Genomic DNA, 144,179 nt, shown 5'->3' with positions numbered 1-144,179 from the left:
CACATCTGAAAAAACATAACGTGGAAAACAAACTCAATTTCTCAGCCTTCTATTTTTTTTTCAAACATTAGTTATTTAATTCACTGTTGAGATCTGGATTCTAGATAAGTTGGAATTTTTGCTAAATACTATTAAGTAGGTTCAAAAAGTATTTTGATTTATGTTTTATAATATTCAAGCAGGATGAGGCCAACAGTGTATCTCGAAGTTACACAAAATGAATGGCATATGCTGAGGTCATAAACCAGTCCACGTCTGATCTCCAATCTCAGTTCTCTAAGCCACTTCTACATTGAAATAAAAGCAAATACATGCAAAGAAATGTTTCTTCGGGGCTTCATTCTTTCATATCTCAAAATTTTAAATGCAGGCAAGTCTCAAGCGCAAGATTCTAGAAAGTGTAACAAACAGTTTGAAAAGTACAGCCATTTTCTCCGCGTTTCTCCCTTCCTGATTTGAATAAAGTGAATTCAAAGAATGTCTGCTATTCTTTCTTCAGTGAACACTGATACTTTCTGATAAAGAAGGACATTGAGAATTCCCATGTTTGGGAATCTATCACTAACTAGCTAAGAGTATATCCCAAATCTCCTAAATTATATGATCCCTGAAATCTATGCACTTTTGGGGAATCCATCCCCCCAGCTTGCTTTGAGAAACAGAGCTTTATTGTAATAAGCTGAAACAATACTACATAAAACACTACTAGTTTTTTGGTTTTCTCAAAAGGGAGGGGGCTGAGTGCTTAATGAAAACTAATAATAATAATAATTAGACATTAAATTATAGCAATGAATGCAGTTCTATTTTAATACATTGTTTTTATTACATTATTTTAGAGAGAGAAAAATTAAATTCTTTATAAATTAAAATAAAATGCTTTAAAAATTAACACATGCATATTACTTGAGAACAATATGGAATTAATCTAAAATAACGAAGGGAGTTAAAATAGTAATTCCTCAGTAAATGTCTCTAAATATATTTAACATATGACAAAGTGGTATGGTCAACCTAGAGGTAATTATTTTACATTGCCAAACACTGTAGCTTTCTACAAACTCTGGAATTCAATGTCACCTGCTCCAGGCTGCCAGGGTGCACTGCTCCCAGGGTGAAAACATCCACCTGTAATTAAGCGAATTGGGGATGCTGAAGGGAAGATGTGACGCTGCAGGGCACCAACTGATTTAAAACACGTCTTTCACTCCTCTTTTTGGCCGCCTGTGAATACTTCTGTGTGCACTTAACTTGTACTGATTTCCTTAACTTCTTAAAAATGCAATGTCGGCATAGTTCAAATAACCCTATTACATTTGAGGCCTTTAAGAATCTTTCAGAGATGAAGAAACTGAAGCCTGGGGACTCTGAGTAAGTTGCCCTGGGGTGCAGAGCTGGATGCAGGCAAACCAGGGTTGGAACTCAGGGAGCTTGAGTCTGGGGTGGGGACTCTCACCTCCTCTGCTACGAGAAGGTCTTGGGAATTTTAAGCATTGCCACTGTGAATGATATACAGTGTTTTCAGAAGCTTCCATGCCCAGCTTAAGGTTCCACTAAGCATATCATTGCTTGTCAGCTGTTGGGACATACATAACCAAGTAGGATGACGCAGGATCGCTTGTAGAGGAAGACAGTGTATGTTACAGGAGAACCAGAAGCCCTACCAGTGATGACAGCTTCTAAATACTCTGCATTCAGCCTGCGTGAGCTCACAGAGCCACGGAGAAGGATTTAGAATTGATTTTAAGTCCCAGTAGCTGAGAAGAAGCGTGCAAAGGGTACGGAAGGAAACCAAAACTTGGGAAACCGCATAACCTTATCACGAGGAGGATATATGACAGGGGAAGAAAAGTGATGTTCTTTTCTTGGAGGTGTTTTTCCTCAGAAGCCCCCTAACTGGAAAAGAGATCAATTAGTAATCAAGCACTTTGCAGAGGATGAAGAGAAAATGTGTGAGACCCGCTCATCTTAGGGGGAGAGCCGCTGAATTACTACCAATATTCTATCTCATTCCAATAAGCTGATATTTTTATATTTTTCTCCATTCTCATAGCAAGTAGAATAATAATTTGTCTCAATTCAATTTTCTAGTTACATTAACTTAGAGGTCAATACATTAACTTAGAGGTCAACAAGTAGAAAAAATCTACTTGTTAAGTTGGATCTGCAAAAGGAAAAGATTTTGCATTCTTATGTTTCCATTACTAATTCATAGGTTTTTATACCTATCAGTCTAATCGCACCGTTCAGGATTAAATGAGATGGAAAATTTTAAGTAATACTGTCTATACCAAATCTGTCTCTGGTTCTAGCAATTTCGGTATTCGGTGGATCCACCCACCACCCCTTGACCTTCTCAACCCGGAGGATCCTCTCTCCCCTCTGCTTACCACCTACATAGACAAACTCTGGGCTTAGTCATCATCAGAGTTTTAAAACCTCTGCAATCTTAAGGTAAGAGTTCACTCTCGCCCTGAGGGCTAGGTGCTTCCTTCTTCCCAATGCATCTGCTCATTCACACCACTAATCTCCTTGATCTCCCGGCCCCAATTAACCATTAACCAGTTTCGCTGGTCTCACTTCCTCTCCTCAGTGACTTAGTTCATCACAGCAGTTACTTGCGTATTTCTCTCCCATCACCCTCATTTTCCTCTCTCATTTTCCTTCTGCACCTCCTGTTTTCTCAATTCCCTATAAAACTAAAACATAATTTCTCTGTGCCTCCAGTTGGCTTTCTTTTGTTTTTTGTTTGTTTTTGAATTACCTCTTCATGCCCTTTAGCCATGTACCTATGGGGGTGGGGATGGCTTTCTTATCTGGATGCTAAGATCTTATTTGTCATATGAATTGCATAAGTTTAATCTTCATATTAATATTTTATTTGGACAAATTGTAAGCACGTTCTCTCAGGGCTTATATTTTAATTCAAATATAGTGTATTTTATTTTACAGAAATTTAAACTTTTAATACGGTCGAATTTTAAAATCTTGTGTCTTGATCAAATTTCTTTACAATAAAATGAAGGTATTCACTTTTATTTTCTTTAACACTTTTTTTTTTTTTTTTTTTTGCTGTATGCGGGCCTCTCACTGTCGTGGCCTCTCCCGTTGCGGAGCACAGGCTCCGGACGCTCAGGCTCAGCGACCACGGCTCACGGGCCCAGCCGCTCCGCGGCATGTGGGATCCTCCCGGACCGGGGCACGAACCCGCGTCCCCTGCATCGGCAGGCGGACTCTCAACCACTGCGCCACCAGGGAAGCCCCTTCTAACACTTTTAAAGTTTGATTTTGCACATTTTGGAGTTTCACTGAACTGGAATTTATTTTTGTGTATGATGTTAGGTAAAGATCAGAGTTAATCCTCCAGTGTTGGTAATCAATTGCCCCACTCTTTACAAGTTCATCCACAACCACTGATTTGTGATGCCACCCTGTCATATTCCCAGGTTTATTTCTGGGTTCTTTATTTCGCCTTGTTCTACTTGATTAAGACTGTGTCTATACTACGTGATTTTAGTTACTAAGCTTTGTAATGAATAAGGATATCTAGAAGGGCTGTTCCCAGATGTTCTCCAACACTGGCTGTTCTTGATCTTCTATTATTTTGCATGAATTCTAGAATTAGCCGACCAAATTTCATGAAAAGAAAGAGGAAGGAAGGAAGGAGAGAAGGAAGGAAAGAGAGAGAGAAAGAGGAAAAGAGTGAAAGATTTATAGATTTGTTGGTATTTTACTGAAACAAAAATGAATTATTTAGATTAACATGACTGAAGTTTTCTCATCCATGAACAATATTGCTCTCCATATATTTAAGCAAAGTTTGCATTTTCAGTAGCTTTATTTTCTTCACCACATCTTCTGTTGGATTTATCCCTATAACCTTATGGTGTTTTCTTCTGGCTGGGATATAGGAATGTAGTTGATCTTAAAGCCAACGTGATATCTAAACCTTCTTACTTGTTTGTATATAATTCCCTTGGACTTTCTATGTAGAGAATCATATTGTCTGTGAGTAAAGACAGTTTTTACGTCTATCCTGATGCACATTCTTTTAATTTTTCTTTTCTTTTGTTATTGTTTACTATAGAGTTTTGGTAGATACCCTTATCAAAGCGAGAATGTTCCCTTCTGTTCCCAGTTTTCTAAGTTTTTTTTTTTTTTTTTTAACATTAGTAGATGTTTAATTTTATTGAACCTGTTATAGATGGTTTTGGAAGGATGGAGAAGGCTGTGTTTGACACTGGTTTTCTACCAACTCAAAAACCTCAGCTGCCCTCCTTGTGAACCAAATGAGACAGAATTGTTCTAAACTCTAGTGATGTCAACACTGGGTTTTAGTCCTACACCACAATGCCCTACTCATTGTGGGAGACAGAGTCAATAGATCTCCAAACACCCACACAGGAGGCTGCACTTGGAGCTCCTTAGCTCTCTCTTGCAGGCTAGCAGCTGACCTGTATGTGGAAGATTCAGGGGCCCACAAAGGAGTGTCCTAAAATGCATGTTTTCCCTTCTGTCAAATAACCCCCAAAGGATATCATGAAATCCATTCTTTCTTCCTTCTCAACAGAGAAATTGGAACAGAGGTGAGTAGTCATCTAGAGTGTGGCCCAGAACTGTTGGTTCTCTCATCAGCATGTTCTGGTCCTGCAGGTATGAGGAGATGACCTTTCATGTAATATCTTCAACAGGTTTTCCCAACGTTAAACCACCCAGGACTCCTGGAGTAGAGCCAACTTATTCGTAACATATTATTGGCACCATTACTAAACCCAGGTGGTAAATATTTAATTTAGGATTTTGCACTCAAGTTTATATGAATTTCTGTATTTTTTATACATACATGCATGCATACACATGTACAGAGATATAAATATATATGATGTATGTACATTAGAGTTTTTATACATACGTTTTATATGAATTAATATAGTTTCTCCCATTTATTTTCTTACCCGAGGCATGGCTACTTTATTAACTCCTTCGCAGAACAAGCTTTTGGTTTAACTGATGCTATTTATTATTTCTGAGGTTTAAAAAATTATTTCCTGGGCTTCTCTGGTGGTGCAGCAGTTGAGAGTCTGCCTGCCGATGCAGGGGACGCGGGTTCGTGCCCTGGTCCGGGAAGATCCCACATGCCACGCAGCAGCTAAGCCCGTGAGCCATGGCCGCTGAGCCTGCGCGTCTGGAGCCTGTGCTCCGCAACGGGAGAGGCCACAACAGTGAGAGGCCCGCGTACCGCAAAAAAAAATATATATATATTTCCTGCTTTTTCCCCTATTGTTTCCTCCCCTCGCCTTTCTTCAAGTTTACAATGTTGGTTTTTTCCTACCTTCTTGAACTGAATGATGAGGCTATTTATTTTTTATCATTCTCCTTTTTGAATATGTACGCTTAGGACAATTTATTTCCTTCAAAGGAAATTTTGCTGCATCTAAAAAGATTTGATGTACGTAGTGGTTTTTTTGTTGTTTAGTTCTTAATACTTCATAATTTACATTATCTTGTGGATCCATGACTTATGTACGCATGCTATTAACTAGCCACACATTAGGTTTAGAACTAGTCTCTTTTTATGTTTTTGTCTTGCTTCTGATTGTTAATTTTATTGCATTTTGGTAAGAGAGTGTGTTCAGCATTCTGCTGCATTCTCATAATTTCCTCAGCTCTGTCTTCAAGGAACATTGTTTAAAATTCAGTAAGTATATTTTTATGTCTTGGAATTCTGTTTAGTCTTATTTCAAATCTGCCTATTTTCAAGATAGTGCCCAATTTATTCATTGAGGTATTTTTTCTTCCTTTTATAATCACTTCAAGTACAATTATTCTATAATGTCAGAGTGTTAATTTCCAGGAGAGGTGATTCCGGTGCTTATGAGAGATGCTCCCTCCTGTCATGACCCACTTCCTTTCTGTGGTGTAGAAGGGGCTTCATCTTCGCCTCGGCTGTGTTCCCCTGTGCAATCCGTACCCAAAGCTGTGAAGACCGTTTTTTCTAGGAACCTAGCACTGCATTCTCTCTGGAAACCTGATGGGAATCTGTTTTCAGATTAACTCTTTCGCTCAGCGTGCTTATCCCAGAAAGACAGAGAGAGACAAAGACAGGGAGAGGAAACAGACCCCACAGGTGCCTGTGCAGATGTGCTGTTTCATTTACCTGCCCCCAAGAGACCCAAACAAAGACAGATTTTTCTTTTTCTTTTCTGGTGCCACTCCCCAGGCCAACAGGCAGGATGTGTAGAGAGGATGGCCCTTCCCGTTCCAGGCATCGCCACGAGCCTGCCCCCCTCCTGTGGTCCCCAGCCAGTCCCCTGTCCCAGTGCCCGTCTTGGCGCCATGCCCAGCATCCCCTGCAAAGAGGCCGCGTGTGTAACTGAGGAAGGGGCATCAGCTCATCAGTCTCATTGCATGACTTAAAGTTCTCCCAACACCTCCTCTGGTTTCTTTCCCTAACCTCGAGTTTCTCCCATTTTACAATAAGACACACTCCCTGCTGAGCAGGTGCCCTGCTCTGGCCGTCATCTTCTCTTTCCTCCCCGCTCTTCCCTGTTGAGGTACAAGTACTTAACCTACTTGGTCTTCTCTGCTGTAGTCTCCAGCAGGTCCCCCTCTTCTAATTCGTTTCCCTGCAGACAAGACTCCACACTGCCCGAGGAAGAATTACTCAAAGCCAACACTCAACTTCCCTGCTGCGAGGACTCATCACCCAGGATAAAGTTCAAGTGCCTTAACAAGACGGAAGAGGCTCCCTCCACCTTTGTCCTCTCCTGCGTCATTGTCCCTTTCTTTAAAACTCCAGGAATTCCACAATACTCCTAGTTTCTTGAAAATGCAACGTTACACCCTGCCTCTGTGCATTTGCATATACTGTCCCTTTCTTATCTGATTGAGAGCAGAACCGGTACTGGGAGTCGTTAAATTCATCAACTAGTCATGTATGCAAAAGCGCAAGTCCAAGGGGCCATTACTGAAATCCAAGCATGGAGCAAGTGTCAGAAACTCAGGTCCAAAAAGCCTGGGAATTTGACTTAAGAATGACATTTGAGATCCAATAAATGGTCTCCCCTATTTGAAAGATTAAGTTTTTAATTTTAAGAAATATTCCAGGCTTTTTGGTAGATTTTGTCTTATTTATTCTGCCCAAACAAGATAAATGACACTTCCTACTAAAAATAGTTAGAAAGCTATCACTACATAGATTATTATGCTTATCTTTGTAGCTAATAAAATTGGGATAATTTTATGGGGAGAAACCTTCTGGAAATTTTGGATAAATATTTGTTTTATGAGCTATTTTTAAGCCTCTGCTGTTTGAATTGGAATAAATATCACAGACAGGTTTTAATTCACGTAATGTGTTTTAAGGCCAGTGGGAATTTAATGAATCAGACCCAGCTTTCCCCTGAGTTCTGGTGTCACGTTTGTTTGACAGGCCTGATAGGAGTTATAATTCTTCTCCATCTCTAGTAGTAGTATTTAATTTTTCTTCTTTTAAAATTAGTAACTTCCCACATCTAAGAGGCAACCCGGAAAAACAGTTCGGACACAGACCAAAATGGCCCCGTTTCTCATCCCAACAGGCTGTCTGCTTTGCTTTAACTGTGTCCATTTCCAGCAAGTTCTCATCAGAAAAGACACGTATTACAAAGTCAAGTCATCCCTCTTGGACCTGAACATTCGGCTTCTCTCCCTTTGCAGGTCAGAACTTGGCCTTGGATCTCATGCCAATTTCCAAGGAGGACTTCAGAATTTTAGGACTTCAAACCACAAAATGCTTAGCTAGCAACTCAGCTGAGGCTTATTTGCACAGAACTAGGAGACTATCCTGATTTCATCACTTTCTTCTGAAACTGTAGTTTTACAGGTGAAGCATTTTCTCTAGTAGCACGAGGCAGCCCCGGGATTCCAGCCAGGCCGGACAGCAGCTGGGCCATGAAGTAGGGAGCACGGCTGTCAAATGTCCTTGGTCTCACCAAATGCTCTGGGGAGAGGGTGGATTTCACGTGGGGGAGGAGGCGCCTGGGTCTCCGGGCTTTTCTGTGTGTGTGTTTTATTTATTTAAAATTTTTAAGTTTATTTTTTATTGAAGTATAGTTGAATTACAATGTTGCCCCAATCTCTGCTGTACAGCAAAGTGACTCAGGTATACATACACATTCTTTTTCATATTCTTTCCCATTATGGTTTAGCACAAGGTACTGAATATAGTTCCCTGTGCTATAAAGTAGGACCTTGGTGTTTAGCCATTCCATGTATATACCAGTTTGCATCTGCTAATCCCAAACTCCCACCCCTACCCTCTGCCACCCCCCTGCCCCTTGGCAACCACCGGTCTGTTCTCTATGTCCGTGACTCTGTTTCTGTTTCACGGAGAGGTTAATTTGTGTCATATTTTAGATTCCGCATATAAGTGATATCATATGATATTTCTCTTTTTTCGTGCCTGACTTAATTCACCTAGTATGATAATCTCTAGTTGCATCCATATTACTGCAAATGGCATTATTTTGTTCTTTTTTATGGCTGAGTAGTATTCCATTGTATATATGTACCACATTTTCTTTATCCAACCTACATGTTGATGGACATTTAGGCTGCGTCCATGTCTTGGCTATTGTGAATAGTGCTGCTATGAACATAGCAGTGCAGGTACCTCTTTGAATGATGGTTCTGTCCAGGTATACGCCCAGGAGTGGGATCGCTGGATCATACGGTACCTCTATTTTTAGTTTCCTGAGGAACCTCCATCCTGTTTCCCACAGTGGCTGCACCGACTTACATTCCACGAGGGATTTTCAACTCATCACCTTGCTCGACAGCAGTGGTCCTGCCAAATGACGTGGCAAAGAGTACTATCCCGTTTTGTAGATTTAAAAACAATCAGATTTTGCGATGTGAGGTGACGTCCTAAGGTGACACATCGATGAAGACCACAGCCGGGCCTCAGGCACATCCCTGATGGATGTCAGTTCAATGTTGGCCCCCAGAGCTCCTCCATCGACAGCCCCCCTCTCCAGGCAGCTTTGTAATAGCCAATAAGCTTCTGCTTTCCTGATGAAGCAGTGATCCAGCTTGTGTGAGGAAAGAAAGAAAATGTGCTCAATCTCACTGATAATACAATAGATGGATCAAAACTACATGGAGATATTTTTACTGTGAAATTACTGTTTTTTAAATTGTAATATTGGTTAGCAAAGGAGCCGTGTCTTCTCTTCCCTGGAAGATTGAACCCACACAGAAAACAGGAGCCATGCGTTTTATTTCTATTTCCCTCAGAAGCATCTTAATAAATATCTGATTAATAAATATCGGAGGTGATGACTGGATGCCAATGCTGTGGATGCTACAAATGTTATTTTGTTTCTCTTCAAAGTTGCCACTGCCTTCATAACTGGAAAAAGCAGCAGATTGAGGGGTGCCAGTGGGAAAAAACACTGTTGTTTTCTCTGTCTCGAGGTGACTCTATTGCTCTGGAACAGTACATTCAGTCATTTTCCTCTTTGGGGACAATTTTGAAGGAAAAAAACGGTGGTAATTCACTGCTGAGAAGAACAGTGTCAAGCCTATTTTCTGTGGCAGGTCTGCTTCCGGCCATCATCTGGTACTTTAAGAGAAAGCTTTTTGAATCATGCAACCATGTGCCTAATTCACGCACTGCATCCTCTCCTTCTTAGATTAGTAAAGATCACAGAGTGATTTTTAACCAAAGCAGTCAAAACAAAGGTTTAAGACAAAACAAGTGTGAAATTGTTTATGAGAGATGGCTTGTTGGGCAGCCAGCCTGCTGGGGAGGGGAGGGCCTAAGACCACCAGGTGACAGGAGACATGTCTCCAAGGTAGTTATTTATTTTTATTTATTTTATTTATTTATTTTGCGGTACACGGGCCTCTCACTGTTGTGGCCTCTCCCGTTGCGGAGCACAGGCTCCGGACGCGCAGGCTCAGCGGCCATGGCTCACGGGCCCAGCCGCTCCGCGGCATGTGGGATCTTCCCGGACCGGGGCACAAACCCACGTCCCCTGCATCGGCAGGCAGACTCTCAACCACTGTGCCACCAGGGAAGCCCCAAGATATTTATTTTTAGATGTCTTCTTGCTGCCCTGTTCATCAGCTTTTCATATTGAATGATATAATGAAAGGGCTCAATTCCAAATATTGTGACATTTTACACAGTCATTATTTAAAATACTTCCAAAATGCCAAAAGGAGCATACTGCTAATGAGATAAAAGGCAATTTTGCATAGTTTTGACAAAGTTAGGATAAAAAAGATACTCCCTAGCAGGAGGTCAGGTGAAATCTGGGAATTAACACACCTACTGAAGAGGCGTGGTACCAAGAAGGATGTACATCTACACAAGAAAAATAATGTTTTGATTTTCTATAAGTTGTGAAGTGAACAAGATGCATAAAAGGGAAGAAAAATGTTCAGTGTTAATAGCAAACTTCATTTTTCTAGCTTTGGTACAAGAGTAGGTACAAACATTATTAATATGCTATTAAACATGCCATTAGTTGAAACTATTAAAAGAACATTAAAAAGCACCAACCCGTACATTTTTAGGGCTACAGTCAACAATTAAAGGTACTTAGAGATTTTCTGAGTAGAAGACTATATATATATAAGTTGTACTATATGTAGCTTTTGAACTGAGTGAAATGTGTCTCCCTTAAGTTGGTTAGTTTCTTCTGGTATCTGTTAGTTTCAACACCTTGTATGACTTGTGATCTGTCAGGTAGACAGGGGAACAGTGGTCAGCAGGGTACCTCGGCAGGCTGGGTTCAGGAACCCAGGTCCTTTTATACCAAGTTTTCCAGAGCTGTGGACCTGGCTGAAGGGGCCTGTGAGCTCCAGAAATGCCCCCATGAGTGCCTAAGGGACGGGGGTCCTGGATGTCTCATTCTTGGGTTTCTCAGGAGGGAGCCTGTTCAATATATGAGATTTCCTTTGTGAGGAATGTATATAAGCAAGAAATTATATTGGTTTGAAAACATTTTTTTTTTTTCAGAACAGCTCAAGAGTGAGGCACAGTGCTAGGACTTGATAGAGGAGAAGTAATTTGGAGTCGGAAGGAGGAAAATGACTGGCTGGTTAGAAACGGTCTTTTTCCAATGCATCCTTGGTGACCTGGGAGCCCACAGAGTGGCCAGCTGCGTCCAGGCATGGGGTCATTATGGGCAGAACTAAAACTGAATAACCTTAGTGATCATGAAATATTCCTTTCCACCAACCCTGTTTTATGCATATCAATAGAAGTGAGCAAACGTGTTTTTTTAAAAAAACTTTCTAATGACTCTGCAGACTGAAGCTGGGGCTACAGTTACAGAAGGATACCCGTCCTCACAGAGTGCAGAACGTATACCGCAGGGCAAGATTTGACAGGTCGGGATAGAGGGGGCATCAGCTCTGCCTGGGAACATCTGGCAAAGCTTTCCAAAGGACCTGGACTCTGCTCACGGATTCACGCACCAATTATGCACTGATTGTCTACAGCATGTCAGGACTCAGCCTGGTGTCAGGAGTGGGGTGAGGGGACAGACACGTAGTAACAGTGACCATGCCGTTTGGGAAGGGATGTGATACAGATACTTGCAGGTACGTTTTGGGAGCCACCTGAGAGTCATCTTACCCAGTCCCAAGTGGAAGGGCTGTTAGTGATGGCTTTCTAAAGAGAAGGTGCTTGAGCTGAGTGCAGAAAGTGTGACATAGGGTCGGGAAAGAAAGACAAAAATGAATCTATATGGAGAGCACATTCTGAGCAGAGCCACAAAGGGAAGAAACAGAATTTGAGTAGTGATGGGAATATTGGGACTTGGGGGACTAAACGATTTAAAACAGAGATGAGCAAATGTGAATCCGTTGAACGCATACTGAATGTGAAGTGAGGGTGCCGAGACAGAGGAAGAAAGTCTGCCAGAGAGGGGAACAGTGGGTGAGGGGTGTCATAGGAATGAGATGGCAGGAAAATGAGAGCCCGGAAAGTCCCATGAAGTTCGATCTTATTTTCTACCTAATGGGTAGCCACATGATCAGTGATGACATTTAGAACAGAATCTCGCAGCCAAGGAAGGAAAGGGATCAAATGGAGAGGCAGCATGGCCAGCTGGGAACTACCAGGGCAGTTTGGGTGAGTGGTGTGCCAGTCTGCTCCGAGGTGGCAGCAGGGGGTGGGATGCTGGGAAGACATCATAGAGGCAGAATAACTGCAGATGGCATGTGGCAGGAGGGAAGAGTCCACAGTGGCTGGGGCTTCTGGTGTGATAATGGCATCGCCTAAGCGGCTCCGTAGTGAGGGGATCAACTATCTGGGTCTCTCCTCTCTAGTAAAGATCTGACGCAAGCCATGTCAGGCAGTAGGCTGCTAGTAAACTAGCTGGAAGGAAGGAAGGAAAGAAAGAAAGAAAGAGAGAAGGAGAGAAAGGGAGAAAGGATGAAGGGAGGGAGGGAGGAAAGGAAGCAAGGAAGGGAGGGAAGAGAGGAGAGGAGAAGAAAAGAGGAGAAAAGAGAAAAGGGAAGAAAAGAAAGCTCTGATTTGAGACTTTTTCCATGGTGTAATGCTTCCACTATGGCCAATTTCAAGATACCAATCGTTTATCAACTGGCTTGCCAAATTCCTGGGTATTTACCGATGGACTCTTCCCAGCCAGTTTGAGAGGGCTCTCATTCTCTGTGTTCTCTCCAATGCCAAGCGTTTGTTCATCCAAAGAATTAAGTATGATTCTAGAGCAGTACCCCCAATAGAACTTTCTGCAGTGACAGAAATGTTATATATCTGTGCTAGGTGGCTACTGAGCGCTGGAACTGTGGCCAGTGCAATGAAGGACTGAATTTTTAAGTCTAGTTAATTGAAATGTAAAGAGCCACGTATGGCTAGCGGCTGCTGTGCTGGAAAGCCCAGGTCTGGATCTATACAGAGCAGGTAGAAAGCCCTGATTTTTATGCAAATAATATCCCATTTATAGGGAGCAGAGAGAGAGAGAAGATTGTGCTAACATTCAACTGTCAAGGCTTACGCAAAACCCAGGAGGGATGTCAGCAAGACAGTGAATAGTTTTCACTGTCTTCCCTCCAAAGAACACCAGTTCTGACTCTCACTCACAGATGAGAGTAACTGTGTGAGTCAGGGAGTCCAGCGAACTTCTAGTACATCATTGAAATAAAAAAAAAAAAATCTGACATTGGATGCATTGAAGAGGGTAAGAGCGACCGTGTCACTCTACCTGCATCACCCCTTCCCCAAGGCAGTCAGTTCAGTGCCAAGAGACAGCCCCCGACCCAGCCTGCAAATGTTCTCACGGGGGAAAGGGAGAGCATGTGAGCGAGGTGAGGGCCATGCGTGAGGCTGCTGAAGAGGTCCACTGCTTTCTCATGGCGTCCAGAGTACCGAGGTGCTCTGCATGACGGAGGGCTGGGGAGAGGCTGGCACACAGCGTCCAGGGCTCAGAGATCATCGGATGTGGATCCTACTAAGGGCTTTGCAGACGCCGTCAAGGATGCCTCTCTGATCAACCACCCCCAAGCGACCCATGGGCACCCTACACTCTGTGCACCTCAATCACACAAACACGCATGTTCAAAGTGCCACATGTTCAAAGTGATTATGAAAACATCACAGAAGCAGTTCTCAAGAGGAGGGAAAAGTACTAAAATGGGAAGCTCCGTTGGCTTGTTCTCAAAGCCCAGTTGACACTGTGCTGTCTTCAGCATCATTTTTACCTGATACAAATGCTTTGGTCCTTACTCTCTGCAGAGAATTCTTTGCCCAGTTGCCTGTCTTTCTCTTAAGAGGGAACCAGCCGCCACTGTCACAGTTCACCTCGTGATCTGTATGTTCCTTTTCTATTTGGGAAGACTGGGAGGGCTGGTGAGACCTCACAGCTGACCCGAACCCGGGCGGGTGTACCGCATGCAGGAGGCAGTCTGCAACAGAGTGTGAGAGAAAGCAGACACACTAATGGTGCTGCAGAGACTTTACACGAACAGCTTCAGCTCTGGGAAGACCATCCCGTGTAACAGACATTGTGCTGAATGGGAACAGGCAGCCCTCACTGGGTCCTCACAATCACCCCGTAAACTAGGCAGTATTAAGCGCAGCTTCCAAATGAGGAAATTGGGGCTCACTTATAAGTAGGAGAATTAATATTTGCACCTGGTCTATCTGACCCCCCCAGCCCACCAGTGAGTCAACCTGTCAGTTGCAGCCTTTATAAAGTTATAGTTCATATCATTAGTTGATTGAATCTGATTAGAGTTATTGTAACGTAATTCCTCTCTTCACTGAGTTGGCGTCTAGCTAGCCTTAAAAAACATATGTTAGAGGCTTCCCTGGTGGCGCAGTGGTTGAGAGTCCGCCTGCCGATGCAGGGGACGTGGGTTGGTGCCCCGGTCCGGGAAGAGCCCACATGCCGCGGAGCGGCTGGGCCCGTGAGCCATGGCCGCTGAGCCTGCGCGTCCGGAGCCTGTGCTCCGCAGCGGGAGAGGCCACAGCAGTGAGAGGCCCGCGTACCACAAACAAAACAAAACAAAACAAAACAAAACAAAACAAAACAGAACATATGTTAGGCTAGCAAGACAAGAGGGCAAAGAAGGTCTGCCTGGTACGTGTTTTTACGCACAGAATGATCTGAAGGCAACTTGCAGCTGAGTGTGGTGCGGGGCGTTTGCGGTGAAGATTGATGCGCCAACACAGTACCATTAACAACTATTAGAAAACTCCCAGCCGCGAGTTGTCAAACGAGAGGGCTTAGGTTAGTTAATATTTATTTGTGAGGACGAGTATAACTAGATAACGTTATTTTGAGCTGTTTCAACTAAATTCCACTAAAAATTTTTCGTAAAATCTGGGGTATTCTAAAAGATGACTCACCCAAAAATGTCCACTTGCCCCAGGACACCAGCAATGAAAAAATAAACAGGATAAGGTAGGCGAATCGTTTCAAGTCAAAGAGAAGATCACGTGTCTGGTTTCCATGGAGCTGGCCATTAGAAGCTCGGGCCTGGCCTCTGCCCGTCTGCACGACGCTAAAAACACAGCCATTCGGTCCTTTTCTTTGTCTTTGTGTTGGTTTATGTGACACTTGAAAGAAGTCACACAGAGGACGGCGGTTTCCCCTCGGGGTGGGTGTTGTTTTAGACAGATTGTGGAAACTTGTTGAAGAGACGTATTTAACTATTTTATCCAACTGAGGACTTTCTTTTTTTAATTAAAACTCGGAGAACGCCAATTTGTCAGACATTAAGTGGTTCACGAGATTTAGTTTCTCGACATCTGGACTTTGAATCCTATCTTGCAGCAAAGAAACCAAGGCGGGGCTGAACTGGTCTCAAAGACAGTCCAGGGCTTCAGACTCCAGCTGGACACACGCACTGAGCACAAAGTCACGACACGCTGCCTGAGTTCCCCTTTACAGGTATGTACTGGTGCTGTCGTGGATTTCAAGAAATTGCAGAGCTGGTTAGCAGAGATGACATCACAACTTCCAGGAAGGGTCACAGATTTTTGTAAGTGGTTCAATTACTTTTGCTGCCTCTGGAGCACAGACTCCAAGTGTGTCTGAACTATCATTATTTACACTGCTTGTGGTTGTCAGCATGCTCAGCGGGAAGACAAAGGGTCTCCAGCCACACGTCTCCTAGGGATCTCGCAATGTGGCTATGACCGGACTGTTTTAGTAGCAACCAGCTCCAGTAAAGCATCCTCTCTTGAATTGGTCGTCTGTGATGTAGGTTTGGAATCACATGTGAAATACACTCTAAAACCCTCCCTAACCCCTGTAATTTCAAGACCAGAGATTCTGTCGCTGAAATTTCCAGGACTACTTTAGAGTTATCCTGCTAAAAATATTTATTGAACACGTTAGTGTCTGCCTACAATCCATATATTGAATAATGAACAGGTTACTGTTAATCATAGCATTATGATCAATTAAACATTTATATGTATTATATATACAGTTGGATATCTCCCTTTTAGCTCATTATTTTACAAAAATAAAAGCTTGGGCATCCCTAGGACACAGAGAGCTTCGTCTTCCTCCATCTTGCCCATGGTGACCCCATCGTGGTTGTAACATAACATAATACTGATGATATGTCTAGAAAATTTGTTCTCAGAGTTCCCATCCCCATAAGCCACTTCAATTTAGGCTACCCAGGGTGCATTCCTACTCTCTGATGTTACAAAAGGGTTTGCAATCAAGAGTAAAGCTAAAAGGAGAACAAATGTAAATAGTTTGCACTCAAAAGGGAAACAGGTACTGAAGCCTCCACTTGCCAGCCAAGGCATCATTAGTTCTGCCCAGTGGGAGATGCACCTGTTCGCATGGCAAGATCAAGAATTGTAATGAACCATGTTATAGTTACTATCAGGATCATGATTTTCATAATTTTAGAGCAATTTTACATCCATTCCCTCATTTCATCCTTGCCGTAAATCCAGAGAGGTGGACAGTATTATTCACATTTTGTAGCGGAAAATAGCCGTCTTGATAAAATGTCTTTTACCCAACGCACTTGGCCAACAAGTTAAGAGGTGAAATCAGAAGGTCGTTTTCTTATCACCATCCTTGTAAGTTTTAGGAAGAATGATAATTCCCTAAGAAAGGATGCGGTAGGTTTGTGCACGGCTTCACGCTGCCTGGCCAACCTGCCCTGGGTACCAAGAAGGCTGGACCAGTGTATACTGAGAGAGGATTTCTGGAGTTCACGCAGTGTGAGGGGAATTCTAACTAGACATCTGATCACGTTTCTGTGATTGGAGATTATATGCTTTGTTAATAGGGATTCCATCACTCAAAAACCTTCAGAGTGTTTTGGAAATTTAAGGAGAACATATAAAAATGACAAAGTAGCTTTTCTAACATAGACTACGAATAGAAAAAGTGACTTTGCAAGCTTGTACATAAGTATAAATGGAATAAGGCGGCTGGAAAGATTTTCGAAGAGTGAACGCTCTGTCTTCCCTACCATGACCTTGGTTCTTAATTAAAGGCAAACATGGCTTCACGGGAACCATACATTCTTCCCCTGAGTTAACAGCATACCCTCCACAGAACCATTAAAGTCCATGCTTTTCACAGCATTAGACGCATCTCTCAATCTAAGTCTCAATATAACACTGGATCTTTTAGAAAAAAATGTATTTGAAATCTCTTGGTTTGGGAAGATAAAGAATCTTGCAAATCAGCCTACTCATTGGGGAGAACATCTTGCACCCTAACAAACATCCCCTGGCTTCCGGTTCTTACTAGCAAAAGGGACTTTGAACAGCAATGTCTTCATAGGTGTATTTTTCCCACGTGCATGTACACAAACATAGGAAAATACCTGGAAGCCATTTAAAAGAATATTTTGTTGTAGTCGATGGTTTGGATTGCTGTCAAAAAGACTTTTTTTAAAACTCAGCTTCTCAAAGTCATGGTGATTTTCACTTACTTGGTGATTTTCACTGCATCCATACACAACGGAGATACATTTGCAACCAAACTTCCCTCCTACTCACTAATTTTAAGATGTTCTTCAAGAAACAGATTTTTTAAATGCTTGACTATTTTAGTTAAATTCATCAGAATGTTGGCCTCTACCTAGCTGCTATTTCATTACTTTGCTACATTCTTCCTACCACTCAGAACACATCAAACTTTTATTTCACTATTGAGCTTCCAGAAATTTTATCCAATTTACCCCTTCTTCCAGTCTCTACTGTCTTAGGGTTATATTCTATTTTATCGTGCCAATGATTTGATTTACTACCCAACTGAGTTGATCATTACATAGTTACCCTCCCCCAATTAAAAAACATGATATGTGGAATGCTGCCAGTTTTCTTAAGTAATGAATGTTCTAATTCCCATAAAGTCTTTACTGATAAAGGCAGCAAAAAAGACTAGCGACAACGTAGCCTATGCAGTCAATTCTTTCTAACTAGGATGTTTTCCATGAAACATCAACTTTCTAACGCTACATACACCCTGCTGTTCCGATTATTGTATAGTATTTAAAAATTGATAAAACGTCACAATCCATTCAGAGAGTAACACTTCAAATTTAAAAAAGAATAATCTCTTCGAGAATACTATTGTTCCAGCAAGATCATATGTAAAGAAGGATGAAGTGTATCTTCTCCCCATGGATCTTGACCAACGAGAATCACGGAATTCTATTTCCAAGTGGCCAGTGAGTTACCTATCCAAGTACAAATGTGAAGTAAATACACCCTCATGAAGCCGAAAGTAAAATAAATGGTCACAGTTTGCAGAACTGTCTCCCTGAAGGATACCTCACGGGTATGAACTGAAATAGACACTTCTGATCAGGAAGCTGTGAGGCTGGGGGAATCTAATCATGTTTTCTGTCCATTCTGTTTCATGAAACTCTCAGACTTCATTTTTTTGTATGACAGACCATGAAATAACCCACAGGCATTTAGGAGACTTTCAGCGCCCTGAGGGAGGAACCTGTGCTGCTGCCCCAGTTACTCTCTGGGGTCTGAATGGTCGGGGGGGAGGCAGGAGGGGTGCCCGTAACAGCTGGACAAGAGTGGCTTCTCTGTGACACACACCCTGGGCTCAGGCCACCTTCCTGGAGCCGTCCCTCACTGTCAGCCATGGACATTCACCTTAGAAGAGGAAAGCCTTCTCTGGCCACGATGGAAAAGACCCAGGTTCTAGAGCAGAGACAGTTCTGTCATTGGTCCTCTGTTTCACCAAGAACTGGTGGCCAGCCATGGCAGGCGTGGCCTAGCAGAGGTTTTAGGATCACAGCCCTACCAGAGTCTGTTACTTTCTACTTGTGACCATGCAAAGATTTAGCCTCATTCTTCTTTTTTCATAAAATCTTAGGCTCAGTTTAAAGATATCCACATTTAAAGATAAAGATATCCTAGTTGGAAAAGGGGCAGCTATCTGGTCTGATTAGTTCTTAGGGCTAGTAACCTAGTATTCGATCCTTCATCAAAGATTTGTGGGATCCTACTGTGTGCCAGACACCACAGGCCCCCAGGATTCTGCGATCAAGAGAACAGAAGGGCTGCTCTTCTAAGAGCCCACGTTACAGTGGGAGAGAGCCAATAAGCAAATAGGCCATCAATATGTACTCTCTTGGAGGATGTGAAGTTCTACAGAGACACATGGTGGGGAAATGGGATAAGAAGGGCCCGTGAGTGGGGCACGGGAGGAACGGGGTACCTGCAAGTGGCCAGCGAAGCCACGTGTGCTGGTGACACCAGAGCTGAGATCTGACGAGAGAGAAGAGGCTGCTCTGGGACCGTCCATGAGTACAGTTCCAAGTGGATGATCCCAGAGCAGGGACCACTAAGTGCTGTGGTGCTGACCATCTGCTCTGTAAATAGCCCATCAAACGTGCTGGGAGTTAAAACACACGCACGTGCACAATTCTGATAAGGTTTAGTTTTAAAATCCACATTAGACACACCAACTCCCTGCACTCAAGGCACAGCAAATCCTTTTTTACAGACGGTCTCTGTCTTTCTATCGGATTCCCACAACTTATTATACAAAGCGCATCTCTCAGTGACTTCCGAGGGATTCGCTGGTAGCCGCAGGAAGAACACTTTGTCCTGGGGTGACTGGTGAAAAGGGGGAGGTTATGGCTTCTTCCTCTTGAGCCATTAACCACCTGTGTGCTCTTCCCACGCTGAGCTTCTGCAGTTTTCAACTGTTGTAACTCCTACCATCCACCTCTGCCCAACATGTATAAATGCTGTCGAATATTTGTCAACATCAAGGGCTTTAAGGCTTAATGATTTATCATCCTTCTAATCTTTAAGAGGGCTTATGAACTTGAAAAAAAATGTTGAAGCTGAGAAATGTCACACCAAAAATATCAATGGACTTCAAATTACCTTTTTAAGTTCAAAATGCAATCTTTTAAGTATTTAATTTATAAGCTTTTTAACTTCTAATTGCGGAAGATATTTCAAAACTCATTTGTTTACAAAGCATGCATTACCTCAGTGCCAGTAAGGGGCTAGCTACTGCCAACTAAGTAGAAAATTGTGGCTTCTATAAGACCTTAAAACCTAATGGTGATAATGTTTGCAAACATGAACCTGTATCGCAGGTAAAATATTCTAGATAAAATTATTCCTACATTCAATATTTCTGGTTGCTTTTTGTGAAGGGTACATTTTGAAAAGTAGCAAAGACAAAACATTAAAGAGATGAAAGGTTGAAAATCTCTTTTTACTCACAGGCAGAGTAAGGGAAATAGACGTGACACAGATAAAGAAAGATGCTCTGAAGAAATAGTAATACAGATATTTCCTTCCTTTTCCCCATATGAGTATACTTCAATCTTCCAAGGTCGGGCTTAATAAACTTAGAAATCTCTAAAGCCTCAATACCTGGAGCTTGGTAAGTACTTGGTAAATATTGACGGAATGGAAGGGAGGGAGGGAGGCAGACACGCCATTAAGAGTACATGTGTTCCAAAATGTGTACTGAGATTGTCAGGATCCAGTAACACCCTCTCCCCAGTGGGTTCCAAGTAAATGGAGGAGAAGACAGGCATCAGATGGGCATCAAAATACGAACTTCACACTTGGTGAGACTGGATGGAAGACATGACTTTGCCATGGTGCTAGCAGGAGGTATAATCCTAGGATGCACCGTGGGCCACTGGTCCAGTGCAGCCCTTCCTGAGCTTGCTGTGTACATAATCCGTCACTGCCTGTCTCCTTGCTGAGCCATGAGAGTGGAGACTGACAGACGGAAGGCTAGAGCTGTTTCCATGAGGCAGGCTCTAGGACGCATCCCTATTTTCCACCCTATGTGGAAAGGCTAACAAAAAATCTCCTGGAGATAGATAAGTACAACCAGTTCTTGATCAACTTTGGGAAAATGAGGAAAGGTGTTTTAAATGCCTCTTAACCCAATTAAACATGGAAATATTTGAACAGACTCCCCACCAAAGAAGAGACTTGGTGAAAAATAAACACCTGAAGAGATGTTTAATATTATTAACCATTAGGAAAATGCAAATTAAAACCTGATTAGATACTAGAATAGCTAAAATTTAAAAACTGACCGCACGATGTGTGGACGAGAAGGTGGAGCAGTTTGAACTCCTGTGCACGGATGGTGGGGATGCAAAATGGGACAGCCACACCCAGAAACCGTTTGACAGGTGCTTTTTTTTTTTAACGTCTTTATTGGAGTATAATTGCTTTACAATGGTGTGTTAGTTTCTGCTTTATAACAAAGTGAATCAGCTATACATATACATATATCCCCATATCCCCGCCCTCTTGTGTCTCCCTCCCACCCTCCCTATCCCAGCCCTCTAGGTGGTCACAAAGCACCGAGCTGATCTCCCTGTGCTGTGCGGCTGCTTCCCACTAGCTATCTATTTTACATTTGGTAGTGTATATATGTCCATGCCACTCTCTCACTTCGTCCCAGCTTACCCTTCTCCCTCCCCGCGTCCTCAAGTCCATTCTCTGCGTCCTGCGTCTTTATTCCTGTCCTTCCCCTAGGTTCTTCAGAACCTTTTTTTTTTTTTTCTAGATTCCATATATATGTGTTAGCATACAGTATTTGTTTTTCTCTTTCTGAGTTACTTCACTCTGTATGACAGACTCTAGGTCCATCCACCTCACTACAAATAACTCAATTTCGTTTCTTTTTATGGCTGAGTAATATTCCATTGTATATATGCGCCACATCTCCTTTATCCATTCATCTGTCGACGGACACTTAGGTTGCTTCCATGTCCTGGCTATTGTAAACAGAGCTGCAGTGAACATTGTGGTACATGTGTTTGACAGTTTCTCGTAAGTTAAACATACATTTATCATATGACCAAGCAGTCCCACCCCTAGACATATCCAAGAGGAATGAAAGCAGATGTCCAAAGACCTGTGCACACATGTTAATAGCAGCTTTACTAATAATAGTCTCAAACTGAAGACAAATCAATCTTGCAAAATAAAGAATGTTGCCCACCATCCAGTTCCACAAGAATCAAGCCATTAGCCACTGCAGTCGGTGACCCTCAACACACCCTGCAAGGAATTCAGGGTGAGGCACCTTGTGCTCTGGGAAAACAGACAGACCAGGTCCTTAGATAGTTAGAGATATTTCAGGAGAAATTTTTTATGAACCTAGATTCTTGCATCTTCCCATACTTAGAAAAGCACTAAAACCATTAAGTAAGCTATCTGTTCCCTCTGACTAGCAACAACCTTCTACTGAGAGGCATGTGCACTTTGACCAAAATCATATACATACTGACCTCGCCCACGCTCCCACCTTTTCGGAGCAGATCCTCAGGGCTATCTAAGAGGGTATCTCCCGGGCTGCAGTCCTCAGTAAATCCCCAAATAAAACGGAAACTCACAGCTCCCATGCTGTGCGGTTTTTTTTTCTGTAGACCCTCCAGTAAAAGATTAGGCAGTTGGTTCTGTGTCCCACGGGATGCCACGTGCCTCTGGGCAGTGGAGTGGTCAAGAGCTCGGGCTCTGGAGGCAAAGGCCTGGCTTTGAGACTCAGGTTTGTGACTGCCCGAGGTAGTACCTCCTCCCTCCGCCTCAGTGCCCAGGTCTTTCCTGTAGGCATCAGTACATGTCTCTCGGATTACGTACTAACTGAGACAATTCAGGGAATACAGGGCCTGGTGAACAATAACTTAAATGCCAAGAAGTGACTGAGTCCACCCCAATTTATAAAGAACAAGTGACCACTTCCACATCTGTTATTTGAGTCTATGGTTAATAAAAAGCTCAGGCTGACAGAGCCTGTGTCACTTCTGGTTGGGAATCCTGCGTCTCTACAAAGGGCTTCTCAACCCCAAGCCCTGTAGTCAGATCTCTGCCTGCCTGGGTGCCGCCTCCTGAGAGCTCAGCGCCTGACACAAGGTGGAGCTTTTTCTGTCTCTTTGAACAGCCAGGCTTCAGCCAGGCACTTTGGTTAAATCGGCAGGGCTGCTCCTTTCCTTAAACTACCTGTGACATGTTACATAGATTCCTGCTTAGGTTCCACAACGCTGCTATTTCCTGAACTTTGTAACGTTGGGAAGACTGGTTCTGCACAATTGTTCTGCGTTCAGGAAATTTGGCAGGGTATTTAAAGCCAAAAGGAACCCAGTCCGCCCAACACGGCCTGCCTTAAAGGTCCCCACTGCCTGCGTAGTGAAAAAGATACAACAGTGGTAAATCAGAAGTTCCCCAGGCTGCACAATTTCCAAACCTCAGAAACACAAATGTAAATGTGGATACGTTGTCAAAGGCAAGATTTATGAAGAGGATACATGATGGGACAGCCTCAGTCTCACCACCATGAAGCAGTGGGATTCCTAATTCAACAGTTGCCCAGGGGATTCCCGAGCGGTCCAGTGGTTAGGATTTGGCGCTTTCACTGCCCAGGGCCCAGGTTCAATCCCTGGTATGGGAACTAAGATCCCGCGAGCTGCATGTCATGGCCAAAAAAAGTTGCCAACACAAGGACCAGCAACCACCAGATGGCGTGAGAGTCACTCTGGGCGCCTCTTGTACTCAAACAAGTGAACCAACAAAAAATGCTCTGGACCCCACCCTCCCGAAAGTCCGGTGCATGAAGCCCGTGGGGGGCCCAGGGGTCTGCATTTTAAATAATGTCCCCAGCTTGTTCTGATGTACACTGACATTTGGGAATAATACCCTGAACAGAGTCAGACGGAAGAAAACTCTTACTTTGGGCTTCCTTGCAGACTTTTAAAAAATGTATTCAGAGACAGAAGATGTGATTGCAAATGCATTTTAAAATCTCTTCACAAGCAGGCCCTGACCACTTGCACTTAGAAACTACAAAGAGAAACTAAAAGATGATCTTCATGTATTAAATGTATTAAATCAAAACAAAAAATACCCTGTGGTTAGAAACCAGAACTTCTGGGTTTCAAGAGGTGGCGTCAGGCAGAGAATTTTATTCCTTAGCATTTCCTTTCCCTTGCATTGGAATGGAAATAAAAGCAAAGAGAATGTGTCCGAAATCTAAATAAAACCTACACCACAAACTCAAGTGCTAATTGAGAGACTGAATAAGCAGAGAGCAGGCAGACTGACAATGACATAAAACTCACACGTCTGCTGCCACCAGCCCAGTCAGTAGCAATGGCCCCAGACGGCCAGGACTTGATCAATAACTGCTAGCTTCCCTGGCTTCTGTCCCGTCTCACAACTTAGGATCCACCAGCAAAAGCCAAATATACACCCCAAGCACTGCCAGGGAATGCGGCTTCCACCCAGGCCCTCCAGCAGCCTCCAGTCGGGGCCACCTGAAACCTTCCCTTCCTTCCACTCTCAAGCTTTCCACTTCTCATCAGGCCCTTGAGTCTCTGCCCAGGGCAAGTGAGGGGGGTGGAGCTTCTTGCTACAGCAAGCTCTCAGCAAACAGCCTTTGCGCTTCTCATTAGGATGGTCTCTGTTTATGTGCACATCATCATCAAAGTAACATAAAATAACAAGCAAAACCCATTACTCCCACTGTTCAAGAGCTCCGTTCCACAGGGATATCTCTGCCAGCGGCTACTCACTACAGCCTGAAATTAAAGAAGTAGGGGCTGGGGTGGGAGTGGCAGAGCAATTGTCCTGCTGTGAGAGAAGGCTGGAAGCAGGAAAGATCTCCAGGCAGACAGGACAGGAAGGGCGGATGAAAGCTGCCTGAGGAAAGAGCTTGAACTTGCTAGAACACTTGGGCTGCAGACGAGATGGACTGACACTGATGACTTCAGTGGTTATGGAAGTGTATTTGAAGGACCGGCTCTGATACCGAGCAGGACCTTGGGGGGCTCCTGGACACAAAAGCCTTTCTGTGTCCCCTGTTTCTCGATTACAGGAAATAGGCTTCATTCAGCCTCCATGATCTTCCCTGAGGTCCAAGGAGGAGGTTCAAATAGATGCTAATCAGGGAAGAGAGGGGATGCGGAGACAAGGGAGGAGCAGTCAGGAAACAATGGTGCAGCCTGGGGGCAGGGTCCCGGGCCCCCCTCGAGGGATACACACAGTACCTTTGAGCCGTTTTGCAGATACTGAAACCCACACCAGGTGGGAGAAGTTAACGGTTAACAGTATGCTGCCCACAAGCACGTAGACCCCGGACTCTCTGGAACCAGAAGCTTGATGATGCCGGCTCCGATTACCCCACCTCCAACCAATCAGAAGAACGTCCACGAGCTGACCACGCCCTCTTTGACCCATGCCTATAAAACTCCTCACGACCCCCTCCAGGTTGGGAGACACAGTTTTGAGGGCACTAGCCCGCTGTGGCCCTCTTTGCCTGGCAAGGCAATAAAGCAGTTCTTTTCTACTTCACCCAAAACTCTGTCTCCAAGATTTAATTCAGTGTCAGGGTACAGAGGCCAGATTCAGCTTCAGCTCCTGGGTGGGGAACCAGCCAGGGGGCCGAGGGAGGGACCCGGGCAGCTCCCTGGACCAAGGGCAGAAGTCCCGGGGCCCCTTGCTGGCTCGGGATGAAATGCCAACATTTTTTGGTCTCTGCCATTCACAACTCAAAGTCCGAGTATTAGCTTTGCTTGGGTCACAAGCCCGTCTCTAGCTGAGGAATGGACAGAGGAACAAGGAACACAGTCCTTAGGAAAAGCTGATTTCTCAAAAGGAAAGTGGGGTGTTCTTAGAAATGGAAGATGGGTGTTGGGCGGCCCAAACACAGTAAGTACTAAGGAAGGGCTCCTGGAATTTAACTTAACACGTCTCCCTTCAGTCTGCTAAACTCCAAAAAAGGGGTGGGGGGAGGGACATTTTTACGTGCTGGGCAATCTACTGACGATTTCAGTGTGCCTGAAACCTTCAGGCGACTGTGTCATGCTTCACTCTGACCTCTCCTCAACGACCACCAGCTTTATTGTTAAAATTTAAAAAGCCAGTAATCACTAAGCAGATTAGCAGTGAAATAAACTAGAGAGTCACGAAAGTTATGACAATGGGTGGATTGATGGTAAAATAACTTTGGGGACAGAAAATTTACAAAAATAAAACCCTTTTGAGCTCCCCTTGAGTCTTTTCTTCTCCACAGGGTATTCACTGTAATAGTACGAACACGAGTGTAATTTCAAGGCGTGGGATTGCATTTTCATGGATTCTATTAGCCAAGTGTCTCAGGAAAGATAGCACATTAAGCTTCATGACCAATTTTAAAGCATTCCCGAACATTCTGAGGAAATCATTGCGCACTCTGACCCACAACTTCTGGGCCTGTCACGTCAGGATACACTTTTAGTTGCACTAACTGACAATGGCATGTGGCGAAACAAGAGGCTTCTCAGATCTATTTTTCTAAGAGTATCTTACTGGGCGAAAACAGAATCACAATAACTGCTGGGGAAAAAAACAAGATGAATTTCTTAAATTATTTCCATTGTCTCAGCCTCCCAACTATCCCCATTATTCTTAAGTATATATTTAATTTCCATTAGGGAAACATAACAGTTTTTTGTGCCTGCACTGATCCAGGGGGAGGATACAAGATAAATAAGATGAAAATTCCTGCTCTCCAGGAATTCACTGTCCAGTGGGGGCAGTGGACTGCTGTGTCCGAAGTGGTCTTCTCTCCTTTACTCTTCTCCCTTCCCCCTCCCAAGCAGGAGTCAGGGAAGGCAAATCTCTGACCCTAGAATCCTGGGGAGAAAGACTGGGGCTCCTCCAGGAATGTATCCCTTACATATGCAGGTAACTAAGATAGCCCCCATTTACTTTCAATCATTCATTCAATTATTCATCTATTCTTAATTTTTTCAACAGACTACAAATTCAGCGATTCAAATCAAGTGGCATGACAAGACTCATTCCCACCTCCATCTTCCACATTCCGCAACCCCATCTCTGCCCTGCCACTGGTAACCTCTTTTTAAAACTTTTAACTAATCTCTTGGATGTCTGGAAGAAGCAAATTCATAGAGACTGAAAACAGGGTAGAGATTACCAGGAGCTCGGGGGAGAGGGAGATGGGGAGATAATTATTTAATGGGTACAGAGTTTCTGTTTGGAATGATGAAGAAGTTCTGGAAATGGATAGTGGTGATGGCTGGACAACATTGTGAATGTTCTTAATGCCACGGAATTGTACACCTAAAAATGGTATCACCTCACACCAGTTAGAATGGGCATCATCAGAAAATCTACAAGCAACAAATGCTGGAGAGGGTGTGGAGAAAAGGGAACCCCCTTGCACTCTTGGTGGGAATGGAAATTGATACAGCCACTATGGAGAACAGTATGGAGGTTCCTTAAAAAACTAAAAATAGAATTACCATATGATTCAGCAGTCCCACCACTGGGCATATACCCTGAGAAAACCATAATTCAAAAAGACGCATGCACCCCAATGTGCATTGCAGCAATATTTATAATAAATAGCCAGGTCATGGTAGCAACCTAAATGCCCATTGACAGCTGAATGGATAAAGAAGATGTATATATATACAATGGAATATTACTCAGCCGTAAAAAGGAATGAAATTGGGTCATTTGTAGAGACGTGGATAGATCTAGAGACTGTCATACAGAGTGAAGTAAGTCAGAAAGAGAAAAACAAATATCGTATATTAACGCATATATGTGGAACCCAGAAAAATGGTACAGACCAACCAGTTTGCAGGGCAGAAATAGAGACACAGATGTAGAGAACAAACATATGGACACCAAGGGGGTAAAGTCGGGGGGTGGTGGTGGTGGGATGAACTGGGAGATTGGGATTGACATGTATACACTGATGTGTATAAAATGGATGACTAATAAAGACCTTCTATATAAGAAAATAAATAAAATTAAATTTTTAAAAAAACCAAAACAGTTCAACCCATATATAGAATTAAGCATTATATACAAAATGTTTTACCTGCTTTTGGAATTTATATAGAGTTATATTCGTATATTTGTATTTCTTTCTTATTTTGCCCAACATCGTGTTTATGAAATTCATCCGTGTCATCAATGTGTCTGTAGTTCATTCACGTTTGTTGCTGCTTTATGGCCCAACCCATGCTCCATATTTGTGATGGTCCATGGATATCTGAAGAAAGTTGCATTTGGCATGTGTTGGATGCAGTGTTTTATATTTGTCTATTAGGTCCTTTGTTGATCATGTTATTTAAATCTTCAATGTCTTTTTTTTTTCTTTTTGCTATTTATTCTCTCAATTACCAAGAGAATAAGTATGTGTTAAAATCTCCCAATGTTATTATATATCCATCTACTCTTATTTGTGCTTATGTTTACTTTTGCTATATCATTAGTGACATATTAATTCAAAATTATAATCTCTTCCTGGTATATTAAACCTTTTAATCTCACATACACACGTTTGCAAATTTTATCCTGTTTTTTTCCTTTCGGTGGTTACACTAGAAATTCAAACACACGTATTTAATCTAATATCTTTAACCTCCTTCTAGATAAAGCAAGGGCTTTGAAAAGAGTGCTTTACTTCCCCCTCCCAACTTATAGACTTACATGGTATTTCTTGTTTCCTATTTTAATTCTATCTCATTTTATTTTAACCCAGTACTATCACATGCCTGCAGTCGATGTTATTTTAGGTCTTCCTACTTATTTGCCACTTTCTCTGATAATCATTTCTCTGAAGTCTCAGTCTTTCCATCTGCAATCACTTTCCTTCTACCTGAAGCACCTGCTTTAGAATTCCCCTTAGTGAAGGTCTAGTGGCAAACTCTTAGAATTTTTGTGCGTGTATCTTTTGTGCTAGAGAATATCTTCATTTTGGCCTCACTCCCCCTGGCTGGAGAATTCTAGGTCCTCCTCACAACTTTTCAGAATTCCCAAGCTGTCCCTCCATTCTCTGGCCGCTTTGTTGCTCCTGAAACACCGTCTGCGACTTTACGTCCTGTTTCTTTGAAAGTAAAGTAACTTTCCTCTCAGGCTGCTTGTTCATTGTTCTGCACGGTTTGGGTATCGGGCAGTATATATACTGCGTTGGCGCTAAGATGTGGGTTTCCTTTCACATATCCTGTTTAAGATTCATTGGGCTGTTGGAAATGGTATCTTTCAACTTTTCTGGAAACTTCCCCGCCATTATCTCTTCAAATATTGTCCTCTAACATTCTTTGTGTTTTCTCTAGGAATTTGATTAGACGTAATAGAACTTACCATTTTATTCTCAAAGCCTCTTCACCTCTCATTCACACGTATCTTCTCTTTAGTCTTTCTCTGCTACATTCTCGAAAATTCTTGTTAACTTCCGTTAACAAATTCTCTTTTTAACTGAGCTTCATTTGCTGTTAAACCCACACACCTAGATGTAAATTGTAAGCATTCCATTTTAAAATTTCTACAAACACTATTTAGTTGGTTTTTTCAGTATGCTAGATTAATTTTATAGTTTTCCACTTGAACAGATATTTTCACACAGTTGCTTTTTTTTTTCACATGTACTATAGATGTTTTTGTGCTCTGTGGACAACTCTAATATCCGAAGCCTCTGTGGTTCTATGTCTCCTAATACTCGTCAGTGCTTCTTTCTTGTTATTCAGAGCTGAGCTTTGATTTTACCGGGCACCGTCCATTTTCCTTAGCAAATTATTTGTGGGGATTCCTTGAGGCTTAATGAGAGGAGCATTCCCTACCCAATCTTCCTCTGCTCAGCTTCTGCCTGATCTCAGCCCTCCCCTTCCCCACTAGGCTCCACACAGATGCCTGCTCCAGCTGTTAGGAATACAAAATACAGCTTCTTTACTTCCCGGGAGGGTATGTACCCTTCGGAAGTGGGCTTACGTTGGCACTTTCTGAGATCTGCCACTGCTTGGTCCCTCAAGTGTCTGTTTCAGCTGTTTTTGACAGACCATGTCATGTATCTGGGAGTCTGCAGATTCCCACTGCCTCACACAGTCACTGAAACTGAGATTGTACATTTCAGTCCCTTTGTTAAGGGGAAAGATTCTTTTCTCTGCCATCATCACGTTCATACTGGAACAAAGTCCTGTCTGTCATCCGTGAAAGCCAAAATATACAAGGGTTTGTGCTGATGGAGGAGAAGGGAGAGGGTTTTTAGAAGCAACAGGGTAAGGAGAAGAGATTTTTCTCTACCAGGAGGAAACAGGTCCGCAGTCCCCAGAGCGGTGGGATCCCTACTGGATTTGTCATCTTCGTGTAAGGAGAGATCCCGAGGGGGGGCAAACTTCCCAGGAGAGGCTGCATAGCAGCCTGGAAAGGAGGGGCCCAAGGCACTCAGGGTACCAGCCTTGCCAAAACTCCTGGCATTTTGAGAGTGGCCCGGAAGCAGAGCAAACCTGCTTCAGCAGAGACAATGAGAGACGGGGGAGGAGGACCGTTTTCCTTCCTTTCCAAACAGAGCGTCAGCCTGTCAGATTCTCCTTGGGAAAGAGGACGTGCCACGACTATGCTTAAGAAGAAATTGTCTACCAGGCTGAGGCATGGAGACTTAGAGCCAGACATTAAGTCGGAGTATAGAAGATAAAAAGTGTAACATCTGCCACAGTTTTGAGTATATAAACTAAGATCCACGCCCACTATGGAAATGATAGCTGCCACTAGAGAGGAAGCACAGTGATATGGAACACAGAGGATGGGGTGACATAACTCTGACTGGAGCTGAGCACTTCAAGCTTGGTCTCAGAACGTGAAAGCCCATTTTCCAGGTAACGAGGGAAGGACCTTCCACGCACACAAAACCACACGGGGACAGAGCTAGAGAATGGTGTGTTTGCAACATTCCAATCCATTGGCATGCCTGAGCTTGCAAAGACTAATGTTGACCTCATGATCACGATTTTGCATATTTATAAACTTCATAATCAGTTTAATTGGTTCTCTCTCCAGTTACTGTCACAGAGGTGTGGAAACAGCCCAGGGAAGCTGCTGTTACCTTCCCAGAACTTCAGACCTCTTGTGGTAGAGAATCAAGGTTAATTTCTGAACTTGAGAGCCTTTGTTTAGTATATTCTATTCCACTGCCTGAAGGAATTGAAATGAACCTCCATTTTCCAAAACATCAGCATGAGGAGGGTCTACTTTGCAGAGGTTCTTTGCCTCTAAAAGTAATTGGAAATGTGAACTATTCAGAAGTATTACAGGCCCTCATAACTGTAGGGTAAGCCTAACTCTGGTGGGCTTTCTAGAAAGCCCCTCCTCCCTATTAAAGAGCGATCAGCTTAGCTCTCCAAGGCACTGCACTGCCTAAAGCCACAGAGAAGTTGTATCATCCTTTGGTACAACAAATGCATCACCGGTATTTACCCATGCCTGCTTGCACAGTGCATGTATGAGAACCCTGCAGAACCAGCAGGACACCAGCAACATCATTGCGCCATGACTGTGGTTTGCTGGTGAAGATAGAGGATTCAGCTCCTCAGATGAAAGTCTCTTCACACCCTCCTGACTTTGCCCCAGACGCAAGCAAACAGGAGAAGCCGCCAGGGCTGTGCTAGGCAATCGTGGCGCTCCGTGAAACAAGCCACATTGTGTTTTTAGCCCTTGTTTTTGCACTTGTCTCCCAGCCCCAGCGTTTCCCAAGGACACACACGGCAGTTTCTGGATTAGGAGTTTACATGATTCTCTCCACAAGAAAAGGACACTTCTTTCCACTTGACCTTATACAGCAGAAACTAACACAACAATGGAAAGCAATTATACTCCAATAAAGATGTTTACAAAAATAAAAATAAAGTATATGGGAGGATGTGGGTAGGTTATATGCAAATACAACATCATTCTGTGTAAGGAACTTGAGCACCCATGGATTTTTAGTTTCTGCAGGGGGTCCTGGATCCCATCCCCTGTGGATACTGGGAGACAACTGTAATGATAGGCATCTCTTCCCAACAGTGAGGTTGAAATCAACCACAGTGGGAGTATTTCCACCACAGAAATCGGCAAATGCAAATCAGGTCTTGATTTATTATTTTGTTGATTGTCTAGACATAAAGTGATATAGAAAATGTTAATAACGGTGACCAAACTTAAAAGTGTACTGTGTCTACAGCCATTACAATGGGAATAGCACCAGAACTTGAGGACATATATTTTCTGGATTCAAAAATTATTATCTTATTTAACCAAAACTTTTCTTGCATAATTGGTGAATGAGTGAAGTCCCAATATATGTCTTCATTGTTTCATTTTTGTTTTATTAATTAAAATGAAAATATTCATCTTAAAAAAACAAGAATCTACTTGCCTTCTGGGCTTCCCTGGTGGCACAGTGGTTAAGAATCCACCTTCCAGTTCAGGGGACAAGGGTTCGAGCCCTGGTCCAGGAAGATCCCACATGCCACGGAGCAACTCCGTGCACCACAACTACTGAGCCCAGGAGCCACAACTACTGAAGCCCACATGCCTAGAGTCCGTGCTCCACAACAAGAGAAGCCACCCAATGAGAAGCTCACGCACCGCAACGAAGAGTAGCCCCTGCTTGCCGCAACTAGAGAAAGCCTGCGCGCAGCAACAAAGACGAACACAACCAAAACTAAATAAATAAAATAAATTTATATAAAAAAAGTATCTATTTGCCTTCTTTGTACCACACTCTCTGTTCATTTTTGCCTTCTCAGCAAACCCAGAAATAAACATGGCTTCTCTGCACTTTATCCAGTTTTCAGGGTATAGTCGATATATATGGGGGATAGACTGAGATAGATGGTGCCAGAATCTGCCACAATAAACAAATAAAGAAGAATCAACACTAAATGGGCGAGATCAGTGTTTACACCACCTCCTCCCCCAGGAGAGGATGGTGACTCTGCCACTGGATAGAAGTGGGAAGCGTCCGGCTCCCGTCTGTGTGGTGGGAGTAAAGGGGCGGGACTACATTCACAATTGAAATATACTGTTGTAGGAAAGTTTGCAAAAGCAGAGGAATTGAGGGTGATTGTTTGTAGTACTAATTCCATAAGTATACGAGCTGAACCAGGTATAATTTAATATTCTAATCTCTTAAAAGGTGTGCTGAATCGTAGGGCAGGGATGATGCGTGCATTTAATAGACTCAGAGTTCTTACTATGAGTCAGGCCGCGTGCCAGGACAAAACACGCAGAGGAGTATAAAAGGGTCCCGACTCCAAAGGGCTCAGGATCTAGCAGGAGGGGTGCCCACCTGTGTGCAGCCACGCTTTACTCACTGGGTCCCCCACTAGCACAGAAGTCCCCCGGCGGGCGGGGAGAACCACTGAGCTGTTTGCCATTTACCCCGGTGCCTGACTCTGTGTCTGGGACACAGGAGACACTTAACAAACTTCTGCTTAATACACGGGTGTGTTTCCTCAGTACCTGCCTTGTGCGGGGCACCATGCAGCAGCAACAGCAGAGGCTAGAGGCGGTCCACCAGGGTCTCCTACAGCCAGCGTGAGACATACTGGCTGTGCTAACCCTTAACACGGTCTGCTGGCCACTTTAGGGAAAGAACCGTTTTAAACTTCAAATCACTGAAGCTCCACTATTGATGTGTGTTCAAACTCAGATGTGAAATGTACCATTTCTAAGGACTAGGTTAGTCTTTAGTCATGGAGCAGTGAAACGTAAACCGTGATAAGAACAGCTTCTATCTGTTGAAACATTATCTGTGGATCACTGTATGTCAGACACACCGGTTGTTTATAAGATAATTGTAGGTAGCATATATCTAAACTACGATTTTTTTTTTTTTTTCGGTACTTAGGCCTCTCACTGTTGTGGCCTCTCCCGCTGCGGAGCACAGGCTCCGGACGCGCAGGCTCAGCGGCCATGGCTCACGGGCCCAGCCGCTCCGCGGCATGTGGGATCTTCCCGGACCGGGGCACGAACCCGTGTCCCCTGCTTCGGCAGGCGGACTCTCAACCACTGCGCCACCAGGGAAGCCCTAAACTACGATTTCTGTTAGACACAGATTCATTTAATATGTTTTAGGGAAAGAATGTAATGACATCAGTGATTGCCTGGATATTATGAATGTGGCTTAAAATGAGGCAAAGCTCCCTCCACCCTCAAATAACCTAATTTAAAGACAGTTTAAAGAAAAAAAATGTGGAGTATAAATGGTCCAGGTGGTACCTGCATGTGACAAGAACAGGAAGGTCACGTGCAGGATCAGCTGGGGGATCTCCTGGGACACCTGAACACACACGGAGCGATGCGGGCTCTGGAGCGGAACCGCCGGGTGCAGGTTCTGCTCTCCTATTTATTTCACCCGATGAGCGTGGGCAAGCCTCGCCCAGTCTCTGCTTCCTCACCGGCGAAATGTGGAGGATGAGAGCATCCACCTCGCGGTGGCAGCATCGAGATTCCAACCCAGGTCTCTGATGTCAAAGCCATGGCGCTCCTCGCTGAGCCACTGGACGGGTTGGAAGAAGCACCGAGCTGACAAGATGCGAGTCTCGCTGAGAAAACTGACCGGCGGATGGAAGACGTGTGCCCTGCAGGAAGCCCAGCTGCTCACCGCTGCAGCCGCAGCGACCAGCTCCCAAGAGACCGAGTGGACGAGGGTGGGTGTGAAGTGCAGAGGGAATGGTAACCAATCAACTGTTTTCTTTTCACATTTTACTCTGCACATCACCACCAACACTAAGAGAGACAGACTGCTCTCCAAGAATACGACTTCCACTTTAAAATTAACATGGGTTGTATAAAAGCATCTTCCTGCCATCAAGCATTATGTACCCCTTCAGTGACTTTCCACTAAGGCCACCTAAACATTCCAGCAAATCCAGCAGGTGTCAGGTTTTCTGGAAGAGGAAGTGGGAAGAAGAGGAAACAATTTGTGCCCCGCACAAGGCAGGTACTGAGGAAACACACCCGTGTATTAAGCAGAAGTTTGTTAAGTGTCTCCTGTGTCCCAGACACAGAGTCAGGCACCGTGGTAAATGGCAAACAGCTCAGTGGTTCTCCCCGCCTGCCGAGGGACTTCTGCGGGCTGATCTCCGTCCATCACTGGCTGGTACTTCTCCCAAAAGCAATGAATGCATCCGACACAAGCGACGCTGCCGGGGATTCGCCCCAGCACGAGGAAAGGGCGGACACACTGTGACCATCAGGTAAATATCCTGTTGAAGGCACAGCGGAAGACCCAGGTGGGCCCTCTCAGGAGGCCGGGATCCAGTCCTCCTGCCCTGCAGCTTCCTTCCACGAGCAGCTCCCACTCAGCCCTGCCATCATCCTGGTACTGGTACAACCACTTGCCAGGGGAGGGGAAGGTAAGTAACATGAGGGAGGATGTAAAGAAGGCACATGGCTAAGAACGGAAAATAAATACAGAAGCGGTTTAAGCAGGGCTTCAGGGAGAAGCTCAGAAATTTTTAAAAGCATTTAAGATTTCAAGCCACACCAAACGTTCTCTAGGAGGGCAACTGCAGTGAAACTGTCCTGCACTCAAGTTGAAGGTTACATTGAGTCATCCTTTCGCGTCAGTTTTCAGAAACATCCTATGGTAACATTATAAATATTCTAATATATCTTAAAGTCAGTAAAACATTCTCATTTGCAGTTTCCACAGTGGAAGCCTTTGTACCTCTCCTTTCACGTGATTGGTAGGTGTATACAGTGGCTAAACCCTCAGACTCTAGAACAGGACTCTTCAAGAGAAATATAACAAGAGTCATGTATGTAATAAAAGGAAAAAGGTGAAATTAATTTTAATATTTTCATTTTAATAAATTCAGAAGACAATCATTTCAACATGTAATCAATATAAAAATTACTAAGATAGATTATTGTGATGGTCTGAATATTTGTGTCTCCCCCCGATTTTTATGTTGTAATCCTTTGGGAGGTGTTTAAAGTCTGGAGGGTGGAGCCCTTCTGGATGGGATTAGTGCCTTTGAGCAAGGCTCCAGAGAGCTCCCTTCTCCCTCCTCTGGGAGGACACAGCAAGAAGTTGGCAGTTTGCAGCACAGCTTGGAAGAGGGCCTTCATCAGAACCTGACAATGCTGGCACCCTGATCTTGGACTTCCAGCCTCCAGAAGTGTTAGAAATAAATTTCCGTTGTTTATAAGCCACTAGACTATAGTGTTTTGTTACAGCAGCCTGAATGGCTTTATACAATTACATTCTTACTTATTCCACATCTTTGACAGCTGGTATGGACCTTACACCTACATCACACCTTGATTTGGAATAGGCATAGCTCAGGAGTTCAACAGACACCTAGCTCCCGTGTGGGGCAGTGCAATTCTAGGTTTAGATGTATCTTGACCGGAACCCTGACTCAACCAATCATATTTAAGAAACTTGACCTCTGTGTCTCAGCTTCTTCATCTGTGGAATACAGTTATCACAGAGCCCGTGCAGAGGTCGTCTGTGAGGATCAGATGAGATTGTGTGTAGTCTTGCTTCACCGGGGAGCCTATTCCAGGGTCAGAGAGCAGTAAGTGCCAGCTGGGGACACGCCTCTGATTTTCTCCCAGCCACACAGAAGGAGAGGCGTAAACAAATCTTAGTGGGTCCAACAGCAGAGTAGACTCCCTCTTATTTTAACTCTACAATAAAGTTCTAAATAACTTCTTTCTCAGGTACTTTTTCTTTTCTTATTAGTAGAAGGGGACTTGAGTTTAAATGGCTAAGTTATGCTGAGGAAACTAGTGAAACCTGTCTTCTATTTTTTTTTTTTTTTTTTTTTTTGGCTGTGCCGCGTGGCTTGCGGGATCTTAGTTCCCGGACCAGGGATTGAACCGGGGGCTCTGACAGTGAAAGCTCTGAATTCTAACCACTGGACCACCAGGGAATTCCCAAAACCTGTCTTCTAAACTCTCTACAATCTCAGTAAATTTTCTGACAAATCAGTAATCAAATTACTGAACTCAGTAATTTTTGCAGGGATCTTCCTTAGTGGATAATTCAAAAAATCATGGTGATAAAATGCAAACAGTAGGTTTGATAGACACTAACTTAAAATTCCACAGAGTGTCCAAGGGACCAGGAGGCCCTGCACTGACTGGCTTGTCTGTGATTTGCGCAGGGCATTTAATCTCCTTAGGTGTCAGTTTTCCCATCTGTCAAGCAAGGCAGGAGACTAAATGTTAAATACGGTTCTTCCACCTCTAATGGGGTAGCAAGAAAATTCCCCTTTTATTACTTATGTAACCCTGGGCCTTCAAGGAGAATGAGCTAGGCAAACTCTGCCAATACTGCTAGAGTTCAGTTAATGATAACAGTGCAATGATATGCCGTGTGTAGTATTTCATATGATCTAGTATAACACAGTAAAACATGTGACTACTTTCATTTGTATCATTCCGTTCTTTACAAATACAGTTTCCTTGTTTGTAGTTATTCCAAAATGTTGACAGACCCTGGAGAAATAAGTGACTTCCGTCTTGACTTCTACTCGTCTGCATTTGCCAGTAACATTGATTTTAGCTCTGAAGAGAATATGACTATTAGCACCTGCTCCGGATGACTCTTGATCCTTTAAATGTGACACATTTATAAGAGCAATAAGCTTTTATTTACTCTTTAGGTTATTCCATGTTTACCATTGTATTAAAAGCAATAAAAATATGTTGGATAATATTAAGCATAGCTTCATATGATACCAAATATCTAGATGTGATATAGAACCAAATGTGGTGTATAAGCTGCCCGATATAGTAGCTACTAACCACCTGCAGCTATCGAGCCCTGGAACTGTATCTTGTTCTACCCAGGAACTGAATTTTTATTTGATTTGATTTTCATTAATTTACATGTATTAGTCACATGTAGCAATTGCTACTGTATCGGACTGTACAGATCTAGATTTTTAAAAATGAAAGTTAATTATTTGGAGAGTTCTGAATACTTGACATATAATTTAGAAATAAAAGTTTCTACCTCCTTTGCATGTATGGCATTGTATCTAAAGATTTATTTAATCTAAAATTGCTTCTATTGCAATAACATTTGTCATTGTGGAGCTTCTAATCACTGCAAGACGCTTTTTCAGGTAATTTATGTATATTGTGTGAAATCCTCAAACAACTTTGCAAAATAGGTGTCATTATTGCTATTTTACATAAGAATAAACAGAGGCTCCCAGAGCTAGTCTGTGAAAGAGCTGTAATTCAAAGCCAGTTCTGAAAAACTTCAATTTTTCCCCATTAAGAAATAAAGAGTTCTTGCAAAAACTAAAAATATAAGGTCTCTTCCTACAACTTGAAGGTTATAAAATGGCAGTAACTCCTATGAGGCACATACATTTCAAATGGATGTGTAGTAAGAAAACAAACAGAAGACTTGTTCATACAAGGAAGAATGCAACTCCGTATAAAGTTTCAAAAGTATGGATATTTCCCAGAATCGGAACTATTGTAAGGTAAAACCCACTCAGTCAACCGAAGTGCTTCCCCACGTGTCCGAAAGAGTGTCCTCTTCAGGAGTCAGCAATGACCAAACACCTGCTGAACTCAGAGCACGCATCCCTCCTCCCCTACCTCATCAACAAGTGGAAGCTCCTTGAAGACAGGGGCGCTTCATTTTTTATCCCTAGATATCCAGGACTTGGTATGGTGCCTGACACCTAGGAGGCATGCAGTTTGTGCTTGAGTCAACGGATGAATAAATGAATAAACACAATGCAATGCATGTGTTCTCTAGATTCAGGGAACATGTAATCACCTAGACATCCACCTTGGCACTTGGGCTCTCACACATGTCTCTATCATGGCCCTTAGGTCGTGAATGTTTGTTTTCACGTGGGCGTCTACTGAGTTCTTGCAGTCAGGGACCATATTACTTTATCCCTGAATCTCCTTAGCTACTCCACTTCCTACTATGGTTCATGGTAAATTACTATTTGTACCATGACTGAATGAATGAACCAACATATTCTACAGATTAATAACAACAGGAAATTCGTTATATGATTTCTATTTATAGTGCACTTTGTTTTAAGATGTTGTTCATAACAACCCTATAAAGTAGGTAGGTCTTAGTTAATCATTCTTAGCATAAAGAGTCTGAAACTGAGGACCAGAGAGTTTAAGTGATACTCCTATGAACGGTCAATGAATTCCAGAGCTGCCCTTGCAACTGAATTCTCTTAACCTATATTACATCTACACCATATTAGAATAATGCTTTAGAGTTCACAGTTCATACATACACCTTCATTTATTTTAAATGCTTCAGATGAACCAGGAGGAAAAGGTATTATTCCCACTTTAAATACGAGGAGATTGAACCTCAGAGACATTGACAGCAATACCCACGTTTGCAGATCTAGCGGGAAACAGAGCACCTGTTTGAGAAACAGAATCAAAAACCTGTTTTCTAAGACCTAATTCAGCGTCCTTTCCATTTCAGCATGCTTATTCCAGAAAAGAAAAATACTAAATGTTACAACATTTAGTAATTACTAGTGTGGATAAAGAACGGCTTCCTGGGGAGAGAAGGCCTTCAGCTCGGGTTTTAAAGGAGGGGAGGAGGTGGCCAGACGGATGGAGGGGGCAGGCTGGTGACACAGCTGGAAGAAATGGGCAGTGACACCACACCTGTTGCACGGGAACAGCACTTCTTGATTGCCATCTTCCTTTTCAGATTTAACAATAATCCTCTCAAGAAACCAACTGTTTACCTGTGTACGTTGACAAAGGAGATCGCTTTGACTCTTAGCATAAAATATACTAGCACTGTGATTTTATTCATAGAATCTCCTAATTTCCTGTTAAAATACACTTGTCAGGCAATTTGCATACAAAACTACGCACATCCAAGTTATAGCAGCAGAGAGATGCAAGCCTCAGTGAGCTACCTGATTACTCAGAGCAGGGGAAGCAGAAGAAGAGAGAGGGTTCTCTGCCAGGGGCACAAACTCTCTGCTACATTCTTTAAAAAGTATTTAAAAGCCAAACACAGCAAAATTAACTCACATAAACGCACTTCAGTACGTTATTTAGAGAAGACTGATATGTTTAAATAATAATGTAAAGTCACAATCATCATTCTTAATGGTAAAAATTTAGAAGTTATCACTGATGATTGCATTTGTCAATGCAATTAAATAAAGGGAAAAAAAGAAAAAAGGAAGGAAAGAAGGAAGGAAGAAAGGAGAATGAAAAGTAATTTGTTGGAAAAGAAGAAACAGAACAGTCGTTATTCATGGATAATGTGACTTTCTAAATTTAAAACCCCAAGAAGTTACAGAAAATAGTGAAATCAATAGAGATGAGGAAAATGGTTAGATATATAATAAATGTATAAAAACCCATGACATTTCTATTGACCAGAAAGGAACAGGCAAGAAGCGTAATAAAAACTTAAGAATGTAGGGTAGGGCTTCCCTACTGGCACAGTGGTTGAGAGTCCACCTGCCGATGCAGGGGACACGGGTTCGTGCCCCGGTCCAGGAAGATCCCACATGCCGCGGAGTGGCTGGGCCCGTGAGCCATGGCCACTGAGCCTGCGCGTCCGGAGCCTGTGCTCCGCAACGGGAGAGGCCACAGCAGTGAGAGGCCCACGTACCACAAAGAAAACAGAATGTAGGGTAAATCTAAAGACAGATGTAGTATAGTTTGTAGAAAGATTACCTAAATTTCAGGAGTGACAGTAAAGAAGACATAAACAAATAGAGATATATATATTCATGAGTATAAAGAAATTAGAGATGTCACGTCCAAAACTTCAATGGAATTACATCAAATTCACCATAGGGTTTTACAAGAAAGTTGACAAGTGCATGGTAAGATGTACGTGGATGAGCACAGCCCAAGACTGTCTCAGGCACTCCGGGACTACAGTAAGGTAGGAGTCATCCTACCAGGTATCAAAATGTATTATAAATCTATACTAAGTAAGACAACACAGAATTGGTGCTGGCATAGATAAACTGACTGATGGAATAGAAAAAAGGACTTGGAATTGACCTACACGTTCACACAAGCTGCTCTGAGCAACAGGGCAGAACCATGAAAAGACCACATGCTGAGACCATGCGTGGTATCAAAAGACATCAAAAAGTCTCTTACTGTTAGTTATAAATGTATAAGATGAAAAAAATCAACACCATATTTAGAACACTGTAATTTAATACAGTGTAATTTAATACATTAGAAACATTGAGAATTAAAAGGTGTACGTCTTTGTTTAAAAAAATAAACCTTATCAAGAGTAATTTGGTGCTTGCCTTCTCAGCATACAGCTCACTGTAAAGAGTAGGCATCATTTTTCTGCTTCAGCAAATTGGCCACCTGCTTTCTGAGGTTCCCTCAGCTTCATTTTATCCTCTGTGATTTCATCCCATAAAATATCGCCAAGAGTTCCTTTAATGTGACGTTTTTTACCAACATCACCTTCTCTGGGACGTGTTCATCCTTCTGTCACAACCATTTTCCTCATTTATGGTCACAAGTTCCTTTCACTAAATTCTGCTGGCTATTATCTGAAGTCTCACAAATGGTGACAGTGTCAACATTCCCAGAGTCGGATGTTGCTTCTGTAACTCCATTTATGTCTGATTTGAGCTTCACTTCCAGCATTATCCCTTTTGGTTTCTTTGATGTGCTTTCGTCTTTGAATTACACATTTTTGTAAAGTGTCAGTTGAGTTTGTCACTGGGAGACAAGGAGTCAATACAGCTACAACTACAACTCCGTGCTTTGCCGTCTGTGCATGAACCGTGTGACAGACGGGCAGTGACGCGTCACTGTCAGACCCTGAGAGAAACGCAGTGATTGGTCGCTGCTCAGGATGTGCATCTGGGACTCAGGTGGTGATTCGTGGGCTGAAGAGCTAGCAGTGAAATTTGGACTTTATGCAGTTACCATGATCAAACCGTGGTAACTGAAGTTTGAAGCATGTTGTTGGGGGCTTTCTATTATTTAACTAAATCATTGTAACTGGAATTAGGGCAGACAGAAGCCGTGCAAAGCAAAGACTTCCTGTATGTGATGGAGGTGGGCAGACTTTGTCGAGCCCTCAGGAAAAGATGGAACCTGTGATAAGCAGTGGGTACCACTGGCTATACACACGGAAAAGAGGGAAAGTGGATTCTAGCCTCCTGTCAGACACGGAAATCAACTACAGTTGGAGTAAGATGGACGAGGCTTAGAGAGACGAGGCTTTATATATATATATATATATATATAAAAATGTGCGTATGAACATACATACTTATATGAATATCTATCTACCCATATCTACATCCATCTATCTATCTAACTATGTATCTATCTATATGGAATATCTTAGGGGTAGAGAAAGGACTTCCTTAAGATATGAAATGTGCTGATCATTAGAAAAAATACCATATTGTTAAATTCAACCCCATTAAAATTAAGAATTTCAGTTCATCCAAATATACCACCAACCAGACAAGACACTGCAGGGGTAACTGCTCGCTGTGCCGCCACTCCTTCTTCAACCCCTGCAAGGCTCCAGCCCACATTTCCCAGGAGTCTCTGCAGCTATAGATAACAGGATGACTAGTTTCTCAGTAATGACACATGACCAGGAGTAGTGTGGGCAGTTGCCACCTCACTTGCCTAAAAGACATTGTTGCCGGGGACTTGCGCTCTTTCCCACGTGCCGTGACCAGCTCTGACCACTCAGAGGAGACTGACGTGGAGCTGGTGGTACACTAACAAGCTGAGGGGACCCTGGCTCCTGACGTCTGGCAGGGAAGCAGAGTCCCCACAACTGCTCACGCTGGGACTGGTACCTGAGTGTGAAATAAACTTCTATCTTTTTAAAACCACTCTTTGAGTACTTTTTCTCAGATGACCTTTGCCTTTACCCTAAATCTTATAGACAAGAACATGCATTTCCACCGAAGATGAAATTCAACAGACAAAAAAAATGAAGGAATGCTCACTCTTCTTAGAAATCAGGGAAATGTGAAGTAAGACCACGATGCGATACCATCTTAGACCCATGTAATAAAGGCGAAAATTAAGTGTACTAGGTGTTTATGAGAATATGATGTCATATAAATTCATATACACTCTAGGTAACAGTGAAACAGTACAATCCCTCTTGAAAATGCCAGGTTATCCTATAAAGCTGAACAGGATCCTATCCTTTGATCCTGCGGTTGGCGTCTATGGATTTACCCTAGAGCACGGTTTCTCAGCCTCAGCACCACTGACATTTGGGGCCTGATAATTCTTGGTTGTGGGACCGTCCTGTGCATGTAGGATGTCTAGCAGCATCCCAGGCCTCTGCCCACCAGATGCTGGTAGCACTCCGTCCCCAGTGTGACAACAAAAAACAACCTTCAGACATTGCCAAGTGTCCCTGGGGGATGCCACATCACCCCCATTTGGGAACCTCCTCCCTAGGGAACTCTGGTTTCTATGCAGTTGGGGACACATATGAGAATATTCACTCCAGTGTGTATGTAACAGTTCAACTGGAGACAGCACAATTATCCATTAACAAGAGATGGATACATTAATTATGTACAAGAATTTCTCACAATTCACAATTTTTACAAAGCACAAAAACTATCAAAAGTATTTTTAGGGATACCTACATAATTAGTAAAGACTTTTTTTTAAAGCAAGGATTAAAAAAATCAAGAAATGATAAAAGAAAATTTAGGATGACGGCTTTGGGGGACAGAACAGGAGAGGTGAGTACAGGTACAGCAATGTTCCAGGCTCAGACTGGGTGATGGTTTATCTCAGACTTTATGTATAATACAGATTTTGAAAAGGAAAAGAAAGAAGCACATAGCCTAGATATTCTATATGGTAATTTTTTTTTCTGTTAGTGAAAAGAGTGTGCAAAATGTAGGAAGGAAAGTTTAGTCAAAGAATTTTAAAATCATGTTATAGTAATTGCTTTCAGCTTTCCTCACCCGACCCCATCAGTCAGAAGAGCCCATAAAAATCCCCAAGTGTCTCACCAAAGCCAGCCCTCACTCCTGGCCTACCTGTCATTTTTCGTCTTTTCCCGGGAATCTTCGCGTTCTTCTGGACAAGGCAGGTCCCCTGGCCACTCTAAGGGTCACTTTCAGACGAGGTGCCATACTTTACCTGCTTATTTCTTATGTGTCTGCCCCGACCCAGCCCGGACGGTGAGGGCAGAGACCACCTGCACCCTGTCCATAGTTGAATGCCCAGCCTCTGACAAGTTCCGGCAACAAAGTAGGAGCTCAGCAAAGAACTCTTACATCAGAAAGCAGAGCTTTCTGAACCAATGGTCTGAGACCGCGTGACTCAGAATCCCCTAAGATGCTTGCAAAAAGAAAAAAAAAAAAAAAAAAGCTTATTTCTGATGACTCAATCCCTACTAAATCAGAATCTCTGCGGTGGGCCCAGGAGTCTAGTTTGTTTGTTGTAAGGTACCCAAATAATTCCTATTCTGAAGGTTTACAAAGTATACTGTAAACATAGGGCTCTTTACTGAAGTTTTCTATTTATTCTATTTGAGGTGAGATACCCACAGATACAACTGTATCCGAGCTAAAAGAATAACGTTGTTAGCAGCTTCTCCTTTTAAAATGGGAAGTTAAAAAAGGGTCCTGAGAGTTTAGCTGAAGTCTTTCCGTACCTGCCAGGTTTTTAATCAGTGTTCCATTGGAAAAAAAATCAATATTTAAAAGTTTGTTGGTTCCTCCATCTAAAGCTTTTTCTATATGAGTAATTTAGCTTCTTAAATATATTTCAAATCACAATGTTCCTTTAATTTTCCCTTGGCCATTTTTATTCTTTGTATCAACCAGCCGTGGTAATAACACCTGATCCTTCAAAACCCCACCCCTTCGTGTAACTTTCCTCTTCTTCCTTTCATCCAGAAAAGGTCCTGTTCTCACAGCAACTCCACGGTACCTCCTGCAGTCTTTGGGGTTAGATCTTCCAACACTGTTGGCTTCCCTCATCACCAAGAGGAGTCTCAAAATAATTTTTTAAACCTAGAGCCTGGTTAAGCCAGGGATTTCTGCTAACGGCCCTGTTCCGACCCATCTACAGCTGCTCTGCAAATCCAGACCTTGTTTGTCGGGGGACTTAGGATAAAAACAGGAAATGGTGGAAGTTTCCATCCCTCGTGGAGATCAGGCAGAGGCCACGCCTCTCTGCAGGGACGCCATGTATGGGGGCGGCATAGCGTGTCTTTCTTCCCTCTATTCAATTCCTTATTTCTGCTTCTTTCTAATAATTTCCTTCATGTGATCTTCATCTCCTTTATCACGTGTCTGTTTTCTTTCTATACACTTGACCTTCCCTTTTCTTCTTCCTTTCTCCTCGGTTTGGCCCAAAATACACACACTTCTTTCTTGCAAAAGTCATTTTAAGCTCTCCTCATTCCTTTTGAAGAGCTTTACTCAAAATCATTTCATTGATTTAAATCCATTCATTCAATACATTGTCATTCATTAAATTTCTACACTATTAAGCACTAAATTAGGCACTGGGAGAACAGAGATGAATACTGTATAATACCAGACCTCAAAACATTCAAAATCTAGTAGAAGGAGAAAAGGCGTCTGGAAATAAATGTAATAAACGGTTTAGGTACCATGATATGAGTTAAAATATGTAGTTGCATTTTAGCAATAAATAATGCAGAGTCAAATAAATTTAAGTTTGAATTCAACAGCTCTAAGGGAGATAAAGACGATATTAATAAAGATAAAGAAGATATTAATGAGGTAGAGTTGACAAGACCTAGTTAACAGTTGTGGAACGGGTAGAAGACAGGGAGAGAATGGGATAATCAAGGATGATTCCTAAGTTTCTAGTTTGTTGCAGGGCGTGGAGGACAGGAGCCAAGAGAAACGCACCTGCAGGGAAACATGATAGATGCAATTTTGAAAACTGCCTAGTGGGTCTGGAGATTTTAAACACACACACACACACACACACACACACACACACACAGACACACACACAGACACACACACAGACACACACACAAACACACACACACACACAATAAAGCTTCTGTATTCCTAGGAAATGTCCTTCATAATAACATAGCAGTGAGCTTTTAAAGTCATGTAATAAGTCTAATCCAACAAAACTTCATCTAGCCATAATTTCTTAAAATTATTTTCTCATCTCCATTTTCCATGAGTTATACATTCATCTTTCCTTTCATCCACCTTTTATGCTACTTTTAATTAATCTGAAGAACAAACTTCTTACTAAGAAAATCCTACCTGGACCTGTCACATCATGACTAATCAGAACTTTCTTCAATTTTCCAAGAGACACTGCCTCGATATTAAAAAATATCAACATGTATGATAAAAATTGAACTCAGTGACCATTAGGACATTTCCTTTCTCTAGAAAAAAATAGCATTGCTATTAGTATTATATTAGTACATTACTATATTGCTATATATTACTACTATATTATTACTAGTACCATAAAAATTACCCACTTACTATTTTACGTTCAACGTCCTATCCTATGCCTTGTGGGACACGCACAAGCATGTAACATGTAATTCTTGCCTTCCTCAATCATACGGTCTGCCAGAAAAAGATTTATAAATTTTAATCATAGCGTTTATTTTGTCTACTACTGCTAGTGGTAATAATGGTTCTTACAGCCCTTACAAGGTACAAACCCTTCTAAGGGTTTTTTATATAGTAATTCATTTAATTCTTAGAATAAGCCATGAGGTAAGCACTACTTATTTTCTCATTTTACAGTTGAAGGGAGTGAGACACACAGAATTAAATTCCTCACCCAAGGACACCATCTAGTAGCTGACCGAACCAGGACTCAGACCCCAGCGGTCTGCTTTTCCACCACTGCTGTTTGCCTCTCGGTGGCTTTCAGTTCCAAATGAACTATGTACTGAAATATGTGTATGTATGTATACATATAAAGTTTTTAAACAGACTATTTGTTAACTAGATAAAAAGTGCACACATTCTAAGTGCACAACACACTCAACGCACACACGTCCACGCAGATAATAAAACGTCAGCCTCACCCAAGACTCACCCCCACGATGGCCCATCCAGTCATTAGCTCCCCAAGTGGAACCAGTAACCTGACTGTTTATGCTTCTAATCAGTTTTGCCAGGTCTGGGACCACAAGCAGAAGTACACAGTGTGTTCACTTTCTGCTGGGCTTGTCTCACCCAACCTTTGGGAAATTCATCCGTATTGTTTTGTTTAACGGCAGTTTGTTCATTTTCATTGCTGAAGATGATTCCAAATTATTTATCTATATTACTTGTGGACAATAGTTTCTAGGTTTGGGGTATTACAAATAACCCCCTGCTCAGAAGGCTCTTGTACATGTCTTTTCACGCGCACGTGCGTACGTTTCTGTTGGGGAACTGCTGGGTTACAGAGCTTTGGTAGATGGTCTCAGTTTTCCAAAATGCTGATGCTGACGCATGCTCTGTGGGCTCCGTGTCTCTGTGAGAGGCCTAGGTGCTCCAGAGGCTCGTCAATACTTGATGCTGTGATTCTTCCTAAGTTTAAGCTGTCTGATAGCGCAGACACTTCATTGTGGTTTCCAGTGTATTTCCATGGTTACTAACCAAGTTGGAGATGTTTTTCACATTTGCTGGCTAGCTGGACAACCCCTTTTACAAAGGGCGTATTCAACTGTCATGCTTATCTTTTAAACTGGGTTCTCTTTTTCCTGTTGATTTGAAGGCATTCTATATATGGTCTGGAAACAAGTCCTTAGCCTGTATTTATTTCACAATATCTTGTCACACTTTCTGACTTGTCTTAATGGCGTCTTGAGGAACAAAAGTCTTGAATATTAAAATGGTGTGATTTACATTTCCCCCTTTATTGGCAGTGCTTTCTCTGTTTTGTCTTTAAAATCTTCGTCTATATTTGTACACCCATGTTCATAGCATTATTTACAGTGCCCAAAAGGTGCATTAATTCATTGATGGGTGAAGGGGTAAACAAAATGTATATATGTTCAATGGAATACTAGTCAGCCTTAAAAAAAAAAAAGTAAATTCTCACACCTGCTACAACACAGAGGAATCTTGAAGATACTGTTCTAAGTGAAATAAGCCAGCCACAAAAAAAACAAATGCTGTATGATTCCACTTAGATGAGGTGCCTAAGGGACTCTAATTCATAGAGAGAGAAAGTGGAGAGGTGTAGCCAGGGTCTGGGGCTAGGGAACAGAGAGAGAACGGGCATCATTACTTAATGGCTCCAGGGTTTCAGTTTTGCAAGAGGAAGGAGTTCTGGAGATGGATGGTGGTGGTGGTTGCACAACAGTGTGAATGTACTTAATGTCACTAAACTGTACAGTTAATTATGGTTAAAATGGTAAAATTCATGTTATGTATACTTTAGCCCAATTAAAAAAAATTTAAATCCTAATCTATTCCCAGGGTCATGAAGATTTTCTCCTATGTTCTAGCTATTTTATTGTTTTATCTTTCACACTTAGACCTAAATTTGTATGGAATTGGTTTTTAGGTTTAGTATAAAATAGGGCTCCTGATTTTTTTTTCTATAATGATACCCAGTTTACTCTCTGAATTCATTAAAAGACTGTTGTTTCCTTGATGCTGGACATAAGGGTGCGTAGATATTCTTCTGGCCTTTGCCTGTTTCTCTGCTCTATTTGTCTTGTACCAATTAACGCTGTTTTAATTGCATTAACTTTAAATCTTGATATGTGACAGTGTGAGTTCTCCGGTTTTGTTTTTCTCAAGATTAATAATCTTCAAGATTATTTGGGGTGTGTTTGACTCTTTGCATTTCCACATATATTTTAGAATGACAGTGTCAATTTCCATTAAAAAATACTTCTGGAATTTTGATCGATATTGCACGGAAACTGCAGATCAATTAGGAGAGAAGTGAGAATTTTATAATATTGAGTCCTCCAATCCAGGAACACAGTATATCTTTATTTTTATTGTTTTTAGTTGCAGTGCCTGGGCTTCTCTAGTGGTGGCACATGGGCTCCAGAGCATGTGAGCTCAGTAGCTGCGGCGCGTGGGCTTCATTGCCCCGCGGCATGTGGGATCTTAGTTCCCCGACCAGGGATCAAACCTGCGTCCCCTGCATTGGATTCTTAACCACTGGACCGCCAGGGAAGTCCCTATATCTCTATTAATTTGTGTCTTTTTCCATTTTTCCAATAACATTCTGTAGTTTTCCACGTAGAGCCTTGCTGTGGCCCCGAAGTTCCTGTGTGAAATGGGCTCATGGGTGGAGTGAGCGTGGTGGCAGGGGTAGAGCTGTCTGCGTGGCCCGAGGACCTGAGCTCCTTCCCCTAAGGCTGCTTTGGCACCAGGGCTGTGGGTTCCCAGGCTGCCAGCTGAGGTCACAGGGATCCAGTGCCTGCTGCCTACAGCAGTGACCTCTGGGATACACATTCAGATCGGCTCTGCCTCTCCCTTTCTCTCTTCCACCTTCCTTCACGGCTGCTTCCTGGGGTCACTTCCCCCTTTAATGACCTGCAGGACCCGCCCCGGGGAGAACCCACACAAAGGTCCCTCTTTTCCGGTGGGGCCTCATGAGGGTCTGTCTTCACTGCTGGGCTGCATCCCTGCCCCAGGAGCCTCCTAAGTCTCTGCACAGCATCTCAGGCTCTCCGATGCCACTTTCTGATCTAAGCTTCCACTTAACGAACAACAGAACAGAAAGCTCTGCTGAGTATCAGGTTCTCCTCCGAACTTCCTTCCTATCGAAGATCGCGGCCCCTCAAGCCCTAACTGCCTTGGCAGCTCTTCAGTGCCTTCAAAGCCAATTAAAAAAGACAAACGTTTCTAGTTGTCAGCAGGATGGTCGTTTTGTTACAAGCTATACTGTCCGTCCTATCTGGAGGTAGAATCTTGGGTTTTTTTCTTTTTTGGTGGGGGGTGAGGGTACTTGTTTTTAACAGAAGAGGAAACTGGGACTTACTCATGGTGGCATTGTTCTTGGCTAAGTCCCACTTCAACTCAACTTGAGGACAAGATGCATACCAAGAAATGACCACACCTACTGTACTTCCTAGCTGGTATCATATGAGCATCTCAGGAATTTTCTGTTTGAGTGTCTTTTTGGTTAGAGAAATTAGAGGAAAACTTGTGGGCACGAATTTAGAAGGATCTTTTTATTACCTGTCCAAGCCAAAACTTGACTTTGTTATGTTTGGATTGATGAAGGCTTCGATTCCCTGAATCTCCTCTGGTGCCGATGAGGTTGATAAACATGTTAGACTCTGACTCGGCACCTGGCCTCCTGCCAGTGTACATGTAGATATCATAAACCACCACTGAAATGTCAAGAAATCTGGTATTATCTTTCTCCTATTTATTTTCTCTTTGAATGTAGTTAGATACCCTGGAAGGGAATCAGACCATTCTTTAATCTAGTTGATGTGAGTTTTTCCATGGTACTTGGCCTTGGCCCTTTTTCTTATGCGCACCCCTATTCAAACACACTCTTGACTATTTCATGTTTAACCCATTCATACAGACTCTCAGCTATTCCCAGAACTACTGTTTCAAAATAATTATTGTTAGCAATTACGCACTTTCATTAACCACTACACTTTCACAGTTATTATGAGAAATTGTATTTAAAAAAAAAACCTCTTCTCTCTCTTAATTAGATAAAAGTGGCAATTTCTTCCCCTGAAGTTTGGCTGTTCTAATCACAGCTGGTCACTCATGCTGCTACTTCATGGAGATCACTATTCCAATAACGGAGATTTTTAATAGCCTTGAAAGGGAAAAAATACAAAGATCCTAGAGAGATGCAAATTTAAATATGGTTTTTAAAAAAGAGCTCAGTGAGGTACCAGCAAATTATGATCCACTATATTTGACCTTAGAATTAAAGCAACTTCTGAGACACTGGTAGAAGTCACTAATTTAGGAAAGAGATTGCTCTTGCTGATACTACTAATATGGATAATATCTTGGATACAATGAGTACCTTTTATTCCAGGATCCTAGAACTCTTTCTAAATCATCCTCAGTGCAATTGAACAGCTGCATTTATAGAAATTCACATTAACATTTTCCAAAGAACTCAGACATGAAAATCCAACAAGTAAGAAAACAAAGTAAGCGAGAAACACTGTCTGTTTCCATCACACCTGACCTTTAAAAAGACAAACGTGGTATACTGGGAAATGGTGTAAGCAGAGAAGATAAATCAGTTTCTTTGTGCTGTCTTACATATTCTAAAATGCCCCAGAGTGAAACCCAGCTGAGCTTAAACAGAAAATTAGAACACTGATGAATTTAGGACAATCACAGAAACCTTAAAAACTACCTATTAAGATGATCTGGTCTTACAACCTGTGTAGCTGCATGAACTGAATTAAGCTAAAACTCATGGTAGAATTCTTCGTAAGACAAGTGTGTGGACGAGCATGAACAGAAGTCTTTATAGAGAAACACTGTTTCTGTTTACCCAGAATATTTTCATTTAAGGCAAAGAGTGAACTTGTTTACAACTTAAAAAAAAATAAAGATATTATATATAAAATAGATAACTAATGAAGACCTACTGTATAGCACAGGGAACTCTACTCAGTACTCTGTAATAAACTATATGGGAAAAGAATCTTAAAAAGAGTGGATATATACATATGTATAACTGATTCACTTTGCTGTAAACCTGAAACTAACACAACATTGTAAATCAACTATACCTCAGTAAAAATTTTTAAAAATAATAAAGACCTTTAAAAAATTAAAATACATATGACAAAAATGAATGAATAGTTAAAGGTTTAAAACATGCGTATCAAAAATTATTTAGAACCGATACATATATTTGCAGCACAAACAACACAGCCGTCCCTCAATCATTGTACAGGGCAATGACCACATCCTGTACCTTGACTGCTACCTGCACGCACCTTCAATACTTCTCAACTCTGTGCTTCCAGAAGCTGCTATAAATTAAATTTAATATACACGCACCGAAAAAAACCAAAACTTAACTTATCGTCTAAATTCAAAGGAAGAGAAATAAATGTACTAGAAATTTTAGAACAAAGTGATTATCATAGATGAGCACTAAATTTTATTCTCAAATTACATCAAGAAGAGTCACATAGTTTATATTGTTAAGTTGAAAGAAAACATATGATCCCGCTACGAGAAACACACGTTTTGCTGGAATCTGTAACAGTAAGTCTCCTTTACCGGTATTAGATAACACGATTCACGAAGCATTTCCTTCTGCAATGAAAGCATGTAGATTCTTTTTAAAAATGCTAAATGCATCACAATAGATTCTAAAAACTCCAGACTTTTTCATGATCCTTAAGGCAATATAAAATTCTTCCTTATCTAACAATGCAAAGGGAACTTTTAAAGTTACCACATTGCTTAGACACACCTTAAAATACCATGTACTAAAACAGCAAGTAAAGGTCAGGAATCCTTTGTTCAGTGTCTGTCCTTGGGCATGAAAGTCAGGGCTCGATGTTGTTGGTTTAACGGCAGGGTTGTATGTTCTAGCTTAACGACACGCATTCTGTTGTAAAAATGTAGAGGTTGGCAAATTATCTTTAGGAGAGGGACACCCCACACACAAGGGTGAACTCCTGAGGGATCCCAGTGATAAGGCCAAAATGTGAGTTAGAAGAGAACCTGCAATTAGCTCGAATACTTGAAAACTATAAGGATGGGTCTCCAGGTGTCAATGTTATACAGAATGGAAGAGACCATTTTACCTGAACATATTCAAAGGCAGGTATTTCTGACTACAAATACCATTCTTGAAGCACTGGATTTTAAGTAGTTATTTTAAGTAGTTGTATCTATCACCCCCTTCGCTAAAAGTATTTGAAAAAGTTAACTTGCTGATTTAGGTTATCCGTATATGTTGGGCGTTTCTGCCAATATTTTTTAAAAGTTCTTTTCACCATAGCTGACGTTGACTTTTTCTTTCCGACAATTAGTCAGTAGATTCAGCTGTTTGGAAAGCCTTTCCCATCCGCCATCAGCACAGAAGAAAATTCTTGTCTTCTATTCGCCCCAATTGTCATCCACTTCCTTTTATAGCTGTTTGTTTTCACTGTCTGGGGGGCATTCTTTCACTTGTGTTTGTAATGTCACCATCTTAAACACTCTCGTCCTTATATTTACCGTATTTATCGTCATTTCGACAATGTCCCCATCTCTCAAGGAATGCACAGTATATGTATCATTGCAAAGCTCAGCATTCTTTGGGCTTTATAAACCTTTGGCCTACATAATAAGATTTAACACCATCTCATGAGGGACACAAAAATCTTTCAAATTTCCCCCACAGTTTTTTTTTTTTTCAAACATCATTTTAGGGCAGAGTCTGTGCCAAGCGTTTGGGGTTTTTTTGTTTTTTTTTTTTTAACATCTTTATTGGGGTATAATTGCATTACAATGGTGTGTTAGTTTCTGCTTTATAACAAAGTGAATCAGTTATACATATACATATGTCCCCATATCTCTTCCCTCTTGCGTCTCCCTCCCTCCCACCCTCCCTATCCCACCCCTCTAGCTGGTCACAAAGCACCGAGCTGATCTCCCTGTGCTATGCGGCTGCTTCCCACTAGCTATCTACCTTACGTTTGGTAGTGTATATATGTCCATGCCTCTCTCTCGCCCTGTCACAGCTCACCCTGATGACTTAACAGCCTCCACTCCAAGCCTTAATATCGCCATAAATAGTATCCTCATGATTTTCCTTACAAGGAATCTTGGATTCTTCTGCTTCTGCTTACTGCATACAAAGAGTTAAAAATCCATCTATCTATCTATATTTATATTTACATTATATATATTTGCTCTTCATGGGGCCACATATAATTCTTTAGTCACAAGGATATATTAAAAATGTCACATGGCTGGGGAGAAAGCTATAATATGATTTTTCACTGGATGTTTACAAGTGGGAAACCAAAGGCACGATGGGACATGTTCCCTTCAGCACAAGTTAAGAGGGAGGAAGCATGACCCAAAGAGGAAGTAGAAAGAGACACCTCAGGGATGGCCAAGAACACAGGGTGGTGCTCACACAGGGGTCCTCGCCACATCTGAGGGTGAGCTCCAGGAACTGTCATGTCCACTTGGAGTAAGAGAGGGAGCAGAAAGAGAAGAATCCTAAACTGACCAGTTTTCACCCAAGAGAGACTAAGCTCTATGCTGGAATTTGCTGTTTATTTTGAATTAAAAGGATTAAGATTTCCATCACCCGTGGAAAGAGGGGCTTGGAATGTTTGTAAGTCAAGAAATATTATTCACATGTAGTAAAATTCACTCTTTTAAGGTATATGGTTTGATGAGTTTTGACAAATATGCACAAGTCCTTTAATTATCACCATAATCAAGACAGAGAACCTTTCCATCACCTTAAAAAGTTTCCTCATGAGGGGTGTGATTTTAATCAGTTATAGAGAACAAAAAAGATTATGCTTTTGCAGTCCTCAAAGTTATGATTGTGAAGACTCAACCCCACCACACGATGGCAAGAACAATGCAGATATAGTAATAGCCAGGGTGATACCTAGAAATATTGTCTCAGACGTGATACCTGCCTGATTTTTGAATGAGCATATAAAGACATTGAATCCAATTAACTGTTTATTAAATATATTATTTTTAATATAATATATAAATATATTATATTTTATATATAATATATAAATATATTATTTTTATATATAATATATAAATATATTATTTTTATATAATATATAAATATTTTATATATAATCTATAAATATATTATATTTATATATACTATATTTTATATATAAATATATATTTATATATAATATATAAAATATAATATATTTGGTGATGTTCTGTGATTTTAATCTCAATTCCATTTGAAGGAGCACCTCTTAATATCCTATCACGCCAAGAAGTTTTTCATTCCCTTGGTGGTGATCCCTTGATCACCCAAGGTATCAGCTATGTGGTGATGAGGGGCAGCCTCTTCACAAATCTATCTGGAATGGAGAGTTTTAAACATCTAGACACCAGGAGTTTATTTGTGGAACTGAATTGAGTCCTTTGCCATCAGGCTCATTCAGGATCATTAAGGGCCATTGTATGTTTCAGGAGGAAAGGACCACCTCTAACCCATCCAAGATGTCAAGATTGAGCAACTCTAAAGAAGTACCGATGGCCAAATAAAGTCAGCCCCAGAAGTAAATACGGAAAGGAGCAGGCGGCTGCCTTACTCCACGATCTGCCATTTACGGTATCAGAGTGTCATAAAAAATTAGTTGAACCAGGAAATATTCCTCCAGATCTAGGCAGCTATTTCAAGGGAAATGCCCTAAAGAGAAGCGATCTTCTCAATCTAGGATGATTTTGAATAAATAATGAAAGAATATCTAGTAATTCTGTTATGAAAATCACCTGAAATTATTGATGATATGTCAAACAGTGGATGCGTTCACAGATTGTCTATCAGCCAAAACACTGTCCACCTCACGTGGGCCATCCTCCTGCACAAGTGAGTTATCCGTGTCCAGGGCCTCTTGAACTCCCTCCCCTAAACCATATGTGTCATAAGTGCAGGGCTCACGTCTTCCTTAGTTTTGAACCCCTCGCTCCCAGGGTTGTAAATACTGAATACTACTGAATAAATGAACACCTAGTAATCCACCCATCCACCCATCCACCCACCCATCCACCTATCCATCCATCCATCCACCCATCCATCCACCCATCCATCCACGCATCCATCCATCCATCCACCCATCCATCCATCCATCCATCCACCCATCCAACCACCCATCCATCCACCCACCCATCCACCCACCCATCCATCCACCCATCCACCCATCCATCCACCCACCCACCCATCCACCCATCCATCCATCCATCCATCCATCCATCCATCCATCCATCCACCCACCCATCCACCCACCCATCCACCCACCCATCCATCCACCCATCCATCCACCCATCCATCCACCCATCCATCCATCCACCCATCCATCCACCCATCCATCCATCCATCCATCCATCCATCCACCCATCCATCCACCCATCCATCCACCCATCCATCCATCCACCCATCCATCCACCCATCCATCCACCCATCCATCCACCCATCCACCTATCCATCCATCCATCCACCCATCCATCCACCCATCCATCCACCCACCCATCCATCAGTAAGTGTTGTGCCCTGCTCCTGCTGGTTGCCCAAAGCACTGCTCAAGTGTGAATCATCTAGAAAGTGCTGTGGCTGCTCTTCACGCAGATCTGTGCCTTAAACAGAGCCTACTTTCCCAGGCTCCTTTTGCACCCAACTTTGCTCTTATTCCCAGTTTATTTCAGGGTCCACCTGGCTTTGGGCTCTTTGGCTTTGCCTCCTAATCTTAGATCTATATGTGCCAGTAGGAGTGGACAACAGGGTTTGGTTTCCCAGACTCTGACCCTCTCCAAGGAGCACCCGCACCCCCCAGTGACTGAGGAACAAAGGGGGGCAGAGAACTAGCATTGTCAAACCCCCCACGCTCCTGCCAAGCGAGCGCATGGCAAAGGCCTCCTCATCTTCTTTATGCAGATGGCCCATTGGTGTAATTCATTCCCTGTTGGTCTAAAACTCCAAGAGTTCTCAATCTGCTGCAACAAAATTCTCCGTTTATCAAATAAATGATAGAGTCACATAAATGTATCATTCTTCCTGCTGTGTCCTTAATGTTGCAGATTTCCCTTCTCCACTGGGGGTATACTGTTCAAATTTTCATTGGGAAATGACCTATGGGACCTCCCCTAGAGAGACGTGCCTCTGTGCAAATGTCTGTGGGCAGACATACACACACACACACACACACACACACACACACACACCCCTGAGTTGGGGGCAAACTCAGTGATACTCCAGTGAAACTCATGGGACCTTAAATCCTAAGTAGGGCCCTAACTGATAGATTCTCCACCCAGGCCCTTCTAAATACTTAGTTCCCCAATTTAGAGATGGGGTACCAAAGAATCTCTGGGCCAGCCCATCTCCCAAATCTCTCTAGCCGGCAGGTGACCTGGGGACATGACCTCTCAGTGCCCTTTCCTCCATCCTGGGAGACAAACTCTTGACACATTTCAGGCCCTACCAACCTTGGCTGACACAAACAAGAAATCCCAGAGCCTAAGGAAAAGGCTGAAGAGCCATGAACCTACAGGTGAGCCCTCATCTTCCTGCCAAAGTGCACGCAATGCGTTTAGCAAATGTCAGCCTTGGGGGTTTTTGTCTGAACACGCTCTCAATCCGGAAAAAGAGGTGCAGTTGTTTATGTCGGGGGACTTCCCCAGTACCGTCTTTTCAGCCACAATGCTCAAATATTCCCAGGCAACGCTGCGTAACATTGCCCTTGCAGGATCCTGTGGGGCCCGCCCCTCTGCACAGGGGCGGGGGGAGGGCCCGGTGAGCCCTGAGCCTGTTGGCGCCGCCTGGGGAGTGTAACCCCCGGCACCAGGAAGCCTACGCAGGCAGCACAACTCAGCGTCACTAAGAGGAAGCCCTCGGCTGAATCTCTAATTGGATATAACTAATGGACTGTTTCAGGGCTTTCTTGCAGGTCACCAAGAATTAAGCTTTCTCAGCACTCATCATGGCGTGATCGTGTTGATACAAACTGCCCAAAAGAATCAGAGCTCAGACACAGATGGTAAATGAGATTCAGCATCAAGCACGTGCAGACACCTCCATCTGCCCTGAAGGTTCGTGGTCCGAGACCATATATGTTGGCGGTTCGGGGCTGAATCCCCATGGTTGAAATTTTTTATCTTACTGCTGAAAAAAGAAAAGAAATGCCAGGGTAAGGGAGGGATGGATTTTCTAACTGAGAAGGCCCCTGGACCAAAGACCTGATGGAGGGTGAAGGAACTGTCCGTGCAGAGGCCGGGGAGGCAGGGGACAGCGGATGTAGCAGAAGGGCTGAGGCCTGGCGACACCAGGAAGCGCTGAGGCTGGATCTGGGGGAGCCAGGGCAGGACTGGTATGAGGTGGTGATGACTTGGGCTTTTACTCTTGGCAAGTTGGGGAACCTTTGGGACGTAGTAAGCAAAAGAGTGCCAGAATCTGACTGACATTCTCAGAGGGCCCCTCTGGCTGCGGGGCTGAGAAGAGCCTGCCCTCTGCCCGAGCTGTACTTTGTGTTTGTCCTCCCGTCATGACACCAGCCAAGCAGTAGGAAGGAAGCAGGACAGAGAGACAAGTCTCAGGCAGAGGACCAAGGAACCAGTTTAGCGCTGAGTGCCACCCAGGTGACAGCACTGCGGTCACTCTCTCACTCCTCCTGATGGAAGCCCCACGCAGTGACCACTCCCCGGCTTGTCTGGAATCGTCCCAACTGACATCTGTTGTCTGGGCGTAATGATTAATGGAGCCCTTCTTCTCTCGCAAATGTGCCCTGGGTGGGATGGCCAATGTCACAGAGATCACTCTAGTATAGGTATCAGCCCCATTTCACAGACAAAGTAACTGAGACTCAGAAAACCTGTGTCATCTGCCCCAGATTGAGACCAGGATTTGAGGCCAGACTCTGCTTCTCTGAGCTGCAGCTGTCTCCCTAATGAAAGGATCTGTCTCTCTCTGAAGCCCACATTTTCCCCTTGAATACGGGTATTGGGATGAAGGCTAAAGCATTAAGGAAAGCTTTCTTGTTTTTTAAACTTATCTTAGCTCAGCCGTTCTCATCTAAAACTGGCTACAGGTTGTCAGTAAGCATTTTGGAAAGACACTTTCTCACTACTTAAAGTCTGATAAGCACAAATATTTTGAAGCAGACACATTATTACGGTGGTACTTTCTTACATTCTCTCACAGTTATTTCTTGATTTGAAGGAAACCACTAAGCACACCTCGTGTGCACGTGCCAAAACCTAGCATCAAACATTTCTTCGGCCCCAGATGTGGCCCCAAAGCTCATCTGCCGTTACCATCCATCTCGTGTGGAGAAAACCCGGAGCCAGAACGTGAGAGCTGAGCCGGCAACCTTATCAGCTCCGGGCATCCCTGCCAGGCCACTGACTACAGACCCTGCAGGACAACCAACTGAGGGCCAACAGCAGCTCCCAGGGCCTTTCCCCACGAACCACAGACGGGAACACCTAGCAGGAAGGTGTGGAAGCCGCATGCGTGAAGGAGTTCCACTCGCCAGGGCTCACGTCCAGGAGGAGATCACTGATCCCATCAGCAACCTAGCTCAGGCCCCTAAAGGGTGATGATTTAGAGTCTAATCATCTCAGAATCCTTTTCTTTTTGAAAACATTCCAGCAATCTTTTGAAAAGATGAGGCAAAGTCACAATATTAATTGGCTCGGAGTGTAAGGGCCAAATGCAAGGGAAAGCACTATTTTGTGCTACGAAATTTAAAATATGTATATTAACCTCCAGTGGGTCCCTAGGACTCTATGCAGCCTAGCAACCCGACGTGTTAATAGCTTAATTAAAACAAAAATTCCTCCACATCCCCCTTTGTGTTCTTCCCGAAGCCGGCTTCAAAATGTTTTGACAGACGAACAATTTTAAAATATTGAAGGTCAACCCCTCCTTACTCCTCCTTCCAAATCCAAACCGGAGAAGCAGCGATTCAGTGGTTTGGATCTGCTGTGCCTTCCCGTGATGTCACAGGAAGAGCAAATGAACCTCTCCGTGGCACCAACATGATTTTCCAAAGGGGAGAGACAGCACCCCAGACTGCTCCGTGCTCACCAGGACATTTTGATCCCTACTTAATGCCTCAACACTGAGGTGTCATTATTTTCTCACTTTCTTATTTTAACGATTTTCTCCTAAATGAGCAAATACTCAGTCTGGGAAAGGGGAACCTGGATTGATTTGTCAGAACCGGAGAAAAATGAGAAGTCTGGCTGAGATTAGAGCGAGGTATCATGTATTACCTTGTATTATTTTGTAGGAGAAAATGTCTTAAGAAATGGTTGGTGTGCTTCAGCTAAGAAATGACCGCTCTAAATGGGAAATACTAATGGAGACGTTTCATTAGCTAGTCTGGGGACAGGACGAACAGAAAGATGCAGGGGAGGCCTGCCGAGCCTTTACTGCTGCTCAAATTAAATGAACCCCAAATCAATAGTTCATGCAAAGCACAGTGACGTTTCTTTTGTATCCTGGATTTTTTTGAAAACCCATACAACTGCCTTCCACATTTTTCTACGTGTAAAAATTGTGCACATATGTCAACTAGGACGCAACTGGAAAAAATTCAAAATGGTTGCCTAATAGAGTTTAAATAAAGTTCATTTTAAAATAATGCAGCCTTTTAAAGCACTGCAGATTGAGAAATAACAAATAAAACAAACCAATAAGATTTCTTCTCCTTCTTATTGGTACTATGGATTTCAAAATTCTTCTATACATCGCTTTTAAAGAGCAGAATGGATTCTTGACGAATGTTAGCAACTGGGTGACTAGTTTAGATAGCTCCTAGGGTGATGAAGGGTGAACACCAGGAGCCTACATTTCTTAGGAGCCTTCTGTCATTTCCACTTCAGGCTTCTGGACATCCCTGGACACCACTGCTATCCTCACAGTGACTGTGAACAACTAAAGCCATTAGGATCTGCAGCTGTATGTATTGAATGAGATTTTATATGAAAAAGCACTTTTGCAAACTGTCAAAATATATACAAAAAGAATTACTATTGGGCTTCCCTGGTGGCGCAGTGGTTGGGAGTCCGCCTGCCGATGCAGGGGACGCGGGTTCGTGCCCCGGTCCGGGAAGATCCCACATGCCGCGGAGCGGCTGGGCCCGTGAGCCATGGCCGCTGAGCCTGCGCGTCCGGAGCCTGTGCTCCGCAACGGGAGAGGCCACAGCAGTGAGAGGCCCGCGTACCGCAAAAAAAAAAAAAGAATTACTACTATAAAACCTTTCTCCATTCATTAACCTGGTCTTACCCTAAATCTTTCTCACCATATCTGAATTAACCAAGTATTTCTATGGCACACGGCCCATGCGTCATGCTAACATGTAGAGGTCCTACGGGAGATGCAGCTACTTCACAGGAAGCCCATGGGGAGGGTAGACTCCCCACATACATGTAGAGGAAACAGGCTGAGGCGGAGGGGAACGTGATGGCTTCCAAGCACCCGTGATCCTCGGAGCCAAGCCTTCCGAGGGAAGCAGAAAACAAGCAACTGATGGGAGGGGAGAGGAGGGGGGTCGTTAGACTGAAGATGCTAACGAGAGCCGTGAAAACTGAGCAAATGTGGGATCAGGAGCCCTGTCTGCACGGTGCTCACTACTCCTGGCACACGCTAAGCACCTAATACCTGTTGGTACATGTGCTTACCTTTGCGTGTGGAATGGTTGAATGAATAGACCATGAGTGGGTATTAAAAATGATGAGACACTGAGTCACTTAATGGGATGCTGGGGCTCTGGGTAGGAGAGAGGACAGAGCTGAGGGTGGAAGTTGGCTCTCCTCCGTGCAGAGTGAACCCCTCAGAAGCTGGGAGAGGCTCAGCAGGCACGGAGGAACGCAGCAGCTCAATCTGTGTGTTCAAGGGACAAGGACCAGGTGGGGCCGGTGACAAAAACAGAAAAAGATCAGAGGAAACAGAGCTAGGGTGGTATCACATGATGGAAGTCAGGGCTGGAGAGAGATTTAATGGTAGTGATGGTAATAGCGAGTGTTTATCGCGTTGATTACGATGTGCCAGGAGCTAAGTACCCAAAGTACATTATCCTAAAGACTAAGTGCATTAGCTCAGACTCAAAGCAATCCTATGACACAGACACTATCTTTATCCCCGTTTTATAGATAAGGCAATGTTGGCCAAGGGCTAAGAAGGTTGCCCAGGGTGACGAGGCTATAAACACATGGCCACGCCCAGACTCACCCAGTGCGTCTGGTTCCAGAGGCTCCAGAAATCTCTGCCTCTTCACACGAGGGGTCTGGGACACAGAGGAAACGTGTGCATGCATGCAAACACGTACACACGGGGGCATTTAAACAAAGAGGCCATCGGTATCCATTGAGAGAACAATTTCACTACAGTGGTGGCAGCAGTAACAGGGTGGTTATCAGAGACACAGGAAATGCATAGAGAGAAAAGTAAGGCCATGTATGAGTTCACTTTTGGGCAAAAATAAAAACAAAAACTTAGTAAATGAATTCAGGTGCTTCTAAGTTCGTGATTGCTAACATTTGGTAACATGGTATAGCCAAGAAGAAAGTCACATTTAAATGGCTAGCAAAAGAGTTCACAGAAAGATGAGCTGACGACATGCATACCTCTTTCTGTGGACATTTTCCCTTCTGAGCGCCAGACAAGTGTCAGTCCCAAAGCCCTAATGCTCTAATTCAGGCAGAGGCAAACTACGGCCTCTGGGTCAAATCTGCCAGCACCTGTGTCCACATAATCCAGGAGCTAAAAGTGCTTGTTACTGTTCCTTAATGGTCAAAAAAACAATAAAACAAAAAAATCAAAAGCAGAATACTATTCCTTGACAAATAGTATTATATAAAATTCCAAATTCAGTGTCCACAAATAAAGTTTTATTGGAACACAGCCATTCCATTAGTTTATGTATTATCTATAGCAGTGTCTCACTAACTGGCAAAGTTGAGTAGTTTTGAGAGACTTCATGGCCCCCAAAGCATAATATTTAGTGTTTGGCCAGCTACAGAAGAAGATTGCTGACCTGTGTCCCAACTAATCTCAATTATTTACATTTTTAATACACATCACAAAGGAAATGAAATTCTATACCTGTCAAGGGTGCTTTGTTAGTTCTCACAATGGGCATTTCCTTCCATGTATTGCACCATTTTCATTCTCAGCTATCCAGGAATCAACAGGTAGACACAACAGCTCACATGTGTCTATATTTTCAAGTCTAATTTCTTCCAGATACTACCTGGGATCCTTTCCGCTGTTGTCATTCCAATACGTGTTTTATACATTTCACCAATATCTTTAAGATTAATCCGCAGCACAAAAGAAAAAAAGTAAATAAAACTCCCTACATCTCCAATTTGATTTTTCAAATTGCAAGTTCATATCCAATTTCGAACTCAGTGGCTACATTTGCCCCACATACTCCTTACTGATTTCCATGAGAACTAGTAACTTGTGACACCATGAAATACTGTTTCATATGGTGAAACAAGAATCCATTGACCACAAACAAACCAACATTAAATCCAACCAGCTTCCATTATATCATTTTTTAGCAACTACTATTTTGCAAAGTAAGTGTTTTTTTTGAAATTATTGATATACACTAGTTATTTCAGTAGTTAGATCTGAAGAATAAAATAATCTAATAAAAGAATAAGATAGTCCCAGATAAATATAAAACGGTTTTCGGGACTGAGATACGGGGTCAGAGAGAGAAAGGCAGAAGAGACGTGCACATATAGTCCATTCCCATCGCTCTAATGTCACATTTTGAAAATTGCAATAATATCAGTGAACTCCCACTACATAGCCAGAACATGAAGATTTTTAAAAATTGCTGTCTGAGAATGTCTGATTTAGGTACTTGGAATTATTAACAAAAAAAAGGATGCCAAATGTAAAATAGATAGCTAGTGGGAAGCAGCCGCATAGCACAGGGAGATCAGCTCGGGGCTTTGTGACCAGCTAGAGGGGTGGGATAGGGAGGGTGGGAGGGAGACGCAAGAGGGAGGGGATATGGGGATATATGTATACGTATAGCTGATTCACTTTGTTATAAAGCAGAAACTGACACACCATTGTAGAGCAATTATACTCCAATAAAGATGTTAAAGAAAAAAAGCGGGTTAAGTATACACTGAATTTAAGGACAAAAATAAAGCACTCTGTATACCCACATTTTTTGATAATTCTGTTTATTATATACACTACTCCAAGCACATTTTAAATGTGCACCAAGTAGATTAAACCATGTAAACATTTAAGAAGTTCTTATTACATACTAACACTGCCCTAAGCAAGTATACACACATGAAAAAAACCAGGGCTCTCACAACCCACGTACGAAGACAGAGATGTGAGACACTAATTCACTGCGTTCAAAGAGAGACGTAAGCAAAGCAGAGGCCCAAGAAGAGTGTGATGGGGTGAGTCAGCGCGCGGGGGACAGGCAGGGAGGGCCCTGGACTTTGAGGAATAAGCAAGCCCATGAAGGAGGGCAGGAGACAGGAAGCGGCACGAGCAAAACCAAGCGGGGTAGACAGGGTCATTGTTCCTGAAATTTTTAAATTCTAAGTTGTATTCTACTTGAACAGAATCTAGTATGCTTTCAGATACGAACAGGTACTTCACAAAGGTAGATGCTGCTGCTGAGAAATGAACCTGGAGCAGGCATGGTGGCCTCTACTTGGGGGAGGGGGCGGGGGGCCGAGGCAGCATCTAGCATGAGACCTGAGGGCACCGGCTTTGGATCAGACGCACCGTGTGCAAAGCAGGCAGTACGACCTTCTGACACTGGGATTTGGGGGCAAGCTACGTCTTCTCTCTAAACTTCAGTTTCCTCATCTACAAAATGGGGTATTAAGAATCACTTTGCTGGGAGGTTATGAGAGTAAGTGACAGATTAATTAGCAAAAACTGGACAAATTAACACATATTATATCCTCAATGACACTGGTGGTCTAAGGAAAATAATAATTATTATTAGTAGTAAAGGGGGATTAGAAGGAATTCAGTGATGAATACAATGGGGAGAAGAAAACTAAACACCATTTGCTTTAATTCTACAAGCAGTTTTTCCAGTGCCTTTGACCCTCCAGCCCTGCGCTGGGCATTCAGATGGGAGGAGGAGATAAACCAAAGGAGATCAGTCCTGTCTATCTGGTGTGCTTGCCAGCCAGCAGCATCACCAGGGGCTCCAAGGAGGGTTGTCTCTGCCGTGTAGGATCAGAGTCCAGTTCTGGGAAGCAGAGCCCGAGAGGAGAAGCATGGAGCTTGTCAGGGGAAAACAGGCTGGAGGCTGAGTCTTCTCATGCCACCAACATCCCTGACCATCAAGTTCCTATTTGTAAAAAGGACCAAAATAGATAATCTTGTGAAAATGCTTTGTAATTCGTAGAGTGTCAACCCATACAGGTCTAGGGACAGACAGCAGGGTAGAGAGGTTTGAAGAGGTCTCTAAAGAATAAGCAGGAGGGTTTGAACTGACATCTTGGGTTCGGACCACCATGATCCTATTCTTGGAGCTCATGGGATTGAAAAAGCTGGGAAAATTAGGCAATAATTTGAGGGCTACTCAAGAAAGAATCTCAGGATTATCACAAGAAAGGATGTTTTCATTTGTGAACAAAAATGGAAATGTCCATGCAAAAAATAGCAGAAAAGATTCTCAAAGTTGAAAAATCAACTTGAATAAAATACATTCCTTTTTCAACTTCCATAATACAATGCATATCTTACATTTTCAAAGAGGAAGCCTTTTACACTAAAAGTTGCATAGCATATGAGAGAATGGTCAGATACAGAATTATGAAGGAATAGCCTATATTTTCAAGGAAAACAACATGCCTAGTGGATCCAGGAATAGTCACACAAAAAGTTTATGGAAAAAATATTCCCTCTTCAGGTATCAACTTTCAGATGTAGCTCTTAATCCAGCCATTTTTGCACATGTAATGCTCACTTGGATTTTTCTAATTTGGAGACACTAAATCTCTTCATGCAGAACTTCAGTATTTTCTCAATAAACAGTAAATAAGTTATTTTTTTAAACTTAAAATCTATTCTAGAAGCCAATTTCATGTTGTGCAAAGCCTGTATTCTTGTTTAAGAAGGCTTTCACGTTTTGGAAAAACATAATGGAACATAAATTAACTTTGTGATCACTAAAATCCCATCTGGGGTGTTTCATCTTAACTCAATTTCTCAATTCATAGAGGATGGCTCATTTTACGTATTTATTGCCCTTCAAATGAATATTATGGCTTGAAAGCTCAGGACAGGAATGTGGACGTGTAGACTGGAAACTTGAGTTCTAATACGTTAGAAACACTTATAAGTATTAGGGTGAATTTTTTACAGGAAGCAACACCTCCAAAAAAGCCCTCACAAAATCCACAGAGCAACTATAAGCACGGACACTTTGTTACGTCATACAACATGAACATGAAAACAAGATGCTGTTCTCCTACACACATCCTGGGTACAACTATAAGCACAGACACTTTGTTACATCATACAACATGAAAATGAAAACAAGATGCTGTTCTCCTACACACATCCTGGGTACAACTATAAGCACAGACACTTTGTTACGTCATACAACATGAAAATGAAAACAAGATGCTTTTCTCCTACACACATCCTGGGTAAACATTCTTGATGTAAATCAGCTCCAGGGTACCCTTCAAAGGACAGGAAGCAGGATACTCCTTCCTCATTTTTCATAGGCCGCCATTGATATGCACTTTCCTAGGGGTCCTGTCCCCCTGGCCTTTTCAATCCACCAACCATGTCATTCCTCTTCAAAGAAGTGTAAAAGAAACTTTTCCCAGCTTAATAAGTGATATTTAGATTTTAAAGGGGAAACATTTAGGTCCTAGAATGTTCAGACCTCCTTCTGAAACTAGACAGGAGTCTCTGAATTGAAGAATGCCTTATGTATTATTCTAAGTTAAGTTCAAAAGCTCTTCTCTCACCAATCTTAAAAGCTTAAGGAACCTAGTGATCTCAGATTCTACTAGGTTTTCCCCCATTCCCAGTCCCCAGTCCCTGAGTCTGATCTTAACTTTCAGAGAGAACAGCTTCTCACACACCTGATTACCCAGTGATGTCTCTAAAGATTTGGGAGCCACTAGCCCTAAACTAATTCTGGGTACATTACACACCGTACTCTCAATTTCTTCATAAACCTTGACAAACTTCAATCTTTGGTCTCTTCTGGTTGTTGACTTACTTTGCTATCTCCCCCACTGGACTCTGAACTCTTTGAGGACCTGAGTTCTGTCTTCTTTTCTGTATCCTTAGTATTTACACAGCATTTGGCATGGAATAGGTGGTTATAAACATTTTCTGAATAAATAATTTAATTATTTTTTATTTTCATGTGTTTCCTTCATTCTCGTTGATTTCTATAAATATTTTGGTGGATGAAAAAATTTGATGATAATATGGAAAGTTATAATGACTTGTTATGACATACTTGTGGTAGGTATCTGAGCCCCAGTAACCAGGAAAAATTCTTAGTCATACTTTGACATGTTTGTTGCTTTTTATTAAACTCAGTAATAATTTGTAATCCAATTAATGCTGTCCAAATGAATGAAAACATGGCTTTTACCATATTATGTCATCTAAATTTTTGATAGTGAATGCACTGGGAAACAAAACCTGATATCTTTATAAGGAGTGGTATGATAAAGGATAAAACCAATGTCCCATAGTATGAATCTTTGATTTATTCTAACATAGCAGAGGTATTTTTTCCGGATTTTCTCATAAATCTTGATATATCTTGGACAAATATAAACAGATTGTGATCAATTCCAATTCCAGTTTAATTAATGACAGAGTAGCTTGTATTGACCTAGTCCTCTAGCAATAACCATGACAAACTCTGGATAAAATAACTGTCTAAAAGCCCTGGGAAACAACCAAAGTAGCCAGAAAAAGAGGGGATTTGACCTTGAAATGATGGCAAAAAAAAAAAAGACCTTACCCTTGAAAGTGGGCAAAATCTAGATTAGCATGGCTTTTCCCCTGAGGTCATTTCCAAGTCTATAAGGCATAAAGAGGGTAGAACTCAAGGAGAAAGCCATAGAATAATCTGCTGAAGAGTGAGCAGATTGAATTTGGGACTGCCAGTGTAGCTGGAAATTGGGAGGGGAAGTCCTAGTAGGGTGGAAACAAAATAGGTGATTCCCAAATATGCATATAAATTCCAATCCAATTCTAGACCAAGCACTGCACTATGCATGTGCAGCTAAGGCTCCCAGGAGCTTGGAGAGAAAACAACAGTCAGAAGCTGAAAGAAGAGTGGCAGTTGCAGCTGCTGCTGGCCACAGGGAGAGACTTTAGAGTCTGAGTCCCAGCAAGTTATAAGAGCATGGTGAACACCTAGGGCTTTCCAGTGAATCCCTGAAAGTGCCATGCATTAGAAGTGAAGACGACATCTCTTTACTAGAGAGATTCTCCCGAGGCTAAGGATAAAACTGAGATATACCTGCCCAAACAAGGCACAAAAACAAACCTCTACAAGCTCAAGGTGATCCACCAGTAATTTAACAAAGCTCACCATTCTTCAGAGGTATATAACACAATCCAGAGTCTCTACACTATCATCCCCAAGTTCTAGTATGCAATCAAAACTCAACAGACATGAAGAAACTGTAACATGTGAGCCTAGTCAACAGAAAAATCAGTTAATGAAAATAGACCCACAAACAACCCAGAGGTTGAAATTAGGAGAGAAGAACTTTAAAACGGCTGTAATAAATGCACCAAAGAATCTACAGGAAAATGTAAACATAATGGGTAAAGAGATAGGAATTTTCAGGAGATAGCTGGAAATATGGAAAAAAAAAAACAAACGGAAATCTCAAGTCTAAAAAATGCAAATGAAATAAAAATTCATTGAATGGGATTAATAACGGTTTAGATACAAAAAAGAATCAATAAAACTGAAGACAAATTAATAGAATTTATCCACACTGAAGTACACAATAGGAAAAAACTGAATAAAAAATTTTAACAAAGCCTCAGTCACCTGTGAGACACTATCAAGTAAAGTAGCATGTATGTAACTGGAGTTCTGGAAGGAAAGGAGAGAGAATGGGGCAGGGAAAATATTTAAAGAAATATTTATTAAAATTTTTCCAAATTTGATCAAAATCCCATAGATTCAGAAATCATAGTGCACCTCAAGCAAGATATACATAAAGAAGCAAATCATAGTCCAACTGATGAAAAGGAAAGAAAAATTCTTAAAAGCAGTTTAAAAAAAAGACTATATATAGGGCAAAAAAATAAGGGTGATGGCTAACTTCTCTTTAGAAATACAAAATACAACGGAACAATGTATTTAAATGTGTATAAATGGCTAAGTAAAATTAAAAGCTGTCAACCTAGAATTTTATATCTAGCAAAAATGAAGACATATGAATATATTTTCATTCAGACAAAAGCTAATAAGATTCATAGCCAGCCAATCTGTACTATAACTGCAAAGGGAAATTCTCTGCGCTTAAGAGGAATGACATTAGATGAACATGTAAATTTACAGTAAGAAAGGAATAGCATGGAATTTGTAAATATGCAAGTATATATAAAAGATAATTTTTTCTAACTTATTAAATTTTATACAAATAAGTTGACTGTTTAAAGCAAATGTAACAATGTTTTGGGGGGTTTATAACGTATATAGAAATAAGATATATGACAATAATTGTACAAAGAATGGAAGAGGCATAAATGGAATGGTACTTTTTTTTCTTCTTTTCTTTTCTTTTTTTCTTTTTTTTTGGCTGCACCACATGGCTTGTGGGACCTTAGTTCCCTGACCAGGGATTGAACCTGTGCGCTCGGCATGAAAGTGTGGAGTCCTAACCACTGGACCAGGAATTCCCTGGAATGGTACTTTTTAAAGCTTAGTATATGACATGTATATGTTAAGAACATATAATGCATACATAAACCATCAAAAAATAAAAAGAGGCAACAGGCATAAGTAAAACACCAAAAGAGAAGATGAACTGAATAGTTAAAAAATTTGTTTAACTCCCAAAGAAGGTAGGAAAGAGGAATAAAGTAACACTTGCAAATCGCATATCTGACAAGATTGTAGTATCCAGAATATATTTTAAAATTGTTAAAATAACAACAAGGTGCAGCCACTGTGGAAAATTTGGCAGTTCTTCATGAATTTAAACAAACCATTACCATATGACTCAACACTCACTCATGATAAAAACTCTCAGAAAAATAGGAAGAGCATTTACAAAACAAAGAAACAAATCCTGCAGCTAATGCTATACTCAGTGGTAAAGACTGAACGCTTTTCCCCTAAGAAGGGAACACAGCAAGTGTTTTCTATGTTCTTTTACTATGTAGTGCCGAAAGTTCTAACCAGTGCAATAACTCAAGAAAAGGAAATAACATGCATACAGATCCAAGCTCTTAGACGTGACTCAAACAATACAACCCATAAAAGAAAAAATGATAAGTTGGATTTCCTCAAAATTAAACATTTTGGCTCTGTAAAAACCCTTTTAAAAGATGAAATGGCAAGCTACAAACTGATGGAAAATATTTGCAAACCGCATATCTGACAGAGGACTCGTACCCATACACAATATTTAATGTTCAACCGTCAATACCCAGGACCTTAATGTCTTACAAAGTTGCCAATATCTATAAAGAATGACTGCAATAAGGAAAAAAATGAGGACCTATAGATATAAACACATATATATAAAAAACAAACTTCTCAAAACACATTAAAAAAACAAACACTTCAATTAGAAATGGGCAAATGATATGAAGAAACATTTTACCAAAGAGGATACATTAATGACAAATAAGCACATGAAAATATGTTTTGTATTAAGGAAATACAAATTAAGGACACAGTGAGATACCACTATACACTTACTAGGACAGCTAAAATAAAAATTAATGACAATACCAAATGCTTGCAAGGATGCAGAAAAACTGGATCTCATACATTTCATACGTTGCTGGTGGGAGTGTAAAATGGTAGTCAATCTAGAAAACAGTTTGGTACTTTCTTTAAAAAGCTAAACATACTGCCATACCACTTAGCAACTGCACCCCTGGCATTCACCCAGATGCATGAAAACTTATGTCCACACAAAGACCTGTACAAAATGGTCTAACATCTTTATGTATCAGAGTTCCAAACTGGTAACAACCAAAATGTCCCTCAATGAGTGAATATGGTATGGCCATACCACGGACCACAACTCAGCCATAAAAAGGAATAAACTATTACTACATGAAACCATGTGGATAGATCTCAGGGGCTTATAGTAAATGGAAAAAAAAAGCTAATCTCAAAATTCACATTATTCCAATTATGTAACATTCTCAAAACAACAAAATTATAGAGATTTAAAACAGAATAGTGTTGGCCGGGGATGGTGGTGGTGCGTGAGTGGGCGTGGGGCTGTGACCCTGAATGGATAGCTCAAGGGCGATCTTTGGGGGGTGAAATAGCTCTATATCTTGTTTGTGGTGGTGGTTACATGAATCTATGCCCCTGATAGAATGACATGTAATGATACCTACCAATGTCAAAGTCTTGATTTGATACTGAACTGTAACTATGTAAGATGAGCCCATTGGAGGAAATTGGGTGGAGAGTATATCGGATCTCTACTATCTTTGCAACTTCCTGTGAATCTATAATTATTTAAAAATAAAAGTTTTTGTTTTTTTTTTAAACATGGACTTAGCAGCATTTCGTTATGATCAGTAAGGCCATTGAGAGGTCTCATCTCCAAGGAGATGAGAGATTTTTGTTTGCATAGTTAGCTCTCGTCTGGGCATCTAGCTAATTCACCATTTTAGAGCAGATTGTGACCGCCCCTTAAGTCGACTGTTAGGGGTGTCCAGGGCCAAGGCCATCCTTCTTTGCCTTGGTATAGCCTTGGTGTAATACCTACTTTTTCCTGGATTACTTAAATAACTCACAATTCTCTGTGTTTTTTTCTTTCCTTCCCACACACATAGAAATGACACCAGCCAAGCAGTAGGAAGGAAGCAGGACAGAGAGACAAGTCTCAGGCAGAGGACCAAGGAATCAATTTAGTGCTGAGTGCCACCCAGGTGACAGCACTGCGGTCACTCTCTCACTCCTCCTGATGGAAGCCCCACGCAGTGACCACTCCCCGGCTTGTCTGGAATCGTCCCAACTGACATCTGTTGTCTGGGCGTAATGTTAATGGAGCCCTTCTTCTCTCGCAAATGTGCCCTGGGTGGGATGGCCAATGTCACAGAGATCACTCTAGTATAGGTATCAGCCCCATTTCACAGACAAAGTAACTGAGACTCAGAAAACCTGTGTCATCTGCCCCAGATTGAGACCAGGATTTGAGGCCAGACTCTGCTTCTCTGAGCTGCAGCTGTCTCCCTAATGAAAGGATCTGTCTCTCTCTGAAGCCCACATTTTCCCCTTGAATACGGGTATTGGGCTAAAGGCTAAAGCATTAAGGAAAGCTTTCTTGTTTTTTAAACTTATCTTAGCTCAGCCGTTCTCATCTAAAACTGGCTACAGGTTGTCAGTAAGCATTTTGGAAAGACACTTTCTCACCAAAGTCTGATAAGCACAAATATTTTGAAGCAGACACATTGTTACGATGGTACTTTCAAGATATTTGAATACATAATTAAAATAAGAAACAAAATACTCATATATTCAAGCTATCCATAAAGTAAATGTGTAGTTTTTAATTTTAATACATTTTCATCTATGGAGGATATAAACAATTTGCAAAATGTAGGAGAGATGGAAATTACTCATCATTTAAATTAAATTGCTAATGATTCATTTTTTCTAATTTCTTTCTTTTATATTCCAGGTAATAAAAACTATGCTATGCTGAATGACATCAAAATTATCCAAAATCATGGTGGATAGGTTGAAAGATAAGATTTACACAATCGAATATTCTACTCTGTGGGTAATTTTTCCATTGCATTTTGCAGACTGTTTACATCTTTTATAGAAGTGAATTTATTAAAATTTCAAATGGCACAGGGCTTTACAGGAAGCCCATTTATTAACACTCCTTTATTTATTAAAATCAATAAATAATTAAACATATACTATTATATATACCCTTCTTTGTATTACAACTACATTTTGTACATTTCATATTCACTTTTCTCTTTTGAATGCAATTACTAATGCATGGCTTTTCACAGTCTCCACTTATTTCAATTAACTATTACGATTATCATCATTATTACGAAGATAACACTTCCAGCTTAGCAAATGCAAACCCCTTTGAATTTCTCCTTCTGTGCTTCAGCACTGCCCTTGACATTTTTGAAGCTATTACTGATTCCGGACAACAAAATGATATTCCAGACCAATTCTGTTTTTCCCACTGGGAGACATGGAATCAATTTCCCACCCAGGTATCCTGATTCTTTTTCGTGGTCTGCAACACTACGTACAAAACATGGGCACTAGGGACACATGAGAGGGGGGGTGAAAGTGCTGCTGCTGTTGGGACAATTACTGGTGACAGATTGAAAAAATCTGCACCTTTTTAAGGTCATGAGTTTACACTAATTTTTCCAGTTTATCACATTAAGTCGCTTTCTCTACTTTTCGTAGTATATGAGATTGCATCAACCACTGAAGCCACCTATACTGATAGTCTGAGGTTCACAACCAATATAAGGGATTATATTTGTACCTCTTTCTACAGATCAGAAGGCAGAGTTTTAGAAAGTACTGAATTGGCCATCATTGCCCAGAAAAGCAGAACATGGACTCAAACCCGTAAGTATGATAATTTCTTTCAGACAATATAAGCCCATTGAAATTGGTGTAAATGTGTTAATGTGAATTATTCATATGGTTTAGCAGGATCTTTTTTTTGTTTTTAACGAACACCTATTGGATTATCCTTAGCACTCCCAACAGCTGCCACTGTGTATCTGGACATGGGCCTCTTTCCACCAGCTGTGTGTAGAACTTGATGGGCCCTTTCGTTGATATGTGATAGTCTTTCTGTAACTCTAGAAGTTGTGTTCCGCTCTGTTTTTTATGGCTATCATTATAAATTTCTGTTTCTTTTTCCAAAACACCTTGATTTACTTTTTGTTCCCCACCCATGCCTTACTTTCTTTCTCTCTCTCTTTCTGTCCCGGGAGATCGTTTCTGGCGTGTCCTACGTCGCTGATTCAACCTTGGCTCTGCTACTTCTCACTCCCAGATACAAGCATGCATTTCCATTCTGCTGTTGCCTTTTTGTTTCTGAGCCACTTCCAGCTTTACCCCTCAGCTTGCTACTTGTCTCAGGACACTCTCTCCTCATGGGTCCCCTTTATGGGGTCCTGGGGACCAAGGCTTCTTGCTCTCCGGTTAGGACACCGCTGTCCTATACTTGTCTGGGCCCCGCGGTGGTCTCACCTCTCCCCATCCTCGCGCCCCCGCCCTGCCCCCTCTCTGTGATACACTGTAATAATACTGCTCCCCGAGTCCCTTCTGCCCCATCTCTAGGGCTTCGCTCCTGAACACGCCACTTTACAAGTACACTGTCACCACCAGTTTCCTCCCACTTTGGGGTCCCTGGTTTCTGAGATTTGAAGTATCTGCCTTGTTCTGAGATCCTGGCAGGAAGGGTCCTCCTGCTTGAAGAAAAAGCAGAGCAAATAGTAATCCGCCTCTCACAGTAGTTCCACAGGAAAAGGACAGGTGGCCGGCTTCTCCAGCAGGCGTGGGCCCGGAGGAGCTCAGAGGACCAGGCGGGGATGGTCCCGGCACACATCTCACCACCTTTCGTGAGGCAGGTGCCCTCCTTACATAAAGCTGAGCCCCACTTCCTGCCCCACTTCATGTCACTCAAGTGCCTCAGCCACTTAGATGTCCTTCTGCATCAAGACGGCTGTGGTTAGCCTTAGTTTTCCATGTTGAGATTTTCACCGTTACTCCATCTGCATGTGTTCATTGGGAGATCAATGCTGTTCTGAACAAAAAGCCTCAACCTAAGCAAATCTGATGGATTTTTACAAAATAGCATTTCTTAGGGCTGGTGGAAGTTAGAGGACAGGAAATCTGTCAGGACAGGCCATCATTAGCATAAGGCTGATTTCAGCCACAGTTTGCATCTTTGCAAATACACTGTTCATTGAATCCATCTCACAGTTGAGAAAATTGAGCTAAAGTAGCTTGTCCAAGGTTATATAGGAAGCACACAAACTCACAACACAGGCCTCCAGCACATTTGGTTCAAAACTGTCAGTCAGGTTTCCTCTTAACCAAGGCAGCTGAAGACGACCTTGGTGTGAGCTCAGTGGTGTTGTTAACATAGCCCATCTTTGCAGTGTTAAAAAGGATTGAGAGGCTTTTTGTATGTTTTTGGTTTTTTCTTATTTTATAGACAAACTCTGGTTGTGACCATTTAAGTTGGTCAAGTTTTTTTTTTGTTTTTTGTTTTTTGGGTTTTTTTGCGGTACGCAGGCCTCTCACTGTTGTGGCCTCTCCCGTTGCGGAGCACAGGCTCTGGACGCGCAGGCTCAGCGGCCATGGCTCACGGGCCCAGCCGCTCCGCGGCATGTGGGATCTTCCCGGACCGGCGCACGAACCCGCATCCCCTGCATCGGCAGGCGGACTCTCAACCACTGCGCCACCAGGGAAGCCCGGGTCAAGTTTTATAATAGGAAAAATAAGCTCTATTAGGAAATGTCACATTTCCCAATTATGAAATGGCTTACATAGCTCTTTTCTGAAAATAAAATGAAATAGGCCATATATTAATTATGACTTTCTCTGTAAGTGGGATTTTGTAAAGCTACGAGCCAAGTCTAATAAATTAAAATGAAGAGCGCATATTATTTTTAAAGAAAAATGTTTTACTTTATGTCTGTGTGAACATCAGTAGAATTAACAGATAGAGTAATGAGGTGTTCTAGAGTCATTTAACAAAAATTATTTTGTGTATAAGTGAAGAAATTGTTTAGAAAATTAATTGTGACATAATTTCCTGTATATTAAACATAGTTTTATTTTGCACACATAAAAACACACATTCTAGTCTCCACCAAGTCACCAAGCTGCTCTGTAGTTTTCAAATACCCCTGCCTTTACTCAGATCCCACTCTGTTCAGTCTCATTCTCTGCCATTCCCGCCACGCAAGCTCCTCACCAGCTCCCGAGGACTGTGGGCCTTCCCCATTAATATCTTCCCTCCTACTAATCTCCCCACCCACAGTGTGTGCCCAGGCCTTTCCTCCACCTTTCCAGGCCCCAGACAAAGTTCCAGCCCAATTCCACCTCTTCCAAAACCATCCCCAAGACACCAACCCTAACCTGCATTGATGACCTTGGTCTTTGAATTCCCTCAGCTCTTAATTATTCATGCATTCTGTCACTCATGCAAAAACTTTTATTGAGAGCCATTAGATACCAGGCACCGTTCTAGGCACTGGGGAGAGATAGCAAGGAATCAGATAGACAGGGTACTTACTCTCCTGGCACATCCCTCCTAATGGGGTGAGAGAGAGAATAAACACACATGGGAGAAAAGCAATGACGTGCTCAGTTCTCTACAGAGACTGAATGGGCTGTCATTCTACATGGGATGTCCAGGGAGGGCCTCTTGGAGGAGGTGACGTTTAGGCCGAGGTCTGAATGACAAAAAGCTATTCAGCTGGTGGATATTAACGGAGAGAGCACTGCTAGCAGAGGGAACAGCTACCATAATCTTTGAAAAGCCCAAACATGGGAATGAGTTTGGTTGGTTCAAGTGTGCAGCGAAAAGAAGTTCCCTGGGCTGTTCGGCCAGGAGAAGGCAGAATGGGTGGAGGACAGCGAGGTGGACATGTAGCATCCGTCAGGGATGGGATTGTAAGCAGGAGATAGCGTGACCTGGTTTATGTTTTTAAAAGATTCCCCTGACTGCTCTGCAAAAGAAGGATTGCAGGGCGGTAACGTGAAAGCCGGGTGGGGGGACTAAAGAAGAGACTAGGGTGTGAATCCGCGTGACAGAACGTGGTGACCTTAACTAGGATGTTGGAAATGGACGCAGAGGGAAGAAGAAGGATTCCGTGTGTATTTGGAAGTACATCTATGCCACGTATTTTATCTGACTACACCCTCAATTTCTTGAGCTGAAATTCCACCTAATTTGCCTTATATTTCCAGGTTAGAAATTTTCCTCACTGAAGTCCTGTCAGAGTTCAGTAGTTCTACTTTTTCCCTGGCTTTCGTTCACATTCACCATTTCACATCCCTCATCCCTTCTTATTCGCTGTACAGGACCACTGGCCTTTTCCACGTCTCCAGGTGCACAAAGCTTTACCTTACAGAGATCTTTTATGAAAGTTCCTGCTGTTTGTTTTTAATGTGGTCTTAATTTTGTCCCTATATGCATTTTACAACATAGCTTTCAAAATTTTAGTTCATCAAAGAAATCTCTGTGTAATCACTTTATTATATAATTTCCCCCTTTCTCTCACTGGGATTGTTTATAATTAGAGAGTAAGGTTTTTATTTTTAAGAATCTACCTTTCCTTATAAGCCAAATCTCCCAAAGATTCACATTTACATCTGTGAAAGACAGAGTTGAGACCCAGTAGTCATGACAGAGCTGGTAGACAAGAGCTCCGTAATGCCCAGATAGTGTTATGGTCACATTGGGATATATGAGTATGCTACAGGTTTATATTCAAGTTGTATTAAAATTCCTGAAGAAATAACATCACTAGAAGCAAAGGCAAAATGTTCACATCTAGACATAAGTTAATCCCCATTTTAAAAATTAGCTATAACTGAACCAAATATGAACTATCTTTCTGAAAATTATTAACATTTGCAAACAGAACTTCAAGGCAGGCATCTATTTTTAAAATTTACAATATTAGACCTGGTCTTCTTCATTCTCTCTCCCTCCCTCTCTCTCTCTCTCTCTCTCTCTCTCACACACACACACACACACACACACACACACACACACACATAATTCTGTTGTCATAAAAGTGCTCCAAGAATTAAAGGGCTGAAAAGCAGTTTACAATGCTGTATAACCCATCTGTCTGAGCTACAAATGAACCACCCCAGACCATGAAGAAGATCCTAGACTTCCTTGGTAATCTACCTCAATATTCACATCGCATGTTAGGAATATTATTATCAAACTACATTGTCTGGAATATAAAAAATCAGTATTGGATGTACTCATAGGCTAGAATATTAAAACTGCACCTTTTCCTTGAGTTAGGGCAAATATTAAGTAATGGTCACTATGTTATTACTTTATTTCATTTAATAAAAGTTCAAGAAGAGAGTTTCAAATTAATTTATTTTTAACAGCTTTAGTGAGATATAACTGATATGCAAAACTGTACATATTTAAGATACACAATCTGATGAGCTACATATGCACATACCCATGAAACCACCACCAAAATCAAGGTAATAAACCTGTCACCTCCAAAATTTTCCTCACTCCCCTTTGAAGAAGAGAGGACTTTTAAAAATTTCTTTTATCGAATTATAGTTGGTTTACAATGCTGTGTTAGTTTCTGGTGTACGGCAAAGTGATTCAGTTTTATATATATATATGTGTGTGTATATATATATATATATATATATACACACACACACACATATATATTCTTTTTCATATTCTTTTCCATTTTGGTTTATTACAGGATATTGAATATAGTCCCCTGTGCTACACAGTAGGACCTTGTTGTTTATCCATTATATATAATAGTTTGCATCTGCTAATCCCAAACTCCTAATTTATCCCTCCCCCACCTCCTTTCCCCTTTAGTAACCATACATTTGTTTTTCTATGTCTGTAGGTCTGTTTCTGTTTTGTAAATAAGTTCATTTGTATCATATTTTTTAGATTCCACATATAAGTGATATCATATGATATTTGTCTTTCTTTGTCTGGCTTACTTAACTTAGTATGATAATCTCTAGGTCCATCCATGTTGCTGCAAATGGCACTACTTTGTTCTTTTTTATGGCTGAGTAATATTCCATTGTATACACTATACCACATCTTGAAGAAAGAGTTTTAAAGCTTGGTTTTAACTGGAGAATTAGACAAGCATTCTAAGCCTTAAGAGTCATTCAACAAACATGTCACAAAATATTTTGAAAGTAGTTCTTCCATAAACCACCTGCCTGACTTTTAAAAGAATAATTCAGTCACAAAGGATAGAAATCTGTAGTGGTGGAGCCAGAGGAGAGGAGAGCTGTGTGTGTCAGCCAGATCACCCAAACTGTGAAAGAAATGCTAGACCATATGCTGAGGCTCTTTTTAAGGCAGAATTTCTACTGTTTTCCATGGGCCCATGGGCGCTATCATTTTATGATCAATGGCCAACTTCTCCAAAGAGAGAGAGAAAAAAAATAGCTGAAGGACTTTTAGCAGCATCAAAAGTCAGCTTAACAAAGTCAAAATTCTACCAAACGAGAGAGTACTGAGTAACCAGCACACCTGAGAGAGCTCTGAAGACACAATAACCAGGACACTTGCTTCACGGGGCAAATTGGGAAACTAAACTCCATGTCTAGTGCCCTCCCACCGATATGCAGAGGCCCATCACAGGGCCTATCCACTGCAGAATTTGCTGCGTGAACTCTGAGAAAGTACACCAGGCTTTGTATGTTCTCATGATCACCGGTCACGCGCCTTGTTCTCGACGGTCAGAGAAACTACATCCACCCCGTCCGACCCAGTGCCTCATCTGAAACACCTCCAGGGACACAGCGGTGACTCTGAGAGACTTTGAGTTTTGTTTGTTTGGGTTCTGTTTAGTTTTCACTCTTGAGTCCTTCGTGGGCTCATTCCTTCCAGGCTGACGTCACTTTAAGGTTCTCTCCCTTCTTGTGCTCCGTGAGCATCTTGGAGGCTTTCATAAGTCCATTCATTTTCAGAATTGCAATAAGAATTTGGGGTTTTTTCACTTAGAACGCACCCAATCTCACAACAAAAACCAAGTCAAGATCCTAGATGTTTTTCTGGTGTCGTAACAACAGTGACGAGGCCAAGGCCTCAGGTTTGCTGAGAGAAGGAGAGTCGCGGCCAAAGGCTTTCATGTTACTTCAAATCCTTGCAGAGACTCTGAGAGACACGTAATTCTCTCCATTTTGCAAAAGAGGAAAGGGAGCTTCAGAGAGGTTGTGTCATGTGCCCAAAGCCCCCTGGGCCCTAAGTTTCTGAGCAAGGACTTTAATTCAACATGACTGGATCCCATAGTGCAAGGCCCTTCCACCCCAGGGCACACAGAAACAGTCGTAAGATTTAACCCAGGAGGTGAACCCGGTCCGGTCCACGGAGGAAAACAAAACAAAACTGTAACGACAATCACAAATCGGTGTTTCACGCGTAAATCAAATAGTTTCTCCCTTCCCACCCCTTCCCGTCTACACAATCACCCTTGCGTAGACACAGCTGTGCTATCAAATGAATGTCATGTGTGAGTGTGTAGGCGTGACTGTACTGCGAGGACCAGCTCCCCAGTTTCGACAACATTCTCTAGGGAATTATGTACTATTTCGTTTGCAAGAGCAAACGCTTAAACAATATTAAGGCCGATTCAGTTAAAATGTCCTCTGCATCTGCTGAGTGGGGAAGGTTTCCATTTTGCTCTAAGTGTAAGCGGGCTGACAGCATCCGTCCACCATTCCCGGGCTCTGCGGGCGGAGGCCTGGCTTACGGGGCACCTCGTTTCTATTCCCATTCGGGGCAAAGGTTAACCATTTCTGCAAATGCTGACACTACACTGAGGCACATTTAAATAGTAAAGCACAGGCATGGCGACACACAGAACTGACTGAATTAGGGCAGCAGAAGCCTCCTGTCGGCTTGCTGGGGTGCTGAAGGCAGAGAAGGCTGCAGAGAAAAGGGTGCAGGGTACCACTGGGCGGATGCACCCCGGCGTGTCCGGGAGGGCTGTTCACGAAACTCAGACCCTCAAACAGCGAGACAGCCCTCGGGTCTGGAGGTTGCTGTCAGTGAACTCAGTCTCTGAGTCTGGCTAAAGGAGAATGAAAAACATTTCACGGGAACCACGTAGGTATTTGTTTGATGTCTCCTGTTAGTAGACTCGGGGCGCTGCTAGAGACAATTTAGGAGTAACTGGAGTTCAGTGCCTAAGGCTTCGCTTTCATGCTTGAAACGTGACTCATTTTCCTGGCCCGCAAGCCATCAAGTTGGACTGGGTTTCCCCTTAACACCCCCTCACCATTACCCACAAAATGATTCTCACAGAAAACAAGAGCTAAAACTAAATTTTGACTGTGGCACAGAAGTGTTGACACCAATGAAATCTGGTGGCCAGATGGATTAGTAAGAATGAGTTACCACAGGCATTTAAGAAACTGAAATAACTATAGCTTGACTCTTTGGAGGATTATCGAGAATATCATCCCTACATCCCTTACTTTCTAATTCAATAGAAAAATGCTAGATGGATGGATAGATAGATAGGTAGATATAAAAAAGAGAGGGAGGGAGGAAGAGAGAGAGAATTGGACTCATGTAAAAGAGTCTACAATCTACGTTTATGCTTGAGACAAAAATTAACACGTATTTATGAGACAAAGGAAAACACACGGAAGTGAAGACCTAATAACCTTATAGATGTTTCTAAGGTTGATTATTGAGAAGCCAGTCCCGAGGATGAGACTTTTTTTGTTTGCTTGTTTGTTTTCTTTCTTTCTTTCTTTCTTTCTTTTTGGCTGCGTTGGGTCTTCATTGCTGTGCGTGGGCTTCCCCTAGTTGTGGCGAGCGGGGGCTACTCTTCATTGCAGTGTGCAGGCTTCTCATTGCGGTGGCTTCTCTTGTTGCGGAGCTCGGGCGCTAGGCAAGTGGGCTTCAGTAGTTGCGGCACATGGGCTCAGTAGTTATGGCACACGGGCTCAGTAGTTGTGGCACACGGGCTTAGTTGCTCCGAGGCCTGTGGGATCTTCCCAGACCAGGGCTCTAATCCGTGTCACCTGCATTGGCAGGCGGATTCTTAACCACTGCGCCACTAGGGAAGTCCTGATGAGACGTTTTGAACATTAATCTGTGTATTATCATATGATTGGAGCCAATATGTGCACTTTATAAGGGAACAAAAATCTTATAAATGCCCATATTTCTTGTGGTGTTGATGACTTCTGTAAGTTCCTCTCTTGGTCTCACTATCACACAGCTGTGCCACTCTGTAATTTACAGACCAGTTTTAGAGAACAGGATACAGACTGTTCCTAAAACTGACTCCACAAGTACTTTTTTCTATAAAATGCTTTGATTCGATTATGACTGAGCTCTGTCCCCAACCTCACTGGGTACCAGGAAGAGAGGAAGCACGTTGTCAGTGGGCAACCCATTTGGACTTATCTGTACAATCCTGGATTCCATGAAAACCATCAAGATCAAGCCCTAAACTGGAATCAGTTAAAACCTGGAAACTTTAGGGTTCCCTACCACAACCTTTTGAATCTGTGGATTCCACCCATAAGGAAATCTAAATTTTGAAATATGTGTTTAAACTCACTAGCAGTCTCAGGTTTACCCACTTCACAGATATTTGAGGGCCTGTGTGTGGCAGGAGGTGATGCTGCGGGAAGGGCTGTGGAGAAACACAAAATGTTGACTTAAGTGCATCTAGGGTTCAAGGAATGTCATGTTTTATTATTAAAATTGCAAATAGCGCTGATGAGAATATGCTGAAGGTGGGTTTGGGGGTGATCCTGGCAGGGGGCCCTATAATAAGGACAAGTCTGGCTTAGGTGGAAGCAGCAACAATTACAAGGAAAGCTGCACAATGCATGTCACACACAGCAAAATGGATGGACCCTCACACGACGTGCTTGTCAAAATGAGGGGCTTCTCCTGCTCTAAGCCTGGACTTACTTTGGCTCTTTCAAAATAAGCAAGGAGGAGGGCATCTCATGGTAGCAAGGGACCTAGAGACCATTCTGCAGGGTTTATTCTGCTATCTCTTCACTCTCTACACAAAACTACTTTTCACAGCATTCAAAGATGACCACTGTATGTCCCCTTAAATTCACATGTTGAAAACCTACCCCTCCAGTGTGATGGCACTGTGGGGACAGTGGGAAGTCATAAGGTCATGAGGGTGGAGGCCTCAGGAGTGGGATTAGTGCCCTTATAGGAGAGTCCCCAGAGAGTTCTCTTGTCCTCTTTGGGCCACGTGAAGATACAGTGGGAAGCTGGAAGCCAGCAACCTGGAAGAGGGCTCTCTCCAGAGCCCGGCCATGCTGGCACCCTTGTCTCAGGCTTCCAGGCTTCAGAACCATGAGAAGTTAATTTCTGTGGTTTATAAGCCACCCAGTCTGCGGAGCTTTGCTATAACAGCCCAAACGGACAAAGAGAACCACCCTGGATTTGGCTCTCCACATGTGTTTTGCATCCTTTTTTCCAATGCATTTGCACAGATTTGAACCTCTTATCATTGAGAGTGGCAGAAATAAAGATTTGGCCAGATAACAGGTCCTGCTTTAAAGCTGGGGAGGGGGTCGGTGCCACCTTCCACGCCCTTCTCTGTGGTGACACGCAGTGTGAATCTTCTATGTCATGTTGGGCAGGCCCTTCTTTCCTCTCCAGAAGCAACATAAAACAGTAACCAGGACAGCGTTTGAACAGGGATTCTCCACAGGAACTGTGCAAGCATTACACGTGTCATGTGTTGCAATAATGTGAAGTTTATCTCTCTGAGAAAGGAACACAGGGATCTTGGTGGGACTTACTTGGGAACAATAGTTAACAGTCAACATATTTCCAACTGTTTTCCAATAGAAGGGAAAAAATAATTCAATATATGGTTAGTTTTAAGAGGCTCCATGCCTTTGAAGGGGATTTGAATATTCTCCGGGAACAACACTTGGACAATCAGATGTAATAATAATAATAATAAATAATGGCCAAAGGCAAAAGATAGAATCGCAGAGCTTTTAAAAATGTATTTAAAAAGTGATCAGCGACTAGCTGTAAGGGAACAATTGCCCCCAAACAGGACTAAGTATTTCAAATGTTCAGAAAACACCAAAAATCTTTATGCTGAGATCTAAATAATCACCTTAGTTTCCATCTCCTCTCACTGATTGCTTTATGGGAAGCAGAGCTCTCCAGCACGCAAGTGATTTTAAAATATTGCTTAGTATTTTTTATCCCAAGATAATTACCAGTTCATGCTGATGCCAAATATAAATTATGTTTATTTCTCTCCAAAAACCATGGCAGGGATTTTCATGGCATTCACTAGAGCATGTGATCAGACGCGTGCATTATTTTGAAAGGTTACTCATATATGAGCTCCAAACTCGCATGTACACTTTGTTGAGGATGGTGACAGCGTTCGCTGGTCTGAGCTTACATCAGTTTATTTCACTTTCAGATGAGCTCTTACATCGAACAGTACTGACTTATTAAAATGCTAGCGTTTGCCAACTAGAACACTGTCAAGCGTGTTTCAGCACCCCCGTTCACGCTGCCATTCAGGGGAAAATGCTCTCACTCTCACGCTGCATCACAAGTGACGGTCTTAATCCCACCTGAAGTAATAGAGCTGAAGTTGCTACTTAATTTCCAGCATCCCCCTAACGATGGCAAGTGTCCCTGCAAATGTCAGGCGTGCAGTTCTCGGTATCAAAGTAGATTTTGCAGTTTGCTCTAGGAGACAGTGCTGTTGTTTTCTCCCTTAGCAAAGTCACCAAACAAAATAGATTTTTATTTCTTTTGCAGTACAATGGCTGTAAAAGAAACAGTCATCTTTATATACAGCCTGTCTTCCTGGCCTAAGGTTGAAATAAATACAGAGAATATGTCTGAATTTAAGGCTTTTCTGAACAACACAGTCACCAACTACTTACATACTGCATGAATCTGTCTTTCACATCTTTCAAATGCCAGCTGCAGACTGCATCTCTTCCCCTGAGTCCCCGTTGCTAATACTATCTGAGCAGGCTATTTTGATGTCCTGTGAGAATTAGGCTTCTTTTGGAAGCAGAAACATAACTCCCACTGGTCCTGATGCAAGTTCTGCATATTGCAGAATGAAGACAGACAAGGTATGAGAAAAATGAGCTGCTTACTTACGACCGCATAAGGTGTTAACCAGCCGTCCGTACTTCTAAACTTTAGAACTATCTCCAAGTTAATAAGAGCACATTCGATCTTGTATAGACCCACATTCTTTCCTGGGAAAGGCAGTGAAGGAAGCAAATGTCATTGCCCAGAGTTGAGAAATAAACACAGGAAGATGTGGGTAATGTCTTAAGTAACAAAGGTTGAAGGGCAGAGCGAAATCACTTGGATAAATTAAAAGCTATTCAAATATTTGCTAGAACTCAAGCTTTTAGCTTCCTGGAGAGCTCATATTCTTCATTAGCATTATAAAATGAGATTTATTCATTATTTATGCAATGGGACGGATCATATTGGCACAGAAAGAACTTGAAGCTTTGCTGGACTCTGTGAAGTTGATCTAGGTTGAATGGAGCGTGGCCATCAAGGGTCTCCTGGTAACACAACGACCAACTTTTCAGAGAGCTCAACACATGTATGTCAACAACTGTGCACCAGACCCTTGTAAGAGTTTTAAGAAAGAAATGGTCAAAGAATGAATACAAATGAAAACTAAAGAATAGGAAAGAGAGCCTTGCTCACATCTCCTCGATTCATTAAGAAGATTTATGGAAGCTGCAGGCATGATCTATAGTGACCAATCAGGTGTCTTAATCCGTGATATAATCAAGTGATCTCTGAAGATCAGGACTGTGACCCTCCCACAAGTTACGAACCTCAGTATTAAATCAAAGCCATCCAAAGCTTAGGCTGATGGCAAGTCTGTGCAGGATGTGAGGGGATGCAGACATGTCCACCTTCACACTACTGACAGCCGAGGGACGCTGGACAAGACCTAGAAGCAAGGCCATCTCTGACCATTCACACCAGGCATCCTAAGACCACCTTGTGGACAGCTGTGCGGGGAGGGCAGCCTAGTTAATGGGATGGCGTAAACCTCCATGCACTTACTGAGGGATCGCCAAGTGGCAAACATTTCACTACTCCTGATTCTGGGACAAGAGAGAGCTTTATTGTACCTCAGTGAACTCTGCATCCCATAACCTCCTCTTCATTTGGCTGATGAGGAAGTTTCATGGCTATGATGGTTATAACTTTTTAATTGAGGTATAACTGACATATAACATTATATGAGTTTCAGGTGTACAACATAATGATTTGATATTTGTATATACTGCACAATGATCAACACAATAAGTCTAGTTATTTGTCACCATACATAATTACAGATTTTTTCTTGTGTTGGAAAATTTTAAGATTTATTCCCTTAACAACTTTGAAATATACAATACAGTATTATTAAGTATAGTCTCCCTGCTGTACATCACATCCCCATGATTTAAAACATATCCAATACGTCATAATTTATACCCGTGCAGTCAAAGGAGTGAATGGATTAGTGATATGATGGCCTAGGTTGTGGCACATTTTAGAGAGGGAAGTCTCTAACCAGTAACTACTATGATTACTTCCGAATAAAAAGAGGAAAATATTATTCCCAGTTTAGAAGAGTTTTTTCTTTGAAGGATGAGGGATACCCCCTGCCCTGTTCTTTGAAATCTGTTAGAGTACCTCAGTCTCTAAACGTATGGACAACGTGATATAATGAAAGGCTGATATAGTTTGCATACCTAGACTCACAAAAGTCTGTGCCCATTGCTCTTTTCAAGTGACCTGTTATTTTGTAGCCTGCATCCTAGCAGGTGGAGGACATTTAATTAAATGTCGTATGTAGAATACTCCACACAAACCTGGCCCTTTGCAGGTGGTCCATAAATATTAATTTTGATACTTTATCAGGCAAACAAGAATGAGACATCTCTGCCATTGAGAACCTGCTTGTGTGGATTAGTTTTCTCTCAAAAGCCTAATTTTGTGGCAAATCAGACTTTAAAGACAAAGGTAACAAATTGATGTGTCCCAGTTTATTTTGGGTTCCACACAGCATTCGGTAACCTTAACAACAGTGTTGTCTGAGAACGAGAACTACTATCCATCTCCCCTTGAGATACTAAATGGTCTTCCTCATCCATTACTGGCAACAATTTTTTTAAAACAAGGAATATTTTTAGTAGAAATACAGGAAAGGAAATGGAGGGGGAATACATGAGCGCTTCCTTAAGTATCTATGATGGCTAGTATTCCAACTACACCTTCAAAACTATTACCAAATGAAGTGTAAGCCTGATTACATAAGTTATGAGCTCTTAGAGCACATATATTCACATACAGCAAGGTGTAGAACATTAGGAATTTTGTTCAGGAAACAAACATAGGGGTTAAAAAATGAGAACTGCGTTTGAAATTTTAAGCCTAAAAGCCAGAGCCGCACTGCTCGCCAAAGAGCAGTTATACTTCTTGGCTGGTACGTAACCAAGGAGATCTTGTAAAGAGAGATGGTTTTTAGTATTTCTTAATCAGCCAAACCTAAGGTAAATGTCTATGATTTTACATTGAGAAGATGTCCATCTTTAAGCTCCCCAATTGATGCTATGTTAAGAAAAAAGAAACAAAACAAAGACAGTACATTCACTACCTTCTTCAATTTCTGTAGTAGATACAACCATTCTATACTAGAGCAGGGTGGTCTCCACTCAAAAGAATTAGTGGTTGCCTTTTAGCACTTAGTATATATCCTGGAGGCTGCCGGGAAACACGAGGTACCACAGGATCCATCATTCACAGTTTCAGGTACCCTATGTAATGGCTGGATTCTCTAACAGCCTAGAAATCATTGACCATGCTCATTTGCCTTCTGTGGCACCTACAGACATGGAAAAAAATCTAGGAAAATGAAAAACATTTCCACTACACGAGCATGCACCTGGTGTCATTGCCAGAGAGGTCATAACTAATGTACTGACACAACACTGAGGGTCTGACCGGGTTGACTGTATTTTCCAGTTGTATAAACTCAGCGGTTTTTTAAAACAAGTTCAATTAACTTGACACAGCTTCACAGGGTATAACATACAATAGGTAAAGCCACTCAGCATAAGATGACTCAAGTCATGGGTGTGAAAGAGGTCACTGGGGTTTTTTTTCTTGGTTTTCCTTTTTTCTTTGGACTTCATTTTTTCAGAGCAGTTTGAGGTTCACAGAAAATTGAGGGGGTGTACAGAGATTTTCCATATACCTGCTGCACCCACAGATGCAGAGCTTCCCCCATGATCGATACCTGCCACCAGATGGTACATTTATTGCAAATGGTGAACCTACATTGGCTCATCACAGTCACCCGAAGTCCACCATTTACATTACGGCTCACTCTTCACGCTGCATATGCTGTGGGTGTGGACAAATGTATAACATGCATCCACCATCATGGTATCACACAGAGGATTTTCACTGCCCTAAAATCCTTTGCCTATACAACCCTCCTCACCACCCAACCTCTGGCAACCACTGATTTTTTTTTTATTGTCTCCATAGTTTTGCCTTTTCTAGAATGTCATATAGGTGGAATGAAACAGAATCTGTAGGCTTTTCATATTTGCTTCCTTCACTCAGGGATATGCATTTCAGACTCCTCCATGTCTTTTCATGGCTTGATAGCTCATTTCTTTTTAGTGCTGAATGATATTCCATTGTCTAGATGGACTGCCGTTTATTTATTCATTCACCTACTGAAGGGCATTTAGGTTGCTTCCAAGTTCTGGAAATTATGAATAGAGTTGCTATAAACATTTTTGTGCAAGTTTTTGTATAAATATAAGTTTTCAACCCCTTTGGGTAAGTACCAAATAGTGAAAATTCTGGGGTGTGTGGTAAGAATACGTTTCGTTTTGTAAGAAACTGCCGGACCGTCTTCTAAAGTGGCTGCACCATTTCGTCTTCTCACCAGCAGTGAATAATGCCTGTTGCTCCACATCTTCACCAGCATTTGGTGTTGTCAGTGTTTCAAATTTGTCAAATTTGGGCCATTTTAGGGGCTTCCCTGGTGGCGCAGTGGTTGAGAGCCCGCCTGCCGATGCAGGGGACGCGGGTTCGTGCCCCGGTCTGGGAAGATCCCACATGCCGCGGAGCGGCTGGGCCCGTGGGCCATGGCCGCTGAGCCTGCGTGTCCGGAGCCTGTGCTCCGCAATGGGAGAGGCCACAGCAGTGAGAGGCCGTGTACAGCAAAAAAAAAAAAAAAATTTGGGCCATTTTAATAGGTGTGTAGTGGGATTTCATTATTTTAATTTGCATTTCTTTGATGACACATGATGTGGAGCATCTTTTCATATGCTTTTTTGTCATCTGTATGTCTTCTTTGGTGAAGTATCTGTGAAGGCCTTCTGCCTATTTCTAACCAGGTTGTTTGTTTTCCTATTTTTGAGTTTTAAGAGTTCTTTACATATTTTGAAGAAGAGTCCTCTATCAGATATGTTTCCTTTTGAAATATTTCCTCCCGGTCTTTGTCTTGTCTTCTCATTCTCTTGACAGTTTTCCACAGAGCACATGTTTTAAATTTTAATGAAGTCTAGCTGACCAATTATTTCTCTCACAGATTATGCCTCTGGTGTTGCATCTAAACAATCGTCACCATACCCAAGGTCATCTAGGTTTTCTCCTGTGTCGTCCTCTAGGAGCTGTGTGTTCCTGTGTTTTACATTTGGAGCTCTGGTCGTTCTGGAGTTCGTTTTCGGGGAGGGTGTGAGGCGTGTGTCTGGATTCAATGTTCTGCACGTTGGATGCCAGCTGTTCCAGCACCATTGATTTAAAGTCTCTCTTTGCTCCACTGCATTTCCTTTGTCCAGGATCAGTTGACTGTACATTGTGCTGTTTCTAGGCTTTCTATTCTGTTCCATTTGTCTATTTGTCTACTCTTCCACCATAGACATACCACACTGTCTTAATTACCATAGCTTTACAGTAAGTCTTGAAATCTGGTAGTGTTAGTTCTACAACTTCGTTCTTCTTCTTCGATATTGTGTTGGCTATTCTGGGTTTTTTCCCCTCCCTATAAACTTTAGAATCAGTTTGTCAATACCTACAAAATAACTTTCTGGGATTTTTATTGGGATTGCACTGAACCTGCAGATCGAGCTGGGAAGAACTGACATCTTGAAATTATTGAGTCTTTCTGTCCATGAACATGGAACATCTCTCCATTTATTAAGTTCTTTGATTTCATTCATCATTTTTGTAGTTTTCCTCATATAGTTCTTATACCTATTTTGTTAAATTTATATTTAAGTATTTCATTTGGGGGGTGCTAGTATAAATGGTATTGTGTCAATTGACTTTGTATATTAAACTTGTTTCCTGTAACTTTGCTTTATCACCCATACATTAGTTCCAGGAGGTCTTTTTTTTTTTTTGCTGATTATTACAAATTTTCTATATAAGCGATCATGTCATCTGTGAACAAAGACAGTTTTATTTCACCCTTTCCAATCAATATATCTTTTTTTCTTCTTGTTCTTGTTTTAATGCATTAGCTAGGACTTCTAGTATGATTTTGTAAAGCAGTGATGATAGGGGACATCCTTGTCTTGTACCTGATCTTAGTGGGAAAGTTTCAAGTTTCTCATCATTAAGTATGATGTCAGCTGTAGTTTTTGTAGCTATTCTTTATCAAGTTGAGGAGGTTCCCCTCTATTCCTAGTTTACTGAGAATTTTTATCATGAATACATGTTACATTCTGTGTGATGCTCTTTCTGGATCTGTTGCTATGGTCAAGTGATTTTTCCTTTTTAGTTTGTTGATGTGATGGGTCACATTCATTGGTTTTTGAATGTTGAACCAGCCTTGCATACCTGGGATAAATCTCACTTGGTTGTGGTGAATAATGATTTTATAGATTGTTAAATTCAATTTGCTAATATTTTGTTGAGGATTTTTTCATCTTTGTTCATCAGAGGTATTGATCTATAGTTTTCTTTTCTTGTGAAGTCCTTGTCTGGTTTTAGTATTAGGGTAATGCTAGGAAATATTCCCTCTACTTCTATTCTTGAAAGAGATTGTGGAGAACTGGTATAATTTTTTCCTTAAATGTTTGATAGAATTCATCAGTGAACCTATCTGCACCTGGTGCTTTCTGTTTTGAAAAGGTATTAATTATTGATTAAATTTCTATAATAGATATAAGCAATTCAGATTGTCTATTTCTTTTTTGTGTTTGTGAGTTTTGGCAAATTGTGTCTTTCATTGAATTGGCCCATTTCATCTAGGTCCATCATTTAAAAAAAACTTTTGGGGCTTCCCTGGTGGCGCAGTGGTTGAGAGTCCGCCTGCCGATGCAGGGGACAAGGGTTCGTGCCCCGGTCTGGGAAGATCCCACATGCCGCGGAGCGGCTGGGCCCGTGGGCCATGGCCGCTGAGCCTGCGCGTCCGGAGCCTGTGCTCCGCAACGGGAGAGGCTGCGACAGTGAGAGGCCCGCGTACCGCAAAAAAAAAAAGGATAGATACCTAATCGATAAGTGGTAGTCAGTTTCATACATGTTAATGGTTAAGAACTATGTAAGGACTACGATAGATGTTGCACTTTACCTTGAAAAAACATGAAATTTACTCGGGGAAGGTGTGTGGAAAGAAATGCAGCTTTTGAGTTATAGTCAAGCGGTGGAAGGAGTGTTATCAGAAATTGGAAGGAAATTTTTAACACCAGATATGGACAGATGTGACAGACAGTGAACTGAGATAGAGGTAGATGCCTGGGATGCGGGGGTGTGTGTGTGTGTGTGTGTGTAGTTTCTATACTCCTTTGTGACCTGGTTCAGTTGGGTGGAGTTTTCTGTGTTTCTTGTGGATATCTTACGCATAATTAGCACATGTGAAACTCTAGCTATGCTCAAATTGTTCCTTAATATATCAATCATGTTGGAACAAATTCACATTTTCAAAACAAGTGTTACAGCCTAACTAATTACACTTTATTTCCATCTTAACATTTGTCATTACATCTACTTCTTATCCTAATTTCTAGTCTCCATGCTTCTAACGAGGTGCCCTCCCCGTTTAGGAAACCTATTCTTCCAGCCATGCTTTCGGTGGCAGTTAAATCAGTGGGTCGCTCTGTCCTTCAAGGGGTCTATAGCTCTAAGACTTGCAGCAGCTCTCTTCAGCAATTCGACATAAAAAAATGTCTCTCCCCTGACACCTTGTCCTCCCACTGAAAAGCGGACAACCTCCTTTTTCTGTCAAAGTCCTACTCTGTACCCTGTCATGCCTCCGCCTAATCTCCTGATTCTCTTCAACTAATAAGCGTAAGGGGAAAGGCTCCACATCTATAGCCACCATATCTCTTCACACCATGACAGACTCTTTACTTTCCCTATCAGCTCTCTCGGTAATAGCCTCCTTGCTGGCAAATTCATCCTTTTTCTTTCCATTTTCATGCCCCATTCCTGTAAAGCACCTGGTTGCTGGTCACTGTTTTATTTTCCTGGGGCTGCCATAGCAAAGCACCACAGGCTGGGTGGCTAAAACAATAGAAATGTGTTCTCTCACCGTCGTGGAGGCTGGAAGTCTGAATCCAGTTGTCGGCAAGGCCGTGCTCCGTCTTGAGACTCTGGACGGAGTCCTTCCTGCCTCTTTCTAGCTGCTGGTCGTGGCCATCACCCTTGGCTCACGGCAGCCTTCTTCCAATCTCTGTCTCTGTCCTCACAGGCGTCTCCCTATGTGTCACTCTTCTCTCTTATTAGGACACCAGTTGTATTGGATCAAGGGCCTGCCTTATTTCCAGTATGACCTCTTGTTAATTTACATCTTAATCACATCTGCAAAGACCCTATTTCCAAATAAGGTCACATTCACAGATACCAAGTGTTAAGATGTCAACATCTTTTGGGGGGATACGCCCATAACAGTCACCTCTTCTTTCTTGAAACTCTCTTGTTCATTTGCTTTCCAAATGCAATAAAAATATTTTTAAATTTCTGAATGTTTACTCTGTGCCCCCGTCTGTGCTAAACATTTTACGTCGGTTTTATATATTCTGCACAATCCTCACAACTCTTAGATAGGTGCAATTATTTTTGCCCATTTTACAGAGGATAAAATTTTAAATAGCTGCTCACAAATACACAGCCGGTCAAGTGGCTCAAATGTGAATCTAGGAGATCTGATCCTGACACCCACACCTATCACAATCCTTTGACCAGCAACCCAGGATCACAACTACTGGGAAAATTAGTACTTCACTGCTGATCTTAGAAAACATGGCTGAAATAGAATGATGGGAGAAAATCCCAAACCGCAAAGATTTAGGAGAGAATGGGAAGAGAAAGAGACAAAGCCAGAAGGGTAGATTAGTATTTCAAAAGGTTTTGCAAAGAAGGGGAGGAGAACGGTCGGTCGTTTCAGAGCAGAACAAGGGTCATTTTGAGAACAGGGGAGCATAGCATGTCGATAGAATGAAAGCAGAGGTTAACTAGAAGCATCCTGAAAAGGCAAGAAGAATAAGGTCGGCTGATGGAACACCATCCTGAAAGGCAGACGAGGGTGTGATGAAGACCAGACATCGAGGTGCTGGTCATTGAAAAGGCACCATTTCACCAGGTCACCGGGGAGGGGTTAGAGAAAGACGTTTTTTTCTCTCGTGCCTCAGCTTTACCAAACATCTAACATCTATCTCAGAGCAGACTTCATTAAACACCCTTTTTCTCTTCTCCCCACAAAGGTTTTTGGCCTAATTAAGGAGAGGGTCGAGCCATTCTTTTTTGGCATTCCTCCAATAAATAAAACCTGATTACTATCTGCGGCCCATAATCTTTTGGTTTAATATGTAGCCATTAAATGAGAAAATGTATTCCCTCTGAAAAGTGGTTACGTTCTTTTCGTAATTTATTCTGTGTTGGGATTTCGGTTTCTGAAGTTTTTTCTGCATTTAAGCAGAGCAACTCTACCAGCTTTTCTCGGTAACAGTTCACATGTGAAAATTTGGTGGTCGAGATGTAGATGTCATTCAAAAATACTTCAACTTCTGTGACTGAGGGAAAAACTCAAGGTAAATTGTCCCTAGGAGCTGACATCCACAGGAGAGTCAGTCGTGTCAGTGGGGCATTGCTTAGTGCTGCAATTCCTACGTGCCCGATGCAGTCAGTGCGAAATGTCACCAAATTCCAAGTTTCAGGTCCACCAAAAGATAAATAAACAAACACATAAATAAATAGCAGAAGAAGACGACGAAGACGGAGGACGGAGGGGAAGAGGAGAGAACAGAAAAGAGAAATATACAGAAGAAAGCCACACAGAGCTTTGCCAAAATCAGAATGACATGCTGGCCCCCATTTAGCTAATGGCTAAGAATCTGTAGATCCTCATAGACATCTAACCTGTAGACAACGAAGAGGCCCAAGAGAAATGTTCCTGCTCTTAACGTGCACACTCACTGCCCTTCTCCAGGCCACCAGCCTAGTCTGGGCTCCCTCTGTGCTTCCTCCTGCCTGTAGCCTCCACTCGTGTTTCTGCACAGACCCCCATCCCAGCAATAGCCACCCACCAGCCATCTGCCAAGCTGCCTTCCTGCCCTCATTCGTCTGAAAAATTATCTTAAATCCCACCCCATCAGGAAGACTACCCCAGTCTGTGGGCAGGATTTTAAGAACCAGCCTCAGGAATATAAAGACAAGAATGTCTTATGCTTTATATAAAGTGCTTCAATTGTGAGCTCTTTCAATCTGTACAGTAGCATTAAAAGGTATTATTGTACCCATTTTACAAGGGAGGAAATTAAAGCTTAGAAACATTAAGTGGTTTGTCCACATTTCCTAGACAGTAAAGGTCACAGCTGGAACTCAAATAGAGGTCTTCTAATTCCTGCTGGTATAAATTGTTCTTAAAAGGGCAAAAATGTATGATGCACTCTATTCTAGGAACATAAGCGATATTCAAATGATTGTGCAAGTGCCCTGTGAGCGCTTAATAAATATTAAACCTGTTCATGTACAAAACGAATTGCCTTCTTCAGTAGTAAACGAGAAGCAGGAAACTGCCTTCTAGGAGTGAAGGGCTTAGCCACTAACTTTGCCCAAGCAACGGAGAGAGAGTACTATTTAGTGTTTCAATTTGCAAAAATGCAATGAAAAGCTCAGCTGAATCTCTGGGCAGGTTTATAAGCAAATCATAACCATATAAGATGCATGGGATCCTTTATGATGCCCTCAACGTGAGAAGGGTCACAAGGGAAATTTAACAATGAGCGCCCCAAGGGCAATGAGCAAATGTCCAACGGACTCCAGCCGAGTCACTGTCATTAACGCCCCTGCTTGCGACGTGAACATTCAGGGCTGCCTCGTCTATGTCAGTCAACGGGTAAGATCCAGGAGTTAGCAGCTGAGCGAGGCCCAGGCCCTACGGTCTAGGAGCTCTTCTCTGCCTGCTCTCTTTGAACTTTCTGCTCTAATGCTCTGATTTTGCTCTGATTTTGTCTTGGTCATTTTTCTAAAGATGTCTCATTTTTTTCCAGCCTGTCTCTCAGTGACATTTCAGGTGCTCCTCTAGGGTTGACTCTGTAGTCTACGGAGGGTAGCTGTCAAAACTGCTGCAAAGCTTGACATTATTTTGGAAGCCTTTTTTTGAAGGAAGAATCTTTCTCCACTCTCTATACCATCCTACAATCAAGGCTCCCTTCAAGATCTATGATTGGATCAGGAGAACATTACAGTTGCCCCACTGCCACATACAACATGAACCAGTTATACAAAAGGGAAATTTTCACTGTTCTGACAGTAATGAGATAGTCAGTGTTTCAACACTACTTGGCTGGTAGCTCTTAAATTTCATGGATTTGGTCACATGACATATTATAGGCGCAAAGTCACATTTACATCGGGTCGGTTCTTATTCGTCTGCAGCGAATTACAGAAATCACAGCCGTAAATAGAAGATTTCATAGAGGAACATAAGTTTAATAGGACAAAATATGATAAAGGGGAGAGCATGACTTCTGGAATGACATATTGAGTCCCTCTATGTATCCACTCCTCCAAAAATGCGATAGCAAAAATGATTGAAATCAAAATTTCAAGAACTCTGGAAATCAACCAAAGGCTCGCAATGATCTGAGGAGTACTTATTCAATGAAAACGCTAAACCTTGGTAAGAACAGAAGGGTTTGTGCACTGTAACTTGATCTGCTTCCATTCTTCTCTCACCAGTTCCACAATATCCTTAAAATTCAGCCACCTTGCAACCCCAGTAGCTGTGAAAACCAACAGGAAGCCTGTGTACTTCCAGACACAACACAGACTACTGAAAACCAAAAATAAGGGGAGAACACCGGAAGCAGTAAGAGAAAACAACTCATCACATACAAGGGATCCTCAATAAAATTAACAGCTGACTTAGAAAACATCAGAGAGCAGTAGGATGACATCTTCAAACGGACAAAAGAAAAACTGTCAACCAGGAATTCTACAAGCTAATTAAGACATTCCGAGAATTCATCACTAGCCTTACAATAGAAACTAAAGGGAATCCTTTAGGTTGAATTGAAAGGACACCAGAAGTAATTCAAACCCATACCATTGAGAAAGTTAAAAGACAACTCACAAAATGGGAAAAAACATTTATAAGTCACATATGTGATAAGAGACTCATATCCAGAATATATAAAGAGCTCAAATTCTTTAGTAAAAAGATAAATAATCCAATTAAAAATGAGCAAAGAATTTGAATAGACATTTCTCCAGTGAAGATATACAAATGTCCAACCAGCGCATGAAAAGATGCTCAGCATTACTAGTCATTAGGGAAACGCATCTCAAAACCACAATGAGACACCATGTCACAACTACCAGGACGACTAGGATCAAAGAACAGACAATCATACATTTCCGTGAGAAGGCAGAGAAATAACAGTCCGCAGACGTTGCTGGTGAGAATGTAAAAATGTTTCAGCCACTTCGGAAAACAATTTGGCAGCTCCTCAAAATGTTAAACACAGAGTTACTACGTGATACAGTAATGCTACTGCTAGGTGTCTACCCAAGAGAAACGATGACACACACAAGCATGGATGTTCATAGCAGCATTATACCTAATGATTATGTCTATTCATAGCTGGAAAATAGAAACAACCCAAATGCCTATCAATTGATAAACGGCTGAATAAAATGTGGTCTATCCAAACAATTAAATATTAACCATAAAATATGAACTACTCATACTTGTTACAACAGGGATTAACCTTAAAGCATTATGCTAAATTTTAGAAAGCTATACACAAAAGACTCCATGTTGTATGATTCCATTTATGTGAACTATCTAGAACAGGCCAATCTGTGGAGATAGAAAGAAATTACTGATTTCCAAAGGCTGGAGAATAGGGGGTTGGAGAGTTACTGCTACTGCATATGGATTTTGGAGGGAGGGTTATGAAAATGTTCTCAAATTAGAGCGTGGTGATGGTTGTACAACTTTGAGAATATATTAAACACCAAAAATTGTACACTTTAAACAAGTGAATGTTATGGTACGTGAACTCGTCTTCACAAAGCTATTTTAACAAAATGGTAAGAAGTGAAGATAACTTACATAGATCCACAGTCACATACGGTAGCTTGCAACAAGGTGCTGAGAAATTCTAATTAAAAGGTTCACAGACTTAGGAAATGAACTTATGGTTATAGGGAGGAAGGGTAGGGGAGGGAGGGATAGTTAGGGAGTTTGGGATTGACGTGTACACACGGCTATATTTAAAATGGATAACCAACAAGGACATACTGTATAGCACAGAGAACTCTGCTCAATATTATGTAACAACCTAAATGGGAAAAGAATTTGAAAAAGAATAGATACATGTATATGTATAACTGAATCACTTTTCTGTACAACTGAAACTAACACAACATTGTAAATCAACTATAATCCAATATAAAATAAAAAGTTAAAAAGATTTTTTTAATATATCATCAGTTTTACTGCAGGGCAAAAAAAAAAAAGAAAGATACTAAACACTACATATGGCAGAAATAAACACCATGATTTGGGGTGTGTAGTAATGATTTAATAACAATTAAGATTTGCCAATTACTATGTCTTGCTGGGCACTGTGCTATAAATTAGACACTTTTACAAAGTCCTTTGTCAGAATGGATCAAGAGAATCCCATTTCTCAGAAAGTGTCATAAGGAAAGAAGACAGCTTTGGTAAGAAAAAAGAAGAAACTAAGGTAAAAAATGTCTTTGTTACAGCATTATTTATAATAGCTAAAACCTAGAAGCCATTTAAATATCCAACAATAGTGAAATGCTCATCTACCTTTGGTAATGCAGTGGTAAATTTCATATACATAATATTTAATCAATAAAAATTATAACTGGGAAGACTAGCTCCTTGTTTAAATAAAGGGCTACAAATTTGCTTATGTGCTACAATATTAATAGGAAACATGTATTGAGCATTTCAGATACTGCTCTAAACACTTTCCATGGATTAATTCATTTAATCCTCATGGTAACCCTTCGAGGTAAGTGATATTCAGGCACATAGCAGTTAAGTAACTTGCAGAGGTCAGCACGCTAGTAAGAGGTAGGGTCAGCATTTGAATCTTGGCCATCTGACCCCTCAGACCGTGTTTTAGCCTGGACCACCTTTGGTGGAGGCTGAACCACCTTTCCAGCATAGCATCGTACTCCATGGATGCAGACAAGGACCAAAACAGATACTCCAAATGGAAACATCTGACTTGATGGCAAGATTAGGAGTAAATGTTTTCACTCTAATTCTTTAACCTTCTAAAGTTCACATACTTTTTGGCTTTATACAAATAGAAAGCGAGGGAGAAACAAAAGTCTTATATTCCCATCATTATTCTTGTTTCCCAGCTCCCTCAGGATAAAAGATTTCATGTTTACTGAGAAAATGTAATGCAAACGCAATACCAAAGCAAACAAACAAAACTTTTCTCTATTCCCTCTTGAGAATGTGTATTGTAATACGTCTTAGTAAGAAAGTTATATCAATTTTACCTTGAATATATCTGCATGGTTGGGGTTAAACAGCTGGTGTTTCCCAGATCCCAAAATAATAGGACCTGAACATCTCGTTTCTCCATAGACATAAAGGGATACTGTTGCCGCGGTGCCGGCATTCTCAAGATCCCCAGTGACAACAGTCACCTTCCAATCTCCTTCTGCAAAGGAGAAAGGAAATCAATATGAAATTGTGGAGGAAAACCACACTGATATTAGGAAATGAGGAATTCTGCGTAATCTTAGTTATGAAATGAATAATTTGTGAACTTAAGAAGTATGAAAATCATTGCTAATCATGGACTCCCTTTTGGAAGGTAGCATGTAGAAAAGTTTTGGCAATCTTATAGCATTTTAATTACGAAGCAAATAAGCAGTGGGCTTTTCACGACAACAGATACTTGGGGGAATTTAGCACTAGGTGTTTGGCTGGCGGATTTAGGAGTCTATTTAGGCATCACTGGCAGATGTGTGGGTGGGAATGGGTGACAGACATGCTGACAGCCTAACATGAAGGCATTATCTGCACTAGGAGTCACCCTTTCAAGCCGGGGCTGGTGACACACTTTAGAGATCCGAGCAAAATCATGGAGACGATGCAGAAGACCGAAAAACAAAGCAAAAAGAGCTAAAAATTTTTTCAAGGAAAAATACTGGAGTCCCCTAAGGGTTGGAATGTTGTATGTAGGACCCAGCAAAGGAAGTTGGGTTTGGGAGACGGAGGATGAAGAAAAGAGGGATTTGAAATAAAGAAAGACAACATATCATGTAAGCAGAATGGATGGCTGAGCTCCCTGCCCTGGTGGTGCTGGGAACACAGGAAGGCTGAGCGAGGAGAGAATGACGGAAAACATCTTTTCAAAAGATCTGCAGCTTGTTCTACGATTGTTTAGCTGGAAAGACGAACTGAGATGGTATTTATTTGATCATTTGGTGCACTTTGGAAAACTATACCATCAACCCCGCAGCAGTAAACCCTCTGACGCTGAGGTGCACCAGGCAGTCAGGCGTAACAGAGGACGAGGTCCTGTCGGCTGGAAATCTATGCAGGGCACACAGTCCACTCATCATGGGTCATCCCTGGATTGCAGGGACAATTTAAAGACGTCTTTATAGTTATTTCCAAAGGCTCCATGAACACACACCACCCTGTGAGCATTTTTTACATTTTCAAAATGTGATTAAGACCCACCACCAACCCGGACACCTGAGTTCTCAGCAACGTCTCCAAGACGTTATCTTCCTTTCAATACATAATGCTATTCTCCCCTCCCCAATGTGTCCACAAAGATCATTCATATATCTGATTGCTTTAACACAACTTGTGTGAAGTAAATTTTGCGTAACGTTAGAGTTGATAATGAAGGCGGAGCTTAAGGCTTGGTGCCAAGATGGCCCAGGAGTACAGACCTGAGAAAGGACCCCTCCGCCCCTTCTACCCTGTGGCAAGTATGCTTTGAGGAACTGTTATTCACATAGGAAAATAGGAAACATGCAAATTTCAAACTATAATTCCACTGAGAATCCTATCACGATATCGATTCTTACAGAAAGCTTTCCACCTGGGCTTTGATGAATAATTCAAGAAGTTAAAGAATCTCTTTCCTTTTTCTAGATCTTTCCCATCTCATCCTCATCTCCTTCCCTGCCACCTGAGCCTGCCCTGGGACCTGGCATCATGCTTTCATGGGGAGAAGGTCAGGAATGAGTTTGCACATCAGCTTGGATGTCTTGTTTACTAAAACAGAGGCAAACAACATTGATCCATGGATTTATATAATACTCTTGTGTTCTTCCCTTCTGGAATTAGCATGTCACCAGGACATGAGCTTTAAAGGTGGAGTTACTAATGAAATATCTAACGTGATGATTTTTGTTGATTTTCAAGTTTTCCTGGGCATAATTTTCTTTTCTACCACTGGATGAAAGTAAGTATTTTCCAATATTTCTACAGTATACTTTTAAAATATGATCGCTTAACTTCTCTAAGAATGTCTCAGTATCTAAAATACAGAATAGGAACATTTGTAGAAAATAACATAGAGGAACACTCTGAGTCTATATTTAAAAGTTCTACTGTCCCGAGAAACAGCTGATTTTTATCAGAGTTAGAAATATGTTCATAATTTTTGTATTGCTTATAATATGTGTCACAGTTACAAGTTTTTTTCTGTAATTTGTGAAACTTTTTCACCAAAAAAATCAAAAGAACATGAGTTCAGATATTCTGTCTATACAAGTTTTTCTTTCTTTTTTCTTTCCTTGTAGCTGCTATCTATTCAACCAAGGAATCATACCCAAAAATACGGTCATCTGTTAACCCCTTTAGAAATCATTTCTATTAACTCAAAACTCCCAAAGGAAGAAACAGAATTTCATGTAATTGAAGTATTTCTTATGTTTACCAGTGTTTTGAAAGGCTTAAAAAATGCCATTGTTGATAATCTACCTCAGACGGTCCCATTTTATTCTCTTTTTGTTGGCTTTTGACCTTAAATTGGGGAAGACACTAAGTCCTGCTACAGAAAAAAGAAAAAATTTCTTGGAGACTTCGTCCTAGTAGGCTTATTTTTCTTTTGTGTCAACAATATTTTTAAAGAAGTCTAGATATACTTTATGATCTCTAAATAGCCCGTAGTAAGTTTGGATTTCTTGTCAATAAGGAAGTAAGGTTTAACAGGAACTTCCACTTTAACAATGAAAAGTATAGGCTCTGTCGTTTGACATTCCTATGCACCTAAGGGCAATAAGTATATACACAATTGAACTAGAAAATCCTGAACTTCAGGATACAAAGCTATGCCAACAATGGGAATTCCATAATACTTGCTAACCAGCTGGTTTACAGATATTAAGTGTCCATATTACGTACAAGCCTTGTGATGGACATTCAAGAGGCTCTAAGGGACCACGTGAGCCAAATCAGGAAATCGGACTCAACAGAGTTTATAGATCTCACCTAATACCAAGCTTACCGGTGATTCACTAGCAAACCACAAGCTAAGCGTTCTTCCTTTGGAAAGATCATAGACCAGGGTTGGCAAATTATGGCTCACTGGCCAAATCCAACCTGCCGCCTGTTTTTGTAATTAAAGTGTCACTGGAACCAGCACCCTCGTTTGTTTATGGATTGTCCGTGGGAGCTCTTGTGCTACATGGCAGGGTTGAGTAGCTGCCACAGAGACCACACGGCTTGCAAAGCCTAAGATGCATCTTAATCAGCTCTTTATCATAAAAGTTCGCTAATGCCTGCCCTGGATGACCAATACAACTCAAAAAGGTCCTCTCCAGCCTGCAGCGGAACACGTGCTGGTTCAGATTGAACATGTGGGATATAAACAAGGCAATGCAGAGCCATCACGCCCCATCGATTTCCCAGCTCACGTAACAGTTTCCAAGCATGCCCCAATCCACAAACACCAGGTTTATTTCCAACAGGCAGCCTGGACAAACCAGGCGTATCCTGCTGTGTCATGCTGCATGATTTAGAGAACTCCTCGCTGATAACTCCCAACCCACTTGCTCTTCTGCAATGTGACCACCCTACTGCTCTGTGAAGAGGTGGAGTCTATTTCCCTCCCCGTGAGTCTGGGCTGCCCTTGGCCAATACAACACAGCAAAAGTGACATTCTGGGACTTGCGAGTCTAAGTCAGCCTGGGTCTGTCAGAACACTCTCTCGTGGCCCCCGGAGGCACACAGCGAGGCTTCAGGCAGGTAGGTAACTCCAGGTGAGCACCCGCGGCGGCAGAACCATTGGGCTGAAATCACAGGAGATTCACCTAGGCAAACCCACTTAGCTGAGACACAATCTACTGAAAGATAACATAAATCACTGTTTCGAGCCACTAAGTTTTGGGGTGGTTTCTTGTGCAGAAACAACTGGAGCAGCTGTTCAGACCAGTTCACAGGCAGGAGCTCTCAATTATCTTTTTACCTACAGACACCGTTTGTGTTTTTTCCAGGAGGGCTGACTGTTAGCATGTATGCAAGGACTTTGACTGAGGCATCCCTTTCATTTCCCAGGTAAAGGGGGAAAAACAAAACAGATTGCGGGCCTGCTGGTAACTTTTTCCTCTCCAAGTTTTCTTACTAATTGGAGGTGTATCTTCAGGAAGGCATGAGCGAGTTACTTTGGTGAACAAAGTCCCTGTAGCTGGTGGAGTTCAAAGCCCTTTCTTAGATCTGAGCACTTCATCTTTACCTTATTCTGTGCATTGTGTTACAGGGGTGCATGGACTTGACTTGGTGGCTCAGAAAACTGTCCCTGTGGTTGAATACAGACACTTCTGTGTCCAGAAGCGGTTTCAGTTACTTGGCGACTCTCCACTGAGTGAATACTCAAAGAAACGTGGGGAGGATGCATGGAAATTAAGCTCTTACCATGCACTTGCTTGTTCACATACTGAGGGAAAGTCTTCAAGCTGCCTGCGGTTACACAAAGCACAGTGAACACTGTGGGACTGGCACACTCTGCTTGATGACACACACACAGCAGCGCATGCCCCTGACACGCACCCAAGCATCACAGGGAGATGCAGTGAAGGTAACAAAACCCAGTGTGCCTGTGCAGATGCACCTCCGCGGGCCTGGTTACGGGAAGGGAAGGTGGGGCCAGCCTATGAAGACAGGTACCACGCCGCCGCAGAGACGCTTGCGCAGCGCCTGCTAGGTGGAGGGGAGCCTCGGCGCAGGGGAGATGGAAGAGAAAGAGAACTGCAGGCCCGGAAGTTAAACAGATCCGCCTCCACCCCGAAGCCCCAGGGGAGGGTCCCCCAGACGCCACGTGGTGAATCCGAGAATCCCTTCCACCCACCGTCCCTTGGCTCCTTGAGAGGGGCCTTTCCCCATCTTTACTTCCACGGCGGGATTTTAACCTTACTTACAGATCGGCAAGCCTGTGAAATGCTTAACTCAACTCTGCTGGTGATACTGACACCCGCCGAGCCACAGCACCCCCGAAAGCAGCCTCCTACCCCTGAGGCCCCCTCACAGGACAGCTTTGCTTTGCTCCACCCTCCAGCCATCCAGAGGGCCCCTTCCCACCTCCAGGCTCAACCAGGATGTCCCTCACCTACCTCTTCTGCTCCCCCCCCCCACCCCCCTGAACACCTTTGACCCCGGGCTCAGCTCAAGGTCACCCCCTCTAAGGAGCGTTTCCAGACGCCCTTCCCACTCACGAGAATGAAGCCTGTCCCTGCTCTCCTGGACCCGGGCACACTTCAGCCCTTAGACAAGTAAATTAACGCCACCTCTCCATGCCTCCCACCCCCTGAAGGGCACGTTTCTATCTTAAATGTCCCTGTGTCCCCAACGCCTAGCACAACACCAGCACACGGGAGCCTCTCAGACAAAGAATGAGTGAAAGATGCATACAACGTTTGGGGATCTGTTAAGAAGGATTTTGAAAAGTAAAGACCTCATGGGTGAGGAAGGGCATTCAAGGTATTATTAGGGATGTTTCAGCACAATATAAAAATATTTCTCAATTAACAAAGAACAAGTCTTTCTGATGATATGTCATTAGTGTTATTTTTTGTACAAAGGACAAGGACATTGTTATTTACCTCATAATTGGTCTTGTTATTAGCACAAAGATAATAGAAACAATATTGACCTCGTATGACCCAAATTTTGAAGGGTAAGTAAATACATTTCAATAAGATTGGCAAAGACATTGTAAATAAGACAAATTATTACTTTATTCTAATTTTGATCATTTTATCTCCAAACAATTCTATGTATATAAACTCACAAGTCCTTCAAAATACAACCTCATAAGAGGATCATGAGATTTTTTTGAAATTTTTAAGTACTTTACAAATATTTTTATTCTTCCAAGAGACAAATATTATTAATCCTATTATACACGTAAAGCAATAGAGAAATTACATGCTGACTACCACACGAGTTGGGAAACATTTGATTCTGAATTAGAAACAGTTATGCTTCCTAGAATAAAACGCTTTCAAACAGTGCTTAATATTCTCCACTTTAAGTCCGGAAAACAACCATAGAACACTATCAGCAATGAATCTATTATATATTTCATACTGATGTTGGATTAGGGGGAATCTCTTGTCGTCTCTCAGGTTCTGTTCAGTGTGTATTGCTGTGGTGAAGGACACCCCAGTTCTAAGTGGGGTAGCAGTGCCAGAGACCGTGGACAGCGGTGCAGCCTGCTCCCCTCTCCAGCCCAGATGCTGGTCCAGTGGGGCTGCTGTCAGATGCTCAAGACCCATGACACATCTCATCACCAGGGAAAGGAGATTAAAAATGAGCATCTACTGCGCACATGAGACGCACCAGGGTCTGTGTAAGCGCTTTACAGATATAATTTTACCTAATCTTCACAGCAGCCTGATCGTTTCTATTATTGTCTTCGTTTTAAAAGAAGGAACTGAGACACGGGGAAATACAGTGATTTACCCAAGCCATGCAGGGAGTAAGTGGTACCATCAAGATTTAGAATCCACGCTATTAACCAAGATGCTCAGTAGCCTCTCTGCACGCTGGAACCCATTACATGTCACTATTCAGGTAGAATGACTGTTCTCTAGGGCAGTTTACCATGAATCCCCTGCCCCTCTGGGGGGTATATTCAGCTCCACTTCAAACCTTGACCCTTGGCAGGGAGGACGGCATCACAGTTAAACGGCAAGTTCCTGTCAGGTGCCCAGGTTCCCTGTGACCAGCCTCAGCCTGGATTCCAGCTTCTCATCAGAGGCGTCCTATCACAAAATCCCCCTCCGACTCACACTCGCTGCTAATTCTCCCCGTGCCGCTCCACCTCTGCTCACCACCACCTCACTCTGGCTGACCTAGAGGCCTCCCTGTGGGTATCTGCTAACAGTTCTCAAGTACTTTGTGTTCTGATCGCCGAGCAGTTTACTAGGTCCCAACCTACCTTCAGAAGCACATCGCTGTACACCAGTCACTAGAACAGCAACCCATGACCTTCATTTTACGTAGAAGTCAAGTCTTGACTGAGGTATGCACGTCTCCGCGAGCTACCCTCTACCAGTTCTGCTGCTGTGGTCATCGACTGCCGTGCAGCAAACCACCCTAAGCTTGATGCCGTAAGACAGCAACGACTGCTGCTCTTGCCAATGTGCCTGCAGTTTGGGGCAGGCTCGGCAGCGAAGGCTCTTCCCTGCTCCACACGGTGTCAGCTGGGGTGGCTCCATTGCGGGCGGGGGGGATCTGCTTCCAGGATGGCTCTTACACGACTGGAAGCTCCGCCAGGGCTCAGGGCAACAGCCTCTGTGTCTCCACAAGCAGACCTCTCCACGTGGTCTAGGCCTCCCCGTAGCATGGGGGCTGGGTTCCTAACATCCCCAGAGAGAGAGGCAGGGCCAGGCAGAAGCGACATCGCCTTTCAGGACCTGCGGTGCACAGCAGAAATGTCACATAGCGTAACTTCTGCCCCACACGCTTAGCTGAGGGAGTCTTAAAAGTTTGCCCAGGTGACTCCACCTTCTGATGAGGAATTGGCAAGGTTCTGGAAGAGTGTATGGGACAGGAAATGTTATAACTGCAAACATTTGTAGCAGATGCAGTCTGCCCCCTTCCGACACCCCTCAGCCCCCTTTTCCAACAGAATCACGATTCTCTAGTTCAGTGGATCCCAACAGGGGGCTGATTTTGCTTCCAGGGGACATGTGGTGATGCCTGGAGACATTTTTTATGGTCACAACTGGGGTTGAACGTTATTAGCATGGAGTGGGTAGAGGCCAGGGATGCTGCTAAACATCCTGTGATGTATTTGACAGTCTCCACAGCAAAGAATTATCCAGCCCCAAATGTCAGCAGTCTCAACGCTGAGAAACCTTGCCTCAGATTAAGTAAGAACCACTTGATTAATTTATTTCACCCCAAACTGTACTCTGCTATCTGTGAATTATCTCTAAACACAAACTGGTTCAAAGTAGGCTCTTTGTGGCAATGTGTCTACATAGCTGTTGGATATTCTGAAGATGCTGAGGTCACAGTATTTCTGTGCTAATGTCAAATCCACTCCATTCAATTACTGTGTTGAATTATGGGTTTTTTGTCTCAGTCAGGGAAAGGCATGGACCAATATTCTAGAATCAACGGCACACGAATGACTAGCCAAACACTGGCTATTTAATGGCAGGAGAAAATGAGGCGAAAGCCAAGCAGGGGGCTGGGAAGCCCTGTGTCCTCTTCCTGGCTGCTCACTTAGCTCTTCCTTAGACCCACGCCGAAGGTTCCGGGCACCGAACAGCAAGTCCCAGCAAACATCTGGCCTCTGCTGCGGAGAGCGCACTAGGCTCACCTTCCTCCTCGGGTTCCACACCTCTTCACACACGGCCCCTCCTGCCCATTAGTCCCTGGAGTCTGATGACCCGGGTGCAGGCCGTGTGTGTCAGGGCCGGTGAGGCAAAGCCCAGAGGCGGCTTCGCTGGCACGTGCTCTGCGCACACCGCGGGCACTTCTCTGCGACGCTGGCCCCTAACCGCACCCCCCCGGCCCGGTTCCCAGGCACCCCCGCTGTGTCCTCCTCTCCAGGAAGCCAGACTGACACGGGCAGAAGGTTCTGACGCAGGAGTTCATTACTGTCCACACAGCCACTGAAAACTGTGCCGTAAGTGATGGGAGCAGGGGGCAATCCCAAGCCATCGACATTAAATTCGGGATGCAGGAGGATTTCATAGGACAGTTTATGTTCTTAATTATGTTTAGCTGAGGCTAATAATTAAATTTCAGTTTCTTCCCCAGAGCAGATGCCATGTGGGTTGTGAGGCCAGTGAGCATATATGGAAAACAGAATCACGAAGACAGGAAATATTTTAATCTCTTTACCACAGATAATCCACCACGTTGCTAATAATCAGGCTACAAAGAGCTGGCATTGCCTGTAAACAAATGCGCAAGTGCTGCAAGAATGTTACAGTCCCTCCAGTCAGAAACCCTCGAGGGCGTGTAGGAAGCAGAGCCACTTCGAGCGCAGCAGTTTTGTGCAACGGTGAAGCACTGAGTTCTTTCTTTCACTAACTGCTTGACTTAAGAGCAGTTTCTGATACTTCTGAGCCAGTTTCCTGGGATGAGATTTTTACCACCACCACCATCCCCTCACCCCCACCCCCTGCCCTGCACTATAACACCATTAGATTCCAAATAAATGGCAAAAACAAACACACAAAAACCCTCAAAACCCCAAACTTGTTAGTTCATTATCTCATTCCCAAGGAAGTTAAGAAAAACTCCCCAGTGCCAAGTAACAATAACGATAAAAGGGGCCATCGGCAGAAACCGAGGGGTGAGCACAGTTGAAATCAAGACGGCTAGGGACTTCCCTGGTGGCGCAGTGGGTAAGACTCCACGCTCCCAGTGCAGGGGGCCCGGGTTCAATCCCTGGTCAGGGAACTAGATCCCACAGGCATGCCGCGACTAAGAGTTCGCATGCCACTGCTAAGGAGGCTGCCGGCCGCAACTAAGGAGCCCACATGCCGCAACTAAGGAGCCGGCGCAACCAAATAAATAATAAAATAAATAAAATTTAAAGAAAGAAAGCCCGGCTGACCTGTTGTGGAGGTGCTGAGGCCCCGGGCTGGGCTCCCAAGCGGGTGGGAGCAGGCCGGCCTGGCAACTTTGGAAGTGAGCCCAAAGGGGCTGCAGCCTTGGTGAGAGGTGGGCCAGCAAATAAGTGTCAGCAAAGGGGGGTTAGCAGAAACACAATTTGTCTCCACAAAGGTTCTAGGTGGAAAAGAGATTAATAAGGATAATAACAATAACGATGATAATCTCCCCTGACAGTTAAAAACATACTCTCACTTGGGCCCGGAATGAGGTTGAAAGCTAAAAATCCAAAAATATGGCCTAATAAGTTAGAAAAATAACACAACAAAGTAAATCCAAAGATATAGATGATATATACACACACATAAACACACGCATTCTTAATGTCCGTGGGAAGTTAGAAGGCGTTCCTTTAAAGCAAGAACAGTACAGGCTATGGAGTCAAAACCGTCTGGATTCAGATTCTAAATCTGCTATTTGCCACCTGTGTGACTTCAGGCAAGCTAAAAAAAATCAAACCAACAAAAAGCTTCTCTGTCCTTTAGTTTCATCACCGGTAAAATGGAGCAGTGATACTATCTACCTCATGGGTTATTTTGAGGATTACATAAATGAGTATATCTAAAACACTCAGCACCGACATAGCAAATCCTGTATGTGTTCACTACTAATGTTCCCATTACTGCTTCTGCACATTGTACCAGGGACCTAGATAGCATCTTAGGACAAGAAAAGGTGCATGATGATCATTCACATGTGTTACGGCTGTTTTTCCAGATCATTCAAAAGTATCTTGTGAAAATGTATTAGAATTAGAATTCATTTAAATGTACTTATTATTATAGGATTACTATAAACGTATTGGCTTAATAAGAGGGTTTAGTATAGTGGCTAGCTATAAGAGCGTTACACAGAAGGCACTGACAAGTTAGAAAATTCAATCCAGCAATGTACATTAAGAATATTATCTCATGACCAAGTCCAGTCTAACTCAGAAATGCAGTTTTACTAGGGCAATGATTTTACCTATAGAATTATACTTATGTTTATAAGGTGTCAAGCTTTGGAAAATATGTCTTAGATAATTGTGGGAGTTCATTAAACATGGCACAGAGTTAGTGATGGTACCTAATTGTACTTATTATTAATCACCCCAAAATGAAATTAGCTCAGCTGATTCCTTGCTTTTCCTTTCCTTTACCATTACACTGAAATAGCATATTTTATGCAGCAACATAAAAAGGGATGAATTATGTAAATGTGCTTCATGCGCTTTCGAAATCTAAGACTCGTGGTTGCTCCTCAGGACTGAACCCCGAGGGAACCCCGCCTCATCAGGTTAGACTTCCTAACTTCTCAGGGTTCTTGCCACACCATAAATTAGCTTATTCACCTAACTATAAGACTATCAATGTATTTCTAGAATCATATTGAAACGGAGCAGGGACCCCGCTTTCGGTAACAATATCCCAAGACATAGTAAAGATCATATTCTTCAGAATTTAAAAATGAAATAAAATAAAAGAGGACCATTCACAGACAAATGATAGTGTCTCACGAACTAAGGTCTGCGATTAATCCACATTAGTACTGTAAAAACGAAGACAGACCTAGAGTCTGTCATACAGAGTGAAGTACGTCAGAAAGAGAAAAACAAATACCGTATGCTAACACATATATACGGAATCTAAAAAAAAAAAGGTTCTGAAGAACCTAGGGGCAGGACAGGAATAAAGACGTAGATAGAGAGTGGACTTGGGGACACGGGGAGGGGGAAGGGTAAGCTGGGATGAAGTGAGAGAGTGACATGGACATATATACACTACCAAACGTAAAATAGATAGCTAGTGGGAAGCAGCCACATAGCACAGGGAGATCAGCTCGGTGCTTTGTGACCGCCTGGAGGGGTGGGATAGGGAGGGTGGGAGGGAGACGCAAGAGGGAGGAGATATGGGGATATATGTATACGTATAGCTGATTCACTTTGTTATAAAGCAGAAACTAACACACCATTGTAAAGCAATTATACTCCTATAAAGATGTTAAAAAAAGAAGACATTTTAGTGAGGCCATAAGAAAAAACTAAAACCACAGAAATAATAACCAGAAAAAACCACCTTATAATAGTTTATTTTAACCAAAATTACACTGATAAACTATATCTACCAAACTCCTAGGTAAACACCTCTGCTGTATAACGTAAGTTCACTATATTCGGTAACACTTATATTGATTACATGGCTAATATTATTAACAAAGGAATTTCAACACTTCCATCCTTAATTAGAATCTTCAGTTTAAAACTATTAGCCTCTATTATTCATATATGCCCTGCCAAGTTCTGGAATTAATGGATAATTTTCCACTTAGAATGTCATTTCAAGCTCTATTACTTAAGGCCTTATTGTAAGACACAGACCTTTTGAGACCCCTTAAAGTTACTTACTAAGTGATTCCAGAACATTAATAAAATTCTGTCCATATTAACACATGCACAGCCTTTTCTCTATAAATAACTAAAAAACATCAAGTAAAATCTAAGCCGAAATGCAATTTCTAACATCAATAAATGCAAATGCTAATCATCAGCCTGGACAGGATGCTTGCATCTCAGCAACCATCCTAGTGGGTACGGGACTTTATGAATATAATAATGCTAGCATTAAACCTAGCCTGGTTTCAAATTCCCACACACAGTACAAACATTGTTGAAAACACAGATGTTTGTTGACTTGACATGCATATTAGGAATCTGTATTTACCTCACCCAGATCAGCTTTAAAGTGTAAACATATTAATAACACAGTTGCAAGTTGATTTTAAGAGGATCTAATAGCAAAAGCTAATCTCAAATGACTTAAAAATAAAACTGAGAAACCAATATGCAAAGTTAGTGGCTAACAAAAAGTATATTAATAGAAATTAATCCTCTGAAAAATAATTATTTCCCCTATACATTTAAGTTACTGAAGGGAAAAAGCTTTTGTGGCTAAAGTTACTTATGCTCGTTTCTTTATAAATCAAGCTATAATTTAATACCTGTTTCTAGATTCATTTTAAGTATTTTTAATCAATAGTTTAAACTCAATACGAATATCTTAAAAATTGTACAAGGCAGGTAATCTTAAAACAGAAATAAATTATTTCAGATAATTAAAAAGACAAAGGTGGCAATAACACTTACCATTTGCTTCCTCTTGTATTTTAGCTTGATGATTTATTTGCATTTCTGAAAAAATAAAAGCAAAGTGCAGTTAATGATAGATCTGTCTAATGACATTATAAGTGGGAGAAAAAAAAAGTGTGACTTTAACTCTTAAATGGGAGCAAATCCTTGGGTTGATTTTTAACTTACAGGAGGGCATTTGCATTGCCAAGACACACTTTATACATGCTTCTATTTTCACCATGAGGAATAGCTGGAAATCTGATGTGAAGGCTAAGCTACCTAAGGGGACATCCTGGGGGCACCTGGGGATGTCCCGGCTGTCAGTTGTACCAAAATCATGTTGTACTTTCTTCTATTGAAGCTGTCATTAATCCTCACCTTGTAGATAAAGTTCGATTTCTGAATGAATTATGCCCTGAGACATAAAGGGAAGCTGTCTGAGGAAAAGAAAAAAAGAGAGAGAGAGAGAGAAGAAAACAGGAGAGAAAATCAATTTTTGTTTTTCTCTATTTTTACAATAAGTTTGATTCTGCATTAATTTTGAAAGTTAAAAGGTAATTATAGGAGTATCTTTTTAGAAAGTCAAACACAATCCAATCTACTGTGTACTCATCGCTGTGGGAAAATGATACCGTAACTGTGGCTTGAAGAATGAAACGTCTGAACTGCTAGACCTGCGGACCAACCATCTGCCTCTCAGTCCTCATGCACTAACACTGATAAATGCAGCCGGGCCCCCAGCAGGTCGCTGTTCATGACGGGGCTGTGACGAGGCCAAGGGCGGGCCTGAGACTCTGAGCCTGACCCCGGGCTCGGGCGGAGAGTGGCCACCCCCTTGGTCTCAAGGAATCTGGCACAGAAAGGTAGGTGACACCATTTTAGTACATCCTGAGTGGCGACTCTATCTTGCTCTCACATAGCTTCCTTTAGTAGCTTTTCCTTGGCATCTCCAAAAAGAATCACATTACCTTAAAATTCAGGGCAAATATTCCCACTTTGGGAAATGTGCTTTCGGGGAGTAACAGCACATCCTGGCAGCTTCCCTCTAAACAAACCAACTTCCACGTTAGAAGCAACTTGTGCAGAAGAAGGCTGAGCTCAGAAAACCCAGCTTCAGTACTTCCTGGCCTTGTAATGTTACCCTCTGGAAGCTCAGTCTCCTTGACTAGATTACCTGCCTCAGAGCTGTGATGAAGCTGAAAGGGACAGCCTTGTGGAAACACTGCCGGTCCTACTAAGTGGTACCTGAATGTTACCATTATCCCACGGTAACCACAGTTACGGTTATCCCACACGCCTTCCATCCATCCACCCAGGCAACAGACGTTCAGGAAGAGCCTTTTGTGTGCCAGGCCCTCTGCTAAGTGCTGAAGATGCAAGAACAAGAGACAAGCTCAGTATTAGAGGAGAGATGAACGTGCAAAGGTGTGGCTGTGCAGAGCGTCGTACGTGATGTAAGAAATGCTTCCAGGTGTTATAGGAGCAGGAAAGGGGACTGGCCACCTCCGAATGCCCAGAGTGGGGAAGAACAGGCACATTTCAACGAAGAGGTGCTGATGCAGCTGGAATCTGGACGGTGAACAGGTGCTTGACAGGAAGCCAGAGGTCAGGAGGGCGCGGCAGGGAGGGAGAGGCATGGAGAGCAGATGCTGCAGGGCCGATGCACAGGAGGCTGCTGGCAAGACAAGGTGGGGGTGCAGTGGGGCAGTCGGGGGGCCACGGGGGTCACTGGAGGGGGGCGAGAACGCCAAGGAGTTCAGAGGCCGAGCTGTGGCACTAATTCAACCACACTGGCCTGGAAATCACTGGAGGATGCTAACAGGTGGGGTTGACAGGAGACCTGTGAGCTCACACATTCCACTAAGCTGTCAGGACCGCTCTTCCCTGCACCCTTCAAAGGCAAAGAGAGACCTCATTTCCTCTGATCGCTCAGCTCACAGTGTCCTTTCTCTCTCCCCTCTAGAATATAATAACATAGCATTATTTTATGCATTGACTTCGCCCCTAATTATGCCATCTTGCTTTGTTTGGGTTTATGCACCCATCTTTGCAGCTAGACGACTGGCTGCATAGCTTCCTTCACAGGCCAGGACAAAGGAGGTCACCTTTTTGTGTGTAAGAACATAGGCTCGGGAATGGCGTGGAGTCAGACTGCCCGGCCCATGTTCTTAACCTCTCTAAGCCTCAAGTTTCCTCATTTGTAAAGTATAGGTAATAATCATACCTACAGCATAAGGATGCAGGATTAAACATACATATTTAAATTTCTCATCTGACATGTGATAAATGGTCAAGAAATATCATTACTATTATATTCTCTCATTGCCAAACACAGTACCTTGTACATAGTTGGTGTCACAGCAAATGTAATTCAGGCGACGGTCATCCCCCATCCCCCATCCCCTTTTTAGATGTTCCAGAAAGAAGTAAGCCTTGGAGAGCAAGGTTTGTACCAGAGGACCTGCCTTCCATCCTAGCCGACTGGAGATTAGTTAATCAGATGTTCTCTCTTAATATTTTGACCTAAAAGATACAGCAACTGTGAGCCGAGAATGCTGCCCAAGGAGGCTTCACAGTACTGGTACTGGTAAGGCCAGCTGGTACTCCGGAACCCAAGCCTGCTGCAAGCCAAAGAGATGGGTGAGAAGAACCTTCCAGAAGAAGCTGATCTCCAGAGAGAAGAATGGAGATTTTCAACGAAGAGACACTTTGAAAATTCAGAGAGTGACGGGCTGACTGGCGACTTTCTAGTTTACAAAGTTGAGCTTTATTTCTTTTAATTTATTTATTTATTTTTGGCTGTGTTGGGTCTTCGTTGCTGTGCATGGGCTTTTTCTAGTTGAGGCGAGCGGGGCTACTCTTCATTGAGGTGCACGGGCTTCTCACTGCAGTGGCTTCTCTCGTTGCAGAGCACGGGCTCTAGAGCGCAGGCTCAGTAGTTGTGGTGCGCGGGCTTAGCTGCTCCACAGCATATGGGATCTTCCCGGGCGAGGGATTCAACCTGTGTCCCCTGCATTGGCAGGCAGGTTCTTAACCACTGTGCCACCAGGGAAGCCCTGAGCTTTATTTCTTAAAGCTGGATTCCAGGACAGTCACGTTCAAAATTGCCGTTTCTAAAATTAGCTTTAATGAATTTCTCATCCTTGCAACCAAACCAGGGTTTATGGACTGACCAATTAACATTTAAAAAATCATACTCTAGTCTTGTCTTTTGTTCAGTCTACCTATGGAATGTCTCTTCTCTGATTTCTCTTCTTTCAGAAACTACTGGACTAAAGCAATGCTCTGGCCCTGAAAGCCACAGAGACCTCTGAGCACTAGATATCTACTAAAAATAACTCCCTCTAGATGGCTCCAGGATTAGATTCTTATACACTTGAAATCATCAAAACTGTTAACTCTTAATTGCCTTCAGTGGCCATCATTTCTATGGGATTTTTTAAAAAATTAGTTTTACATTGCCATCAGATGTTTCCTCACGGACCATTTCTAATAGAACAGGATAGATTTTAGCTACTTTCGATGAGAGTCATTTGTAGGGCACGCGTAGTTTCTTCTGCATGTGCCTCTATCTACCTGCCTACGCACGTGTCTGCGCCCATCCTTCAATTTCTACCCCATCATGTGCTGCAAAAGAAGCTGAGTGACCTAGCCAAGGCCAGCGGTCGAGGGCTGTGAACCACGTTTTACATCAGGATGTGAACATCCCCCCAAAGCCAGTGAACAGGTGGGAGTGTGAGAGCAGTGAGCCTGGAGGGAGGCGTGGTGATATTAAAGGAATGGAATCAAAACGCCAACAGCAGGAGCTCGCGTGCCCGAGAACGCCGTACACATTATGCAGCCGCAGCAAAAGCTCACCTCAATACCCCCAGGTCCCCAGGGAGTTCCCTTTCACTGGGACAGCTGGGAAACACAGATACAGAAACGAACAAAACTTCTCTAGTCTTTCATGATTAAAGTAGACAGCCATGGAATGTGTTTGTGTGATGTGGCCCTAAGACACGTGGGTTGTTTTCGGTGGAGAGGGGGTATAAGAAGCTGGTAGGGATTAGATTTTGTCTGAGATACGTTTCAGATATGGCAACCACTCACTCACCCTGCAAACAGCAGGAGAAACCTAAATGCTTGTAAGAAGGCTCTGTGTCTCCACCCCCATCCCCAAAATGAGCAAGACGCAGCCCTGCACCTCATTCTGTCAGCTTCCACCACCACCACTTGTCACTTTTGTACCAAGGAATGGCTCAAACTGACAAAGAAGAGCACAGAAGCCTGCAGCAGCACAAATAACATGCCCAGAATAGCAAGAAATGATTAAAGCGGCCTCTGTCAGGAGAAAAACTCAGTGAAGTTACATGACTGCTCGCTGTCTCATGATAATTTTTATTATTCTCTCTTCCCTATAAACATAGTATTTTATATTTCTGTACTTTATCATAATTTCAACATCCTTTCTTATCTATGTAATTTATCATTTCCCCCCCTTTCCCAGAAAGGGAAAATTTGTACATGGGCTGAAGTATTTTGAAAGCAAACAAATATATAAACTTCAGTTTTTCCAGACTGAGATATCTTGAAGTAGCTCTAACAAAGTGTGTTTTGCCTAAATATCTATACCAGTGGCACAACAGACTTCTTAATTGCTGTGCTAATTCCAAGAGTCACTCTTTGGTACTGTATTAATACTTACAAATGAATATTCAGTGATAATTTTGTCTACACCTCTTAGTGAGATTAAGACGTATTTAAACTAAATTTTAGATTCCATGTTCTAATTTCCAATCCCTTCTTTCATGTGATTTCCCTTAGGGTTTAAGGTGTCTTCAAGAACACACGCCCTTCGGTTCCGTTGAACATGCAATTTTAACCTGTTCTATTCCAGGGAACGTGGTGGGGCTGTAAGTAAAAACGGGGAGCAACGGACCTGACCTTGAGGAAAGTCTTCCGCGAGTTGGAAGAGGCAGGCTAGCCAGAAACACAGAAACAGGAATAGGAAGCACCGGGTTAGGGTTATGTGCTTTGCGAAAAGCTTACCGGGAAGCGGCACTTGGCCCAACCCGAGGCTGCAGGGAAGGCTCCAGGCAGAAGGGACATCCCTTTTGGTAATTCACAGTAAATTCACCGTGAGGGCGCGCTCGGCTCCGGGCACCGGGGCCGAGCAGCAGCGGGGCGAGCGCAGGTTGGGAGAAGGGCACTGGGACCGCCCGGGAGCACCGAGAGGAGCCGAGAGGAGCACCGAGAGGAACCGAGTCTGCGGCCTCTTGGCCTGGCAGCGACCCCAGGGTGTGGCCGAGGCCGCCTCCAGGACAGAGAGGGATCCCGAGGGGGCCGGGGGGAGGCCGTCCTACCCGCCTCTGCTCGAACGCTTGCCTCGCCGGCCTGCGGGCAGGTGAGTCCTCTTAATGGCTAATGGCGCAACAGACCCTCTTTCCAACATTAGTAAGAAGGCACTGAGGGGGCGTGGCCTGGAGCGGGGGGTGGCATTCACCTTCGGAAAGCATCCAAGACTTGCTGGTGGTCTATGCCGTCCATAGAGGACACCTTCTTAAGTCTTCTTTCCTTCCATTTTTACACAAAGGAAATGATCTCAACCTTCCTCAAAAAAAAAAAAAAAAAAAAGCCTCCTGACTAGCAGTGAGGCTAGAACACTTTACAAGTGTTGGCTGCAACCTCAGCCCCGGGGACAACTGTGCAGCTGCCCGTCCTCCCTCCTTAGGGCAAAACGCCTCGGGGTCACCCCACGTATCTGACCATGAATCTGACCATGATTTGGTTTTGTGAAGACAAAGCTGGTCGTTCTGCTGTGCCCTGACAAGTCCAGCCAGGCAGCTGTTTTAGGTATCATTTATCTGTATTTAACTTTTCAGTTCCTTCATCCATAAGTCTCCTCCCATTTAGAGCTGCCCACAGGAGGCCCTTATTTCACATAACCTGCTCGCACCCACTCACGTCAATGCCACTTCCCAGACCAGTCGGGAGGAATGGAAGGCGACGCTGGGAAGCTGCCTTGTCCTGAAGCTGAAGAACTTTGCTACTAACTGTGTGCGAATCTAGACTCTTCTAGGTCAAGTGGGTTAATGAATATATTCATAAATGAGACTGTTGCTATTTAAAGGTAGATACTAACTTCTTTTAAATGATTTCATTAAAGGTCTACACACACACACATACATACACAGGCACGAGTACACAATACCACAAGTTTGATGACAAACAGAAAGGTCTAGAGATACCTAATTCAATGCTAATAAACTTGCAGTGGGTAATACACTGGGGGGTCCACTCAAACAGTGCCCCCCCAGATTCACGTGCGCTCAGAACCTCAGAATGCGGCCACATGTGGAAACGGCTCTTTGTAGATGTAACTGATTCAGATGAGATCAGACAGGAGCAGGGTCAGCCCTCAGCTCTGGGTCCTCCTCAGAATAGGAGGAGAGGCTGTGGCGACAGAGGCAGAGGCTGGAGCGAGGCAGCTGCAAGCCCAGGAGCACCAAGGACTGCGGGCCGCACCCAACCAGCGGCGGCGCTAGAAGGGAGCACCCCAGAGACTTCAGGGCCCGGCCTACCTGGATTTCAGCCTCCTGGCCTCCAGAACTGTCAGAGGACACAGTTCTGCTGCTTTAAGCCGCCAAGTGTATAGTGTTTTGTCACAGCACTCATAGGCGACTAATACGAAGAGTAAATAAGAGTATTTACTGCAGTTCACAGTCAGTTGAATGTCCGCCCCATGCAAATGCAATTTTGCTTGCTCCAAACCTCAAAGAGCTAAATCTTATGTGTAAATGGTAGAAATTCAGTGCCGTATACTCTATTTTTGCAGAAAAGGCAGAAAAATAAAATCTTCAGGTACAGAAATTAAGCCATAGGACGTGGGTGTTCAATTGAAGAGGAGATGCGAATCCTCGCAGGAGGCGTCTGCCGTGCACAAGAGCCCTCGCCCGGTCGCCGGGCCTTGTATTTCAGCCAAGCCTCTTCCCCCCTTAAGTTAGGAAAGGAACGAAACGTTGGTGGGCTTTCCCTCTGCCTCAGTTCAGCTGTGCTGTACATTCTTGTCTGTGCGGAAGCTTCCGGGAGCACGACTGAGATTGCCTTTCCTTTCCCCCGCTGATGTGCGCCTCTGCTGCCAGCGCCCCAGATCTCATTCCCACAAGGAGCGCACCCCGCAGCCCAGCTTGGCCCCTCCGCCCCCCGCCGCCCGAGGTGTGACAGGAGGCAGGTGGTCCAGGTCCCGCCCCAGCGCCCGTCTCCTCAGCCGTCGGCGCAGCCTTCTAGGCTGGCACCTGCCTCCGGGGAAGCTGTCCTGGACCTTTCTCGCGCAGAGAGAAGGCTCTGGGGGCACAGAGGCAACCGCGAGCGGGTCCGGGCAGTCCGCTGCTGTTGTAGAAGGGGCCGGCTCAGCCTGAGAGCTATCCCTGGTGCCGCTGCTCTTCTGCTTCTCTAAGCAAGTGGGACCTGCCTTGTCTCCGCGTCTGCAGGTGGGAGGGAAGGGGGGCTGCAGCTCACTCTCTTCATCAGGTGCTGTGTGAGTGGGCACCGGCTGCCGTTTCTTCGGGACCTACCGCGACGGGCAGATCAGAGCAGCATTTGTTACGCCAGGACAGTGCGTACCTGTTACATGACATTTGGTCGCTTAATGTATTTTATAATTAAAATTGTTTCAGCTACAACCCATTGAAACTAAGTTAAGCTATTACTTCGGTGTCTTCCTTCTAGTCGAGGCCATGCTGGCACAGTACAGACACGCGCTGAGGGGATGCAGGAGGTGATGGGAGCGGGAGGTGATGGGGCTGGCAGTGGTGCAGGCACGGCAGTGTGATGAACGAATCCAAACTATCTCCGGGAGATTTCACGTTGGAAAGAAATCAGCTGTATCGTGGATGAACCTAGGGATTATCACGCGAAGTGAAGTAAACCAGAGAAAGACAAATGCACATGATATCGCTCACGTGTGGAATCTAAAAAAGTGATACAGATGAACTTACACACGAAAGAGAAACAGACTCACAGACATAGAAAACAAACTCATAGTTACCAAAGGGGAGAGGGGGGGAGGAGGGATAAATTAGGAGTTTGGAATGAAATTATACACACTGCTATATATAAAATAGATAACCAATAAGCACCTACTGTATAGCACAGGGAACTCTACTCAATAAATTGTAATAACCTATAATGGAAAAGAATGTTAAAATAGAATATATATATGTATAACTGAATCACTTTCTGTAAGCCTGAAACTAACACATTGTAAATCAACTGTATTTCAATAAAAAATAAAAACAAATATAAAACTAAATAAATCAGCTGAGTTAATGTGATAACGTTTGTCAGAACCTAGGAACCTGAAAAGAAAACCCTGGATGAATCACTCCCTAGCTCCTCTGCCGTGGGGAATAAATGCAGCTGCCCCCAGCCCCCAGGAGGCCCGGTGCTGGTGTGGGTGTGGGCGGGGCTGTGATGCTGAAGCCTCTTCCGCGCACTTGCCACTCAGCAGCCGGGGGCGTCTGCGCTGAGCTCTGAGTAAGCACGGGAGGAGAGAGACACTGTTGCTAATCGGGCCAATTCGCTCATGCGAGCGGGCGGACTCTGAGTGGGAACTAAAGGGTGGGCGGGGTCAGGACACAGAGCAGAGCAAGGAAGGGCGACCTGGGCGAAGAATAGCGCGCTCCGCGGGACGGAAGCAAAGAGGTGAAGTCAGGTGGTCTGACTTCACTGAGATCCTGCAAGAGGACAATTACAGCAACAGACTGGAGGGGAAAGAAATGGAGTCAGTTGGTATAAAGCCTTGAATGGAAAGATCAGGAGGTTTGGTTTTGGTTTTGGTAGGCAATGGGGATTAATACAGATTTTTGAACAGGAGGATGATGTAATTAAAACACTGCTTTAGGAACAGGATCTCCCCCCACGCTTTTTCTTGAAAAAATATAGGGCAAAACTATACAATATAATGCTAGAGAATGAAAGTCATAATAGAGCAAAGGAAGAATGAAAGAGGAAAAGACAAGCTTGAGTCCGAATGAAGATCAGTACGATAAGCACAGTCGGCGTGGAGGCCGTGAGCGGCGTCGAGGGGCGCAGAAAGAGCCGGGACGATCAGAGGACGGCTCAGACCCAGGCTGAGACACAAGGACGCCGATTAGGGTGGAGGAAGTGGCAACGGAGGAAGCGGGATGAATTCAGCGGGAACTCTGAGAAAGCGACCGACTGCAATTAACGCCGGCCAGGCGAGGAACAGGCGGGCGAGCCTGCCCTGGTTCCCACTGCGCCATTCGCTGCTCCATTCACTGCAGCCCCGCCAATCACCTCTGCGTTTGTAGTTTTTGGTGGTATATGGTGAGTATTTTTAGTTGAACTGACTCATTGTTTTTTACCCGCTTTTTGCTTAGTAATTAAAGTTGTAGTGGCTTTGGCATCTCCAAATCTGCCCCCTTGAATTTTCCAGTGCCCCTGTCTGTGCCTCATTTCCTGGTTGATTATCTATTTGGAAAGATAATCTGTCTCTATCTGGAAAGATAAGGCTGTCCCCAACACTGAGGGTCCACAATTTCAGAATAGAGCTCCAGGATTCTCACTCCATGTCCACAGTAGATTGGGTTTTCATGGAGAAACCTGTCCTGTCTTGGGTCTGGGTCCCCTCCTGGCCCTGGCCAGCTGCAGCTGGGTTTTCTTGAGAAAGGAAGGGATCTAGAGAGCAAAGCTTAACCTCAAGGCTGTAGGGTCAGGTCAGAAATGGAGGGAGGTGCTTGCGGTATGTTCCTTATGAGGCCTGCGGAAAAGCCCGAGTTATCTAGGTTTCCATCTTTGTCTTTCTCATGTTCTGAGAGTTCCCTCTAAAAGTCTCCTTGCTTAATTCGATATGAAATTGTTAAAACGCTGCCATTTTAGTAACGTAAAGGGACCAATATTTAAACAAATATTCTCACGCTGTAGGCAGTAATTTCCAGTGTGAAACTCTTGGTCCTTTTGTGACTTAGAGCGAGTTGAAATAGTAAGAAATTACAAGATAAGATTTCCTTACAATGCTTAGCAATAGATTATTTACCGAAACACTCGATGAGTGATGCGTGATGTGGAATACTGAGGAAACGACACAAATCCATGCACCTAAACACACAAACGCACTCACACACACTGCAGTTCCATCTTCTGAGGCGGCACGGGGACAGCACTACGTTTCACAGGAGAAGGTGGACGCGGACGCAGCCCTGGCTCCCTGGCCACCACCAACTTGCAGCACCAGACCTGAGACTTGTCACTGGCCTCACAGCGCCACAGCGCCTTCTGCAGTTTTCCAGGCGACACCGCTTCCACTTGAAATGTATCCACCCGGTGCCGGAGGCAGAGAAAACCCCACAGAGATAGCGTGAGTCCAGCACAAGACGAATGGGGGCAATAATAACAGCCCGAGGGGTGCCGAGAGCAGCACAATACTTCGGCAGAGATGCTACTACAGTTAGCATCCAACGGGGTAGTAAGGAAAGAAAAATAAGCAAACTACTTTTTTATCTATTAAAGATGTATTTCTAGCTATGCTTTTTTCTCTCCTGGAGTTTTATTTCCTCCACTGTGGTCGTGTCCAGTGTAACCAAGAAACAAACCCTAACACAAAGGCCTCCAGTTTGGCGCTCTTCTCTTGCTTAGATTCCTGCCCCCGGGACGCAGTTTGCTAGATGATCAGGCTGGCGACCGTGGGGGCCTGATAGCACGCTTACTTTCCATGAATGCTGATTCTCCTTGAGGCACAGAGGAACAAATTCCTTTCTCTCCCTCCCTCCCCTCTTTCCTTCCTTCCCTCCTTCTCGCCCTCCTTTCTCTCCCCAATAAACCTTCTCGAACACCTTCTTCTGTAAATAATGTGAAGCACACCGTCGGGTTTGTTGTGAAAGAGCATCTTGGAACCTTCATTTTATCATGGCAAAAACTCACTGAGGTTTCCAGAGACGCAGGACCTAACGTAGGTGCTACGCTGGTTGGAAGAGAAAGAACTCACACGTCACTTCCTCACAGACTCCTGCTGAGAACAGACCACCTGAAGATCATCTGAGGAAAGGGTCAGGAATTTAATTAAGTCTGAGACGTTCCCAGAAGTGACAGTTGAATATTAACTACGGTTTCACTACTTTGCGGTAGAAGTGCAAATCCAGCATCACTTTTCTTGTGGCACAGGCTGTCTAAGCAGCTGCCTGCACGGGTACTAGAGTACGTTTCAATTTCATACTTGAAGACACACTACCTGGCATCAACTGTTGGTTCCGTGTTGTTGATGGAAATCTTCTCCTGTTTAGGCCAAACCAAAACCATCACTAGTCCTGTGATATTTTGGTCACCAAATTGTGACTGTGTGTGTTCCTGGTGTCCCTGCACAGTCTCGCTGTCACTCTCCTGCACCCCCAGTGTGCTTCAAAAGGGACATTTCCTGATACACGTCACCTGTGGTGGTAGATACGCCTGGGCCCCAGCCTTGTCCTTGGGGCCATTTGTGGGTCCATAGTGCAGGCGTGCTGACAGCTCTCCATCTCACACCCCTACGCCTCACTGCTTCTTCTCCTGAGGGTTTCGCCAGTGGGGCAGTGTTGAGGGGTGTCCACAGGGTTTCTCTGAAATTCTCTAGCAAGGAGTCCCAGTAGCCACAGCTCAGTACTGTCTCTTCTCGGGCTTTTCTCCATTCTCTTCAGGTCACACTGGGATCCCCTCCCAGATCAACTACCCTGGTCTTCACGTTCTGCTTCGAAGCAAATCTGAATGAGAATACCTCAAGGTCAAGAAAGATTGCCTGAACCAGCTCTCCTGTTTCCTCTTTTTTCTTCAAGTATCTTTAGTTTTGAAGACAGAACTAAACTAGGTCTATTATGTGTGCGGCTGCCTGTTGATCACACAGCTGTACACTTTGTAGAGAAAACGACAACCACCAGCCCAAGGCCCTAAGGACATGGACGGAAAGGGCTACAGGGTCACCTCTGAGGGGCAAACAGGGAGGACATGAGCAGAAGAGGTAAACCCATGGAGAGACATTAGGACAGTGTCGGCCCTTCGGTTTAGAAAAATGAATAGCCTTTTCCTTATGTGTTCCTGCCTGACGTCACAAATGATCAAAATGGGAAGGATGTGGCTAAGGATGTGAGCTGTGGTTCGTGTGGAATCATCCTGGCAATTAACTACAAGATGGTTGCCACAGTTTCTTGCAGCAGAATTCTTGAAACCATTTGGCATTTCCATTACATTCCATCCATTGAGGAAGATAATAGAGAACTCTAAAATGAACTAGGGAAGAAAAGCAGTTACATCTCTGACTCTAAACTATAGAACATGCCACTAAACCTACACTGTTTACTGTTTTTATACACTGGATTGTTTTCAATCTATAATACACCCTTCCCACTCTGGGAGGTGCTGTACACGATGATGAACTGAAGACGATTCACCATGCAGACGTTTCACTTGCAAAACCTTAGTTGGTAATCCCACACCATGCCGCGCGGGCCGAGCCACCAGCAGGCGGCCAGGAGAGACGGCGCCTTCACCAACCACCACCAAGTGGGAGGGTCAAAGTGCCTGGGAATGAAAGCCAGGATAGCTTCACTGATCACTTGGTGTAATATCAATAATAATATCATGGCATCTAAAACTTTGTTTCTGCTCAAAATTAATAATTCACCTGTAACAGCAAAAATGAGGCATAATTTTGTTGTTTTCCCTCACTGTGATGAAAGCTGTGTTACCTGTAGTGACAAATAAAAGCTTTAGGTGAGCTTTAAGAGCTCTGATGTTTCAAAATATTTCATAAGCTACAAGTACAAAACAGTCTGAAAAACAGCACTCTCAAACTGGTTCGGGAGTCTTCTTGCTTAAAAATGTACTCGTGCTGTAGATAATCCCTATTCGTAATCTCAGACCCCAAATTGTACTTTTTTTTTCTATACACAACAAAATAACATTAAAAATTAACTGGGTTGATTATATACATCACTGCAACGCCTCAAACATCAACTATATAGAAAGACTCATATGTGTATATAAAGGACAAAAGGGAATATGAAGGGCTTTAAGGTGTGAGAATAACATATTTGGCTCCGTTCAAGATGTCTTAAAGAAAGGGTGCTGCATTATTCTGAGAAATATCCTATAATGGCCCTTCTATGACTTGACCTTTTAGAATAAGGCTTTGTACTTCCCAGTCCTGACAGGGTATGTTCACATATATTTTTCCCTGATATAATCTCATTTTTTTCTTTTACTTACACCCTCACTAATTTTTAATGTCTTTTTCTTTGTTCTATTATTCATTGCTAGTATAGTGTGTCCCATTTTTCTTTCAAGAAAAACTTCTAAAACAAAGCACATTAGGAAGTCGGGTCAGGAAAACTTGTGCTGAAGATGTTCTAAAACAAAAACTTGAAGGGTGTCAAGCCCTTGACAACTTTCAATCACGTATGGCCACCTTTGGAGAGATTGCTAAGAACATGGGAAGCTTATCTGTGCAGACACACCTGTCCTCTTTGAAGTTTTACTGGCATGCTGGATTTGTACAGCAGTCTTAGACCAGAGTCTTACCTCTGAGACACAGTGTCCCACAGAGACACAGGGATACTTCGGCCTCCGTTTCTGCTTCCTTCAGTTGCCCAGTACGGACGTCAGCAAGGTATCTCACTACTGACAAAGCAAAGGGAAGAGAAACAAGGAAATTAATCACCTGGGAGTTCATACAGACGGAACCCAGATCCATGGGCCACGCTATGATAAAAATCATTGTATGAGAATTCCTCTAATCTGGACTTGCTGTATCTATGGAGAAATTTTTGATCTTTCAATCATTAATTATAAATGGGCATTTTTACACCATGAGCAAATGCTCTGAAAAAGCAAATAGCTTTTTCAAAAAGACAAATGAAAGCTTTAAAAAAAAAAAAAAAGCTGTTCTTTTATGTATGACATAGGAGGATATTTCATGATTAGTATTTTATTGGCAAGGGTGACGTTATTACTGTATGTGATGCTTAAAGTTTAAAATGATGTAAAGGCCTCCTCCCTGGCCCAGGCTCACATCTTCATTTCCTGCCTGTGAGGACTCAGACTAAATGCAGTTTCTAACCAACAACAATTACCACCACCTATATTTCTATTCTACTTTGTTTTATGAAACACGCTTCACGTTATTATTTAATCCTAAATTCAATCTTATCTTTTCTTGGAAGAGAAACGATATGTAGTCAAAGTCAACAAACACATTCTTGAGGCTAGTTGTCTGCTAGACACTGGATATAAAATACAGAATGTATTAGGATGAGAAAAGTTGAGGAAAATACTTTGAGGAATCCTGCTCTGAAATATCACAAACCTTTGTTGTAAATATAAAACAAAAAAATACTTCTACTTTTATTATGTATTCAATTTGTCTGATGATTCTTAAAAAATATGAATAATAAAGGCAACTAGTCACCAACACATTTGTTGGGCACTTAAAGTGCTTATGCTGTTCTACAAGATCTGGTAATAGGGACGGAGGTGCAAGTACTAATGCCAGCGTTGGTGCTTTCTTTCTGGAGTTGGAAAAATGACAAGAGAGTAAGGCTTAAACATGTTCTCAGAGAACACTCCAAGCATTGTTGCAAATCAGATACGAAGTCAAAGCCTGCTTCTAAGTCTCCTTATTTCTGGTCTGTTCCTTATGATAATGCTCTATTTGTTACAAGGACTATACAAAGAGGATCAAGTATGGTAATTGCAACTGACTGAGGAACTATTAAATGCATGAATTTATCTTTGGTTCAAATGAACTGGCACAACTTTTAGAACGTTTCTATGAACTTCTGGAGTCTTTCGAGATTAAACACTTGACTGGAGATGTTGTGAGAAGAGGAAGCTGGTGCTGCCTGCTATTCACTGAACTAGCAAATCCTCAGAAACAAATATTTTTCTTACTGCATTTCAGAATGTGCTCTTTCTCTTTTGTGGTTCTTTCTAGAATCCTGAAGTGAAGAAGTAACTGAAAATGAAAAGGACCTGGAAATATTTACAAGATGCCTTAAAACTTCAAAAAATAAATAAATAAAGCAATCTCTTACCTAGTTTAGCTCATCTCAAGACTGCCTAGAGCTCACATCAAGTAGTACTAATTTTAAAATAATAACAAATACACGAAAACCTACATCTCATTTCAATTCAAAGGCTCAGAAGAATCAAGAAGTTTCCAGAGAGTTCCTATTCCAAGTGAGCCAATTTATCCAAGTCCCACGTAGCACACGCTACAGAGACAGCCCAGACACTTGGAGAGAGTTCCGGGCCAAGGGTCAGGAGGAGGGGCTCTGGCCTCGAAAGCTACTAACTCTGCGTGTCTCAGCCAAGCCTCCAAAGCTCTCCAGGCTTTGTCTCTTTATCAGATTTCTTGCTTCATACCATTGTGGTTGGAAAAAAATGCTTGATATGATTTCATTCTTAAATTTATTGAGACTTGTTTTGTGGACTAACGTGTGATCTACCCTAGAGAATGTCCCATGTGCACTTGAGAGGAATGTGTATGCTGCTGACTTGGGGTAGAATGTTCTGTACACATTTATAAAGTCTATCTGAACTAATGTGTCACTTAAGGCCGACTTTTCCTTCTTGATTTTCTGCCTGGATGATTTACCCATTGATGTATGTGGAGTGTTAAAGTCCCCTAGTATTACTGCACTGCTGTCAGTTTCTCCCTTCAGGTCTTAATATTTGCTTTATATATTTTGGTGCTCCTATTTCGGGTAGACATATATTTACAAGCGTTATATCTTCTCGGTGAATTGAACACTTTATTATTATATAATGCACTTCCTTGTCTTTTCTTACAATCTTCGTTTTAAAGTCTGTTTTGTCTGTTATGAATACAGGTACCTCAGCTTTCTTTTCTTTTGCGTGGACTATCTTTTTCCATCCCTTCACTTTCAGTCTGTGTGTGTCCTAATATCTGAAATGAATCTCGTGTATGCAGCATATAAATGAGTCTTGGTTTTTTACCTTTTCAGCCACTCTATGTCTTCTGATTAGAGAATTTAGTCCATTTACATTTAAAGTAATTATTGATAGGTATGTACTTATTGCCATTTTGTTAATTTTTTTCTGGCTATTTTTGTAGTTCCTCTTTGTTCCTTTCTTCTCTTTTTTGTCTTTCCTTATGGTTGGATGACTTTCTTTAGTATTATATTTAGATTCCTTTCTCATTTTCTTTTGTGTTTCTCCGATAGGTTTTTGCTTTGTGGTTACTGTGATGTTCACATATAACATCCTATGTATATAATAGTCTATTTTAAGCTAGTTCGCAACTGAAATTTGAACTCACTTCAAAACTCTACATTCTTACTCCCCCACTCGACATTTTATGTGACACTTTAATGTCACATTTTAATTTTATATACCCCTTAATTACTGTAGTTTTCGTTAATTTTACAACTTATGTCTTTCAACATTCATACTAGCTTTATCAGTGATTAACCCACTGTCTTTATTATATATTTACCTTTACCAGTGAGATTTTACTTTCATGTTTTCTTGTTATTAACTAGTGTCATTTGTTTTCAGCTTAAAGATATCCCTTTAACATTTCTTATAAAGCCAGTTTAGTGGTGATGAACTCCTTTAGTTTTTATGTCTGGAAAACTCTATCTCTCTTTCTATTCTGAATAACTTTGCCAGATAGAGTATTCTTGGTTGGAAGTTTTTTTTCCTTTCAGCACTTTGAATATATCATGTCATTCCCTTCTGGCCCGAAAAATTTCTGCTGAAATATCTGTTGATAGCCTATGGGATTTCCATTGTGCATAACAAGTTGTTTTTCTCTCATTGCTTTTAAGATTTTCTCACTATCTTTAACTTTTGACATTTTACTTATAGTGTATCTTGGTGTGGATCTCTTTGGGTTCATCTTATTTGGAACTCTCGGTCTTCCCAGACCTGAATGTCTGTTTCCTTCCCCAGGTTAGAGTAGTTTTCAACCACTATTTCTTCAAATAAGTATTCTGTCCCTTTTTCCCTCTTCTTCTGGGACCCCTATAATGTTAAGGCTATCCTGCTTGATGTTGTCCCATACATCCAGCTATCTTCACTTCTTAAAATTCTTTTTTCTTTTTGCCTCTCTGTTTGAGTGAGTTTCATTGCTTTGTCTGCCAACTGATTCATTTTTTTACCTCATCCAACCTGCTGTTGAACCCCTTTAATGCATTTTTTAGTTCAATTATCGTATCCTTAAGCGCTGTGACTTCTGTTCGATACTTTCTTATGTTTTCTGTCTCTTTATTGAAGTTCTCACCGTGTTCATCAATTCTTTTTCCAAGCTCAGTGAGCATGTTTTTGACCATTACTTTGAATTTTTTATTAGGTAGGTTACTGATCTCCATTTCATTAAGGTCTTCTTCTGAGTTTTTATCTTGTTCTTTCATTTAGAACATATTCCTGTTTCCTCATTTTGCCTGATTCTCTGTGTTTTTGTCTATGTATTAGGTGAAAGAGCCACCTTTCCAGTCTTGAAGGAGTGGCCTTGTGTAGGTGATGGACCTTATTGTTCGAGCTTGCCCTAGCTCTTGGTTGTCTCTCAAACCTGTGTGATTGTCTAAGTAGCCTGGTTTATTCATGGTCCCTGTTGTTGAGGGTATGCCAAGACGTGTCAGTGTTCCAGGTGGAGTGATCTCATTTAGCACCTAGTTTTAGGTGATTGGAAGCCAAACCCTGAGGCAGCAGCTTTTAAAGTATGCAAATATATTTAGTCCTATTGGGTCACAATCATAACTCCTGCTGGCCTCCAGACCAGGAGAGCATGAAGTATCCCGTGGCTGAGTGTACAAGCTCCTTTCTGGGAGGTTTTGTCACAGTGTAGTGAGGCCAAAGGACTTGGCAAGGATGGTGTCTCCCTGCTTATGCTCCCTGAGAGCATGTCTGCAGCCTCTAGATGTGCAACAGACCTGAAGCCTGTCCCTCGGGCTGAAGCTCCTGAACCAGTAAACAGGCCTCTTTCACAGGAAGAGTTGGGGGGCTGTTTCAGTCTGCTGTCTGGGCAGTGCCCTGGGAGTGGAGCCTCCCAAGAACCGTCTTTCCAGTTGTTACAATCCTGTGGAGTGCAGGAATGCAACACCCTTGGCTGCCAGGGCCAGGTAATCAAGGGCTGTCCTCCATGTGGAATGCATGTACCTGCCAGCTCCAGCAGCTGGAGAGCACAGGGGGAGGGATACACTCCCGGCTTCAGCAAGGCAGCAGGAAAATACCTAGTCTGTGGGTGCCCATCCACTTTAGCAAAGAATCAGGAGGATGCTGTGAAGTGTGTGTGTGTGTGTGTGTGTTCACCAGCCCCAACCGCGAGTGGTAAGAGTGTCTGCCTGCTTCTTTGAGGCAGCGGGACAGTGCCATGGCCACTTGCCCCTGCAGGCCTCAGCAGGGGTCAGGAAGGTGCCATGTCTGCACTCTCCCGCCTATGCCAGCAGGGTAGAGGGAGAGTTCAAAAACCGTGTCCATCAGCACCATTGTCCCTGGAGAGTCCCAGTCATCCCCTGCCTCTCCAGTAGATGCTTTAAGATTAGCAAATGAATCCCCCTCACATATAGCCTAGGTGCTTTTCAAACTGCTGCTTTTGTGCTGGGTCCCGGGCAAAAGAGATCACATGTAAGCCCTTTGAAAGGAGAACCAGCCCCGTTTGTTTCCTAAGCCAGATGTCTTGGGGGCTCATCTCTCCGTGCAGGTCTAGGAGAAGGTCCTCTGGGAGAAGCTCCGGACTTGTGAGTCCATCCCTATCGAGGGATGCCACGCTGGGCGTAGGGTAGTTGGCTACCTGCATCTCTGCCTCTCCTATCCGGCCTGATGTGCCCTTTTATCCTTTGTTGTGGAGGAGCAGTTCAGCTAGTTTTCAGGGTTTTTTCAGAGGGAATTGTTCCTCTGAAATGCAGCTGGAGATGTGGTGTGTCTGTGAGAGGAGGTGAGTTTAGGATCTTCCTGTGCCACCATCTTGGACTGCCCCCCTCCTTTGTTCAATATTCAAAGTTAATTACTATATGACAGTGTTCAGTTAGAGCCATTTTATTTGGGCTCCAAGCTATCGGTTACCTGGAATCAATTCAGTGACTTGGATTAATAATTTATATCAGTATTTTGGAAGCTAGCTAGCACAACTGTATTCATGTGTTATTACTGTGACTGAAATAGCAAGTCAGACCTCCAAAGAGGTACCTAAATTATGATCAAGGAAAACTCTCAAACTCTGAATGACATAAAAATCTACCACTAGACCCCACACTGCCAGAGTGTCACGAAACGGGGCAGGTATTCCCTCCTGAAAATCTAAATGCTAAGCAAAAGAGCATGTTTTCACCCATTTCAACTTGGGATGCTGGGAATAATTCCAACAAACACGTGTCAGAAGCACTGGTTCCCCCAAACAGTAAATGTCCGGTAAGTGTTCTCGTTGCTCATCACAAGAAACTGTTGGCTGTAAACAGTTCATCGTTACCCATGGGGGAAAAACCCTCACAGCACGTATCCTAATAATGGCAGACTTTACAGATTTTCTCAGTCCACAAAAGGTAGCCTTTGATCTATATAGAACCCACCGTTCTGTTTTTGGAAACAGTATTTCCTTTTGGCTCTCGGACCAGAGCATCCTCAGTATACTTCTCTACTGAAAAAACCAGAGGCCCTGACTGTTGCTTCAGCTCTGAGACAAAGTTGCCAGATGTGAGTACTACAAAAAGTCAGTATGGCTGAGAAAAAAAATACAGAGATATTAAGGCTCAAAGCCATCTTCTGCTGGGATGGGTGTGAGGAATAAAAGGGTGAGTTTCCAAAAATATTTTTTCATGGAAACATACATTCATTTCCCCTTTAAAACAAACAACTAAATAAAACGCTTAAGGAACAGCAGTGTCTTTATCACACGAAATCTTCAGCATTTGTTTTAATTTTCTGAATGAACAGAAAGAATTTTAGGAATGGCTTCAGCAGAAACTAAAGTTCATCTGCTGAGCTCCCCCTACTGATTTACAGCAGCAAAAATTAGTCGTTTTACAAGAAAATATTACCATCAAAACTCACTCCTGCTTTCTTAGAAACCTAAAATTCCTGGATTACTTTAAGAAAGTTCAACCGAGTACATACATGTCCCCAAAATAGCTCACTGGAACAGCCACAAAGTACTACTTACAAGGCCTGAATTAACACGTCAGAATTCAACACTGAGGTTATAACACCTCAGTCAGGTTACCCACCATTTCTGCTCAGAACTTGAGAGAATGGCAGAAATCAATTAGCTCCTTCAATAAATCTTTTGGAAGAAAGATGTAGTGAGACAGGCACTGCCTTGGATATATGACTATTAAAATTACAACTCTGAGGAGAACTAAACCACAACCTGGTTTATAGTCGGATTAACTGTGGAATGAACTCATCGAAGACAAGAGCTGCGTCTTAGTCATGCTGGCACGCTCGAACTCCTGGCAGAACCCCTTCTACATCATGGGGGCTCCAGCACAACCCGTTGGAGTACTTGGAGTGTGAGCGCAATTATACACGCCTTTATGCGGCTGCGCTACTATTAACTTGAGCAACGAAGTCCAGAACAGAGAGATCTGTTGCTCTCTTCCTCCCACCCAGGCATATTGAAATATAAAAGGGAAATTATCTTGGTCCTGCTCTGTCCTAAAATGTAGAGCTAATTTAAGTAGGACTATGCTAGTCCTAGTTAAAAAAAAAAAAGCCGCAGTGGGGGGGTGGTGTCCTGGAAGAAAAGGGAAATATTGATTAAGAAAAATATGTAGAAGATGTAAACATCACTGCATTGCTCCTCTGGGCAAGGCACAGAGATGACTAAAGCTTGTTATTGCACAGACATGAACTTCCCGTGCAGTTGTGAAATACTGAGAAAGGATATAATGGCTGGAGGGTAATTATCAACAGAAGATGTTGGTCACAGACAGAATCCTTTCTAGGAATGCAAGACGTGGTGATGGAAGGTCCTTAAGTCAATGCATTTATCCACTGACTCTACCTAAACAAGCTCAAGCAAATTGTGACTGACAAACTCTAGGCTATTAAAGCGCCGTTCAAACATGAGGAAACTACTTCAGCTTCACTTTCCCTCGTGGGGGGACAAGTCATTTTACGCTCATAATTGTAGAATATTTCATGGTAACGCATGTGCAGCACTGATAACTGAAGCAGGCCATCTCCGAGCAGCCTTCCTCTCCCCACGTCTCCCTGCTCTGCCCTTGTTCACACCTCCTTGTCCACAAACCTTCCCAGTTCCTCCAGGGTACACGGGTACCTCTTACTGGAAACCTACTGCGACTAGGGCCTGAACATACAATTCAGCATTTAACTGCCCCCTACTCTGTGCATGTTTGCTACTGGATCTTCTTTCTCCATGCAGACTGAAAGCAGAAACCATGGTTGAATCTAGTTTTGTATCACTGCAATGGCTAAGCCAGACATGTGGTGAGTCCATCATTTGCTCTTGGATATACCATCGCAACCCAATAATTCACTATGCTGTTTCCAGGTTAAAGATGGTCCCTTAGGATCATTTTGATCACCTCTCCTAGAGCTCTCCATAGGCCTGGAGAGCTCAAAAGCGTGGATTAGACATTAGCTAGTCATTTTCCAAATCATATAAATTATAAACCCCTACATATTATTAACTATGATTGGATTCATATAAACTTGTCACATTTCCCAGTGTGGAATTGTTATATAAATGAGTCAAAGGTAACCTCTGTATACTGGCCCATAGGTTGATTATTTCTTCACTGCAGACAGAGACCCATTAGCTCAAAAACCCACTGGCAGCAAACTCAAATTTTATAACTTTAAAACAGCCCAAATGATTTTCTCCACAATAAAAAAAAAAAAAAAAATAGCTCCAACAAGCAAATCTGTAGCAATTTACAGTCTGCCTGCCTTGCGTACCCCACAAAAACCTCACCCAACAGCTCTTACCTTGAGAAAATAGGGCCTTGCAGTTATAAGGCCCCAATCTGCTGTCCTTTGGAGCTCGGGGACACAGAGATGCCCCACTGTGCTGCTGAGAGACGTCATCTAGAGGTATAAACCCCCCTCCCCAGATCTTCCTCTCCCCGGGAGCTCCTGTGCCCTCCGCCCTTTCTGAGGAGGAACAGACTCCTGCTATGAGGGACACACCCACGTGCAAACCTGGCGAGGCCTCACACAAGAAGCTCGGGTGTGCTACTGCTGCTGTTCTTGTGGTCATGTGTTTTTCCTCGATTGGCCCCCAAATACCTCAAACCTCTATAGTAATGCATGATACTCTATATTCATTTCAAGGGATGTTAATAGATTCTACCTGCAAAATATGGTCTGATGGTACATTTAGTTTGGAAATGCTGTGAGATTTTTTTACTCCAGGGCATCCCAGAGCCTTAGCCATATCAACATGCACTGCAGATCTCCAAGAGAGGAATGAAAACCCAGTGTTTCACCACAGAACTATTTACTGGGAGCATCTTGTGCGTGCAGAGGCCTGGCCAGGGTTGGAGTCCTGCCTCCCCTCAGCGCCCCTGCCCCCTGCCCAGGGATGCTTTCCCCTCCAGCTGGAGGATCATTGCACAGTGATGTTGCTGTAACCCTGAACACCCTTCTAATTCCAGGGCCCCAGAGAAAGCACAAGTCATGCTAGCAACTACAGGCCAACTTGACAAACAGGCAGGTCTTTTCTGAGATGTTCTGACTTGTCTTTCCCAGTAATTCACAAGTACAGAATTGGTAATTTTGCTAAATTTTGCAGGTTCTACGGGTTTCGCATCTTCTTCTTCAAAGGTCACTTTTTGTCTCTGCTTTGAAACCATTCAAAGCTTCTGACTAGAAAAGCTTTAAAGCCTCCATACGGTTTTCTCCCATTCTCACCAGCACTTAGCACAACGCAAGTCATATATTAGGTGCTCGGAAAATACTTCTTGCCTAACTCACTGGAACATATTTACCTGCTCCTATATGGTAAGAATGCCAGTTTTCATTATAGTATTACTTATGTGCTAAGAAATGCTACAATAAACATTTCAGCAAATTTAACATTTTCTCATTTACTTTCATTATATGACCAAACACACAAGGTTAAAAATCACAGATAAGGCCAAGAAACTTTTAAATGGAAAAATGATAAATTTTCTAGATTCTGTCAGTGGTTTTCAAAGTTTTAAACCTTAAAAAATTTTAAATAACATATCATAACATTCCTGTAAAGGAATCAGTGACAGACTCGGCATTTAAAGCTAGAAAGCAGAGATGTTCTATGATTCAAACCATGCTATCTGACCCTACAGTAATTACTGCTTCCATACAGAAATCTCATGGCTTCTCAGAATTTAACTGCTCTCTATTTCTGAAAACAAACTTGAGGCCCATGATGGTGCTTAAGAGCTCAGTCCCCAGAGCCCAAAATACAGTAAAACCATTTTTAAGTGACTTTGGTTCAAATTACTTTATTTCAAATTATTTAACTTTATTGAGCCTCAGTTTTCTTATCTATAAAATAGGAATATCAATGGCACCTAAATCAAAGAGTAGCTGTTAGGCAACAGAAATATGATAGTGTTTGTAAGGCAGCTGGTATATGCTAAGCACTCAGCAAACACTTATGATTATTGGTATTGCTATTACTGTTACTGTTGAGGTAGGATTCCAAAGTGCACACATAGCATGATTCCATTTCATAAAAGGGCAAGATATGTGTAAGTGTACATAGACAATACATATTCTTCCATACATATAACATTTACATGTTTAGGGGTGTATGTGTGTGTGTCTCTGTGTGTTTAGGGAGACAGAGTTCATGAGAGAGACTCATAGGAAAAGGATTTGAAAAAAAGAACCACTCCAGTGGTCACCTGATGATCAATGAATAACTACTTACTTTCATTCTTATACTTCACTGTATTCTTCAGATCTCCCATGAACGCACATTGCCTTTGCAAATACAATTAAAATGCTACTTTTAAAAAACTCTCGAAGATGAACCATATGTATTTGAAGTGTAATATCTACAAAATTTTGTTCACATTTTGCACAACAACTAGAGAAATATGTTATCTTTCTCATTGCTTTAATAATCCTGCTTATTTCTTTTCATAATGGAATAACTATGAAGCACAAAATAAAAAACATTACCCTCTGTAAGCTCCACTTGGTTCCATCATGTCCTATCCTTATATATCTTACCAACGCTTCTTATTTCAACCTGAATGAAATGCAAAGAAAAAATTAGAAGACTGTTTTAAGTTAAGCATGTTAAAAAATTCTTTCTCTTCTTAACGAAATGCATTCTTTGTTCCTCGTAGTTGAATAGCTCTCAGGGACCCTTTCAGAGTCTACAGATTAAGCCCTCTCGAGAAGCTATCAGTGGGCACCACAGACACAGATATGAGGCAGAAATATCATGAGGCTTGACAAAAAATAATATGCAGAAGGAGTCAGCTGAAAGAACAGGATAAGAGCATGCATATGCTCAGTCCTCCGACTACCGCAGTCTCACTGGAAGCCAACGTCTGAGCTCAGTTCCAATGACAGAAAGATGGGCTCTTATTTTAAGAAGGAAAAAAACCCAATTTTCATCAAAGTTAAATATAGCTATTTCTACAAGCTTAAGAAAAAGTACCAGTGAGTCTAGAACTTCCTTCTACTCTGAAAATCCTCTCAGTTAGACTCATAGGCTAAGACATAGATGTTTAAAGCTCAAGGAAGAGAAACAAACTTGCACACACAGCATGTGCACCTGCTTAGTGTCTGACATGATCCAAGACTATCTGTTATCCAGGTGGCATTGTGGAGAACTGGCTTTGGAATCACTTTGGGCTCCGTTGGTATCTTGGACGCTGTAATCTGGGTAAAATAGGTTGTTTTACATCTCTGGTCCTCAGTTTCTTTATGGGTTGAATGGACATAATGTCTGTTGCATACAATTTTCAGTTCAACTAAATTAAAGTTTATTTAACATATAATGTAGGAAATGTGCAAGGCCACAGGTATACAAAGATGAAGGTGATGGCATAGTTCCTAACTCAGAGAAATTTCTAGTCTAGTGAGGGAGGTAGATTTATAAGCAGACATTTTCACTATAGTAAGATATGTCTAGGCCATTGGACTGTGAGAATTCAAAAGGGCAATACACCACCTTATTATTTAATAACTTAAATAAGTGAAATAAGTCATACAGAGAAAGACAAATACCATACAATATCACTTATATGTGGAATCTAAAACATAATACAAATGAATATATATGCAAGACAGGAGCAGACTCACAGACAGAAAACAAAGCAGTGGTTACCAAAGGGAGAGGGAAGGAGGAGGGACAGATTAGTGGTAAGGGATTAACAGACACACACTACCATATAGAAAGTACATAATCAACAAGGATATGTTGCACAGAACAGGGAATTATACCCATCATCTTATAATGACCTATAATGGAGTATAATCTGCAAAAATACTGAATTACTATGCTGTACACCTGAAACTAACACAATATTGTAAATCAACTATACTTCAATAAAAAATATTAAAAGAAAGTAAGGGATGCAGAAAACCACTAGTGTCTACACAGATTGCCTGGGGATCCTGTTAAAATGCAGATTTTGATTCAGTCTGTCTGGTGTGGGACCCAAGAGCCTGGATGTCTCACAAGCTCCCAGGTGATGCCCATGCTGCTGGCCGAGGGTCCACAAGGCCCTAAACTCCTGGGGACTTTTGTACCCATCCCTAACCTCTGCAGTTGAGGTAGTAGCTTAGAGCTGGGTAAGTCCTGCTCTCACTTCACAGCCAATAGGAACATATGCTGGTGCCACTGGCCAGGAGAGAGTCCTCAGCAACTGTAATTGATACCCACCTCCCAGGGGCACTGCCCATCACACACATTCCCAGACAGTCTTCAAACCTCACGAGCCTTTTAAATAAGTAGAATTATTACCCACCTCCCCCTCTTTACTAGGAAGGAAATCCAAGATTAGTGAGAATAAGCAATCTGCTCAAGGTCACACAGAATAATGAGTGTCCCATCTGGATTCGAAACTGGTCTCTATACCTCCAAGACCTCTGTTCTTAACCAATTTACTACATTCTCTATATGTCCATAGGATTTTTTTAATGTATATACATTGTCTCTTTTTGTCATCAGACTACCTTGGAATTTAGGGAAAAAACAGATATCATTTCCTCCATTCTATATGTAAATATAATCCTGGCCTGGAGAAAATAAGGGACACATTCAAGGTCACACAGTGAATACACAGAAAGCTAGGGCTCTGATCCAGCTCACCTGATCTGCAGTCGAATGCTGCAACTGGGATTCTCAGCCTTGGCTGCACTTTACAGTCATTTGGGAAGCTTCTAAACACCTCAGCGCCCAGGCTGCACCCTAGAATGGGAATGTCTGGAGGTAAAACAAGGAGGCTTTGGTGGTTTTTAAAGCTCCCCAGATGATTCCAATGTGTAATCAAGACTGAGAATCCACACCATCCACTCCAAGGTAGGACCCTGGGTGAACCTTCCCAGGAAAACCTTGACAGGATTTACCGGCACATTAAATACATACACCACAAAGTATACACTCGGTAATAGACTTTTGTGGGGTCGCCCAGGGATCTAGCCGTAACACATGCATATCGAATTCTAAACAATCATCTTCAAATAATCTTTTGAAATGCACGTGTTGTATAAGGTATGACTGCCTGTGAACTGGTCCAAAGTGCTCCTTCATGACTGCAGTCTTGACTGAAAACCTAATGGTTGCAAAAGAAGAATGCCAGGTTCAGGTCTGAAAATCTATAAACTACGTAAGTATTAGTGATGGCCATGTACTACAGCCTAAGCAGCCTTGGCTTCCTGGTGACTTGAGTTGGCCCCAATCATTCCCTATTCTGTCTAGTCTTAGGACACAAAGGAACATTCCCCAGGGAGAAAACCTGCCCTTGAACAGTGCACCACAGACCTGTTTAGCTTTCACCCTGTGGGAGTGCGGTGAATCAGCGAAGTGGAATGTACTTGTCCAAAGCCCTGAGGAACGGGGGGAAGCAACCAGCGATCCTCAAAATTCTCAGAACAATGCAGCTCAGTGTTCTCTGATGCTAAGGAGAGAGATATTCAAATGAGCATTGGCAGAACCTCAAAAAATAGCCTCTGAAGATGTCAAGAAAATGATTTCACACCCACACAGGTCAGCAGAGCAACATCTAAGAGTATATGCAAGCATATAAAAGAAGGGTTTTCATCATCAGAACAATCTCTAAATGGCTAATAATCTGGCTAAAATTTGAGTTGAGGTTGATAGTTTATGGGGAGAGTTTCAAACCAATGGCTTAACATGAGCTGTTTTTAAAGAAAGCAATTTTCTTCTACAACTTGGCTAATATAAGATATGTAGGGGAAAAAATGCTTCCTTTGATAATTACAGTAGGCATTAGCATCATTCACAGGGATTCTAATGGACCGGAGATTTACTTTATATAGGACACACACACAATCACACCCTCTGTGTTACAGAAATTCCTTTGAAATGTTCATAAAACCAACAGGATGGTCAATGCTGCTCACCTGAAACGTATCTTCCTGTCTGGGAAGGAACAGCTGCTCTGGGCTGTCCTTGCTGAGAGGGATTGGTCCAGCGACACCCCGGTCTCCATACACCCAGAGTGGGACGCTGGCTCGAGTCCCTGTGTTTCCCGTCACACTAACACCTTCCATTCATCTTCCGACAGGGGAGTCTCACGGCTTTGGGAAGGTCTGATTTCTGCTATGGGGAAAAAGTAGCACATCAGATGCAACATCAGGCTGACAGTATCTTTTGTCACCTGGAGCCCAAGGACATCAACCCTGAGCGGGGAGGGCTGGGGTGGGACAGGGAGGCTCCAAGCTGCTACAACTCCCGGGCATTGATTTGTGCTTGTCTCCTCACAGCAGGGCTCTGGTCAGCTGAAGCTCAACTGCTTGAAGTAAATTAAATTAGAGTGTTAAACATCTGACGTGCCTAGCAATCTTTCACTTGTCCTCAACACAACACGGGTACGTGCTGGAATTTGCAGTTTTTTCATGAATCTGCCCACCTGGCTTACAGAGTTTTAGACAGAACGACTACAATATAAATTAACAAAAGAAAAGTGCAATTAAAACACATTTGCAAATGAGATGTAAGAATGACAAATGAAAGAGACAGAAAAGTTTTTGAACTCTTTCTGGAAAAAAAAGTACCCTATCAGAGAGAACAGTGAAAGGTTTTGGAGCTGAAGGTAGGATTGTCACAAATGCAAATGGTTTCCGAGGTGCTTTGAGCAGGCCAGGCTGCAGTGGCGGGAGGAACAGGTCCTGCCCCGTAGCGGCCGCAGCCGCCGGCAGTCACCAAACAGCCACTCCTCATCCACACGAGATGCTTAGGAAGCGAGGCCCCGGTTACACCTGGGTTACAACTGCTGCCCTCTTTGCACTCGCTTTAGCCTGTACGCGCATCTAAGGAGATCCTGGGTACCAAGCTACACTGCACTGGTGTCTGCATTGACCCAAGAACCTCACGTCAGCTCTTCACTGATACTTTCAGGTAGAAATATTGCAGACTTAGGAAATGAGACAGATTTCCTCAGGTCAAATGGCTAAAAGGAAGCCAAGACTCTTCCTTGAAACTACAGGCAACCCTAGGTAGCACCTAGGGTCTCACCAGTACAGCACCAACAAGGATGACAACAAACCCAGCAACTAACTAGCTATTTCCTGCTCTGATGAAGAAATGTTAAAATAAAAACTACACACACACAAAAACTGTAAGCCCTAAGAAAGAACTGGCATTCTTTTTTTTTTTTTTTTTTCTTTGCGGTACGCGGGCCTCTCACTGCTGTGGCCTCTCCCGTTGCGGAGCACAGGCTCTGGACGCGCAGGCTCAGCGGCCATGGCTCACGGGCCCAGCCGCTCCGTGGCATGTGGGATCTTCCCAGACCGGGGCACGAACCCGTGTCCCCTGCATCGGCAGGCGGACTCCCAACCACTGCGCCACCAGGGAAGCCCGGCATTCATTTTTAATAGTTGCTCCTCCTTTACTATACTGGGTAATTTCTGTCATTATAACAGCTGGCATTTTTTTCCCTTCAATTATAATAATCACCATTTATCAAGCTCCTACTATATAGTAGGGTCTGTGATGAATACTTCATATTCATTTCTCACCCCATGAAGTCAGTCAAATTCTGATGTCCATTTTAAGATGAGAAAAAGAGGCAGAGGTTAACTAACATGCCCAAGTCATGCAATAAGGAAACGATGGGATGTCACACTCCGAAGCCTCAGTGCTTAAACAAGCCAGATGGGGCTGCTCCACTAGACATGGGTTCCCCGGGACACGAGACCTTTCACCCTGTGCCGAGCACTGTCCTACACACTGAACGTGCAGCGTCACGTCAACCTTGCTCATCCCTCACACTATCCTAAGAGGCACGGAGCCCTATTAAACAGGTGGACAGGTCAGAACTCAGAGGTTGAATCGTCTGCCCAGAGCTACACAGGCAGCAACAAAGAACTCAACGTGAACCCTAGGCAGACAAGCGTGAGCCCCATGCCATCCTTGATGAAGTATCAAAGGTAGCTGCCCTGGGAAAGATCACAAAAAATCGGTCCAACGAAACTTGCTGACACAATCTAACCTTCAACACCCAAATGCTGGCTGACTCTTCTCGCTATTTCTAGTCAAGCACCATCAGGAACCTTGCAAATCCACTGGGAACTTCTCCAGACCCAAGACAAGAGCGCAGTCAGATCTCTAGTGAGGAAAACTCCACAGCACGTTCGTGAGTGCCAGAGAGCAACCGGTGATCCAGGTCAGTAAGAGTTGCTGTAGGAGGCTAATCATTTAATCAGCATCTTAGTCATCAAAAAGGATTACTTTTACTGCATTCAAGAAAACTTTATGTAGTTCCTATTATTTTGCTGGGCACTGTGTGTGGTTCATGGCTCTCTAAATATTGACGACAGAGATTAAAATTTTGAAAAATAATGAAAATCTCAACCTGGAGATACACATTGCCTAGTGGGAAAGGCAGATGTATAGGTATTTGATTTCAAACAAGCAGATGCACTCATAAAAAACAAAAGAAATGCTATGAAGCTGAGATGTAGCAGAGAGCAGGGAGTGACTGACTGTGGAGGGGCAGGCAGGAGGGGCATCCCTGAGGGAATCACGTGCTGGATGTATGACGATGAATCAGAATCTTGCAGAAAGAAGGGAAGGGCATTCCAGGTGGAGGGAACAGCAGGCCCACACACACAAAGGCTTGAAGCAGCGGGCACGATGGGAGGACCACACGTGGTGACATGTGTTGACCATGACATCACACAGATGTCACGTGAGAAGAGGAGAGACAGTGAGGCGGTAGACGGTGCGGGCAGGTGGGGAGGGAGTCGGGACACAGTTGTGCGGGCACCATCTGCTAAAGTCTGGTGGTGAGGTGATTAGAGTATTAGAAACATCGGCCTGAAACGGGTAAGCTGTATGGAGCAGGGAGAGACCGGGCAGGAAGGCCAGCGAACGAACGATGAACCGGGAACCGCAAACAGACGAACGAACGCTGGGGTGGGGTCCACAGACCGTGGTTACTTGGGTTTGGCTTTCCAGGTGTGCACACACAAGCGTGTGTGTCTGCATGTGTGTGTGTGCGTGTGTGTCTGAGCTCAGCTTGTTTGTGTGATTTAACCTGCAAACAAGTTGCTAGTCTCCAAAGCCTCTTCTTACCGTTCTAGCATTTTCACAAACATGAAGCATTTGCATGAACACAGCACATCTTCAGAGTGCACTCACCTTACAAAAATTGACGACTGAACGTGGTGTAGCCTGTAATACAGAACAATGTATCAAAGTCTGTGCTGTTGTCAATTAAATATGAATTCAATTCAATGCCCTGATCTTTTGGAAATGAACCAAAGTCCATTAGTCTCAGACCACAAATTTATCTGTTTGAGAAACATAAAAGCACTTGATTTTGTCGACTGGAGATTTAAAATATTCTAAGCTGGAAGAATATTTGATGGGGACTCTGGATTAACTGACAGACCCCTTCAGGGTGTTTCTGAATAAAATCTATAGTTCTAAACAAACAAGATTAGGCAGATATTGGTAATTTTTGAAACTGAGCAATGGATACCTGAGGATTCATTATTCAATTCTCTCTACTTTTATTTATGTTTGAAATTTTCCATAATTAAAAATTTCTTTTAAAAAACAAGATTTCTTCCTTGAGCTCTACTTTCCCTAACAGAACCAGCAACATAATCCAACCCATAGCCCTCGGGAGAGCACTGCAACTTCAAGCACTGCACTTCTATTTACCGCTATAAAAGCACCGTTTACTGTATATGCGGTACTATAAGTTCTAAATCTTTGCCTCCCTTTGATGTAGATGAGAACAGTCCCATTTTTATTTCTTACTAAATGAGCATTTTGAATACAGAGGACAGGTTTATTTTATCTACAATACCTAATTCCCTGAACAGTGAATGAACACCTTGCCCTACCCTGAAAGTACACTGACAAACATAATCTCATTCTGCAGGAGGTGACAGCTGTCTCTGATGTCTTTGAAAGTATGAAATACGTCTTCTGAAGTATTTTTCAACTAACATGATTTTAATATGAATGGCTAATGTAACCCAAATCTATCTAGCAAGACAGCTAAATTGCAAACGCAAGAGGAAGGTATTCTTTTGAGAAACAAATTTTAACTATGGTTTGGTAGAGGTAGAAAGAAGACAACTGAAGAGAGTCATGATCTAATTAATCAGCAATGAATGAGAGTCTTCTAGGTAATGTTTATATGGGAAGAGATGTTTTCTCCACTTAAGTCATGGATGCTTATAAAAATCATTTCTACTGCAACCAGAGAAGGCAAAGTTTAAACAAGTCATGGGCATTTCATAGATGGCATTTGTATTAGGATAGCTTTATCATCTGGATTTTCAGGATTTCATGTCCAAACCCAAGTCTGTGCCATGTCAGCATTTAGAATAGCTTCATAGGGGCTTCCCTGGTGGTGCAGTGGTTAAGAATCTGCCTGCCAATGCAGAGGACGCCAGTTAGAGCCCTGGTCCGGGAAGAGCTCACAAGCCTAGGAGCAACTAAGCCCGTGAACCACAACTACTGAGCCCGCGTGCCACAACTACTGAAGCCCGCATGCCTAGAGCCTGTGCTCCGCAACAAGAGAAGCCCCCGCAATGAGAAGCCTGCACACGGCAACGAAGAGTAGCCCCTGCTCGCTGCAACTAGAGAAAGCCCACGCGCAGCAACTGAGACCCAACTCAGCCAAAAAAAAAAAAAAAATAGCTTCATAAATTACGCTCACTCTTCATTTCTACTGTATTGCCATCAACTATAATACAGAACTTATGTCTTTGCACAATGAATTAATGACAAATTTTGTTTTGTGTCTAGCTTGCCTTAGATATTTTTCTTCATCTCATTTATCTATTTTTAACTGTGTATTTCTGTGTAAAGGTTCAATGCTTATCTGGATCACTAGACTGAACTTCTAGAGGTCAGATGTTGTACCCATCACTATATTGCCTTATATCTGACATTTAGTAGGCATGCAACACATATTTGATGATTTATTAAATGAAAGAATGATTTGTACAGGTCTATATTTATCATGAAGCCTAATTTTATCATTTTTGAAAATGATTTGGTCTGCCTTGCCTCAGTATAAAACTTACACTTTCCAATCCTTGCAAATTTAACAATGGCATCACATAAGGATTATCCAAAATATATAAAGAACAACTCAATAACAAAAAACAAATAATTCAATTTTTAAAAGGACAGGAACTAAAGTGACATTTTCCAAAGAAGACAACCAAAAAGCCCACAGGCACTTGAAAAGATGTTCAGCATCACTAATCAGCAGCAGATTGCAAAACAAAACCACAATGAGATGTCACCTCACACCTGTCAGAATGGCTGTTATCAAAAAGACAAGAGATAACAAGTGTTGGTGAGGATGTAGTGAAAAGGGAACACTTGAGGAGGGACCTTCAAGATGGCAGAGAAGTAAGACGTGGAGATCACCTTCCTCCCCACAAATACATCAGAGA

At 42.6% G+C, this 144,179-nt stretch overlaps 1 pseudogene across 1 annotated transcript; it reads right to left on the bottom strand.

Moving 5' to 3' along the window:
* Positions 1-34,985: 34,985 nt before the first annotated feature.
* Positions 34,986-124,833, bottom strand: LOC309974397 (lipoxygenase homology domain-containing protein 1-like; annotated as a pseudogene). Its single transcript has 8 exons — positions 124,598-124,833; positions 121,283-121,436; positions 111,492-111,550; positions 111,129-111,173; positions 98,401-98,564; positions 62,507-62,724; positions 49,927-50,081; positions 34,986-35,186 (listed from the first exon to the last, which is right to left on the bottom strand). The product of its transcript is annotated as a lipoxygenase homology domain-containing protein 1-like (transcript).
* Positions 124,834-144,179: the final 19,346 nt, after the last annotated feature.

This window comes from Leucopleurus acutus, assembly GCF_964270905.1.
Source record: "Leucopleurus acutus genome assembly, chromosome: 17".
Taxonomy (NCBI): domain Eukaryota; kingdom Metazoa; phylum Chordata; class Mammalia; order Artiodactyla; family Delphinidae; genus Leucopleurus; species Leucopleurus acutus.
The sequence above is the reverse complement of the archived record's forward strand: the minus strand, read 5'-3'. Positions and strand labels throughout refer to the sequence as shown.